Source organism: Paramormyrops kingsleyae, chromosome 5, assembly GCF_048594095.1.
Source record: "Paramormyrops kingsleyae isolate MSU_618 chromosome 5, PKINGS_0.4, whole genome shotgun sequence".
NCBI lineage: Eukaryota > Metazoa > Chordata > Actinopteri > Osteoglossiformes > Mormyridae > Paramormyrops > Paramormyrops kingsleyae.
In genome coordinates, this window is record NC_132801.1 from 23,207,141 (window position 1) to 23,351,319 (window position 144,179).

Consider the following 144,179-nt stretch of genomic DNA (forward strand, 5'->3'; position numbering starts at 1 on the left):
TTTATGTAGGTCCACAAGAAATCTGCAGCTGCTGGCTGAGGTTCTCATGAATATTTATCTCATCTTGTTTCATTGCCTTTAACACAATCCAGTGTATGTTAGCCTATGGAAGGTACTGGTTTTTACCTTAAAATGAAGAGACTGGCTTGTACATTTCAGTCTTTAGAGAGTCAACAGTAGCAGGCCCCAGCCTCCCCCCCCCTACCCCCACTCCACCACCCGCCACCCTGTTTGTTTGAAGATTCTGAAAGGATCACACTAGAACATCAAACAGATGAAACATACAAAGGATACTGTATTTGGAAGATCAGATTCTATAACTGCTATACAGTGGCTGATAAAATAAACTAGAAGTAACAATAAAAAGCAGTCATAAAAATATAATTTGCGGATCAAACACAAAATGGTGCGACGAGAAGCTGTTGTTATTAGCTGTCAGACCTGCAGACCGACACATGCAGAACATACAAGTACATTGGAGTCTGTTTACAAGGAATCTAACAAAATCATTGGATCATGACTCCAATAAATTTACCAATCAGCTGTTTAACGATTCCAAGTCAGACTTTACAGTGTAGTAACATGGAAATTAACTACAGGGGCTGATTTACTACAGGTTCTATGTGAATATATGAAAAACTGGAACCACAAGCAATTTTATTTACTTACAATGAGACTTCCAGCTATAACTGTGATAGGTACCCAAATATTTGGGTTTTGCAGCTTTTAATTCATGAGTTCTTAAATCAAACCATTTCAAAGAGAACTTTCTGGAAGGAGAGTATGACAAACATAGCACAACAATTTATCCATTTAAAATGCATGGGATATTAAACATGTTAAATATAATTCAGACATATGTAATACTTGCTGTAATTATCAGGGCAATGCAAACAAAAAATTAGTGCAAATGAGGTACAAATGTGTTGCCTGTAATCCTTAAAATAAAAAATCCTACATAGACAAGTCGCAAAGGGAATGAGCATCTATTTCATTACATAAAGGATTCATGAATGCCTGTATAGACAAATCTACACATAAAGAAAAAATCAGGTAACAAAACTATAGGACACTGTATAAAATGACTACATTCTACAAGTGTCTAAAAATGTTAACAAAATCATATATCATAAGACATTCTATTAAGTATTACAGGGCACAAACAAAATCAACTTTTATTAAAAGTCATAAACTATGTCATCAGCATTTGCATTAACCATCTATAGTAATAAGTGTTCCAGCTATATGAAATCACACCACTGAAGCATTAGAGACAAAGCATTTAAATTTAATTTGGACTAACATAGGCTACTCTCCTGACGTTAGCATTCCTAAATCTCATATACCACACTGGTCCAAGTTGTACCTTTTTCAGATTCGTTAACTCTTAGAGTGAAGCCAACACCCTACTAAATGATGCCCACAGAGAAATGTTCCACACATAATGGCAAGCGAGAGAGATTTGTAAAAGGAAGAAGAGGTAGAGTTCGCAGATGAAGGAAACGACAATCCTTTTACGGCTGGTATAACTACCACCATGGCCTGCTCTCCTCAAACCTGCAGTGCAGCTCATGTCCTCGCTGACTCCATCTTAGAAAATCAGCCCCAACGCAGTGAACCACAACATTACTTTGGACCATCCAGTCCTGACCGTCTCTTGAAGGTTGATGCAACTTGTCCAGATGAGGAAAGCAGTCCTTTTGGCACATTTACGAGCATGTGAGGTCATGCGAGAGCATGACTGCGTCTCTGACCACATGCAGACAGGTGTCGATGACAGCACAGGGAATGAGGTTGCATATTTACAATTAAATATATTGATATATTATCAAAATTCCTAATATACAGTTTATTTCACAGAGATGGTTCATGTTTAAGCTACGCTTCAAAAGTATATACCAATTTAACTGAAGTCATAACATAAAAGCTGAGAAAAATGGGAATTTCAAGGTGACAACCAGCTATTTTGGACATGCAGGGATGTAAAAGCAACTACTACTCCTCTTAGTTACACTTAGGGTTAGGTTTTAATTACATGTTTGACCTTTCTACAATCTCAGCTAAAACCTCACAGTTGAATGAAACTGTTTATAAGTATGTAATTAATAAGTGTATTTTGCCACAAATATACATAACAGAATTTCTGAGTAACAAAACCACTTTACAAACTTTACACTGCCCCAAATGTCTGCCAGAGCTAACGTTACTATGGTTACCTGAAGGAAACTGGATCCTCCACAAAATGTTCTGTAGTTACACATTATGTACATAGCAAATGATAACTGATAAGATGAAGACGCGTATACCAAGTAACATTTAGCTGCATGAATATAATATATCCGTCGAAATATTAGTGTAATGTTGACATTCCATACACCAATTTAACTATTTTCAATAACTCCATTGTGCATTTTTGCACAAAAGGCACTGATGCATGCTGGGAATATTCGTTTATTACGATTTCACCCTTAATTCACAGAGGATGGCCTTTAAAAATATATGTTTTAGTCTTCTCATGAAATACTGGTAGTGACTAAAGGTTTTGCTACAACCAGGATTAATTTGGTCCGTGTTTTGAGATTTCTATCATGCTTTTGTTCAATGCAAACTGAATTGGTGATGGATGTGTATTTACCACACAACATTATAAAAACAACACATATGACTCCTTGATTGATGCACATAATTATCACAAGTCTTAAAGAAACGCAAGCTAAAAATGACATTGTTGGTTCAACTCAAGAAAATATCCAGAAGAACAAATCAACGTTTAAATAAATAAAGATAATTCAGAAACACAGACACACACTCACTCATCTAATCGTCCTACGTCTTTCACAAATCAAGAACAAGAAATGATTATAATAAAATAAATACAACTAAAAGGTTTGAAAAAGGGAATTTTTAAAGTAATTTTTGGGGGTAGCCAAGAAGAGAGATGGATGGACAAATTTGACATCCACCCTGTAGAGTTGTGCATCCCCTGGGTCGCTTGGCACTGGTAAAGTAGTTCGCTTCGATTGACAAAGTCGGTCCCCTTGCAAATTGTCCAACTTACCTCACTGACTCGCCTGGCCTAAAAGACCCAGCTGACAGGAACCCACTGCTGTTCAACCCCCAGCTTCTCTAGTGCCCCCCGCAGCCTGCGGAAAGCACTCTCCAAATTGTCGTTGATGATAGTAAGGTCAAAATAGTGCCCGTAGGCTCGCTGGATCCTACCGCTCTCCTCCACTGTCCTCTTCAGCTCTGAATCCTGCAGGAAGAAACACATCTGAGCCAGAATACTAATCACTGCAACTATGCTAACCTGTCAAATACGCAGGAACACAATACACAGCAAACACAGTATTCATCATTTACTACCCAAGCTCCTTACAGCTGATAACAACAAAGGTTTTGGAAAGTGTCTTAAAATTTTTGAAGCTAACCCTTTGAAAAATGGGAAAAACATAAAGTGCTCACAAAAAGTCTTGGGATGCTTGTTTAATTCTGTAACAGCATTGCAGATATACCAGTTTCATAAGAAAAGTTAATTGACAAGCAATATTTAACATATCTGCACATATCTTTCCCATGGACATTTTCTTTCTGTTTCTTTTTGTTTCAATTGCTATTATTGACTGACTCATTCAGTTCTGTTTTTGCCATTTTGCTATTCACTGCAATTGTAGACTTTGGCTCTCAAAGGGATACTAAACACAAATGTTTGGTGTTTAATGTTATTGCAAAGGTGTTACTAATTAAAAAGCACCTAATGAGACTGCTTGCCAATGAACTTTTAAACTCAGAACAGTAATTTTACAACAACAATTTGGGTTTAAATTTATTAAACCCAAGGACTTGAAATTAATGTTTTACTTTAAACTACTGAATATTTCTAATGTGATTTTTATTAAAGCATTAGTAACTTGGCTATAAATATTTGTAAAAAGGCATAACACATTATGGCCATATGCATTATGCATTATAGGTACCTTTATAATGCAGAACAAAGCATCCTTGCATGCTTGTACTGACCATTATAATGCATTATAAAAGTATGTAAAGTGCATTATGGATGAGAGCTTTCATAATGCATAACACACATGGCTATAATGTGTCATGCCTTTTTATAAATAGTCATAGCTGTATGTATAATACTTTATGAATGTACTATTATTTGTTATGAATGTGTTTATAAATTACTAAAGTAAAGTATTACCAAAAAACAAGTGAGGAAAAATGTTCTCAACAACTGCTACCGGGAGATAATACAAATATAAATCAACACTTTAGGGTTCACTGTCATCACATTAACCACACTGTGCTAGCAGAACTCAATTAAAACTCAAGGAGAAGCAATCATTTGACTCAATGAATTCGATATCATTTTAGCAGCTGAACCTACCGTCAGTTGCTTGGTGACAACTCCAGCCTCAATGGCTGATCGGTTCATAGCCTTCAGGACCTCAAAATCTGGGGCTTCAATGAACACCACATAGGGCAAGAACTCTGATGTCCGGAGAATTTTGAGAGCCTGCAGGATGGAAAACCAAAGATAATACTCAACATTACATTTGTAGGGAGACTTGACATGAAGATCTATGTATAGCTGAGGGGAAACAGCCTTTGTTTGGAATGGACAATGGAATTCAGCACAATATCAAAGAAATGGATAAACTGAACAAGATCAGAGAAATACCAATATGTCTGTTCTCAAAGTGTCTTACGTCCCAAAGTCATTGAGGGCACCCTGACTGTGCTGAACACAGACAAGTCACGCTGACTGTGCTGAACACAGACACAGCATACTGATTATAGTGAACACAGACACGACACACTGACTGCAGTGAACACAGACATGTCACACTGACTGCAGTGAACACAGGTATGGCACACTGACTGCAGTGAACACAGGTATGGCACACTGACTGCAGTGAACACAAGAATGACACACTGATTGCAGTGAACATAGGCACGGCACACTGACTGCAATGAACACAGACACAGCACACTGACTGCAGTGAACACAAGCATGGCACACTGACTGCAGTGAACACAAGTATGGCACACTGACTGCAGTGAATACAAGCACGGCACACTGATTGTAGTGAACACAAGCATGGCACACTGATTGCAGTGATCACAAGTATGGCACACTGATTGCAGTGAACACAGACATGTCACATTGACAGCAGTAAATACAAGCACGACACATTGACTGCAGTGAACATGACCACGGCACACTGACTGCAGTGAACACAGGTACAGCACACACCTGCGGGTTGACGTCCAGGATGCATATCTTGCCAGACTCCACCACTTCATGTATGGAGCTTATCTTTGTGCCATAGAGGTTGCTGTCATACTCGCCGTGCTCCAGAAAGCGGCCATTCTTGATGTCTGACTCCATCTCGCTGCGGGACATGAAGCAGTACATCTGCCCATCCCTCTCATTTGCTTTGGGCTTCCTGGAGGTGTCTGTGCCACAGCAGATAGGACGAGGTCACAAAAGTGCAGTAATCATTGTTCTAAGATTGTGGGGCTTTAAGCAGATGTGTGCGGGCGTGGTCTTAGATAACTGGCGACTATAAAAATATCACATATAAGCTGATAGTAGGTTATGGGTCCACTGATGTGTAACTAGGACACAAAAACACAAGTACGGGATGGGAGTGCGGCTCAGTAGGGGGCGCTGTTGTCACACACCTTTTAGGTTGGGACTTTGAACCCCACTGTGTTTTTAGAGTCCGTGCTTTCTATGCTGCACTGGTTTCCTTCTACGCTCTATAGACATTCAGTCAGGCTAACTGGAATCCCTAAATTGCCCATAGTGAGTGTGTCTATGTGCCCTGGGGAGGACTGGCACCCTGTCCAGGGTGCCCCCCAGCCTTGTGTCCTAAACTGCCTTGGATTGGCTCTGGTTCCTTCACCACAACACACAGAAAGTAGTCGTAAAATGGATGGAAGAGACAAGTATACAAAAGCCTGTTTAGTGACACACCTCCACTTTAGATCCTACATCTACATTATGGTAAAGATTAAAAACATAAAATCAATTATACCATTTCAGACTTTTCAAATACCAATCAATCTCTTACAAAACTATAGGTGCTGTATTAAATAATAATTGGTAATTCATTATTTTTAAACTACTTCATAAATTTTAATTGATTATCGCTATTGCTTTACGTAAACAGATTTTATCACATTTTCCATTATATGCCAAGGATTCTTTTACATTTGGCTGAGAAATCCACCCTCCCCAACCCCAAGTCCTAAACCAGTGTTTCCCAATCTGGTCCTTGGAGCTCCACAAACAGTCCACATCTACTGGGAGCTCAGAGGGAGCAAAAACATGGACCGGCTGTGGGTCACCGAGGACCGGATTGGGAAACAGCTCCTACACAGTTCTTGCAAAACTGAAACTAAACCTGAAATACAACTCACAAGATCATTTTTTTAGCCTGTATCTGACCTGATTGGGGAAATTAATTAAATTAATTAATAGGTTTCATGGCTCATTCAGCACAGGGGTGTCCCCTGCCTCATGTCCTCTGCATCCTGGGACAGGCCCCAAGCTCACCATTACTCTGTATTGCAGAAGCCTTACAAAAGCAGCTCTAGGTGCGAAATAGCAGTGATGGACAAAATGATGCATTACAAACCATTTGCTGAGCGCCATCTAGTGGGGTCAAAAAATACAGCAAATGGTTCATGCGGCATCATTTTTATCCATCACTAAGAAACAGCTTTTGGTGCGGGAAGCATAACGGAGACGCGTCAGGCTGCACTCACACGGCATGGTGGTACCATACCGCTGCGGATCTGACACCAGCAGCTTGTTCTTGAGGCTGCGCCGGCCCACCCCTTGTGCCCCGATCAGAACCAGGCTCTTCCGGCGGAAGGGGGGCATCTTGGCAACTTCCTCGTAGATAAGCAGCTCGTGCCGGTCAAACTCTGAAAGACAGAGCAGTCACTTCTGATTACCAAGCCTTACCATCCTTATATATATTTGTCATCTGGAAAGTCGGTTATGCTTGAATACATATTTATTTGCACAGAAGATTATAAGCTCGAACCAGCATTCTTCGTCGTCAGGTACATCATCTTCTTTTTCTTCTTCCCGCCGATGCCCGTACAGAGTGGACCTGGCAGAGGGAATTGAGATTTGTAAGAGCAAAGACACATACTACAATGCAGGAATGAAAGTCCGGCTCCGTCCGACTCTGGTTCATCACACCCGTCACTCGGCTCCAAGAAGCAAAGGCGCTTCGGTGGCACATCTACATCGCATCAGTGACCTGACTTCTCCACTAGGTGACAGTGTCACACAAGTCCAGCACCTCCACACTTGAGGTTAAAGAGTTCAGTCAAACCCGTCAATCAAAATGTGGCAACAGCTGGGCTTTGTTGGATGGTTTTAATACAGACCAGTGGGGCTGAACCAGAAAACAGTGAAGACACATGGCGAAACATTACCGTTATCGCAATAAAACACCAGGGCAATTCATAATGAAGAGTTTCTCATTTACAAAAGAATCAAAAAAGTGGAAACAGTGAATAGATGGGTAATAAAATCTGTGCTGTGGAAAGGAGCCGTCACTGTTTCATGCCTTGTTACTCTGGGATTCAGAGTAATCAGTAACCCCTCCTTAGGGCAGGAACACTCAGCCAGCTCATTACCAATTCCAAATTCCTGACTGTTACAGCTGAATGTTAGAAGACATCAATTATAACAAAAAACAGTAGTTATGAATAATCAGCAGGTTTAAGTAGGTCAGCCAAGCCGATTTTAAGAGGCCCGCTGATGGCCGTTGCTACTCTGACTTGCTGTTCAGAGGCTCTGGTCGAGCAGAGGGCAGCGGGGAGGAAACTCAGAAGCTCTGGGCTTTGCAGAGGAGGGGAGGTGGCAGGTCTGCAGTACACCTGCACCTACCATGTCCTTCTCACAGGTTCCCTGTGACTTCACAATCAGAGCTGCCCGTGCGCCCAGAATGTACAGGACAGAGCTCAATATAAGCAGGTCTGCGGACGACACCAGCGGCCAGCCACAGAGCTGAGCGGCAAGGCGCCAAATGTGCCCGCTATGATGGCAAGTCCACACGTGAGGTAATGGCACCAAATACTTCTGTAAAAAAAAAATCTGGAGATAGAAGCAGTAATCTATAACGTAAGATTGTTAAATAAAGTAAAGTCATCCATCAACATGTTCGATAGAGTAATGTCCAGTCGTTAAGAGGCTTAATAATATTTATCGAGAGACGTCTGAAGCAGATATAGTGCACGTTAGTGGATGTATTTTACCACGTGTCCGGCATGCGGCAAGAACAAAAACAAACTGATCGTGCAACATAACCCATTCGTAAGTTGATGGATTCCTGTATAGTTATTTTGAAGACAAAAAATAATCGATGATGTCATCACTGAGTCATCTTAGCAATAGTGACTCCATATTACAGCTGTGATGTGGAGCCAGCGGCTGTACCTCCACCTGCAAACTCCAGGTCCCTCTTCACAAAGGCCTTCCGCTTCTCCTCCAGGAGCTGGCTGGGGATGAGGCCTGCGCTGCCCCCCTCCACATGGCACGCCTGCAAGGAGCAGCATTCACCCGTCACCTCCCACCCAGCCACCCAGCTAATGCGTGTGGCCGCGTACTTAGCCACCCAGACCGTGATTTATAACACAGTGTGTCAGTTGGTACTGTATAGTTAGCATTGCGAGTTGTACATTTAAGTGTGATTTGCAGGCTTCGGCTTACAAGGAGAATGCACACTGAAAACTGAGGACTGAATTCAGCATGTTTTAGAGATTCTGCAGTTCTGAAGGTGTTGATTTTTCCATCAGAACTTCTAAAAATTAAGGCGCTCCAGATGAACAACTACAGACAGAACGAAGTACTGTGTTCTGCCCATCTGCTGAGTGGAAATGTCTGGATGTGTTCACTTCAACAGCTCTTTCTCTCTTCTGGGGATTTGATTACTCAACAAGGATCACTCCAGCAAGACCACTCCAGGAGGATCAGTCCGACAGCGCCACTCAAATGGGACCGATTCAACCGGACCACTCCAACAAAAGTGCATCAACACTCCATGGACACTTAATCTGTGTTTTCAAAAGTAATATCACGCCTGACAGTAAATGTATGCCTATCTTAGACGACTATCATTTTCTCTTAAACCGGCTGTGGTATAATGGTCCGAAATTGAGCACCATTAATAATCAAAGTTCACCTTGCAGCACTAGTTCACTTTGTAGATTTTGCATAATAGGCTGGTCGCGGTGCGGAAGGCAGCCTCGTCCTTGGCTTTTGATCATCTCGGATACACTGCGATCAGCTCCCCTGCCCTGCCCACCTCTCCCAGCATAGGGATACCTTCAAGTTCAAAATCTTCCTTCCAAATGAGCAACATTTACCCATCGCTACCATCAGAATGGTGGCCTTGTTAAGCCAAATGGCTGTGAATGTGCAGTGTTTGACTAGAATGACATTAATCTTCTTGCAATGCATTACCAAAACATGCATAAACTGCCAGGGAGCTAAAAGGCTTAAACAGCTGTTTTGTATCATTCATTTCAGCAATGAAGTACATTAGGTTTCATACCCGTCTATATAATACATTTACCCAAACAAGAACTATAATGTGCGGTAACAGAAAAAACACTTTGCCACTTTCATACTGTTTGCCACAACTGGAAATAACTAGCTGCAATCTGATTACTACAGTTTATATATAGATGCTTGTTCTCATGCACATTGTTAAAAATTAGCAAGCTTATTCATTTTTTAATATTCTAGTTTCTATGCCTCCAGCATGAAAATTGCAGTGATCATGTTGCACAGAGCACCCAAAACAAGAAAAAGGTAAATGAATCAGAACAATTTTTTTGTCTTTTGTTAATTCTTTTCCTGAAATTACATTCTCAATAAGCTATCTATTAAATACTCACTACATTTATATGTATACTAAGAAAATCAAATTATCGTGTTAGTCTGACTAAAACCGGACTTTTAACATGTAAACGTATTAGTCCGACTGAAATCGTACTAAATCAAATTTCTCTTAACCGATTGACACCCAGATAATGCGACTGGGGGATGATTTACTCCTGCATTATGCATTCAGACCGGCAACCCTACACGGGATGCCGGTCCGTCACGGGGCGCAGCTGGGGTACATCCTACACGGGATGCCGGTCCATCACGGGGCGCGCGGCTGGGGTACACCCTACACGGGATGCCGGTCCGTCACGGGGCGCAGCTGGGGTACACCCTACACGGGATGCCGGTCCGTCACGGGGCGCAGCTGGGGTACACCCTACACGGGATGCCGGTCCGTCACGGGGCGCAGCTGGGGTACACCCTACACGGGATGCCGGTCCGTCACGGGGCGCAGCTGGGGTACACCCTACACGGGATGCCGGTCCGTCACGGGGCGCGGCTGGGGTACATCCTACACGGGATGCCGGTCCGTCACGGGGCGCAGCTGGGGTACACCCTACACGGGATGCCGGTCCGTCACGGGGCGCAGCTGGGGTACACCCTACACGGGATGCCGGTCCGTCACGGGGCGCGGCTGGGGTACATCCTACACGGGATGCCGGTCCGTCACGGGGTGCGGCTGGGGTACATCCTACACGGGATGCCGGTCCATCATGGGGCGCGGCTGGGGTACATCCTACACGGGATGCCGGTCCATCATGGGGCGCGCGGCTGGGGTACACCCTACACGGGATGCCGGTCCGTCACGGGGCGCGGCTGGGGTACACCCTACATGGGATGCCGGTCCGTCACGGGGCGCGGCTGGGGTACATCCTACACGGGATGCCGGGCCATCATGGGGCGCGCGGCTGGGGTACACCCTACACGGGATGCCGGTCCGTCACGGGGCGCGGCTGGGGTACACCCTACACGGGATGCCGGTCCGTCACGGGGCGCGCGGCTGGGGTACACCCTACACGGGATGCCGGTCCGTCACGGGGCGCAGCTGAGGTACACCCTACACGGGATGCCGGTCCGTCACGGGGCGCGCGGCTGGGGTACACCCTACACGGGATGCCGGTCCGTCACGGGGCGCGCGGCTGGGGTACACCCTACACGGGATGCCGGTCCGTCACGGGGCGCGGCTGGGGTACACCCTACACGGGATGCCGGTCCGTCACGGGGCGCGGCTGGGGTACATCCTACACGGGATGCCGGTCCATCATGGGGCGCGCGGCTGGGGTACACCCTACACGGGATGCCGGTCCGTCACGGGGCGCAGCTGGGGTACACCCTACATGGGATGCCGGTCCGTCACGGGGCGCAGCTGGGGTACACCCTACATGGGATGCCGGTCCGTCACGGGGCGCAGCTGGGGTACACCCTACATGGGATGCCGGTCCGTCACGGGGCACAGCTGGGGTACACCCTACATGGGATGCCGGTCCGTCACGGGGCGCAGCTGGGGTACACCCTACATGGGATGCCGGTCCGTCACGGGGCGCAGCTGGGGTACACCCTACACGGGATGCCGGTCCGTCACGGGGCGCGCGGCTGGGGTACACCCTACACGGGATGCCGGTCCGTCACGGGGCGCGGCTGGGGTACACCCTACACGGGATGCCGGTCCGTCACGGGGCACGCGGCTGGGGTACACCCTACACGGGATGGCGATCCGTCACGGGGCGCGTGGCTGGGGTACACCCTACACGGGATGCCGGTCCGTCACGGGGCGCGGCTGAGGTACACCCTACACGGGATGGCGATCCGTCACGGGGCACGTGGCTGGGGTACACCCTACACGGGATGCCAGTTACCCAGGGCTGCATTAAAACATACACTCTGGGCAGTAGGAGGACACACATACGACACAGTCACATGTACAAACACGCAAACACACACACACACAGAAGAATCGGGATTCCAACTCCCAACCAGAGAGATATGAGGCAATAGCACTGCCTGCTGAGCCACTGTGCTTCATTTTGATATACCATTAATTACAGAGAGCAAGACAGGACATCCTAAACTATGACAGTTAGGGCCACAGGCCTGTGACCTCAGGTTTGCTGAATCAAGTCCCTGAAGAGTCCTGCTGTCGTTTCCTTGAACAGTGCACACACCCTGAATGCTGCAGGAAAATACCACACTCTACAACAGCTAAAACTGAGCCACCTTAAACACGTGTGTGTGTGTGTGTGTGTGTGTGTGTGTGTGTGTGTGTGTGTGGTCCAGGTACATTATAATAATTGTGGGGACTATTTTTCAGCCCCCAAACGAGGAATTTTAGAAAAAGATTAGGATTAGGATTAGGGTTTTGCCTATAGAAATGAATGGATGGTTCCCATAAAGATATGAGTACAGGCCTGTGTGTGTGTTTGTGTGTGGGGTGGGGGGGGGGGGGGGGCGGGGGGTGGTGGAATAAAGAAACACTTTTCAGTTCCTGCCTTTTGTGAAGGAGGTGGCCAAAGTCTGCCACTTCATTTTCTTTAAAGGTTGCCGCAGGATTCTGTGGGTTTAGCTCCGATAACCATCGTGACATCGACTAAGGTCAAAGCTGATGCTGGGGAGGAACAGAGATCATGATGCTGGGTCTCTGGGCACTTTACCTGCCACCAGTTGAGGTCCTCCTGGTTGAATATCTGGAGGATGTCGCCACTGCTGAACTTGAGTCCGGCCTCCTTGCAGGGGATGAGGTTGTCGTGGGCAGGGTCGTAGTCAAAGTGACACTTCACAAACGCCTGCGCACAGGAACACAGATCACACTTCAATGTCTGGCCTTACATTATATTTACCGTTACAAGTATTCACAGCGTGTCATTCACTTTAACATTAAACTTGCACCTGGTTTGCCCACAGAAAGGCATCTTCAGGAAATGCTATAATACCACAGTACAATGCTGTCTCTTCTAAAGACACTTGTGTGATGAACGGACATTGAATGTATATATATATGTCTTTTGACCAACTGTCCTTATTTATTTCTTTTTAAAAGTTGATTTAACTTTATTAGTTTTTTCTTACATTTTTATTGTCTACTTACACATTATCCTTTGCTGTATTTACCCGTTTCAGCGAAACTAGACAAAGAACTTTCCACATAGAAGAATCAATAAAGTTCTATCTTATCCTGTCTTATCTACAAGAACACAGCTAAAGCATCGGTACTTTTAGCTCGTCTGATTTAATCGTTACTCATAACACAGTGATTAGATAAAACAGTGATCAGATTGCAGCTCCAGCTGGACTGCATCACCTACAGCAGTGCTGTTCCTAGTTGACATGGCACCCTAAGCGAGCATCACTCACCCCCCCCCCCCCCACCCATCCCAGCGATAGTAAGATTGGCTGGCAAGTCGGCCCCCCTTCAGAAATTGGCAAGCACCTACGTCGCCTGTAAGATTAACTAGCTGTGACATACAGGCAGCTTGGCATCTTCCACACCAGTGTGAGGGTCCTACACAAAAGTCCTTGCAAGAACCATTCACAAGAAACAGCAGCTGAAGAAGGCAAGTAACTAAAGACAGACAATGCAACACTCCCAGGGACAGTATCCATGACGACCAGAGCTTCTCTCAAGTGGACGCAGTAAGGAGTACAAGGGGTCGCCAGTCCCTGAGTCGCCCCACCCCCCCGGCCAGGAGACAGTCCCCCTGGACATCACAGCGCCGGCATGGAGCACTGAAGAGCTCCTGTTCAGCGGCCACTGGCCATGGGGGGGGGCGTTGGCTCGGCTTGCCATCAGTCAGCGGCCCGAAATAAAGAGTGGAGCAGATGGCTGCTCCAACCCATATGCCGCAGGCTGCAGAGAAAGGAGGATCTTTCGGGGCGTTCAGTCAGGCACCTCGCTCCGCTGGGAATCCAGGTTGGCGAGGCACCCGTGTGAAAGGAATGTATAAATCAAAAGGGCTTCGCGAAAAAACCCACCCAGCTTTATAGCTACATTCATTTACTATTATTTTTGATCTAAACTGACTTACAGCTTACAACTCATCCATATAAAGGAGGTAGATTTTTTTTTTTGGCTGCAGCAAATCATTATAGGCCCAGCGAGCAGGAAATGAGAAGCAGTGACCTTTCTCGAACATTCCACCGGCAGTCAACCCACTGGCCTTCATAAAAAATGGTCAGTTCATAAGCTGCATGTTAACATAGCATGAAGGCATCTGGTTAATTATGATTCCATAAAGTAAGACATTTAAAAAGAACAATGAGGTTAGGAGCAAACAGCATAGCTGACTGATAGCCAGCACCTTTGGTGAGGGGGCAGGTATCCAGTCTCGGCCCCTGCCGCACCATCCCCTTCAATCACACCGTTTCCACACCTTTAGAGCAGCCCCACCCTCACTGAGACTGCCAGCACCTCTCCTACTAGAGCCCATTATGGGTGACAATGACAGATCTCTCAGACACTCCGGCTCCATTACCCCGAACGCTAGTGTGGCGGACGCAGAGCCAGGGATGATATTATCCCAGCGGCTTCACTCCCGAAAAGCTGCCAGGGTACAAACGTGGGGGCCCCAGCTGCCACGCCCCGCGGCTCTACGTTAAAGGCAGAGGCGTGGAAAACCCCAGGCGGCCAGGCAGAGAGCAGCTCTACTCCCACTAAAGTTTTCATGAGTTTTCATGAGCTCCAGAGAAAGATATGCGAAAAAAGAAAAAATCTATTTCTATGACTAAACCTATGAAATAACAACAGTCTGTAATGTCCCCCTAGCAATCAGAACTTGAAGTACCTCAGAGAGCTATACAAGTCAGCAAAAAATATGAGTCACTGTTAAATGACTGTATTTGACTATTTTTATCAATACTGAACTCCACTAATACATTTAGGACTCTACTGTTTGAATTAAAGGCATAAATCGCCAGTAATGTGCAGACACCATGCAGAACTACAGCCAACAGCACGCTCACCGGAGTTACTTACACAAAAATGTTCTGAGAGCTGAAAGAAAAATGATTGGTTCAGATAGATAACCAATCAGACTGCAGAGGTGATGGGTCCAAGCAATGTGCTGTCTGCTGGGAATAAAGGGTGTTTTCCGGCATCTTGTTTTAACTAAGCAGGGGGAAACGAGCACGAGGCAGGGGGTGAGGGGGGAGGGGCAGGCTCACCTGGCGCGGGGTGTGTGGCTCCTGGTAGCTGGGCAGGATCTTCAGCACTACGCTGCCGCTGGCCTCCTTCAGCATCTCCTGCAGCACTTTGGGGTCATTGCCCACTTCCTTGGCGTTCACCTCCTTGATGATGTCGCCCACATGCAGCAGGCCTTGCTGGTCAATCATGCCCCCATGGAGGATCCTGGCGATGACCAGCTCGCCGCTCTCCACCCGGAAGGTCACGCCCTGCGGCAGAGGAGGCCCGCCTGGTCAGGCCTGGCACCAAACAGGTCACACGGCACCAGCTGGCCACGTCGCAGGCCGCTGACCCCCCATATCCATTCATTACAGGGGGGCAGAATAGAAGTACTGCTGACACATGGACACATATACAGCTGAGTTCGGCCTTGGGGGAGGGGTCACAGTGCAGGGTCACCAAGCATCCAGAGCCCCTGGAGCGACGGAGGGTCAAGGACTTTGCTCAAAAGGCCGACAGTGACATCACCCTGCCAGCCAAGGGATTTGAATCGGTGACCTTCTGATTACGCAACCCGCTAAGCAACACACACCACCCTGATAAGAAAAACTTTCAGATATTACTTGGCAAGGTACACGCCTAATTACACTAATATCCACTCTGTAATTATGATGATTCATCTCTTTATAATTTACATGAGAATATTTCAGCTCTTTTTGTCCTGTATAAATTTTTTTGGACAAGGGTAAATAGGTATAAATAGAACAGGTAATACTAAGGTAACTGGGCCAGTAGAATAGACTGGGATGAAAACACACATACACACACACACCCCTACTGTGCCCATTCATTTCTATGGGCAAAACTCTAATCCCGACAATGACAACCGTAACCACTACCCAGGCCTAACCTTAACCATAAGTAACCAAACACAATACAAAAGAGTTTTGGCACTTTTAGTTTTTTGATTGCAGTCACAGATTTTTATAAAATTGAAATTCCCCTTGCGGGAACTGAAACAAATGGTCCCCACAACATCAAAATAACAGCTTATCACACTGTGGGGACATTTGGACCCCACACACACACACACACACACACACAAACACGTCATTCCTCCTGAAAAGCTCAGAAATTAAAGCTCTAAAATAACTAAATCCTTAAGTCAGAAACAGACAAGCCACACAAGCAGTTATACACAAATCCTGTTGCAGACTGGTCTGAGTGGGAAGTACAATCTGGCTAAATGAAGATAGAGGAAATCCACGGATGACGCAGAAAATGACCTATGTGGACATTTCCCTTGAGGGCAGTTCGCTGGCTGTGCCGCTGACTTCCCCGCGTACTGCAGACACGGTGATCGGCTGTGACTGTGCTGGACCCATCTACCTGCCGAGCTTCTGCTCTGCATCCGACTTCGGTGAGGAGCTAAACTCTACGATGTCTGTCCGTATCACGTCTACCCTCAAATTCAGGCCCCTACACGTTCCCTGACACCAGCATTTTGTCATCTCCATCGGTGCCTGGAAACATCTCCGCGTCCTGCTCCCCGTGGGGCTAGAGTAACAACAGCAATAATCAATCGCAAAACCAAAATAACCTGACGTAAATAGTGACAAAACACGCATGCAGGACTTTTGCTGTTTAAGGCTACAAACAGGGGGCCCCGCAGGTAACGCTGCAGTCTCACATCTCCCGCATCATGCCGCTGGATCTGTTCAGTGCGGAGCTTGGATGTTCTCCCGGCGTTGCGTGGGTTTACTCTGGAGACTCTGGTTTGCGGTTAGACTCTACAGTTACCCACAGTGTGGCTGTTTATGTGTGTGTGGGCCTTGTGCTGAACAGGCATCCCATCCAGGGTTCTCCCCTGCTGTGTGCCCTCAGCTGCCAGGCAGAGACCACAGGATAGGAGGTAATGCTGCACAACCGAACACACAAAGGAGGTATTTATACGGTGCGAGCTCTGGGTCGTCTGTCGAGCTCACGGCTATCGCCACCGTCCTCCTCTTTTTACCCAATGAGCATAAACACAGCTGGGCAAATGGCTGGGATGGCACATAAATAGTGACACGATAATAAATATGAGGCCTCACTGGTAAAAGACTAGCAGCCTTTCCCATCGCCAATATGTCACGACGAGAGCATATGGCACTCACCAGGTGTTCCCCAGCCACTTTGCGGATGCCCACCATCCTGACGGCGTCGGGGGGGACGGGCTGATTGTTCAGGGCGGCATCCATGAAGGCGCAGGGGCTGGGGGGCGGGGTGTCGTAGCTTTTGGAGGCCACAGAGTCGTGCGTCTCCAGGAGGGACTGGGGGAGAAGCAGCAAGCTGAGCCACATGTTCCAGGGCCCATGACGCGACATGTGCGCCGTGCTCTCAGCTAGCACTGTGGCAGTTAGCAAGCTGCGTCCGATGGTCAAAGGGGAGCGGATCTCGCATGCAGTTTCATGCAAGCTACCCAAAGTAACACAGCAGAAGAATGATTTACTCTGTTATTGTGCTTCAGCAGTCTTTGGACCGTATTCCCCCTAAAGGCCTGTTAAGGAGAAGTAACAAATGAAGACCTGTCGTAATATGCTAACCGTTTTAAGCAATGCAGAGAAGAAAGGAAAGGAGAGGAAAATTAGACAAAACTGCTAAATCTGAAGAAAACAGCCAAAAATGTAGCATGTATATCATGTATATCTGTAGCACATCCATATGTTAGGACAGCCAGGGTAGTCGGAGGGACATTGACACCCTGGCAGATTCGGGGGCGCAGCACTTGACACGGGCAGTAATACGTAACGTGACGTTTTGTCAGGGGCCCCAGAATTTCTAGGAATGCCCCGGAGTATAACTTTAATATAACTTTTTAAAAACCCAAAGCAAATCACCAGTTATACTTAACAGAGACCAGAAATCATGCAGAAATAAGCAAAACCATTTGTTGCTGCAAAGGGGCTGAGAAGCAGGCAGCGTGATGTTGGGGAGACAGGCCCCCTTCCGGTGGAAGGACCAGCAGGCGCCCCACGGCTGTGCCCGTCAGCAAGGTAACACACCTTTGACTGAGGCTTTCCGGCATCACATCCAGCAGCACAAGCTAATAAAAAGAGCTGCTTCGGCCAAAAAGCATCATCAGAGCAGCAGGAAAGGTAAGCGGCCGAGCCAGAGGATGGACGAGAGCGCGTTAGCGTTAGCGCGCGCGTGTCGACGCGGCAGAGCGCGTCCGCCGCTGTCGGGGGAGCCGCGGGACCCGCCGGGCCTTACCTGGAAGTGGGGCTCCTTCAGGATGCGGGCCAGCTCGTCGGCGGCCTTGCTGCGGTGAGTCAGAGGGGTCAGATCCCTCAAGATCTCCTGCACCAGCTCCACATTGTTGTCTCTCACCGCTTCCAACTTGGTCTCCTCCATTTTCTCATGGGCCTATCAGGATCGTGGCGGGAGAAAATGTCTCATCCATGTAAAACACCCCCCCTCCCCCAAACACACACACAAACGCATACACAGAAGAGTGAGAAAAGCAGGATCTGCCTGATAGGTGTTTCTCCTAGTAGAGTGAGGTGAAATGGAACCTGAAGCCCATGAAATGTTCAGCGTGAATGTTGCACTGCTGCAGCACCACTAACCCCTCATACCACAGGCCCAACTGCCCTTTGTCCCCATGTCACACATTAAAATGCAGCTTTCCTCACAATGAAACCGCAGTCAGAACAGCAAATCAGTCCAGTTCTGCTTTTACAGAGAGAAAGAGGAGCAGTTCCAAAATATTACAAAGTATGCCGTTGCTGTTTAACTATTGATTTTCCTTTGTCTTCCTCTTAGGTGCCTTTTTTGCTGCTCATTCCCACAGCTGCCTTTTCATTTCTGGTTCTTCGACAACTGGATCGATTTTCCCCTTTCAGACCAACGCTCATACTTGGATGGACGTTGATTTGCCAAACTGTTCATAATGTCACAGCTCAGCCTTCAGAAAGTAGCTGCGTCAGAACAACATGCATTAATTCCCCTTCAGAGCTATTTTTGGTCTCACTGACTCAATTTTTTTCCCCTAACAAACACCAGGCGCCTTCCACGCAAAGAGCAGAAAGATACAGGACAGACACCATCGCAGAGACGTGTATAATTAGTCTGCTCCATCCTGGCTAAGACATATATTTCCATCTGACAACTCAGGCACCATCCAGGGCAGAAGTTTAACATCTAAGGAAAGCCAATCACCTGGGTGGGAATGACACACAGCCAATCGTATTCGGAAACACCAATCAATCACAAACCAATCGTGTTTTAGATGTTGCAACATTGCCAAAATAGTAACCTCAGTAAGATTAGTAACAGCAACACCTTCAGTAACACCTGCAGAGAGTATCCATGCTGCATCTAAGACACATGAAGGCATCTGGGGAACATTGTATTTGGAGGCAAAACTATTCCAGAACATCAGAGGTCTAAACACATTTTGATATATAAAAAAACATACAGCAACACTTTACTTAAAGAACTCATGTAGGGATACCTTCATAATGCATTTTAAAGCATTCATAAGGCATATGAACATGGCTATAACTAGTAATGAAAAGGCATAAGACATTATAGCCATGTTTATTATGCATTATGATTGCGCTATGAAGCTCTCATCTATAATGCACTATAGATACCTTCATAAACGCATTGTAATGGCTTATACTGACTATTACATATTGCGTAATACACATGGCTATAATGCATGCCTTTTTATAAATAGTTATAGCTGTAATACTTTATGACTGCATTACCATGCATTATGAAGGTATCTACAGTATAATGCATTATGATGACTGCTTTACGTAAAGTGTTCCCAAAGATACATATTGAGCCACACGTCCTTCCAACATTGATGTAGCTTAAAAGGAGCTCAAAAGACTAGATTGTGGAGGCAGATGGAGAAGCAAGAGATGATGGGTGAGAAGCCAGGAGGCAGCAGAGACCAGAGCAGGCACAGTTTCCAGACAGCATCCCACTGGCTAACTAAAGTGCGATAAAGACCATCGATCACCACCACTGATTTCAGACCCAAGGTGCCGCAGGAGAAGAAAAATGATAGCCTGGTCTGGAGCAGCCTCTTGACAGGTCGTGTTGCTATTCCCCACAACATGATTGGTGCCACATAGCCACCTTATTTGCTCAAGCTGCCAAACTGAAGATGTGCTCCCAGAAAGTCCAGACACTGACACTGCACTGCTCAGCATTTGCCATTAGAGCAGTTTATACAGGCTGATAATTGGGGATCAGTACTCAGGGGATTAACGGTCATAAAAGGTGATTCAGTACAGCAGCTGGAAAGAAAATAAGTGAATGGTACAGACCTGATAGCACCCTGCTCATCGCAACTGCTGCTCTCATCAGCCAGAGGGTTACCAGTGTCACATCAGACAAACAAGCCTTTAGCTACCGACTTCACATTAAAAATGACCTCTTTCACATTAAAAACTACCTCTTTAAAGCTCAAATCCGTTGGTGAGATAATGAAGTGCATTAACCAGTGACTCTCAAACCAGACATTGGGGACCATTGTAAGCTGATAATAGTCCCAATAAAGCCCTTAATTACTGAGAAGTGATTAAGCTTGTGAACTTATGGACTTATACCAGGACTCTTCAAATCTGGCCCTCCTTTCCAAATCCAGGCCGGGCTCACAGTTCTCCCAGGTAGTTAGTTTAATACTTACTGATTCTAATTGACCAGAGGTTTCACATCGGGCTCATGGGGAAAGAAAAGCTGGAAAACCAGCAGAGCTCGGCCCTTGAGTCAGAAGTAACAGTCACAGGCAGGAGACTGTGTCAGAACTGAGTTTTCAAATAATTGTGCAACTAAAATAAAATATATTCCTTTAACCTCATTTTATTTCATTTTTTGTATAACTCAAATAATAGCAACAATTTAGATAAAAATTGTTTGGAGAAACTGCATTATTAAAGATTCTATATAATAAAGTTATTAAGTACTACTGTATTATTATACAAAGGGATGACAAATTAAAATACATTTTTCTTTATTAATATCAAGTCAAATTATGAAAATAATTACATAAAACGCAATTTAGCTTAACAGCACAAAAACCAATTTATATAATGGCTTCCAAGAAAATGGAGTCACCAGTGTGTTTTGTTATAATTTTAATCTAGGTATTTCCTACCATTTTAATTTTCAGCTTGAAATGTGACAAGGTCAGAATAACAATAATGTGGTCAATAAAAATAAGGGGATATGAAGCCAGTCACTACAGTAACACAGCCAATTATACAGCAGTACAGGCCTGTGCCGCAGTAATAACATACTGAGGGGAAAGGATCAGACAATTCTAACGACAAAGACCAAGATTCCAAAACCTTCACATAACACAGAAGTGTTTCATAACACTTCAACACTGGCCTTTCAACACTGACAAGTCTCTACTTCATTTTCTCAAAATTCAGCAAATTATCTCCAGTACAACATCTATAGGTTGGGTGGATGAGGGTTTTTACAAGAGCTAATAAATAACTGAAAACCCTGACTTGATGCAACATTTTAACAATATCAATGCCATAATATGTGATAGATGAAGATTGTTGCAGTACATGTGACAATGTTTAGCTCGTACAGGTGAATAGAATTCACATTCCGGTATTATTTTATTGGCTCATTCACATTCTGATAATATTCTATTGGCTCATTCACATTCCAATATTATTCTATTGGCTCATTCACATTCTAATATTAGCCCCATGACTGGAACAGTCAGATCATATTAGATGTTATGAGGTAGAAGGCTTATCAAGAACACTGTTGTTTTGTGCTGCTGAACAATGTATGGTTTCCAAAAAAGCCATTAATGTCATTTTACAGAAAGGGGCAAATTTTTATTTATATAAAAGTACTAGACCTTTTAAAAAAATTCTGAAGCCTAGGACAATTTAAATTGCTAGGTCTGGTTGCCAAAGTTTAAAACCCATTAATAAAAACTGTCTGATGAATTGTCCTGCTCTATTACACTGAATACAAACTTTCATTTCACAGGCTGAACACACACTAACTGTAACTCCTCACGCTGCATTAATATTAACAGAAAGTCCAGGAGAGTCATGCCTCTAAAGCCCTTGGCGCAGTAACAGCTGAGTGGCTTCATCTCTAAACTTCTCTTCGCCCATCTTATCACGACTCAGAAGACACGCGCCAGTCAGTCTGCCTCAGAAAGACACAGATAATAGATGCCCTTCCTTCACAAGTGTTACTGGCCGTTCAGAAGCAGGGGGACCACATAGATATAGGGTAAAGAGCTCCACCGATGCAGTCCCAAGGGTTTTGAATCACGACATTCATCAGAAACTAAAGAAGATCCACTGAACCGTGACTCGGAAAATAAACAGTGTCTTGCCCAAGCTTTTTCTCATCCAGCCTTTTCTTAAAATACACAGGATCTCTAACTTTACAAAATTCATTATCCGACATTTTCACTACAAGGGAATATTAATCAATTATGCTTTGCCACAGGAAATGCAGTTAGTGTTTCCATCTCCTGCCAATAATGGCCACTTGATCTAGCCCCAGTTAAGCCCAGTTCCACTCACATTACGCAATGTTGCAGACAGGAACACTCTGTACACTGCCACACATGAAAAACAAACTATTCCCATAATAAGGTGAATTGTAATTTAAACTTTGGTTTGTGTTTCGCACTAATCTGCCTTTCAGCACAACTGCGATATTGTGCAGCATTTACGTCTGAATATGCATAAAGATACTGCACTGTAATCAACAAATAAGTCAACAGCACTATTAAGGAAGTGAAAAAGTGATTTAGGCAGTGGGGCATCCAAGACTATGCATTAATTATATTTATGTTACAACCTGAAGTTGTCTTACTTCTGTGTAATATATTGCTGAGAGACTTTTTTATTCTCGTCAATCACATTTCATTGCAATGTTGACCCTGTGCTAACTTGCATATGACGAATAAACAAAACTGAACTGAACTGGTGCTGGGCCATTTTTTTGTATGAACAAATTCTGTTTCTCTTAGAGAATAATCAATGAATTGGTTTATACACATAAATCACTAATACTAGGTTTTTCTTTTTTTGATTGATTATGCATTTGTTTCAGTACAATTTTTTCAGTTCAATCCTTATTGCTTCAAACCTCTTGAACTTAGCAATGAAAGTTCAAGTAATGATGCTTATGGTGTTAAAAGTGCCTTCCATCTTTTAAATAATTTTGATTAATATCCTAAAATGCACACCAAAGATTAGGAAACATGCTTTGTAATGAAATAGGTCCTGTATTTCAGATCTATACATCATGGAGACAGGGCATTTCACATTCAGCAGAACATCGTTTCTTCAAATTCTTCAAAGCTTCATTTTACTGTTCTGTAAAGGTGCACTGTCAAAGTCCAAAGATGGCCTTTATGCTTGTCTACCTTCAAGGGTATCACTTTCATATAGTATACTGGTGTTCCTGGCCACATTACAACGTACTGATCGCTGTAACCTGTGTCCAGTGAGTCAGCCATGACAGTACTTAGGGTCAATTGATTCAGCAACCAAAAGCATATTGACTTTGGAAATATGCCTGGATCTGTGATTTCTGGGGCTTGTCTCCTACCTCCAGTCAACTGTAGCACTACTGATAAAACAAGGTATTGAATACTAAATGGGTACCAAGCTAAACAATGTCAATAATTTCAGTTCGGGCCAGTTATGAAAGCATGATGATGTTTTATGGACGATAACATCCATCCATCCATCCATCCATTTACTGAAACTGCTTAATCCCAACTGGGGTCGCGGGGGGGACCAGATCCTATCCTGGGAACAATGGGCGCAGGCAGGAACCAACGCTGGGCAGGCGCCAACACACCACAGGGTGGACGATAACATATTCAGTGAAATGAAGTTAATTGCTCCATTCAGCTTCAGAGCCTACACCTCCATGCAATGGTATGGTTGGACAGGTAGTAAACTCACCACTGGGCTCTCCATGATGCCTTTGAGAAAGATGAGGTCCAGGTCATTGGCAGTAGTGGAGCTGGTACTGTCACTCAGGGTGTCCAGGACCTGATGCATAGCTACAAAGACAAACACCGATTATTACTGCGGCATATAAACATAATTCTAAAACCTTCATTTTCCTCAGAGCCTCACTGATAAGCATCTGCCTCATGCCTGAAGACCAAGTGATTGACAAAGATAAAACCAGGGCTGTCTTGTCTGTCTCCGTTTAGCCAGCTGTGAAACCACAGTGGACACATATTCATTATTGTGACTGTTAACTCAGATCTGCAGAGAATATAGGGAGTTTAAGGAGTGAAGCTCACCAAGCTCCACCAGGCTCAGCAGGTGTTTCTCGATCCCAAGAACACAAAGATCGTACTTGTGGTCTTGGCAAGACCAGTCCTGCTAACTTGCCTCCCAAGAACGAACTTGGGGTGCAATGAATCATGGGACTGGTCTCATTTGGCGAGAATGCAACCGATGTATTCTTGATATTTGGGCCGGGGCAAGAGCGACATTCAGGGATTTTTATCATCCTATGTACTTCTGTTCCAGAGTATTGGAACTGGTCTTTGGCAATGGAGTATCTAATGTCAAACAGGTACGCGGGAACTCAAACACGGTCAAGTATGCATATTGTGATTCAGCCAGAATCTTCACTAAAAATGAGCATGGCATCATTAGCATTAGCTTACAGGTTATCAACTCAACATCTCCAATCCATGTGCTGATATGACAAATGCAACTTTCTTCAAACAAAGGCACATTAATCCACCTACATAGTCAGGCTATATGAATAACAATGAAGCATCACCATGTACTCGCAGACAGGCAAATATGCAACCACAAATGTGCTACAGAATACACAGGCCTTCAAAAATAGCTAAATAAGTTTAGTTGCATTGGGAAGTGAGGGGTTTCACTAATTTAATAGTTTTAATGAGTTTATCTTTATGCAGCCCCATCTCCAATGTGATTTCTCCACAGAAACCCAATATTCAGAACCGGGCTCCAACAAACATTTCCAATCAGTTTTGATACTGATCCTCAGCTGAAGAAGTAAAAAAGCTATTTATACATGAAGGCAAATGCTGCGTTGTTAGCACTGCATATGAAATAACGCTCTGGAGGCCTGTGGAAACAGGGCGTCTTAAAGGAAGCCCCTGTCAGTTTCGCTGGGATTTCTCTGACACGTTACTGGAAGAGTTAAGGTTCAGGGAGAAGCAGGAAGTAAGTGCTGAACACCAACTCCATGACTCCAGTGGCCTGTAATACGAAGCGGGGTTACTGGCTTATTGGGGTAACTTGTCGGATTTAAGGTACCACAGTTTAAATGGACTTCATATTCGTTCACTTACATTTTGCCCAGACTACCTTAAATCCGACAAGTTACCCTGATAAGCCAGTAACCCCGCTTCGTAGTACAGGCCACTGGTCAGCCAAAGCAAGTTATTCATGGTTGGAACTTTCTAATATCAAACCCGTGATACTTTATTTGAGGGGGCACAAATAACTTAGTTACTCATTTCCTGCTCAAAAACAAATCATGAACTAATATAGTTACTGCATGAAATATATGAATCATCATGACTGATCCCTGATGAACGAACATGGGATCAGTAAACAACTAGTTACTGGTTTATTAACGCATTAAGTAATCATGTGCTACAACATTATGCCCCAAGTAAAATGTTACCAACAAACCTATTTATGACACCATGAGCCCCCACCACCTGAGGCTGGACTGAGCATCACCGGAATGGGATTTTGGAGCTATTTATTACTGCTATCACTCCAACAGCAATCATTCATATAGATAAGCTAATCTGTGCTGCCTGGAATAACTAAATCGCTGCTTGCTTTCAGGACTAACGTAGACTTCAAGTGATTAGTTTGTCCAGTAGTAGGCTTTCTTTTTTCGATTTACTGAATAATGCAACAACAGGCACAATTAGACTGAAACCTGTAGCCTACAGCTTGCCTAAAGGTTCATTTTCAAGAGACTGGGAGGAAGGAATGAAGAGTATGCGAGGAGACAACTTCTCCAAATTGCTGAAGGATACATCTGTCAGATGCAGCTGCTTTAGAACGTTTCGGTCTAAGAGCATTCCTCGTGATCAGGATTATAGCCGGGCTATGACGGAACGCTTCAGGCAGAAGAAATGCCCTGGGCAGAAACGGTGCTACCTAATGCACATTTAATAGATGAAACATCAGCAATGTCCTTTGCAATGAACAAATAAACCTTTTAGTATCCTGCAAGCTGAGTAGTGTTCTAAACATAGGCATCTTTAACAATATAGCGAAAGTAATGAAGAGCTGACCTTACCATTGCAACATGCTTAAATGGTTGCTATTTACTTAAATTATCAATTCCATTTGGCCTCCATTGGGTTATTGTTAGAAGGGCTTAATTGAAACTACATATTTCATATCAAGATGAGAAATTCATGTATTGAATGAGGAATTCAAGGATTCTAACCTGGTATGCACTGTGCTAGTAATTTCCTCCATATAATTATAAGAGATTCATTGCTCTCATCATGACCTGAAGCAGCTTTTGTGATAGACAGTTAATTGACTTGAAGAACATCTTGTATCAAAAGCATCAAATTAATAATCACAGGGGATTGGAGGCCCTATTCAGGGGGCTTCAGACACCCTGTTTCTCCCCTAGACCCCCTGAAAAGTTATTTTTCTGAGTTCGAATTAAATCCGAAATAAATAGCGAATCGTCCCGTATTTTCGTACACATTTCGTACCCCCCCTCCCCCCCCGCCATCCCCGCATCCCATTTTTCTTTTGATTGAAAGTGGTTAGCCTACTGGGCGCTGAGCCCCCCTAAGGGTCAAATCCTGAAATCGCCCCAGATATATTATTTTATATCGGCTCGGTTCGTGAGCTGCAGTTGATTGTGGTTGTTTGCAAGATGCTCTGCAATTTTTTATCATCCTGTTCTATTCAGATTTTAGAAGAGAGACAGAGTTGGATGGAACATGACGTATAATCATAACGAAGTAAATAAACTGGAAAGGAATCTGGTCACACCGTAATGTCGTAAATGTATACAGTACCACCCTATAAAGAATATAAAAACACATGAAATAGGGTCTGAATGTGCTAAAATTAATGTACTTGTCTAGTATAACCATGCGAGTAGCATCAGAGGTGCTTGTCAAAGAATATTGCAGTGTGTGGAAATGGAAAAAGACAAGCCAGAACAGCAGTACATTGAGGCATGTCTCACTTTCTCAACAGCAGGGACAGAGCTGCGCGTCGCAGGCTCCCAGTTGAGAGTGTTTTTCTTTGAAGAAAGGGGAAACAGCAAAAAACAATCATGGGAGTCTGTTTGTATCTAGCTTGTCTGGTAACACTGGGTAAAGGTTCTCAGGCTGCCTTAATACAGCAGGCTGGTCTCATCAACGTTAATTTCTACCTCACAATGATAACATTATCTTATATAAAACTATACACACACATGGACACACGGGCACACGGACGCACACACACACAGAAACGCAGACACTCACAAGAACACACACACAAACATGCACACAACATATAATAGTGTCCCAGCTCCTAAAGGAATCAGTTCTGCCCTGAAATAAAGGGAACATCATCCGCACATAGGAAGAATATAAGGTTTGGTTTTTATCGCCACTCCTGTTCTCACTGTAGCAGCTGTTACTGTTATGTATGCATTAATTTATTTAGTAAATGTTTTTGCCCAAAGAGACACTGAAGTGAGGATCAGAGAACAGGGCCAGCCATTACTCTGCTTGTTGTGGGATCTGAACCCATGACCATCCCGACATAGATCTCTACGCTGCTTTGCTACACGATGCATTATTGTGTTACAGTATAGTTGCTCTTGTTAAATATAGTGCCAGTGGGAACATGGACAGTTATGGTAATTACAACAATGGGATCCAGCAGTAGCGGAACGTCATCATGCTACCAGGCAGCATCTGAGGTCCATGCTGTGGAGGTTCTCTCCTCTTTCTCGCATCGGACCGGTGCTGTTAGCATTCTCACTGTTAGCATTCTAGCAAGTACGTGCATAGCAGGTTAAAACCCACAGCTGAATGGGAAATTTAATTTCCTTTAATGAGATTTACTGAGACAAATTATTCCAGCCTTTGTTAGTTATTGCTGTTCACTGAAATGTTCCAGCAAAAACACCGGCAAATGGCATGTTCTGCACAACCTTCATGCAGGCACCTCCCCTAGATTGAAGAAACAGCTACTGCCTGTTAACCATCCATCCATTTCCTGTAACTGCATGTCCTATTCAGGGTTGTGGAGGGTCTGGAACCAAACCCAGAGGCTATGGGTGCAAGGCTGGAAAGAACCCAGGATGGGGCACCAACCCAACACAGGGCACACTCTCATGCACACATGCCGCTATGGGCAATCTGATAACTCCAATTAACCTCTGCATGTGTTTGGACTATGGGGCGGGGGGGGACTGAAGTACCTGGAGGAAACCCCATAATGACATGGGGAGAACATGTGAATTCCACACACAAGGAGCTAAGGAAGAGGCTTGAGCGCTGGTCCCAGAGGTGCAAGACAACAGCACTAACCACTGCGCCAACATGCCGCCCCCTCTGCTCAGCATGTCATTTTATAAGAATCAATTTTTCAGAAATCTATTTTCTCTTAAGCACCCCTTGTTAGACATCATGAGAGACTCCAGCAGAAGCAAATGGCCAAGCATTCACTAGCCCCACTAGCTGGATTCACTAGCCACATTAGCTGGATTCACTAGCCCCGCTAGCTGGATTCACTAGCCCCACTAGCTGGATTCGCTAGCCCCACTAGCTGGATTCACTAGCCCCGCTAGCTGGATTTACTAGCCCCATTAGCTGGATTCACCAGCCCCGCTAGCTGGATTCACCAGCCCCACTAGCTGGATTCACTAGCCCCGCTAGCTGGATTCACTAGCCCCATTAGCTGGATTCACTAGCCTCGCTAGCTGGATTCACTAGCCCCAGATTGCTTGCTTTGCTTAGCCCATGGACTGAGGCCTCTTTCTCTGCTTAGGCGGTGGTGAAACTGTGAGAGAAACACCCTCATCATCATGCATGTAGACACAGAGCTGCAGAGAAGGGAGATGGGAAGAGGAGCGAAGCTCACCAGGCAACACCAGTGACGAGCTTAGCATCATTAGCATTAGCTTACAGGTCATCAACTCACAGCAGGCTGCGGAAGTGTCTCCAGTCACTGTGCTAATACAACAAATGTGACTTTCCTCAAGCAAAGGCACTTTAATACAGAGTCATGGTATATCACTAACAACATCCAGCTTATTGTAAGACAACGATCAAGCAAATATATATCCTTGGCCTTCAACATTAGCTATTAAGCTTAGCCACATTGCTAAAAGCTGACTGTCCAAAAGATAAACCTTTCTGGCCATAAATGTGCATAAGGAACTGTAGTGCATTAAACAAGGAGGGGGAAATAATAATAGAACCATTGCTTAGTGTCAGTTATGAATGGTCCATGTGATTTTCTAGCCAGCTGCATCACTGAGCCACTTTTGTGGCTGCATATACATACACGATCAACCTGGTCTCCCCAACAGTCCAATAGGAAGGCCCCATTCACTGAGCGTTAGCGTAAAAGACAAATCACATGCCCTGTTAGTAATCAGCAGCAGTAATGTTTCCTTATCTTTTCTGGGTCATATTTGAGCCTCAGTGGGCCGCCTTGAACTCCTAGAAGAACAGAATGCACAATCCCAGACGCTACTCTTATGACAGTGGTTTGTTTTTGACTCCCACAAGGCGCTCATTAATGATAATTACTGGTGCACAGCTAGTAATCCATTACCGTCATGATACAGCAGGTCCACACCTGCACCCTTCCTGATGATTGTGTGAGTGCTCCATTAAGAAACTCCACATTTGCTACATATTAATTGGTCAAACTCTTCTCTGAACAAGTAATCTATCAACCGACCGCCCATCCCAGCCGCCATCATTGCCATGCATCTTCTGGTCCAGCAAGGGGACTGCATTGTACTCATCACCCTGATATAAACAGTAGCATTTCCCCAAAGGGAGCTACTCATTACAAACAGGGACACATGGGGGTGGGGGGGTTCACTTTGTTTTTCTTTCCTCTGCCAGCCCTGCCGTAAGGCCAGAGATGAAGATAAAAATGATAAATCTTTTGTTTGCCCTGAGCACAGGTACACTGGAATGCTTTTCCCTTTGCCGACCCCATCTTGCACTCTCTAGCCTGGGGGGGGGGGGGGGTTGCTGAGGGTTAAGGACCTTACTCAAGGGCTCACAGACATGTGACTGTTCTGCTGAGGCCAGGGCTCAAACCGGCGACCTTCTGATTGCAGACACAGAGACGTAGCCCACGTGGTCGCTCACGACCTCCGCTGCTGCCTGGGCACGTCGCATCAGCTGCCCAGTGCAGCCCTACCCTCATTTCGTGTTGCCTGCCGCCTCGGCTTGCCCTGCATCGCTGCAGATGCCACTCCTCTCCCAGCATGCCTCGTCGCGTTTGCCCGCATGCTGCAATCCCCCCTACACCAGCATCGGGGTAGTGCAGACGTGAGCAGCCTTGAGGACTGGTACCCCTAGTAAATTAGATTCAGACGGGTGCATTCCACTAACGACGTATCCATCAAGTGGGATTTCCAAACCTATTTGGGCCAAACAAGGTTAAAAACCATCTAGCTAAACTGATCCTGCAGATAAACACTTTTTGTTTCTGGAACATGTATGAGACTTCTGAAAGTGTTGCTTCCACACAATCAATATAACAAGTGACAAGTCTCACTGCAGCCTAAAGCGACAGTGTATAATTAGAGAGAATGGGTCAGCCCCCCACGTCTCTCTCTCCAGCATGTCTCTGCGATTATATTTTGCGGGCTGACAACCCACCCCGCACACACACACACACACACACACACACACACGCACACACACACACACAAACATACACACACACACACACATCTTTCCCTCCCCAGCCGACAGATCGTAATAGAGATGGAGAAGGAGCCTGCTGACAGCATCAGACTACAGCTGGCATCTTGTATGGCCCGTGGAGAGACATTAGCCCCAGTCCCCCCACCCTCCCCACGATGGTGGCCCTCCACCCACACACCGTTGCCTGGCTTTTTGCACCCGCGGAGTCCCCATACTAGAATACCAATCCATTATATACTCTGCCCTGGGACTGGAAGTAAGGAGCAAAAAAAAACAGCGTGGAAGTGGGAGACGACGGAGAAGCGCACAATGCACACATTCCGGAATGCAAAGAACTCGATTTCTATATCAGGTAAGTCCAGCTTCTTTGAGGAGATGTTTACGAAACAAGTTTTATGAAAAAGGAAACTCAAGGACCAGCTGGCGACTGTATTTATTTTGCAATACTTATATTGCAAAACAGACGACATTTAATGAGTATGCCTTAAAAAGTTAAAAAGGCTTCATAAATTCCCCCTGATCGTAAATCCCCGTATGAAGAGGTATGGCGCTGTAGACAGTGTGGACTATCATATTCCAAGTGTTTAATTTAATGCTGTCATGTGGCAATAAAGTTAGCTGCAGTGCAGTAAGGATCTGCAAAAGTATGAACCACAGGAAATGAAGTAAATACTCAAAGAGGGCAATCAGCAACCACCAATCAAAAACCTGGGGTGAACCACACTGGGAAACGGGGGGCGGTTTCCATAGTTACACAGAATCACCACAGAAAATCAGTTTGATTTTGACCAATTTTCCCACTCATACTTGTGACCAGCACAAACACGCCCCCCCCCCCAGCACCTCAGCCGCCTCCATATCAGCTTTAGCTGTCAGGGACCCTTCTCTTCGAATGCGAGTTCTGCTGCAGCTTCGGTTCTCCCATCAGCTCAGCTGCACTGCGATGCGATTTACGAATGCAACATCAAAATCGCAATGCAACTGGGACAGCAAGCGGCAGACGACATAGCAAAACAGCTCGATGATTATGGAGAATTATGAAAATTATTGTGTGTCACCTCACGTTTCCAGAGCTGGGGGTCCAAATTCCCCCCTGCTCTGTGTGTGGAGTCTCTATGTTTTTCCCGTGTCGTGCAGAATTCTCCTGAAGGCCAAAAGCATTCAGTCAGATGAGATGTGCCATGTTGAATGGGCTCCAGCCTCACTGTCACCCTCTACTGGATAATCGGTTATGGGAGATGGAGGGATGGATGGATGGAATATGGGGCACGTTTACTGTCATATCACTGCCTCACAGTCACTGGAAAAACTGTCATGCATCATTGGCTTTTAGATCATGACATTTTCACATTCGCAAATATCTGGGAGCAGAGTGTCGCCCCAGCTGTGCATCAGTCCCACCATCGGAGCAGACGCCTGCTGGAGGAGCAGCACAGCTGCACATCCGTCTGCATCTACCGGCTCTCACAGCTGCCTTATTTCGGGCCTGTTATGTAAAGACCCAGCGCCCTGGAAAAGACCATAATATTCAGAATGGCTGAAGGTAAAAGAGAAGGACGAACATCAACACAATGATAAACCTCCCTTTGGGAAGCCTGAGGACCCAGACAGGACGTTCTTGAGAAATGTCGTCTATATGGTCTCCGGGAACCAACACCTAATAACGACCCGCTCGCTCATTTTCAGTCTCCCTGGCGCGGCACAGTGGGTCAGTGTTTAGCAACGTTGCCAGACACCTCCGGGACTGAGGGGCTGGGATGCTGCCTTCAGCTCTGTGTGTGGGGGCTTCATACGTTCCCCACGCACCGTGTGGGTTTCCTCCAGATATCCAGGCTTCCTCCAAACACAGGTGGTTTGGTGAATCGGAGTATCTAAATTGTAAGTGCGTGCATGCGTGTGCCCTGTGATGAACTAGCATCCCTGTCCTGTGCAGTGCTATTATAGCATATTTAAGGAAATGCAGAGCTAGATAAATTACTGTTATTTGGAGCAATTAACAAGGATGGAAAGAGAGTATCACAGACAACCAATAGATGTTCCATCTTTACTTATTTTGTGAGTACTGAACCCTTTTCTTCATCTCTATAGATATTCACACAGAATGGAATTTACAGTTGAATGCCAGTGAGCATCTGCTATTGTCCACCACTCTGTACATGCAGACAATAGGAGAGCAGAGCCTTTCATCACTCAGAGAAGCAGAGGCACGGCTACAGCGACCACCTCCTGTTGCTAAGGGTCTGGGTAGGAGGATAGCGGGGGGTGGGAGCGTCAAGCTCTGCCCTGCTGTCACTGGGTCATAAGAGGCCCTATGTCTTCCTGAGAAGTGTCCCTTTGTGTCACCCCCTCAAGGAAAAGCTTAGACTAATGATCTTGTTTAGCAAGCAACAGCCAGTTTGAAAAGAACGCAGGGACATATGGACGCAATGCCCACAGGGAATAGCCTCATACCTCTTGCGAGGTCACGTTTCGGGTTTGGATACTGAATGATGTGGTGATACTGAAGCCGAATGCCAACCAAGATCTTTGGTTCAAGACTCTCCTGTCTGCCAAACTTCAATTATATTAGGTAGTTTTACTGTAATATTCCTTAGTCAGTCTCCAGCTCACACCTACAAGCACTGTCAGCACTTGGCTTGGTGCGACGTCAATGTGGTCATTTTTTTAAATCAAATGACTGCCGAGTTTTTATATAGTCAGACCCATTAATTAGTCAATCCAACCATAAAACGATGAGATCAGTCAACATGAGAGGAACAAATAACGGTAAAGGATGCGGTTGAAAAAATATACATTTTTAGGTGTGACGGAGTTATTATGTCTGCAGATGAATCATAAAAGCACAATATAAATCACATAAACAGTTAAGTTAAAAAATACCAGCATCCATGAATAAGATATCCAAGTTTCCTGAAAGGAAAATCAAAAGTATGTATATTTTTGGTGCAAGCTAACAAGAACACCTGCGCTTTGCAGCATGGATCCATCTACCACAGCTCCAAGGACAGGAAAAAGTGAGCAGAAGTGGGTGGACATTAGCTTGCATGCTTTCTCCTTGTTGTCGTCCATTCAGGTAGATTCTTAAAGGGGTATGTGTGGGTCCTCCAGCACCAGGAAACACATTCTTGACCCAGTCCACTAAAAGCTCTGAAGAACATCATGATGCATGTTGTACTATGTGAGTATGGTGCATGGAGATCTGTAAGGGCGATTATTTTGTCAGCATGGTGAAAACAGTGCGACCAGGCTGATATTCTGTTCAGTATAGTGAGCAGATGAGCAATTTTCTGTCATAACATATGTATAAATATTAAACGATACGTATTTATTTAACAGCATGTAGCAAATGTTGCTATATATACTAATATCCAGGCACAAAATGTATATTCGGTAACACTGTACTTAAGGCTATGCTTTTAGTAATTTATAAACACATTCATAATGAATTATAGTGCATTCATAAAGCATTATAAACATGGCTATAAATATTAATCAGAAAGCATAACACATTATAGCCATGTTTATTATGCATTATATCTGCCCTGTGAAGCTCTCATTTATAAAGCACTATAAATGCACTACAAATCATCCTTAATGCTTGTATACTGACCATTATAATGCAATATAATGGTATCTATAGTGTGTTTTAGATGAGAGCTTCATATAGCATTCATAATGCGTAATAATAGCCATGTTTATAATGCTTTATGAATGCATTATTATTTGTTATGAATGTGTTTATAAATTACTAAAAACATGGCCTTAATTAAAGTGTTACTGTATATTCTAGGATATAAGTGGTATTGTTGCTGTTTTTAGTCTCATAAGTATACAGCATATTGAGCAGCAGGCTATGTGATTTTCCCCTCACTTTGGGGCATTATTACAGGACAGCAGGCTGATCCGCTGGCTAACTAATGTGACAGCGTGTAATCAGTGTTATTCAGCTTTGCTTTTCTCAGAGCAGATAGAGTTTTGCCTTTTTCTGCTTTTTTATTATATTCTATATTTTAAATTATCTGGCACCTTCAAAACATTCACAGGCAGAAGTTTTTTTTAAACTTTATGTTGTATATTTAATAACATATTCTAGCACATCTTACTATTAGAAATCGGATTTCAACTCAAAATCCCGTCCCTTCCCCTTTCTACAGCAAACCACTTCTTAAACATCAGCTGATTACCAAAATAAAGCAGGGAAAAGCAAAGTAAAAACTGCCCCCAGCCTGCCTGTTTCCCCACTGCCTTCCGTTCCTGACCAATAAGGGTGCTTCACTGTGTCAGTAATCATAAAGACAGTCAGGAACTGCAGGACTGTGTTGGATTCTTAGTTTTTCAACTATTTTCAATAACATTATCAGTGTTAATGCTGACAAAGTACGGATCACCCACACTGACATTTCCATTCTGTTGCAGGACTCTGTCGATTTCTTGTAGCGACGACCTATGTCATTGCTTTGGTCGTGCAATTGGAAGTATGCTGCTTCACGATGAAGGAAGTCGGGCAAAGAGTCACGGTGAGTCTCAGCTAAACAGTAATGTTGACATCCACAGCAGAGCGGGACGGGAGTGGCTGTCCCCTCGGGGGCGTCCCACAACGTGAGTCCCAGGCAACACGGCAGCGCCAGGCAAATTTCAGAATAGCAACTGTAATATTAATGATTGGCTTCTACACTGCAGCAAGCAGCTTGGAAAGGTAATAAGCTTGAAATAAGAGAGCTGTGGATTAAGACAGCGAAAGGCAGGGGTTTAATTACAGTTTGGTTACACAGACAACACCCCCCCAGAAAAAAACTGCCACAATAGATTATTATGGGTAACAACATTCTGTGGGTGCTGTTCACAAGCACAGAGCATTTCCACGAGGCTGTCAAAACAGGGCCTTCAGCAGTTTGGACACAGCAACAGTGAAATCTAAAGGTGAAATACATACAGTACAGCAGGAGAACAAAGAACTGGACATGGACCTTGAGATCCTTGACATGGTAACGCCTCAGCTGACACCTCGCTTCAGCTGTCTGTTAAAGCCGTTTCGGTTTAATTGCCACCGGCGAAGAAACCCAACCGTTCTGTCAGTATCAATCTTGGCATTTGGCAGAGTCCACCGTCCCGTCACTCAGAATCCCACGAAAACCAACACCGTTAAGGGCAACATCCCCGAGAAACAAAACACAGCCGACCCAACAAGAAAACAGAGGAAAACACAGCCATCTGACTCAGGGAACAAGCTGTTCTCCGTCTCCCTGGACAATCGCTCAGGTTCCACGTTGAATAAACAAGGTGAACATTCCCAGCAATGAATCTGTTGAAGGTGTTGCTGTCAATCACTTCAAAAGGTACCCAGAGAGCCCATGAGCGATGTCGCCAGGCCATTTCTTACAGAAAGTGCCTTTTGCGTTTCATTAAGTGTCTGTGTTCTAAGTATAACTTCATAAATGAATGTTTTGCCGGTAGTCCCAATGAGGCGGCACAGCAGCTGAGTTCCTCTCCGTTCGCATTAAACTTAATTCCCTGGCACTTCCAGCAGCACAGCAGCTGACTGCAGACTGTCGCCACACTCTAAGTTCCCACCCCTCTCAGACACCTGCAGTATTCATTTTCCAACCCCAGAAACACTGTCAAAAAGAGTAATAGTGCATTACATCTCCAAACACAGGCAGCTTTGACATGTTTCACTTAGTAGTAAAAATGGAATATTAATGAAGATAATTTAACACAGCTGGGGGTGACTGGATCATAAAAAGACATATTTTTAACAGCGCGATACAAGCATCTGTAACGTTCTTAATTATAGCGACCCCAATGATGCTGAGCCTTACTTAAATGAGCAACAGCGTGTGTGAATTTAGGCGGCGCCAGACAGCATGTAACGAGGTCGTCTCCGTTACCATCGCGTAATTAGTGTAAACGCAGCGGAGACCCGTTCATTCGTTAGCTACATCATTGATCAGCAGCAACACCTTCTCGGCCTTCAGTTGGAGAGCAGGATGAGAATGCTAACACAAAGCTTTATCGACAACAGCAAGCACACAAACAGAGCACGGACGACGCAAGGGCTGCCTGGCAACAGCATCGCTCTCACAGACCCGCCCACATGCTGGCGTTTCTTACCGGGACACACTGACAATTAAGGAATGAATTAACCACTAACCAGCTCTGGAAATAAGGCAAAGGGGGAATCAAATGGTGAAATGATCTGGGTGTCCTTTTAGTGTCCCGTCAAGAAACAATAAAGAGAGAAATAATTTATGTATGTTGTCATTGATTACTATTGTTTTTTTTCTGATGGGAAAATATTCTTCATAAAAAACCCTCCAAGGTTGGTGCTCTGGATGCTGCCCCCAACGCTGTGTGTTGAGTTTGCATCTTCGTGCTGATATCCCAGTAAGCGTCTCAGGCAGCAGAAGAGAAGCTTTTCTGTTTGTTTTATGAAGACCTAAAGATCTTCTGGAACTAACACCAGAAAAAAAAGATATCACTTTGATCATAGGTGATCGGAATGCTAAATCAGGAAATCAAAAGGTAAAAAAAAGAGAGATAAGCCTACTTTAGCGTTTTTCACCTGCATTTGATCCTTTGATTGGGCCATTCAAGCCCCGTTGAGTACAGTGGAGCTGAGTTGCCCCGTGCTGTTCGACAGCATGGACAACGCTGTCTGCTGCTGATTCTTTTAGTCAATTAAATTAATCTCAGTGGGAATCTGTTACAACCTACGTCACGATGATAATAAGAATGACAGCAGTTTGCTGTCTATTACTTGTGCGTTATGCATGTGCTGAGCCAGATGGCCTTTAAAGTCAGTGGAAATCCTGTGAGTTATTACAGAAGTTCATCCACATGATGAGCACGGTAAGCAGTAAAATGCTTCCCGAAATTCAGAGGAACACTCCACTAAAAACGCTCCTGAGAAAATGCACCCTCAGACCCCCATACATAATGCATATGTGCTGGCTTTTGCCGGAACAATCGTGACAATACTCGATGGCCTTCTGTGTTTTCACTATCACTATGGCGATGCCGGTTTTCCAGCAGCACACCCAGCCCCTGGATACAGTGGCAGTGATGCTGAGGCGATGTCTGCAGAAAGTGTGAAGGCCACCATCCTCATCTATTGTGACCTTTTCACTGATTTGCCCACCATTCCCACATCATTCATTCCATCAATGACAGATACACGGACTATTAAGGCTCCAATAACCAATACAAATGTCTGAATATCACACACACCAGAAATATGTCATTTGTAATGGGCAAGAGATGGCAAACTGAAATGAGCTCTGGGAAGTTCACAGAACATCATGCTGTACATCCTCACACTTGCATTTGCAATTTGTGAGAATATATCTGTGACTGCAATCAACCTTCCTTATGGTTAAGGTTAGGGATGGGTAGGGGTTAAGGATGTCATTGTTGGGGTTAGGGTTTTGCCTACAGAAATGAATGGACCCACAAAGATATAGGTACATAATCTGTGTATGTGTGTATGGATTAGGTTTATATTATATTATGGGGACCAAATTTCCCCCATAATGTAATAAAAACCTATTATTTTGACATTGTGGGGACCATTTTTCAGGTCCCCACAAAGATCTGTGACTGCAATCAAAAAAGCAAAAATACCAAAAGTATTTTGTTCGGTTACTCATGGTTAAGCTTAGGGCTGGGTAGGGGTTATGATTGTCATGTTAGGATTATAGTTTTCCCCACAGAAATGAATGGAGAAATGAATGCAGCAGTCCTCACAAAGAAATAATTACACACCTGTGTGTCCGTGCATGTGTGTGTGTGTGTGTGTGTGTGTGTGTGTGTGTGTGTGTGTGTGTGTGCATGCATGTGTTCCCATTCTCCTGGGGGAATTTATCTTGTTGAGACAATCTACATTGCATTCACATATTAAGCACTTAAAAGGTGAATATTTACCTCAGTAATTTATAACACATTTCATAGATCCAGTGAGATTGCTTGTGAAAGCGCTGCCGTGTGCACAGGGCTTGGCACTGCCACAGACTCTCGTTTTGCAGGCTACTTTACACCTCAGGTCCAGCTTCACAGGGTGACCACATCCCTCACTGCCCCAGCCAGGCTTCCGCGGAGCCGCATTCTCAGTTTCCCCGTACAGAAAGAATGCTGCAAACCACACATAATGACGCTGACATCCACAAACCGCCCACAAAGCTGACCAGCAGTGATTAAACAGATGGCAGCATCGAAGCAGCCCACCCTGCCTGTGCGATCGGACCTACGTACAGTACATTCCCCTACCTGTGTCATCTCTCACGCACTAAGCACAACCCTTAATTTTATTCCTGGTACCTATGAGGCACTTCTGTCTTACCTTCCTCTGCCTCTATAGAGTAAACAAGTAAGTCCTCCTTTGTCATTTGGCTAAAGTTTAGCTGGGACAGATGGACAACTCTCAAGCACCTGCAGTCCCCTCTTCCCCCACTTTTTGCTAACCCCTTGCCCACCTGCTTTCAGCTCCAGGCTTTCCGAGGAGTTCTGGGACTCCGCCTCTTCCAGCGAGAGCCGCCTGGGAGGGCTACTGGCCATGTCACGGCCAGATGTCAGCGAGCGAGCGAGGCAGCGCAGCGGTGCAGCTCCTCACGCTGCCTTTGTGTCTCCCTCTCCGCCTCTCACTTCTGTGCGGTTTGACTGAGCCTCTCTGCCCGTCTCTGACAGACGGAAAAATGGGGGGCGGAGTATGATGGGGCTGGTGGGCGGGGCATTCTGGAGGAGCCAACCAATCACGCGCCCATCATTATTATGCTGGGCACAGCCTTGCAAGCAGGTGTCATAAACAAACAGACAGAAGGATGCAGAAGCCATGGTGTTATCTCCCCATTTGCTTTAGATTAAATCCGTTCTAAACTTGGACGTCACGTTAAAGATAAAGCTGAAGTAAATTGGTTATATTTTCAGGGTTCTAACAATCAATCTGATATAATACCGTGCAATTAATTTCAGTTCTACATCCAAAAGCACTGACTATGAATTACTTTAAGTTTTTTCTGTACACTATTCAGATGATTCTGTCCAGTTTGATGCAAGGTCTTCACTGCCTCTACCAGAAAGCTCTATAATTCTGTAAAGGGCCAAACCCAGAGGTGGTGAGGTCTCTCTGGGAGATCAAACTTAAGAAGAGTCTCTCTGGCTGGGCATCAATAACTAAGAAACTTTCATTGCTCCAAAACACCCAAACATTGAATTCAATCAACATCATTTCACCTTCGATCAATTTAAATGGACTGCAGCTCACAGTTTCATCCAACATCCTGTAAACAGTCTTTCAATGGGAACAACGAACCTAATTGTTTTCAAAACTGCATCTGTCTGGTTACAGAGAGGTTCCATGGAGTGTATTGTGACCCTGATGACAGCATATACCATTTGAACTTACTGAGACCCACCTTTTGCTAAAATGACATTTAAAAAGCCTTTACTGGAAGTAGATGGCTACGAAAGCAGCTCATACAGTATCTTGGGGGTAATGACATTGTTTTTAATCAAAAACAGCTTCCAATAAGTCTCCAGCAGCTTCCCAATAGTAAACATTGATTCAGATTTCAATGACAAAATGAAGTTTCATTGATAGTCTTGAAACTATGCACCACTGGCATTGCACTAAGAACTGTCATTATCAACAAAATGTCTTCCTTAGATCAACTGAGATTCTCCTTTTAAACACACTATGTACTGGCATGTTTGCCTATGCCCAAAATTATGGCTATATATCAGTACTACTCATCGCTTATTGTCAGGGGAGCTGGAGTCCATCCCAGGCACAAGGATGAACAGGAGGTTGTGGCCCGTGACAAGGCACATATATCGACACACTGTGGGCAATTCAGAGACACCAATCAGCTTAAGCAGATTTCCCTGGACTGCATGCGGACACCAGAGAACCTGGATGAAACCCAGGCAAACTCCGCACACGAAGCGCAGAGGCCAAGTCCAAGCCTTAGAGTCGAGAGGTGTGGGGCAGAAGTGCCACACACTGAGCCATAATGCTGAGGTCCCGTCTTCGGTAAAACGGTTAATATCACTGTAATAATGCAAACAGAAGAACAGCCGCACTCGTCTTTGGCATCAAAGACATTATGTCTCTTTGACAACTTTGGGGAAGATTGTCAGTCTTTATCCACTAAAGACACTACCTAGGGCTGTCTAGGCCTTCATCCAGGGATACTTGTTCCTATGCATATTTTTAAGGTTTTTTTTATACCTAGGAATACAGCAGGGATGAGGGAGACTACTCTGCTGCTGTCGGACTCATTTTTAAAAACATGGTTACTCATTTTCCTCTTCAATATGGCAGTGCTGAGCAGTGACATGCCCATAATATTAACAATAAATAGAAGCAATCATTGGCAAAAAATATTCCAATGCTTTACAAGGACTGACATTTACAGATATCTTTGGCACCTGGCAAAAAATTCGCTACACTAAATAGTCTCTTTAAACAACATATGAAATATATGCACTGAGTGCTTTTCCGTTTCCCCGCAGTTCCCTGATTTCAAATCATGTGCATCTTAAAGAGATCGTGCCATTACAAGAATTAATTTAAAGAATATTTATCTGTGACTGTGCTCTGCTGGACAAACATAAGCACTTTGATATTCATTAATATAGAAATGGTCGCTGATGTGTCTTAATATTCTTCATTGCAGCCTACACCCATGCTGGGGCTGCAGGTAAAGAGACTTGCAGAGTTGAACTGAACTGCAATTATTTATAAAAATATATATATATATATATGGCTGGCCGCAGACTTGCATTTTAATTAGATTGCACCAGTCTCCAAAAGCCATAAACGTTATCATCTGTGCGGCTGACATCAATCAGACAAAACAGACTGGCACCTTAAAATTAAAATTAAAAATTCAAATGGAAAAAAAAATAATAAAAATGACTCAAAGGACTGATGAGCTTTATTGGGGCACTCTTTTCAGTAGGATGTTATCTACTCAGCCTAATCTACATTAATTTGCATGATGGTTGCGTGGTGATTTGGGAGTGGTGCTTAAACTCTGTTCTCTGCAGCAGTCCGGATTCCGTTTTTTGTCTCCATACTGTAACTAGCTGGTTCCACCAGCAATAAGTGTCGTGCCTACTGCAGTTATTGAGGAATGCTATCAACACGACGCCTATCTACAAATCAGCCTCAGTTCTTGATCGTGAATTACATGGTGAGTTATTATTAAGAAATCCTTATGCACACTGCAGGTCGGCATAGACTTTACTCTGAAAAGATGGTAGTTTCTGCAATTATACTGTTAAACCAAACGCCAGATTCTGATTCTGATACTGATTCAGATTGATTGATTCTGATTCTGAATTTAACATAAATTGAACATTAATTGAAGAGTGCTTGTCAGTGAGCACAGCAGAGTTGTCCATGGAATAAGATGATGCAGATTATGCTTGAAGAAGATTGCAAAGAAACTATGTACAAGGCACCTCAAGCCCATTCACCCTTTGAAGAACATACATCATAAATGTTTATGTAGGGCAAGAAAGGGTAATGGGCAGGAGACTGCAGAAATCAACCAATGAGTGTCTAAAATAATTGAGGTGGAAACGCTGGCCATTTATACCAGTAATGGCAGAGGCTTCTGTGAACTTGAAGCAGTTCACTGCTTGGTAGCAGGAAGAGCAGTCACCTTGGAATGAGAATCACTGAAGCGGGGCACCCCTCGAGCGGAAGGAAAGGTGATCTACTCTGCGAAAAGCTTCTCCTCCTGCAGACTTTTCGGGCCGCTCTCAGCGCAGGGAGCTACATCAGAATAACACACCGATGTCGGCAGACAATGACACATCAAATCGACGTTGCTGCTCACGTAGTGGGAAAAACCCCAGAAGAAACGTGACCGACCTGGCTGGCTCACAGGCCGTACGGCAGCATATGTTTGTGACGCGCGGAATGCTAACTCCGCCGAGTATGTCTCATGGGGACCTGCTATGTGGACACTCTGCCTGACATGAAAGACCCCCGGATGCGGGCAGACTAGTTAAACAGCCCCCACCCCCCACGCTCCTGTTACTGCAGGTGCAGAGACACAGGAATGGATCAGAAACAGGCTAATGCTTCAGTGTGGGTTGACAGCCTGTCGGCCTTACAAATCCCAGATTGCCTGAAGTTCAGCATAAATATTACCCAGAATCTTACCGTGGAAGAAAATGGCGCTGGTTCTGTTAACAATGAAATGTGCTCAAAGCATCGCATTTCTGAAGAAGGTATCGATGTGAAACACATTTTTGGTACCTGTATCCGGCCTTCGACCGAAACCTCTCATGCAGAAAGAGCCTGAAAGCATGGGCTGTGTACTGTATGTGTTAGCGGTTTGAGGGGAGCGACTCTATGAGAGGAATGTGAAGCTGCTTCCAGCCGCACAGAAAGAAGCACCCTACGAGCACTAGGAGATGAACACAACGTGCAAAAATGGAACTGAAACAAGAAGATCCTGCTGCTCATGAAAAGTTTCCCCAAATCCTCACATGTGGATGATGGACTGGTGGAACATCAGTGATTTCTCACTCCACGGACATGAGCTGCTGGAGAAGATAGATCCGTGTCTGCCTGTGATATTGGTGCCCTCAAAGCTAGTGCTCTCAGTGACAGCCTGTCTTCCTATTCAAAATATGCATGCTACCTAACAAGCTACCTGTAGCCTAGAATAAATAAGGTCACTAAAAAGGGACACCTATGGGTAGACAAGTCAATTGACTGGCATGATAAATTGCCTCTGTATGGACTAACTATTGCACTGTGAAAAATTACTGCACCATAGCAGCATCCAGTAGCCACTATAAGCCATTCAGCTGGACATAATCACACTATAAATTGTTCTGTCCCAGCTATGGCCTGCCAGTCGGATAATATCAGCTACATTATCTGCAAACAGACTTTGCTGCTGCTGCCCTGTAAACAGTGTGTGTATCTTACAATGAGGTCAGCTATTCTGTCACCTGGACATAAAGGCTGTATGACTTCTTCTATTTATTATCCTGACGTGTCCCTGGTAACAAACGTTTTTCATGCATCTTATAGCACTACAGAAGTTATACCATTATACCATGAAGCTACCCCATTAAGCTTTAAGGTTACATTTGAAACTGATACATGCCTTTTGATAAATTCTGACTACATTGTGGATGAACATTTTGCCATGGTCAACTAATCTGAAACCAGCTGGTGATGAGAACTAGCTAGTTATACCAAATAAAGATATCCCTCCCGTTGTGATGTGGAATGTCTAGCCAGTGTGTAGCCTTTGGCCGTTACTAACTCCGTGCTCGCTGTGTACCTCAGTGCCCTCTGGCTGTCACACACTGAACAATCCATTACTCAAAGCTGCTGATTTCACACTGAAAGGAAACACTCAAAGTCTTTTTCTCAGTTGCTCAGTCTTTCTAATGAATGAATTAAGAATGCAGAGACTTTGTCAAAATTGTGAATTTGGCAAACAGTGAGATAGAGTGACGGGTTATATTCTGACTGATTTCACATTTGGAATTTCCCCTGTGTTGGGGGTCTAACCATTTCATGTTCTTTTTCTAGCTCAATGAATTTCCCAGCACTCTATGAAAACACTATAACCTTAATGAAAGACTGGAGAATTTCCCCCCCACCACAAGACACAGGTTGGCAAAATGGATCATAATTCAGATTCTTCGGAAGCAACTACTAGTAAAACGTAATAATAATCCAGTTTTTCTTAATAACGTAATAACATTATGTAGGTGTCTATAATGTTTTATATATGAGGGTTTCATAGAGCATTCATAATGCATTATACACGGCTATAATGTGTTATGCCTTTTTATAAATGGTTATAACCATGTTTCTAATACTTTATGAATGCATTATAATGCATTATGAGGGCATGTGTGATGCATTATAAAAGGGGACTTCATAGAAAGTGTTACCGTATACCTTAACATAACATAGCAAACATTATACGATAATACAATTATAAATGTTTATTATCATAAAATGTTTGTTGTTAATGTATATTAAAGCTGGGGATGTATGTTTGGATGTTAAAGGGATGAAAAAAATATGTGTTTTAGTGAGGCTTTAGTGCACAATGTGCATATCACCAAGCAGAAGATACAAGCATGAGCAGCCCCGTAATTTCATCTGTGCAGTGATATGATCGGGGGGTGGAATCCAGTAGTAGTTGCTCACTACAAAGTCTGTGATTTATCTTGAGTAACCAGATCATTATTTCTGGTAAGAGACATTGCTGCTGGACATTTTTCAAATGTATTTTTTGGCACTTCAAACGCTACAGAAGGAACGTCATTCACTCCCATTATATTTGAGAGAAGCCTGAATTTCTACGGCTGATATCTCCAAAAACTAGGCAACTCCCAGCATAACAATCTAGATGGATAGACAGCACTAAAGCCCCCGTAAACCAAGGATCACCAACATGGTGCCCATAGGCACCAGGATGCCCCCAAGGACCACATGAGTCGCCCGCAGACCTGTTCTAAAAATAGCACAACTCACGAGTGAGCAGAGTCTAAAATAGTTGCTAATAAAATCGTAAACGTGATCAGTGTCTTCACATAGATGAGTATCAATCATTAATAATAATATATAACTAAAGGTAAACTGAGCAGATTTGCTATTTAAGAAGAGTGTATCAAACTGGTAGCCCTTCGTATGGCTCAGTACCTGTGAAGTAGCTCTCAGTTTCAAAAAGGTTGGTGACCCCTGCCGTAAAACGTAACCTTTTCAGCTTTGGGGTGAACTGGCCCTTTAAGCTATACTTACAGTACATGCTGTCTATGAATGTTCTCTGAATGCATGATGAATGCATTATACAGTTAATGTAAAGCGTTACCAAATAAAGTATATTTTCAACAATTACCAACAACCGTTCCTCCTGTGTTTTCTAACATAATATGCTACCATTACAATGAAACGCATGGTAAGACCTTTGACGTTTGGATAAAGGGGAATTGGTGTATTAAAATCAGTGGATGCTGAAAGCCATTAACTAACAGAAAATATCAAAATGAAACAGCTCACAAAAATAAATAAATCTTATTACTAGTATGTCAGCCTTTAAACAGAGGTCTGGGGAAACTATGGGGGTGAATGGGAGGGGGGGGGGGGGTAAGCAGGATCTCATCTAGGGTACCAGAACAGCCAGGACCAGTCAGTTACGGGTGAATCTGGAGCTGGACTAGGCCTCTCTATATGTTCTGTGCGTTCAGATGCCAGTCCACGACCTAAATGAGGGACCTCTGCAGGGGATACAGCAGGTGAAGTTTCAGAGAATCTATGAGAAATTACTCAGCTTGGCATCACCCGCTTCAGAATCCGCACAAACGTTATTCCAATCTGCACTTTCCGTCGGCGAATTCCCCAATAAGCCTCACGTAAACTTTGCGCAGGGTAGCGAAACCCTGGACCTGGTTTTCCCAGGCAAAATAGAAAAAGACCACGATGAAAGAGTCCCTTTAAATAATACTGCATGAAACATGACACCGACAAAATGTGGAAATTGATTTATTGAATAACAATTCTTCTCTAAAAATGGAGGAGATGCATCATGTCCGTTTGCTATGGACGTACGTCTGCACTCTCATGGGTTGCCTTTTCCTCATGCTTCCTGATAGTTCAGCTCCAGCCCCCAGCTCCCCAGCCCCATCAACAGCATGTCCGCTTCACATCACCGTGTTCACATCACCGTATTCACATCGCTCTGTTCACATATACCAGAAAGCCCAGAGGAAGGCCACCCCACTGCTCCTCATTTTCACTCACATAACGCTTCCATGCTTCTCCGTACCTTTGCAGTTGGCCTCCCCAGGGAGCTTGTTATGTTTTCCTGTATGACTTTTACCCGCCCCCCCCCCCCCCCCCCCCCCCTAAATTTTGTTCTAGTCTTTTCTACCTACTCCGACTGCCCAAACTGTATTATATTACTCACTGCTATATGTATAGGCTAATGAACTCTGCTTGTCATGTTACTTGATCCTTTGCCAAATACATAGTGGAGACGGCTTTGTTGTATTTCAGGAAAGGTGCAGTATAAAAATAAATTTAATATAATTAAACTGAAGGGCGTTTGGTTTTTTCTTCCCCTGTCAAACTATCTCCTTTATTTTTGTGTTTGTGTCACATCGACCCCATCCTGGTCGAACACTCATCTTCCTAGACTGCAAAATGACACTGCAGCATCCAGTGCACTCCACTTCATGACACTCGATTGGTGCACAGCAATTAGCTACAACAACCGGATACATAAATAGCGGGCTAATTGCTTGATTTATCCATGAGTTACAGCAGTTTGATGTCCTGTTCATGGAGATAATGGTATTATTCAATTAGAATCCTGGGGAAATGCTATTTGCACCTCTTTGACTGTTACCATTTCGCACTGTTCCACAAATACTGTAGGTATATTTCTAGTATTCCTTTGTATATTGTGCATTTCAGCACTTGCCCTTGTGTGTCTCTCTATTTATTGTCCTTTCCTTTGCATATTGTATAGGCTGTACTGCTGGCTAGCTGAAGTGCTGCTGAATGACATTTCATTGCTCTTTGCAGTGACAATAAAGACTCGTGTATTTATATAGCTACCTACAGGCAGTTCCCCGGTTATAAAGAAGATCTGTTCCCTAAGTTTGTCTTTAAGTCGAATCTGTAGGTAATTTGGAAAAATCATAATATAGTACATGGATGGATGGATGGATGGATGGATAATGGAATATAGTACATAATAATAATTATTATAATGCAGTAATAATAAAAGTGACTGCATATGGTACAGTATTGTACCTCGAGCCAATGAACCGCTGAAGCCACTTAAAGTACTATGTGACTATGTCCATTATCACGGGCCACTGAATTTAACTTGAATTTGTTATACAATAGGCTTCATAAGTCAGTTCATAAGTATGAGTCGTCCATTAGTTGGATGTTCTTAACCCATCCATCCATCCATCCATCTTAAAAGTGATGTATAATTAGAAAAAAACTGTACTGTACCCAGACATTGTGGCACAAAGTAAGAACAATATACATGAAATTAGCTTTTTGGAAGAAACAACTGTGAGTGCACTGCAGCTGTTAAGTCAGACACTGTATGTGACACCCTCCATCAGAGACACCACTGCACCATCCTGAGATCCGCACCAGCAGGAACAATGCTGCACCAACATTAACACACAGCCCCTCTATACGTGGCCGTATGGGCACCGGATGCACCAGAATAAGCCGTATGACCCAAATCTGGCTTACCTTCCAGACCGAGTGCCACCCCCACCCCCCCACAGAGCTACAGTGGCAGGTAGCCCATTTAACAGTACTGGGCGGCTCTGCCTCTGCTGGACCGCTGGATTGGGAAAATGAAGGACGGTGCTGACTCACCAGAATCGGAGCTGGCCGACGCCACAGGCATGATACCGTCCTCGTGATCCCAATTTCTGCAGGAAAACTAAACGGCTGTAAGGAAAAAGACACAGATGTTATAATGTTTAGGTGAACTTCTGCTCCAACAGGATAAGCATACATTAATGACAGGTACATTAGTGATGCGCGGGTCGGGTATTTTTCGCTTTTATGAAATTATTTGGCCCGCCCCAGCCCGCCCCGCAAATAAAGTGACAATTTCTTTAGCCGCCCCAACCCGACCCGCGGGCTCCGCGGGTTACGAGACGACCTGCGCATCACTACTGCTTGGCGCTTTCGTGACTTGTCACGTGACGTAACCTTATCAAAGAACTTAATAAAATATGAAAATAGATATTCCCAAATATTTTATATAGGCTATAGGGAATTGCACGCAACATACAGAATTTTTTATTTAATTTTGTTTTTAATGACCCGCCACAACCCGCCCCGCAAATAAAGTGACAATTTATTTACCGGCCCCAACCCGGGGTCTGCGGGTTACGAGACGACCCGCGCATCACTAAGGTACATCACCCATGACTGACAGCTGGGCGTATTTGTTTTAATGTAAATACTGTGTGCGGACAAGTGACTGAATTATTTTTTTTTCACATATCAGGAATGTTGCTTCAAGCTAATAAAACTGGAAAAATTAATTTTAAAAAAACTATATGACAAAATACTGATGAAATTTACTTCACTTTGCTGAACTCAGACAAGAGCACCCCTGAAACATCTTTATAATGATTTATGTAAAATGCTGGTTTTACTGTTGGAAACTGGAAATGTATTGTCTGAATAAATTTCTTTGCTAAAGAATGGATTACCTTAGTGGTTTCTGCCTTGAATATTTGGCTGGATATCTTACTTTTACGGCACCTAATTTTCTTAATGATCTTTAGACAGTCCAGACATTACATGCAACAACAACAACAACAAATTTATTTTTGTATAGCGCATTATCACAACATTACATTGTCCCAAAGCGCTTTACAGCATCCCCACCCAAAGCCCCCAGTGAGTAAGCCATAGGCGACAGTGGCAAGGAAAAACTCCCTAGAAGGAAGAAACCTTGGGAGGGACCAGACTCAAAGGGGGAGCCCATCCTCCAGGGGCCGGCAGGGAGAGTCAAATACAGTGTAGTCTTTGCTGTCTGTTGCTAAGCGCAGACTGTTCAGCCTTTCAACAGCTAAAAATGGTTCTATATAACATTCAGATCCCAGATCTCTCTCTGTATCTTAATTGCCTTATAAATCCTCACTGTTAGGCCAAGTAGCAGAACTCAGAAGGAAGCCAAGGAAACCTGAGACACACTCCTTTGCAAGGCCTGTAGATGTTAGATTAATTATCTGGAAGCTAAGTCACCTCCCTAGCCGACTCCATGGCAAATCCCTGGCAAGAGCTTCTGGTTTCTCTCCAAATGTCCATATGTGTTCTACTTGAGACATTGCGTAACATCCCCGCGTGATGTGCTACCCAATAAAACCTCGTCTTGTTTTCTAAGGTCACACAATTTATCTGTCCTTCAACGAACATCACTGCTTGGGTGATTTGGAATCAGGGCGAACAGAAGAAACCTCTGTTCACCTTTTAACTGCCATTCACAATTCTACAGTCAGCCCTGCATGTGGGAACTGGGATGTGGACCAGCAGATAGCCCCAGGACTTCTCAGATAGTCATGCCAAAGGACTTCTGAATATCAGGGCGCTTCCCTCCAAGACAGATACACCTAGGCTCCCATTACATACTGCATGACCCTTAATAACCATCACCATTAATCTGCTTAATATACTTTTTTATAATGACGTTTACAATCACCCTGTTGGTTCCCTCTTTTGTGTATTTTAGCTTGGGTTATTTGCCGCTTATATGCTATTTCCATATGAATTTAAATTCAAAAAGCAACAGCTATGTACTGCTGGATGTCATCCATGCAGCACTGAACACAGAGAGATTAGTTATCAGCACAAATATAGTTGCTAAACACAACAGAAGTGCGGCCTCAACAATGACCACAAAAGTGAAGCAGCACCTCCGTGAACCAGTCTCAAGAAAAATTGTACATCTTGAGCTTCACAAAGCTGGAAGTTATAGCAGGACTTCAGTTCAGAACTTGTGTCAAAGGCCACTGCAATGGAGACACACAACCCGGTGTAAGGAGCACCATCTAATGGTACCGATAACATCTGATGTTTCCATAATCCAAAATAAAAATTGTTATATACACTCTCTAAACATATACAAGAGAGAATGTGCGCATTATTTTTTCAGGTGTTCCCTAGACACAGGAAAACCGCAGGTCTTCCCAGAATGCCCTGGCAAAGGGCCAACTTCTGCACAATGTCCCCTGCCTACAAATCAAGGGTGACCTTGGACCTAACACCAGCTGTCAGTGTATAATAAAGGATGCAGAAGTTTCTCTTCTGAGACTATCAGCTGCCCGCTGAGCCAAACGTCTCTCAGACACGCACCGTAATTAAACATCGAAGTCCATGTTTCCTGATTCTTGAGCCTGAAAATCCTTACCGTCCAGTTCTCCTAATAACAGCTACAGTGTCATCCTCAGCTTTGGTAGTACTTTGCTGAATATCATTTACATTTTTTAATTGCTTCTTTTTCCTTTGTTTGCTGGTGCTTTATCTAAAGTGGCTTGACCCACTGATACTGGAGGGTGTTTTACCACACTGGGGACCTGTGCATGATTCCCACTGTGCCACATTAGCCACCTGTGGAGAGGTGAGGAGAGAGTAAGCTGGGTCTGCTGTCTAGGCATCTGGGTATCTGGGCTCTGGGTGGAATCAAGCGAATGATGCTCAGCTCTGAGCATGTGACATCACTGGGTGAAGCGTGCAGCATTTAGAAGAGAATGCACACCAAAGGAGGTGTGGCCCGATCTTTAACATGAGTACCGTATGCTACCGTATGATGGGAATAAGGAATTCTGGGGTGAAATAGGGGAAAAGCACTTTGGTGAAGGTTTCTGAAGCAACACCACTGCTGAGATGCTTTGGGTTCCATCCTCCCAACCATCTACCTCCCAACAAGAGTATGACCGCCCTTTGCACTCAACTTGCTCCTCACATGACTGCAGAATGTGTTTTAGATGCAAACAGCAACCAGTTTTAAAGGCATATTCAAAAAAAAAGACAACAAAAGGGACAGTCAGATAATCATCATGATCCTAAAAATGAAGATAAATGCTTTGCAGAGTATCACCCAGGCCCAGTCCCAAAGTAAGGGAGACCTTCAGTCCAGAGTCTCTCCTTCAGAGCTTCAACAAGGAGCCCCGTGACTCTTCACTACCCAGCTGAACCCCAGCCTCTGAATTCCAGTGGTCAACAGCAATGTTTGTTTTGTTGCAAGTACTCACTCTGTTGTCACCCAGCAGCCAACCATAGGTGACCGTGACTCACAGTGCTCGCAACGGGCGCGAATCGGCATCAACACAGAAAGCCGGGAGTAAGACCTGCCAAGCTTCCTGGGGACTGGGACAATCAACGACCACTGCGATTACCTGGATCCCAGCAGATACTCCTTTCACACACAGGGATCCAGAGCTGATGTCATTTCAGCTCAGCGGAACCTGCAATTTGTTACCTCCACATCAGGCCTCTTCCAGAAATCTCTCATTCACACAGAGATGTGAACAGACCACTACAGCGACCTTCCTGTTAGTAGCTGGCGAGCCTGGAAAACTCCAGTGCAGGATTAGGCTCAGTTGTGTTTGTCTCACTGTGATGGCTGGAGTCAGAGTATCTCAGTGCTCAAAGTTAGACATGCTATGAGTGATTCATTCATAGGAGATACGGCGACTGTCTTTCACAGAAAACAAACACCCAGATCAGTAAACTGTAAAGATAAACCCCAACCTCCCTAGAAATCATCCCAAATTCAGGAACATGAGTAACATAACTTGTTCATGTTTACATTGCATTAAGGCATGTCTGCCATATCAAGACATGCACTGGGCCATAAGTGCTGGGTGACTTGTTTGCAGTTACTACACAAAAAAAAAGCTAATTCTCCTGGTCTTCCCACATAGACTGAGCTATCTTCTGGGAGAATCTCAGGCAGCTGAACACAAGAGCAGGATTTTACTGCAAAGTCAAATCTGGAAGTTCACAAGAACCTGTGGCAGACCTGGAAATCAAAGGGATTCAACACACACGTTCAGATAGGTTCACAAAGGCAAGGTGTCCACACCAGAGAAGCCAGGCAGCTAGATCCTTCAGTGACATGTCCATGAAATTTTTTTGTTACTTTCAGAACCTGAGAGAATTAAAGAATATTAAAAGCAAAATTTGCACAGTAAAAACTGAAATTTGTATTTTAACTGAAATTAAACTTCTTCCTCAATTTTTAGCTTAATAATTAATTTTTCCTTTTTCTGCCAGCGATTTCCAACCAAAATGCCAAACTGAAAAAAAAGCCACGAACAAACAAAACAATCAAAACCAACACTGAACATCTGACTAATCCAGAAATTAACGTGAATATTAGAGCAATATGAATGATTAGAACAGTTACGTTTTATTCTTTCCATCCAATTCTTGTGCCGCAATGAGCAGTCACTGCGGCACGTCTGAGGACTTTACATAACAAGCTTATCTTGTTAAAATGAAGCTGCATGGCACTTCCTCAGCTGGGATGTAATCATGGAGATATCAAGCGTGTCGTTACTGTGCTGCACCCCGGCAGACGCACTGGGAGCCGAGACCTCGGCCGGCACACCTGCTGCTCCTCCTGGGGGTCCCTACTGATCACCCCACGGTACTAAAGCCCAGTGGTTTCACACCAGCCATCAGAGCGAGACATTCCCCCGGTGGCTGGCAGACAGACCCGCACCAGAGACACCGCAATCACCAGCTTACCTGACCATAGGTGGTGCTGCAAGCCTATTATCATCCACCTTTGATTCATGACTCCTGGTGACCCAAAGCCACAGGAATCTACCAAAATTTGGCATTTCATTGCATTTGCATTTGGGGTCCAGGAAATTAAACATACTCCTTAAACACATGCTGCTCAACATATGCAGCTGAAAGCTAATTTAAAACACCTATATTTTATTTTTAAGGGCATGTTTGTTTAAATGGTGAGAAAAGCTGGCAGATATTTACGCTATTAACATACACCGATCAGCCATAACAAAACCTCCTGAGTAATACTGTACAGCTCCCCCCTCAAGCTAACAAAACAGCTATGATCCGTCAAGGCATGGACTCCTCTGAAGGTGTCCTGTGGTATCTGGTACCAAGATTTTTCTAAGGTGGGGCCTCCATGGATCGGACATGTTTGTCCAGCACAGATGCTTGATCAGATTGAGATGTGGGGAATCTGGAGACCAAGTCAACACCTTGAACTCTTTTTCATGTCCCTCACACAATTCCTGAACAAGTTTTGGCAGTGTGGCAGGGCGCAGTAACCTGCTGAAAGAGGTCACTGCCAACAGGCAATACTGAGCCATGAAGGGATGTACTTGGTCTGCAACAATGTTTCTGTAGCTGGTACGTGTCAGTAGCATCCAAATGAATGTCAGGTCCCAAAATTCCCCAGCAGAACATTGCCTAGAGAATCACGCTGCATCCACCGGCTTGCCTTCTTCCCACAATGCATCCTGGTGCCATCTCTTCCTCAGGTAAACGACACACACACACCCGGCCTTCCACATGATGTAACAGAAAACGTAACTCGTAAGACCAGGCCACCTTCTTCTGTTTCTGCATGATCCAGTTCTGATTCTCACGTGTCCATTGTTGGCACTTTTGGTGGAGGACAGAGGTCAGCATGGGTCCTCTGACCAGTCTGCAGCTATGCAGCCCCATACACAGCAAGCTGCACTGCGCTGTGTGTTCTGACACCTTCCTCTCACAGCCAGCATTAACTTTTGCAGCAATTCGTGCTACAGTAGCTCTCCTGCGGGATCAGACCAGACGGGGTAGCCTTCACTCCCCGTGCACATCAGTGAGTCTTGGGCGCCCATGACCCTGTCACTGGTTGACCAGTTGGTCTTCCTCTGACCACTTTTGGTAGGTACTGACCACTGCATACTGGGAACACCCAACAAGACCTGCTGTTTTGGAGATGCTCTGACTCAGTCATCTATCCATCACAATGCGGCCCTTGGCAAAGTCACTCAGATCCTTACGCTCGGCCATTTTTCCTGTTCCAACTTCAAGAACTGACTGTTCGCTTCCCCAGTATATAGTGGTACCCTTGACAGGTGCCATTGAAATGAGGTAATCAATGTTATTCACTTCACTTGTCAGTTGTTTTATTGTTATGGCTGATCGGTGTATATAAAAATAGTGTTAATATGTGTAATTCTTAATCTTACAGTACAAATGTCCATCTTCTAAAGCTCTGTTGGCTTCAGTCAAGAGCACATATTTTCTTCTCCAGAACCCTTGGCTGCTGTGACACCATGATGGGCCCCATGTTTCCACGGCAACAAAGGAGCCCACAGGTGTTTGAGGCTTTAAGTGGCTATAGTAACACTGTGGTGTGCAATAAATGAGGAACCGCATTCAAAACTTCAGAACACCTTGATCTTATCTTAGAAAAACTAACATTTTAAAGAGTGAAGACTGATTTATACTTCAGTGTAAAATCTACACATCGGGGGCTACAGTGTAGCGTATCGCATAGGGTATGTGTATGTGGCTACGCTGCTACTAACAACATAGATCAGGGCTATTCAGGTCACGGTCCTCAAGGGCCGAGCACTACTGGTTTTCCAGCCTTCCTTTTCCTTCCTTTACCTGTGAGCCAGGTGTGAAGCCTCTGGCCAATCAGAATCAGTGATTATTAAACTAACTACCTAGAAATCAGCCTTGAGAGAGAGCATGGAAGGGCTGTGCTTGGTTTTCTTAATCCGGCAAACATGGAATTCATTCACTGGACCCCAGCAAATGTTTAACTGCTAGTTTCCAGGTGTGGGACACGGAGGTTAATGCGTGCACTGCGGGTGTGGAGGTCCACGCAGGCCCTCGGAGCCGCCCCCAGCAAGCTGCAAAATCAAACACGCAAGAGCGGGGGGGGGATGCTGGGGAGAGCGCCGCTGAATCTAGACAAAATATCCAGCTTGTTGCTGTAAACACACAGCTGCATCCGTGGGAATATTCACAGCGGTATGGTAGGCATGATCTTCAAATAGCCAGGATGATAAATACAAAACAATCGGCAGCCAGTTACTGAAAGAAGCCGCACTGGAGGCCAGAGACTCCATTTCCCCGCCTGCTGTGCATCCTCATTAATCCAGCTAAGCATCAAATGGCTTCCTTTTAAACCTGATTCTTTTACAAGGACTGATATGACTGCCTACCTGCAAGTCTTTAACGGAAAGACTTAATTAAGCTTTTATTTATTTTATTATTTATTTATTTAGCAGCCACTTTTACCCAAAGCGATGTACGATCGAGAAAACTCCTGGAGTATTTGGGGTCAAAGGAGGCCCAATGGTGACATCACTATGCCTGCCATGGGATTCGAACCCGTGACCTTCTGACCATGAACACAGAGTCTTGACCTGCAAAGTCATTGCCCGCCCTTTCAAAAACATTTAAACAGCTATAAAGAGAGAGCTATAGGAGAACTAAGGGCTTCCTGGCTCCTCAGCCACGAAGATCTTCACCAAGTCCTACAGGTCATAGGTGAAGTCATTACGTCACTGGTAGACCTACGACGGAGCACAGCTGGCAGTCCGCCAGGTGAGTTTAAGCCGGCCAAGGGGTTTCTAATGAAAGCTGGCCAAGGTTTCCCCTGTCCAGGCAATCCCATCAGTCTAGGGGCTTGTCGAGCAAGTGCAGGTCAGCAGCCGTCTGGAGCTGTTCCGGTGGCTGCGATTGACAGTCGTTCTCCCGCGCTGCTTTCTGAGACCCGCGGTGTGCAGAAGAGCCAGATGGCTGGAGGGGCCAGTCAGGAGTGCGAACAACAGCGCCGTTTCCCAGGGAAACAATAGGGGGTGGGGGGATGTCAGGAACAGCTGAGCATAAGACAGAGCCAACAATGACTATGCAGAGGAGCACAATGGAATGACACAAGAGGAGAGATACAGGAGAAGAGTTTCACTCCAACAGAGATTACGGAAGAACATTTCAGGTCCTTCTGCAGTCGTATTTTAGATTTACTATACTGCAGAATAAACGTTTTGTGAACTCCTCTATTTAACTAACATTTATGTTTGTACTAGTTAGCATTCGTATCCATGTGTAGCTAGATAGCTAACATCATTGTTAATCGTGAATACAAAGCAAGATTAGCTTGTAACTTGCTGACAATGACATTTGCCTCACTATCAATACGCCAAGCAAGTCCATTTAAAGCAATAAACCACTGACTGACGATTGTGTAAAAATAGGGTTCTCTGTGTGGTGCTAATGGTGTCTAGGAAATGCTTTGTTTCACTATCCTGAAATATGGATTTTTGGAAAAAAAAGTTTTTCATTGGACAGCAACACCACACACACACAGACACACACACACACACATACATACATACATACCCCAGATGACATGCTTTGTGCGCTGCTGAGTCTGTAAGCACTGCGGGGACCCAGCAGTCCAGACCACTGGTCTTATCCACCACTGGATTAGCATCACTGGACTGCGCCTGCATTTCCATCATGCAGCTACGCCACAGGAACGTGAGCAACAAGCAAACAAGTGCTAATCCACAAGTATCCACTGAGTGACGTCTGCATAGCCTGAAAATCTAAAAATAATCCGCCCCCCTGCCCTCCCCACACACACAGGTTCAGCTCCTCTCATTACTTCACAGGAGGAAGTGATCGTATCCAAGACAACAGCAGGCAGTATTCCGGCTTTTCCCCCCTCCTACTTCACCATGGCAACAAGGCAAAATGTGTAATAATATGGAGTAAACTACAGTCTTACACAACACAGTAGTGTTAAAATGTACTTTCGCAGGTTACCGGCATCTATACGCTTTCATCTGTACTGTATATTTTTGGACAGACGCTGCAATGCAAGAAATGTTGCTCCCTGCTAATCACAGCAAAGTCTGGTCATGTGACACTGGGTGATGCAGGCAAATTTCAGCAGAACTGGCTTAAATGCCAGCTTAACTGTCCAGGTCAGTGGCCCATAAGGAACACTCAGCCTTTTTCTCACAAACAGAAATTACGAGCACGGGTGCACAATTACACAAATCAGATCATCTGTCCCACAATCACTTCGTACGACGGTTTGTCCAATAACCCAGCATTCCCAATCTGCGGAGGCGGGGCTTATTCGTCTGGCGGCAAAACCCTCTGTGCAGCAGATCCCAGAAAGCTGCATTCAACTGAAGGCCATGCAACCTTCCCAGAACTGACCCCTTCACACAACATTACCCATAATCGCTATGGTAAACACTGCACACTGTGCACCACCAGTACACTGCAAGGCTGCACACTGTGCACCACCAGTACACTGCAAGTATGCACACTGTTTAAATCACACAAATAAAAGGGAGACGAATTAATAATCCGATTTTTGCCCCAGTCAGCCCTGCTTCTCTGCCTTGTTAGCATGCACTGACTTAAAGATACTGCTGCATTTACCATAAAGATGAGAGAAGCTTGAGCCACTGGGCTCACTACCTCAAAGAACAAAGTCACAAACCACGTACCGCAGCACTCAGTTTACAGGTTACCTAGTTACTCGCAGGTGTGTGATGTGCATTAACAGCTCAGCAGTGACGTATAACTTTCCATAAGAAGTACAGGGCATAAGGAAAGGTACGACACACCCTGGATGGGAGGCCAGTCTGTCACAAGGCGTGCACACACACTCACGCGTACTGTTCACTACAGGAGAGGGAGAAAAACAGGAGCAGGAGCTGGAGGAGCCCACACACACGATCAGACAAACCACTCACAGAAACAACTGGAGATGTTAGGTGCCAGTGTGTTACTAACACTGAGCCACTGTGACACTGAACGTGCATAAATCACATGCAAGTATTCTAATCTGGGAAAATCAACTAATTTAAATGAGCCAGATCAGACAGGAGGGACAGTCTTTCTGATCTAATGACACACCCCCACTAGGCAACCAGGAGCAGTATGATTTTCATTTTATACTGGTTTCCACACCAAAAAGCAAATCTTCCCAGTTACCAAGACTGCTTTTAGTGTAGCAACAAAAGTACTCTGTGAACGGCAACTGTGCATCCAAAAAATAACTGTGATAGATTCTAGCATCCTTCCACACTCCTACAACTGCAATAAGGCCATCGTTTCTGCACAGAAAGTGTTAACAGCCAAAACTAACACATGTAAAATACGGAGCGCTCAGCACAGTGCTAGAGAGTGATTCCAGCATGCCTTAAACTCACTATACAGCTTTGATAGTCTATGCTCATGAATATTAATACACCAAAGGCTTTATAAAATGTGATTTAGTGGCTCCAAGCTCCTTTCATTTCAGAATATTATGTGTTATTCTGGCTTATTGCAGGACTAATGAGCTCTAACTGAAAATGGCATCTCCCCAGGGCTTTCTGTCCCCTAGTGAGGCCATCGTAGGAAAAGCAAAACAACACAGACCAGCTCCTGCAGGTTTTGCCAAAGGCCCAACTGCATTCACACATCGAGCCCCTATTCCCGCGACGGTAACTGCTACACAAAATTATGAATGCCGCTCCTCGTATCTGCTGTGGGACTGTACACCAAATGCTGGCGGCCACATTTCTGAAGCTTCTGCTACCAAGGAATCAAGCCTTTCTCACTCAGCATTCTGCCTCTGGACTCATGGGAAAAGAGAACCTCATGGCGTAAAAATTATGTACGTGTCAATATTACTACTAAATTCCCATATAAGCAAGAGGTTATAGACCGTATGATAAAACACATTTTATTACTCTTGAAAGCTCCAATAAGAACACATGATGTCATCCAACGGTGTAAAAAATAAATATAATTTGAGTGAATTTAATACCATGACACACATGTTCTTATGTTCAAACAAAAACATAAAAGTTAAATGTAGCGAATAGAAATAGTTTGCTCTGCCTGAAAATCACACACACAATTTCGTTACCAAGAGAGTGGCCATCTTCATACATAAGGATGGGGGAGGGTGAAATGCAGTTCTTAGCTCAGTAGCAGTAGCCTTAATGATCACTACGGCAACACGGCACAAGCAGCAACAGAGTCCCTGTCTACCCAGAACTGCGCCGCCACACGCAGCTCCAGCAATGCAAAATTATTACTCCAGTAAGGAAAAATCAAAGCCGGGGCCAGCAGAGACGGGAGAGGGGGGTCCTGCGCTCAAAGTCGGGCTCCGTGCTCTCTGTCCCCATACAGCATAGGCCACGGCTCGGCGTACTGTCGCAAGTGGAAAGCAACCAGATAAACCCCGATAAGACAGATACGGCACCTGCAGGACAAGCTGCAAAACAGGCACCATCACGCAGCCGTGCAAATGTGCCAGTGGGTGACCGTAATTAGGAACTTCGGTCAGCTCACCGGCCCAATGATTACAGCCAGTTACTGCGATGTTACAGTGTAACGCGTAGGTGGTACAGCGAGAAAAGGCCCTAAGCGGGCCGGAGCGCTGCCACTATCACCTGGGACCTTAAAGTGATACTAACAGATAAGTTCAAAACAGAGAAAGCAGACAGGCGAAGTCTCCGGTGTTACCGGACAAGCACAGCACCAAGAGTTTCAAAATTGTTTCAGCACATTGTGACTTCGGTAAATGTTTAACAAGATTTAAAACAAGATTCTTAAATCATTTACTACAATTACATGACAGTTCCTACACATTTGCAAATACTACGCAGTATAATATAATATAAAGACAAAACGCACGGTGTAAACTGAGACGCCCATAGAATAAAACAGCTATCTCTATTAAACATCTAACGTTCTGGTCATTATCCATATGAGAGATCCTGCTAAAATGCAGTGTACATACGTATATGTGCCTGCTGTATAGGTACACGTTTGCTGCAGGTGTGGGGTGAGGATTTTTTTCCCTAATAAAGGCATGTGTGAGTGATCAGCCTCGCACATCACCTGACGCGAGTACGTGCCTGGAGCTGGAGGAGAGCCCAGGAGAGCAGGCGAGGATGGAAAGCTGTGTATGATAGCGCCTTTAACTGCTTAACCTACTCTAAGATCTTAGGCATCGCTTTGGATGGCTATCCGTCTTATTACGGCCATGCAGAGAAGTTCAATCCTCAGAGGTCAACAGTGATCACATCTCCCTTATTTGAAACCGAGGTCGGTGCGCACGGCAATTCTTTCCAAAGTCCTCCATATCATTTACGTCTTGGGCTCATCCCACCGAGAAAAACTACGGGATGCCGAATTTAACATAAGAGAGTTCACATAATAGTCCATCTTCGAGTAACAGCCAACTATACAATGGACACAGTCCTGATATGCATTCAATGACAAATTTCTTGACATACTAAGTCTTCAACAAAACACATTCCCACGTCCATACCCTTTGTGCAAAACGATATACACAATAGCATTGTCTAATGGCATCGGTGTGTGAATACGAAGCGATGTAAGAGGCGATTAATTTAAAGAGCCATTCCGTATTGTTCACGTACTGAAACCGACGCGGTTAATATCCATTACCCGTAAAAGGGTTGAATTGCGGGGAATCTTGTTCCAGTCCAGCTTGTTAATCAGCCATTGTCCTTACGCGAACTCGAAACACTGAAAAGCACATTCAGGCGCTCAATAATCCTCCGTTGACGGGATAAGGAGACCGATCGTAATCATATGCACACATTATTACAAGGAGAATAAGGGGATACTATCCGATAACACACTACTCCAAATAAAGCGTCGCAGCACCTCCTGAGCAAAATGAGCATTTAAGACGGCGCTCGGTCACAGTCCGCGTACAAGAAAACACCCAAACCGCGCGATCATATTAATACAATTATTTAATAGTAGCCTATGGCTTAACGTACGGCACACCTATTCACAGCCGCTCACCTGTTCTGTCCAGCGGTCCCGTCGCTGTCTGAATCTTATTCTGGGTTTATAATGCTACTGAAATGTCAAACCGCGCTTTAGTCGCGGCTCTGACATTAAAGGGGCAACTGCATCCCTGGTGCCGTGCGGACCCCACCAAGCATATTGCGCCTTATCACATAGAAAACACACTGTCTGGTATTTTACCTAAAATATAAAATGTGTCTTTTTCATTTCAGCAGCAGACGTATAGTGTAAATATTACCAAATTGCAGTTTTGACGTTACTAATCTTATATATCTAGCTATCTTCGAAGTGCATAGTCGAGGTGAAATATTATACCAATTCATCCATCTTTCACCCGCTTATACTGATGTGGGTCGCGAGGGTGGGGGGGTGGGGGTGCTGGATCCTATCCCAGACAGCATAAGGCACAAGGCTGGATAGGACACACAACACAGAGTGCAGTCCATCGCAGAGCACATGTGTAGTCGCACATTACATGCGATTTTAAAAGACCAGTGCGCCTCACTGCATGTCTCCGGACAGTGATTGGGAAGCCATGGTACTCATACACAAATCCCGCAGAATATGAGCACTCCACACACCCTGGAGGTGTGAAACAAGAGCACTACCCACTCTGCTACCCCACTAAACACTTAGGTGCATTAAAATCCCTAATTGTATTTTCCCTGTAAAACTGGATTGCTCTACATTAAACACATTTCACATCCAGTCGTCTTCCAACATTCTTGTCCCACAAAGAACACGGATGATCCAGGGAGCAGTACTATCTACTAAGCCACTGTGCCACCCTAAATCCAGACATATGTATGTGCATATTACCATGGGTCCCGTAAAGGGGGGTGAAAGGGCCTATGAGCGACAGGGTCTCTAAAAAATCTGGCAGATATATAATTGGATTGGTCTGGGTTGGGGACTCAATATATATTTTCGTGGGGCCCAAAATCTGTAGCGGTGCCCATCTATATAGCGTGGATCCTGGGCAGGATGCCAATTCATTGAAATTCACCAATATTTTTAGATATGAGGGAGACCATGTGATTATTCGGGATCATTTAGATTTTCTGCTATGATCTCTGATCGTGAAAAAACAAAGCTTATAAAAATATCATAGTTCTTACCTATGGATGTATTTACAGTAAAGCAATATTTAACTGAGCGTTGTTTAAGGTCTATTAAAGCCCTTCAAGCAATTCTGCAAATCCACCTTAAAACCGGACAGTCTAATTTAAACCAGGATGGCCAAGGGAATAACGTTACCACAGGTTTGTACCACCTACGCCTGCGCTACAACCTCGCTATTGCACAATATTATACAAACAGCACTTGTGCAAATGAATTAATTATAAGGGTATTTCAAACGCCATGTTGTTTTTCCTCGCTTTTAAGCGCGTTGACGTCAGTAGTTGCAGCTGATGTGAGCCGAGTGAAGCTTTGCTTTTCTCTTTAAATGTAGTAAGCCTATGTTTTTAATAATTTCATAAAACGTAAGCTTATGAATCGATGATTGATTTCCTTTCGGGGTACCTTTAGCACTTCACTAGGTACATTACCACGTAGTTGTACTTTATACGGATAGTTTATATCTGGGCTTGGAGAGTAGGCTAGTATGTGTTGCTCTCCATAAGAACATCTACGCCGTACATAACACCCTAAAAGTTAGGCCGCTATTATTCTAGAGGGCACAACCTAAAATATTACTCTAATGCACAAACACTCAAAGTTTAAGTGTTTTCTTAATATTAAAATATCATCAACATTATACTGATATAAATTTCACCCCTCTGGAGTCAGCTCCTAGCCAATAAATCTGTCTTTATAAAAGTTGTTTATAAATACGCATTAATTGAAACGGTGTTCACGGGAAAACGCTAATTTCCTTCTAAATGAACCAGGCTATGTGTTGATATCTATCCATCCATACATCTTCTGCACCCGTTTGTCCGAGTCCGGAACCTCTCCCCATAGCTAGGGGCACAAGGCTCAGCGCAAATGTGGATATAAGTTTCTAATTTGTACAAAAGTAATTTAAAATGGTAGGTATTACAGGAAACCTAACCAGGTGTTCCATATAGATAGCCAGTGCCTTAATCCTTTTAATCTTTTAAATTAAACTTTAATTAAAATTTAATGTAATTAGAATTAAAATCGACTGAAAGTAATTACACTTCCCCGTGTATTTTAAATTGTAGGCTACTACTGGCCGACAAATATTATCCGACCTCTAATATAATCTAATAACATTAGTCAACTTCAGATTCTTCGCATGGGGTAATGAGGAGTCTAAGAGTACTTTTCCCATTGATGATATTGCTCGAACTGTACTGAGAATCTTCCCAATATGAAGGAGGCTCAGCAGACGCAGAAATGCATAAGGGCCAGAGGGGCAAAGAGGGCTATCGAGGGGCAAAGAGGTCTATAGAGGGGCAAGGAGGTCTATAGAGGGGCAAAGAGGTCTATAGAGGGGCAAGGAGGTCTATAGAGGGGCAAAGAGGTCTATAGAGGGGCAAGGAGGTCTATAGAGGGGCAAGGAGGTCAAGATTAAGAAACTCATTGCAGTCCTCGATTTTCCACCAGCAGAGGGCGCATATCTTGTGCAAAATGAAGGGATCCAATTACGTTTTTCCCTTAAAAACACATTATAAAATTATAACACACATAAGCTGTTCAGACTGGAAGTGTTTTTTAAATGACCACAGTCCGGTTTATAGTTGTTCTATTAGAGCCCAGGCATACACACAATAGCTCCATAACGTTCTTGTAGTACATCTAGCATTGAATGAAAGAGCCAGAAATGTTCTGTCCCTAAACCAGGGCCCCGTCAATCATATAGGCGACACTGGCGGCTGCTTAGGGCACCAACTTCTGAGGAAGCATCGCCTTGCCAGCCAATTTCACTTTACCTCGGACAGGGGGAGCTGTTAGCGATGCTCTCCTAGGGCGTAACATTGGCTAGGACTAGTACTGCCCTCACCACTATTGTTAACAAATTCACTCTTTATTGGTTTCTGATGAAGTCAAATGGGTTTTATTGTCATACCATCCATACATCCATGAGGTAAAGTTCCCGCATTTGGGAGCTATAGGACCACAGTGCATCATACACATGAAAGGGGTTTACATGCAGTGTTGGGTATTTCAGGTCTAGAAGCTACAAATCTGGACCAATATTTAGTTTCTACCAACCACTTGAGTTCCCTGTGACCGTAACTCTTTATGCTCAACTAGTTGGTAGAAACAAAATCTTGGTCTGGATTTATAGTTTCTGGCCCTGAAATGCCCAATGCTGGTTGTACAGTATTGTGCAAAAGTCTTAGGCAGGCAAAGAAAATGATGTTTAGATTATCCTCATGTTGGTGTAAAACTATGATATTATGCCTGTCAAAGTGTGTCAGCTTAGCCATTTCAGAGCCTCTGCATGGACAGTGCAGCCATGTATTTCTTGACTTGGCCACTAGCACCTCATACAGCTAGTCAATCTGTCACTGACTTTTTAAACTATTTATTTAATTGAGCTGTTGGTGAAATTTAACACAATCATGGAACGGCTGAGGTGCCCCTGAGGAGAAGTTTGGGAACTGAAGCGCTGTTCATCTAGCCATCCAACTAGATATCAGTAACTTTTTAGAAAACAGAAGAAATGATTACTAGTTTTTATTGTGTTACTCTTAATTTGCACATGTTCTAATGTTAAATTGTGTTTTTTGTTCTAAGCCAAAGCACACTTGCTACCAAGATAAACAGCTTTAAACATTTCTTTGGACTGCCTAAGACTTTTGCACAGTACTGTATGTACATGGAATTATGTACCAAACAAAAAAGCACAAGCGGTTGAACATTAGGCTACAAAAGACTACATGTATCGCAAGTAAGGACAGGTTAAGTGTAACCACACATGATACATACACAGGGTGGCGTTTAAGTACAGAAAGCAACCCAAGGAAATACATACAGTTTAAAAAGTGTATATAACCCAGAGGAAACTGCTCTACAATACTTTTTATGCTGCAAATTTAAGTATATCAAAAACTTTCATGATTAATTATAATTATAATTAAAGGTTTAGTATACTAATCATATATTTTATATTTTAGTACCCTGATTATGCAAACACAGGGAGTGCTTCACTTATCTTGAGACTATTATCGCCTTGTAATGACAGCTCTCCAAGCCAAAACAAATGAGCACAAACCTCTTTACACACTTAGTAATAAACTATCATTTAAAAAACAAAAAAAAAAAACTGGTCATCTGACCCTTTTACACACTCAATACAATAGTCATCATTCTTCTAATGGAGTCTATCCCAGGCAGCAGAGGGCGCTGGGTCGGATGACAGTCCATCACAGGACACGTATGACCTTATACACACACACTCACACACATATATAATATAGTCTGGAGGTGCAACAGAATTTTGCCGTCATGGTCAAAGGGGTTCTGATTGAAGGAAATCACTGATATAGAAAACTGACTTCAAAGAATATGAAATATGAAAAAAGACCAAATTCCTTTCAGATTGAAAAGCTTTTATTTATGGATGGATGGATTGATTGACAGGTGGATAGATGAATGGTACAACAACCCAATAATTTAATTTGTAACATTACTTATTTATATTTGAAATCCAAATTGCAAATCCAGTATACAAGAGTATATTTTTTCTGTGTAGAAAATTAATTCCAGTCCAGCTGTGTGCTGTTCATGTTTCTCTTCCACCATCAGTGATTTCTTGAGACTCCTGCATCAGGAGATGTGAAAGCTTGTGCTGGAGCTTCTGCTCACACACTTTATGTGTGCTGCTACACTCATTTTATGTGTGCTGTTACTCTCACTTTATGTATGCAGCTACACTCATTTTATGTGTGCTGTTACTCTCACTTCATGTGTGCAGCTACATTGCCTTTATGTGTGCTGATACTCTCACTATTTTTGTGTGCTGTTACTGTCACTTTTTTTGGAGGCCAAACATTTAATTGCCTGTTGTTTGGAAGCTTCCTCTTCAGCATGACTGTGCAGGTTCTGGGTACCATCAGTGAACCCAGATGCTTTGTGGGACGTATCAGATCACATGCAGTTACTCAGCAAGGCGGGAGAAGACCAACAGGATGCCAACAGCGAAGAAAAAGCAAAGGAAAGTTGTTTTCTCCTTGGACCCGGCGATAAAGCAACTGGCATAACTGTGACAGGGTCCGTCGGCATGTGTATGAAGCTTCGACCTTGAAGCCGTACAGCCACCACTGTCCAATCACAAAAGCCGCTTCAATTATGATCCGGAAGACCACGCTGATGATGTAAATCCAGCGCAGGCGGCGGTTCTCCGCTTAGTCCTGCATACCAGCCCCCATCTTTTTGTAGTGTGTTGTCTAGATGAAAAACAGTAGCTATGATGTAGAAAACCCATAAGCGGTATGGGGTAGAATCTGGCTGCCTTGCATCACAGGTAGACTCTAGTTCTTTTTAAAATGTCTGCACAGAAGCAGCTCAGGAGACACTGGGACCCTGAAACAGTCAAAGAGCATCCTCGATTCCAGCATGGCGTGCAGCTTCTCCAGAAGACGTTAGATTTGCGTTGGGATAGTCAAAGTCAACTTTATTGTCATGCATGTGCACAACAAAATGAGGCAGTGGGCTCTCGTCATGCAAGGATCACACGCAATAATAATAATAATAATAATTGCACAAAAGTTGCACATTCTTTGCAAACAGTAAACAATAATTTAAAAAATGGGCATTGGTTCCATATGAAACTTATTAATGTTACAAAGTAATATATGACTGAGCGCAATTTTTTTTTTTAAAGCATAAAGGTGTAGATAAAACCAAACAGACCAACATGCCATCTGTGTGCAGTTCCCTAGCCTCTCTTACTGTGTTAAATTACTGAATAAACAGACAGAAATTGATTTTGTGATTTACCAGGGTTTCTAAGTTCCATGACAGTTTTTTTTTTCCTTATTTTGTGTCTTTTCTCCACGAGAAACTTAATTGCACTTCATTTCAACAATTTACAGCAGCACTAATGTCTCTGCATTTTCTTCTACAAAAAGGCATTACCATTTAGCTGTTTATATGAAATGCCTTACATTTTTACAGTAGTCCCAGTATGTTATATACAATGCCTTTGAAACAGGTTTTGGCTGAAATAGGTTTTTGGATTCCATTATAGCCTTTTCCTGTGTAATCAAACACGTGAATTAAAATTTTAAAGTCAACACAGGCACCCAACTAATCACAATAGTAAATAATAATAAATATAAGCAAAACAATGACTTAAGCGTTGATATTAAACCAAGTCTATCAATACATGACTGCTGTCAAGCAGACCAACAGGTCCATGTGCTACAGAGGTGGGAAGGTGAATTTGAAATTTATTCTCTTCCTGGAGAACAATGGGGGGGGGGGGGGCTGTGGTTGGGGAACTTTGAAGGCACGGCTCTGGCCAGACAGCAGTAGCTTGGTGGCATCCTGCTTTGAGAGGGGACAGAGATTAGGGATGGACCTTGGGGCCTCATCACCTGGCATTACCCCACCCTAGTAGTTTGTGCCCCCCAGACACACATACACACGCACTGCAAAGCATCAGATGCAGTGACGTAAAACGTGTTGTGATGGACGAGTCTGGGTTTGGTGAATGTCTGGAGAACATTACCTGTCTGACTGCATTGTGCCAACTGTAAAGTTTGATGGAGGAGGTATAATGGTATGGGATTATTTTGCAGGGGTTGGGCTAGGCCTCTTAGTTCCAGTGAAGGGAACTTTTAATGCTTCAGCATACCAAGATTGGTATGGAAAAATCTCTGCTTCCAACATTGTGGGAACAATTTAGAGAAGGCCATTTCTGTTCCAGCATGACTGTGCCCGAAGCAAGGTCCATAAAGACATGGCTGGGTGAGTTTTTGGTGTGGAAGAACTTGACTGGACCTCAACCCCATCAAACACCTTTGGGATGAACTACAACGGAGATTGCGAGCCAGACCTTCATGTCCAACATCAGTGTCTGACCTCACAAGTGCTCTTCTGGATGAGTGGGCAAAAATTCCCACAGACACACTCCAAAACCTTGTGGACAGCCTTCCCAGAAGAGAGGCAGCTGTTACAGCCACAAAGGGGGGACCAACTCCATACTGATGCGTATGGATTTAGAATGGGATGTCATAAAATTTCCTGCAGGTGTGACAGCCTAGTGTCCCAATACTTTTGTCCATATAGTGTATAGTGTATGTGCACAAATCAGGACTAACAACATGCAATGTTGTTTTTCATATAGAAGACTGTGCAATGTTCCATTATTGCTGTGTCTGCTGCTTCCAAACATTCAGTTCTTGCTGCTATTTATTTTCAATCATACAATTTCTGCTGCTTCAAGGCATCTGTAGTAGATGTCAATTTTTGTATATGTACAATATTTGTATAGCACATGTTTATTTTTATATTATGTTTATTTTTATATTTCTTTATTGTATAGCTTTTTATTGTAAGATTGTATAGTTCTACTGCATTTGCTCCTCCTGTACTGTCCTTTTGGCTGCTGTGTAAAAAAAGACAATGCAAATTTCCTAATTGTGGGATTAATAAAGGTCTATCATCTCATCTTATCTTATTTATCTTTTGCTGATGAAACCACTTATTATTATTACTGTGATGTTAGTACATGACTTATACTACTCCTGGGGGGTATTTCACGAAGCAGGTTTTGCAAACTCTGGGTTTAAACTTGAACTCTGAGTTGATTAACTCTGAGATGTCAACCTCTGAGTTTTTGGTTTCAGAACAGGTGATAACGATTAGTTTACAAAACTCTGAGTTCAATTAACCCTGATTGTCACGCGTGCACGAGCACATAAAAAGGCTCTATCAATGGCATCCAGAGAAAATGATTCACCATGACAACACAAGGAAACAAATCTCGCGCTTCCAATTTCACCCCAGTGGAGCTTGAATTATTAATGATGGCGTATGCTGAATATGAGCATGCCATATCAAAAAAAGGAAACACGATTGCTGCTGCGAAAGAACGGGAACAAGCGTGGCAGAAAATAGCTGACCGAGTGAATGCGTAAGTATTGATAAGAACGATGTTGATTGATGTATATTTAAGAAATAATACTAGTTTTTCTATATTCTCTCTAATTTAATTTCGTTGTTACAGTTGTAACCCAGCAGGCATAAAGCGCACTTGGCAGCAAATAAAGATGAAGTATAAAAATATAGTACAAACAGGTAGGCACTGGACGATTGGGAGGTTTTGCTTGTCTATAAGACACAAAAGCTACAGTTTCATCTTAAATCTGGCAGCATGTAATATTGTTTAAATCTTTTTACAAGGTTCTAAATGTGGGCTTGGGTGCATATGTTCACATTTTACCTACATATTAGCCAATAGGAAAAAGGCAGAGGCCCGAAAAACTGGTGGGGGTCCACCACCAACACCTCTCACAGAGGCTGAAGAGATGGCTCTCAGCCAAAACACTGGCCGGCCCATGGCTGATGGCATCCTAGGAGGAAGCTCCTCCGATACAGCCATGCCCCAGGACAGAAGTTCTTACATAAGAAGTAAGTAATTCATATGAATGATGTATGTGCATTTGTCCAGTGTTGGCTCAGTGATGGCTATCCATTAAACTCATCATCAAACCCATCATAATCGAACCGATTGTAATTTATTTAAAAGTTATAGATGAGTATAATTTGATAGATGTCATTACTTCATGTACATACTGTTGAAAGACTGTGATATTTGAAAGACTGCCCACTGTTGTAAAAGTTATATTGAAAATGTGCAGGTCTCTGTTGATGAATTGCCTGTAATCCACATTGTCTTGCAGTTACTGATGGAGTAATCTCTGTTGTGGAACCGCCAGACACCCATGAAATGGTACATACTCTTCTCGAGATTTTTCATACTATGTCTTTCATTATTGGTGTATGCAAGTAAGAGAGTCTTCACTACAGGATGAAGACACCTTGTCAGCTGTCACAGGGAGGGAAGATGTAGAGCAGCCTATGGTATGCACTTTCTAACAAATACGTCATGTAAGTGATGCACCATTTTAAAACATTTATCCTTTCTTCACAGAGCAATGCAGAGAATCTCCAGGGTGAACCGACTGCATCCACAGCCACAGCGCAGCTTACCTCTGTAAGATGCTTCAGTATTTGCCTGCCAGTTATTGAAAAATTGGATTAAGAATCATTCTTCTCATTAAATGAAAATGTTGTTAGCTACAAGTGTCTGTTTTCTAAGTTATATTCATAGTGGTACAATTTTCACAGTGCAATACTGCCAAGATGTAACATTTTTGTGTATTCTAATAGCTCCCTGTAAAGCAGTTGTACAAAATATACCTTGAGAAACAAATTGAAAAATCGGATCTGGAAATGGAACACATTAAACAAAAAATGCAGAAAACCCTAATAGAAATACAAATATTGGAACATCAGTTAAAGGTGGGTAGTGGCACAAGTTGATGGATCGTTAACTGTCTTTCAAAACAAAATATTAAAATACTGTTTTGCATATTCAATTACAGGAAATAAAGAAGAGTTCATAAAATGATTGTCATTTGTTTTTATTTGCAACTTATTTACTGGAAATGATTAGAACATATTGCGTTTCGAACAGCTTGTCCATCTGTTGCATCAACAGGAATGTCAGGGTTGTTATCAGGGTCAACCTCTGGGGCAGCAACCCAGGTTTCTCTTCTCATCATTGCAATATTGTGCAGGACTACGCATGCAACAATGATATCACAGGCCCTTTCTGGGGTGGCACGGAGGCCACGAAGGCACTGGAAACGGGCCTTCAGTATGCCCAGGGTCATCTCTATTCTGGCCCGGGTCCTGCTGTGAGCCAAGTTATATCTTTGCTGTGGGCCAGGCTCAGGATCAGGGTATGGGGTCAGCAGATAGGGCTGGCATGGGTACCCCCTGTCACCGAGTAGGTAACCACTGAACTCCCCTACAATAATGAGTAGACAGTTTACATGTTAAGGTGCAATATGAGGGAACAAGATATTGCTTAAAGATTATAATATACTGTAGCTACATTATATACTCACCACGAGCAAGTCTAGCACTCAGTGTGCATTCACGGAACATTCTGGCATCATGCACAGACCCAGGCCACTTTGCCTCCACGTTGCTGATGACATAGGCTGCATCACATATAATCTTCACAATGCAGAACAGTGATTAGTTACTGTAGATGTACTGTAAAGTAGGCCAATAATTCAATGCAGTAAACTACTAAAAGCTAGAAACACCTACCTGCACATTAATACTGTGGAATGACTTTCTGTTCACATAGTCTCCTTCATTTACTGAAGGAGCCTTAATGGGAATATGTGTGCCATCTATGCAGCCAATCACACCTGGAAATCCTAACAAAGAGGGCATAAGTCTACTTAATTTTAACAGGTACTGCAGTCAGTTTCTAGTTTTGTATGGTGTTACAATGCAAAAAGTGTAACTGTATTTTATCTAGTCTTAACCTACAATTGTTTATTGCTTCAAATCTTAAAGCATATTACTAAATATATGAGGCTATTACTTCATACCTGCAATTCTGTGGAATTCTTCCTTGATTATTCTACTACATCTGTGACCAGGAAATGCCACAAACGTGTAGAGAAAATGTTTAAGCGCAAGAGTAACCTGTCTGATACACCGGCAGACGGTTGCCTTAGAAACATGTTGAGCGTCACCAATATTATACAGAAAGCTGCCATTAGCAAAAAAGCGAAGTGCTGTACAAAGAATTTGCTCGGAACTGAGAGGATGTCCACGGTGTGTTTGACGAGCAAAATGAGGGCTAAGAATATTGTTGAGATAAATGATTGTCTGTGATGAAAAACGGTAACGCTCTAACAGAAAATCATTTGTAAACGATAAAATATCTAAACGGGGTCTGATCACCCTCTCCTGACGTAGATTCCTGCGGATAATTTGTGCTTCGATGTCGACCGGTCTTTCGAGAAAAGGACACGCCATGTCTGAGAAAGTACTTGCTTCAATCTGACTGTTCATTTAAAGAGGAGGAACTCAGAGTTACAGGGATTAAACCTGCTAGCGAGCAGGTTAGCTTCACGGGGTATGTTACCGCGGTAAATGACTCAGAGTTGGGCTCAACTGGCTTTTTGAAACCGAAAACTTTGAATTTCCCTTAACTCACACACAACTAACTCCGAGTTTTCACTAAACCCGCTTCGTGAAACGGCCCCCTGGTTATAGAGGCCTAGCTGGAAAATCCTTTCTTGTATTGTGAGCCAATGACCTTTGACGATACCCCGATTTATCCAATTGAAGGAAATCCCTCCTCCCTTGAGAAAGGGATTGGCTAACTCTCCATATAAAAGGATGTCTGGAAGATGGAAAAAAAGAAGATGGTTGTAGTGATGGAATGCTTGAAACTGATGTATTGAAGCTGATTCATGTTTGCAAAGCATGTAAGAATAGAAACAATGTTCCAAGTCATGCTACGTTCAGTATTGTCACAGGAACATAGTATACAAAACTTTAGTGTCACACAAACAGGTCAAAGCTTCGCTCCATGGCACTATTCTGAGGTGTTTTCAAACAATTATTGATTTTGCATCAATTTCTTGTAACCATGCGCTAATTTGCCGGCAGTGTGTGTCCAATCCCAGAACTGTCCCTGCGAACTTACGGTCCAGATCCAATTTCTCAAACGCTTAAAAAGTCAACCTGAAACATCTTAAAATTTGATTTGAGAGCTTGTTCATTAAATAAGGAAACGTCGATTGAAAGAAAAGAGACAAGCGTAATATGGAGGTTCCCAATTAACATGCATTTCTTATTTCTAGATCTTATTTAGGAGCTTTGACAAAAGCATTGGGTGCGTTACTTCATTTTGGCCAGAAGATGTCAGTGTAACATCAGTCTTCAAAAGCTTTGAACCTTTTTCCAAATAGATGTACATGAAGGAGAGGGATGGTGCAGGCGTGGCTGTATGTGTGGGGGTCCAGAGGCACCTCTGGGGTGTTTCTCAACGTGTGTACTTCACCTTGCTTGTGTTCTCGCGTATCTGTTTTACGTCATCTTCCACTGTCGAAGACCATTTCCGATACTCAAGAACAGAAGTACACACGGACGGTAGAAATCCCCGGATTTCATTCTTGCCCTGCCCCCAAATATCAAGGATGCATTGGTTGCCAAACAAGACCATTCCCAAGATTCATTGCGTCCAAGTTTGCTCTTGGGAGGCGAGTTGGCACGGGCGCTCCTGCCAAGACCACAAGTACAGTCTTTGCATTCTCGTTATTGAGAAACGCCCCTGCTCTCTCTGGGCTTTAAGCTGTGCTGGGAACAATCCCACTCCCTGGTTGGGGCAATTAGTGGCCACCAGCAGTGTCCTGTTAGCAATCCGCATGTGCAGTTTCCAGGCTGACTGTGAGGAACCTGCTGTTGCTGACTGAGGACTGTTGATGCATAGCAGATCCCCCGGGGATCATCTCTCTCTCTCTCTCTCTCTCTCTCACACACACACACAGTTGAGCCTAGTTCCTCGTTCATGATGTGAACCAAGGTCGTTTCTCAGCATACTTTGCATCTGCAATCATCCTCAGCACAAACTCAAACTGCTCATTTTGAAATGGAAATAGCACTTCACAAGGGTATATCTTTGTTTTGTTAAAATGGTGCTGTTTTGTCACAAACTCCAAACGGTGTATCACAATTTCGGCAGAAGTATATGGAGGCAGCATGAGGCTAGCAGCTGTGTCAGATGCTTTAGTGATACTTCTGCACCCATCGTATCATGATCACAGATGATATGAACATACTGGATGCCATTGTTAACTGGTCTGGTAATAAATACCAAACTGGGAACTGAATACCAGGAATGATGAAAGCACTCCAATGGATATGGGTCATCATGGATCAACACGCCTCCTTCACATCCAGCTATCTCCTTCACATCTAGCTATCCCCTTCACATCCAGCTATCTCCTTCACATCTAGCTATCCCCTTCACATCCAGCTATCCCCTTCACATCTAGCTATCCCCTTCACATCTAGCTATCCCCTTCACATCTAGCTATCTCCTTCACATCTAGCTATCCCCTTCACATCTAGCTATCCCCTTCACATCTAGCTATCTCCTTCACATCTAGCTATCCCCTTCACATCTAGCTATCCCCTTCACATCTAGCTATCCCCTTCACATCTAGCTATCCCCTTCACATCTAGCTATCTCCTTCACGTCTAGCTATCTCCTTCACGTCTAGCTATCCCCTTCACGTCTAGCTATCTCCTTCACGTCTAGCTATCCCCTTCACATCTAGCTATCTCCTTTTTGTCTCATGGCTGAGAGTGCTCACCCTCCCACTTTAATCTTTCCATCTACTCTCATCTTTGTCTCTTAGCTTAAAAATACCACTGAATTATAAACAAAAGCAAAATGTCACCTTCATATGGTCTCTCTATATGTTTCCACTCATGAAACATTAATTAATTTGAGTCTATCTGTAGGAGATATAGTGAGCTTCAGCCTTATCGGATTGGTAATCAGGTTCACACAGATCACACAATAACATGGCAGAGGAGCACCATACATTATCGCATTGCAGAAATTTCTAGATGGTTCCAGAAGGATATTATATCATCTCTAGCTTCTCTGTTTCCCATTCATACTGTTGTCAGTTCCTGTGGTGGAACATTACTGACATCCCTTAGAGAGAGGTTGGGGTGTAGCCAAGTGACGTCACGACTAGTGACATTGTTAATAATTTCCATATGTTGCGGGATGGGTTTTTAAAATTATTTATTATTATTATTATTAATAAAAGGACTGATACGGACCCCCTTCCGAAAGCCTGCCAAATGGATGGCCAGCCATTGGGCCAGAAGTCGAATTCCTGGTCATCCCTATTCATGAACTTTAGACTATAAAAATCTGGCACCTCAGAACAAAGGGTTGCGGAAAGACCATCAGCCGGGGCAGAAAGACCATCAGGGAGCAGAAAGACCATCAGCCGGGTCAGAAAGACCATCAGGGAGCAGAAAGACCATCAGCCCAAGAGCAAAGAAAAGCTGATCAGCCCGAAGAGAGGCAGAGAACATCAGCCCAGGAGAAGAGAAGCCCACAAGAAGCCCTCTGGTGAAGGCCCAGCTGAACAGCAACCAAGACAAAGCTTCACCAGGAGAGAGAATCCAAGGGGCTCCACTCCACTGCTCCAAACGCCGCGCCTTCCTGAGTGCCATCATCCAATCAGCTCATCAGCTCTGCAACCAACTGCCAAGACCCCCCTTTTCCCCTGCTCTGCAACCAAGTAAACCAACTTCCTCTTATTCTAACAACCTAAGCTGTTCTGTTAACTTGCTATAAGACTTTAGGGTCGTGTTTCCACAAACTTTGCTTGACTAAAGACTGTTTGGCTAATACGACATGGTGAACAAGTCCTGTGGTTAAAGAATGCTTGCTGCTTAAAACATTGTGTTGTATGCTGAATGTTTCTTGCCCATAGAGAACATGTTGCTATACTGTTCCTTTATTATATTCAAGTATTATTTTTAAAATCATTTAATGAAATAGGTAAATATCTCATCATTGATGACTGTGGTCCACCTGAGTGACATGAGATAGTTAAATGATATGTGGCAGAAGAAAGCACCAATATGAAGTGCAGCAGTGGGTAGAATATAGAGAATGCAGCAGCAGTATCACAAAATTAGCAATTCACTGTGGAGGCAGCGATGTTGAATGTTTAATGTTATACTATATGTTGCTGTATATCTCAAATCTCAAAACCCTACGACAACCTTAATCATAGCCCTAAGTCTATGACCACCATAGCAGTAACCCTAGCCCTTATTCTATCTCTAACACAAGCTATAACTCTAATCCTAAACACACCCTCAGTGCTTATGTAAACACACTAAGCCTAAGTCTAATGGTAACTCTAATCCAACTGTAACCCTACTGAGTATGCCCTTATCGAGTGCAAACAACAAACTGTACATTACGTACTGCACACTACGTAGTGTACACTATGTAGTGCGCACTTCGCTGCGGGTGGCGAGTTGTGTTGAGCGAGGTGGTTTTGATAGACCGCGTTGTTGATGTTGTCGATTTCATCTAATAAGGCTTCGGGTATAGGAGGGGGTATAGGAGGGGGTGTTGCTCCGTCCATACCTGCTGATTCAGGTCTTTCGTAGATTTTCTCTTGACCGATCCGCGCCGTCTCTCGTAGATAGAACACAGAATAGGCCTACTTATTATTGGAATAAGTTATTTTAATGTATAGCATTTATCATAAAACATGTATAAAAGAAATAATATACTCACTCTATGGAGTTTTCTATCTGCACCGTCTCTCGTAGAAAAAAAAACAGAGAATACCTATTATTAGAATAAGTTATTTTAATGTATAGCATTTATCATAACACGTATAAAAGAAATAATATACTCACTCTATGGAAGTCCCGTGTAGTTTTCTTTTCTTTTTTTCTTTTTCCAGTGGGGTACTTGTGTTTCTTTACCAAAGGAGGAAAACCGGTACAGTGACCGCTCACCGCAATAAAAATATCTGCGGCTGGTTGTGTGCCTTTTAGGAACTTTTTTTTACTTTTCTTTAATGAGAAATATACAGCCTGTCAAGTTTTAGGATACCGAGGATTATCTTATTTTCTTAATTATGTCAATTTTATGTACGTTGCAGTGTTTTTCTTTTAACTCATATTTGTACTTATGCGCAGACAATACGCTTGACCTGGGATGACCTACTGGGGTGTAAATAACGGCTGTATCAGAAAAAAACAAAACTTCAAACAAAAAAAAACATGTTATATACTGTAAGACAAAATGTCCAATTTGATGTGTGGCCCAATTACAGTTGACTGGGATGACCTACGGGGATGTAAATAACAGGTGCATGAGAAAAACCCAAACTTCGAACAAGAAAAAAAAGGGGGGACACCCTCACTCCCTACCACTGTCACACGCACACACGGCCAAACTGCTGCGGGGGGGGGGGGGGTCAGCTTTCACAGACACACGGCCAGACTGCTGCTCCTAAGCGTTTATTGGAGGATAGCGTCAGACCCTCCTCCTCCTCTCATTCTTAGCTCCAACTTTCTCATTTTCACACAGTTTCTTTCAGACTCACGCAACACAGGGATAAGCTCCAACATCGCTCTCACAATCTCCGAGTCCTTTGTACAATGTCCAAAGTCCTTATCCAAAACCTTTACACGCTCCGGACCGACGTGGACCTTCCCACAGTACTGCACCACAGGCAGCCCCAGCGTACGCTCACACTCCATCAGGTAACCAACCCGCACAGCTCCGTGCTCGGCACCGTCAGCCATCACCCTCATAGCACGGGGCTATTCCGACAAATCACACTCATAAGCACACAATTCACTGAAACTTCATTTCACTCCCCGCAATAGTGAAAATAAAATGAATTATTTTTTTTTAATTATTATTAAAATTAATAAATATATATATATTTTTTAAAATAATAATAATAATTATTATTATTAATTAATTTAAAAACCCACCCCGCAACATATGGAAATTATTAATAACGTCACTAGTTGTGACGTCACCTGGCTACACCCCAACCCCGCCTCACCAGTGAACTTTTGACCCGTAACCTTTTGACCTTTAGGTCATAAATCTTTTTGAAAGAAGCGGTATTCTATCTCTCTTCCCTTTATTGTGCCCAGGCAGGTAGAAGATGTAAAATCTCTGATCATAAATGAATAATATGATTGGTACCCTGTTCACTCAATGTCATTTGAAAGAGTTTTTATTTTGATGTGCTCAGGTATGCGAATCACATCCTGAGGCATGATTTTGAGTCAAATATTACAGCAAAAGTCACTTGGTGAAGATCAGGGGATGTGAGTGAGCTGGATGGATGTGAGTGGTATAACTTAAAGGGATGTGAGTGAGCTGGATGGATGTGAGTGGTATAACTTAAAGGGATGTGAGTGAGCTGGATGGATGTGAGTGGTATAACTTAAAGGGATGTGAGTGAGCTGGATGGATGTGAGTGGTATAACTTAAAGGGATGTTTTCTAGCTCAAAGATTATGTGGGAAGCACCAAAGATGCACACGTTCCCATGTCTTAAACTGTTCAGGGTCACAGTTGCCTAAGGAGTTTGAGTGTAGAGCAGTGTTTCCGGCCCTCTCTGCCCCTTCCCACCTCCTCCAGGGCCGACCCCCCCTTTATTAAATGCCTGCCCTTTCTCCTCAGCTACACCCACATTTCATTAAGAAATGGGAAGCTCTTTTTAAAAGGACTTGCCAGTTTCGGGTGGGTGGCGCGATACTGCTGCTCAGCATATGATTAGCCCCACCATACATATACACACCAGTAGACAATCACCTCTTTTACTCTTGCACCACTATCTGCAACAAAGGTTACAGCCCCCGTCACAAAAACTCAGAACTTTTCAGACTGACAGCAGTCTGTTAGCCGTGCGTACCCTTGTGCCGCTTTTCCTTCATTTAGGTGCTCAATGAATCTCCATTCAGTAGGACAAAGAAGTTTTGGGGACAACTGACTGGTACATTAAATTCCATAACAAATATCACATTGCTCAACCACCTGGACAATAGGTATGAATATACAAACAATGAGTCATACAAGGCCGCTGTAGTTCATTACGACCTACGCCCGTGGGGCTCTCCGCCTTCCTATGAATATTCAAGGAAGATCACTCAATTTCAGAACTTTCTTAAGTACATTAGTACTCTGAAAGTTTGAAGTAGCCCTTCACCAAAACTTAAGTATCATATCTGGGATATTTAGTGATATGGCGACACCTTGTGGTAGAATGATGTGAAGATGCGTCAGAAATCATCCGTGTGATTTGAATACGGAGCCATGACCACATACAAGAACATTTATTTAAAAATTCGATAAAAAAAAATTTGATTTAAAATTGTACACAGTCTTTTGTCATAAAAACTTCAATCAAGGTCTTCTATGTTTGACCTTTAAACTTTTTGCACTTCTGTATCAGAGATTTCGCCGGTCATCCTCACCTATTTACTGAACTGTAATCAATGAAATACTCCTTATCTTCGACAGCTCACTGTGGCGTTGTTTCTCTTCATTGACAGAGGAGAATAATTTAAACAATAACATAACGGAGGGTGTCTGGCAAAGGGGTTACCTTACTGCCCTGTTTCTCTGTTTGACTCTCACCGCCTCCCTCATGTCTCACATGTTCATGTTCATGTTCACATGATTGCATCATATAATTTATTGCAGATTCATCGGCTAGAAGTAGGCATTACGAGATGAGTAAATTGTGGTTATAAAGGGATGCACATGGTCAGCAACAATACTCCGATAGTAGTGATGCAAGCTAGAAAAAGTGTTTTGAAACATTTTAGAACCTTTGCGATACTTGTGTCAGAACATGGCCCTGAAGTCTGTATTAAAATGACGAAGTCACTTGACCACGCTGAACAGGTCTTTATACCAACATACTGTCTCAAAACATTTCAGGTTTTTTTTTTTGCTTCACTCGGTCTCAGTCCAAGCACAGTTGTAAAAATGTCTTTGTTATTAAAACATTATAGAAGCTCAGTGCTGAAGTATTCTACCTACATTCTCCTGTTCTGGGGCTCTGGGGGTCAGGAGACTATGGGCACAAAGCTGGAAGCAACCCAGGATGGGGCACCAAACCATTGCATGGCACAGTCACACGGGAAATTAAGTAAGTCTAATTCACCTCAGCATGTTTTTAGATTGGTGGTGGGGGGGTTGTAAACCAGAGCACCCAGAGGAAACCCCATGAAGACAAGGGGAGAACATACACACTCCACACACATGGAGCCAAGGCAGGGACTTGAAACCTTGTCCCAGAGCTGTAGAGCAACAGCACTAACCACTGCACCACCATGCCACCCCCTATATATAGATACATTTTTATATAATTATTTTAAAATAAATATAAAAATGATAACAACAATAAAATTGTACAAAATCTTAAATGTAGCTCAAATGTGATGCCAGTGTTTGTTGAATATGTCTTTCCTAATACCACATACATAGTTTTTGTGCACTTCTCTAAGACAGTGTCCAGGGAGTAATTTTTGGCCACTAGATATGTTACTGTAGGGCCGTGGTTCCCAAACTGGGGGGCGCAGAGGTATTGCGGAGGGGCGCACCAATGGGATAGCCTCAGGAGCAAAATAATCTCTTCACAGACTGGACGATTAAACAAATAAAGCAGCGCAACATTACAGTAACTAACAATAAATAAACCACTAACTTACGTGTACTATTAGAGCATTTATGTCATTTATTTAAACTTTATTTTACCAGGTAAATTAACTGAAAACCAGTTGTCACCGCTTTACGTGATATTCGGGAGAAATAGCAGATAACGCATCGGAACTTCCTGGGATACAAACGTCATACAAACGCCACGTTCTTCAGCCAATAAGGGCAAAGTTGTGTCGTCACGGAGGCTGTTCCAGTTTGTTCAGCCGGCTGAGAGGTGCTGTACGATCTGTTTTAAGTCGTCTTGCTCTTGCAAGGTTTTTCTACCATGTGACATGGTGACGCGTGACGACGTTTTGCAGCGTCTGACAAAAAAATCTAACCATATCATGAAAAACGAGGTTTAAAATTTTCTACATGAAGTGCAGGGAGACTATCAATTAATGGGTATGATTGAGTGTTGTTTTGTGCCATGGTATGGGCTGAAACCTGCGGTTATCATTAAAAACAAAATGCGGTAATTGTAAGACAATTAACTTCAATTTGTGTACGACAATGAATATTAACAGGAATGTTAAATATGCATTAGCATAATTTCAAAATTATGCTGGATTTTTATTTTTAATTGGTTGCTCTTTTTTCTCCCACAGTGGTGAAATTGCACAATTTGTATTTTGTAATTGCATTTGTTTCGCTCAGTTAGAAAAGGGAGTTGTATTTCAAATAAAGTTTATTGAATCTGAACCTGTTTAGTTTGAACGGGGGGGCTCAATAATGTTCCTATCTAGAGAAGGGGGGCCCTGCAGAGAAAGTTTGGGAAGCACTGCTGTAGGGCAATATTTTTCACTCATTTCATATTTTTCAGTCGTTTCAGTCCATCTCTCAGAAACTGCATGTACGCCCTCGTTACCAAATAGGCTGTGGCTTTTAAATGATCCTCGATTAGTACGAGGGGACACAATGTGTGTCAATATGAAAACCTCCCCCACCTCATTACCCCAGTACCACCAGCCTGAACCATTTACAAACAGCAACATTGGATCCATGGATTCATGCTGCTTACACCATACTCTGACCCTACCATCTGCATGTGGTCTTCTGCTGTTATAGCCCATCCACCTCAGGAGATGTTTTTTATTATTTAATGAATGTGATTGGCCGATTAGATATTTTCACGAGCAAGGAGGTGTATGGGTGTTCCTGAAAAAGTGCTGTGAGTCTATATTCTCTCTGTGCTTGAACAGGTTTTCTCCCACAGTCTAAGATTACGCAATTAAACAATATAATGTGTATGTGCCCTGCAATGAATTACCATTGTATCCAACATGTTCTCTGATATATGCCATGTGCTCTCTCTGGATGGATGGATGGATGGATGGATGGAATAACACCTTTACGGGAGCTGAGGCTACCTTCACGACTGAGTTTACCTGTGTATAAAGCGTTTGATCATATCTGCAATATGCGTCAATCAATTTTGCTCATTCATTTTATTAAAAGTCTAATTTAAAATGCCCAACTTATAATAAGAGGAAAGTGAGAGGCCTTTAAGTAAACATTATCTATGACCATTACAAATAGATTAAGTAAATAATTGTCTTTAATTTAGTCCACTAGAGGGCAGACCAAGGAAAGAAAACAATAATCTTTGTTCTTGGTTTTATACTGGAAAAAAGATCATGATAATTATTTTTCTGTTTCAATTAATATTACGTGTTATAAACTTTGGAAAATTCCATATTCTTCGTATGTGCGCACTTGAGAAATCTGACCTGAATGATTAAGAATAACTAACATACAGGTACTGCTGTCAAATGAATCATCCATTAAACTTTAATTGCACATAAGCATTTGTCCAATACAAACAAAAAGAAAATTCTCTGTAAGATATAGCATTTATGACAAGATTTACTTCTTTTTAATTTATTCTATTATGTTAATAATAAATTATGTACAATTGTCTTGATATGACAAGAAGCAGGATGGAACGAGAGAAGAGGAGCGAGGACAGAGACAAATTGCATGCTTTGAGTGACAGGCCACAGTCCGGTGACGGTCAGGGGTCGTCGGGGAGCTGCTGCTTGATCTACCAGATGGCTTCCCTCAAGCAGAGCGGACACAATGAGTGGGACGCCGGAGACGGAGGGGACCAGACCGGGAATCACCACATGTATGAGTCGTCGGATCTGGGTGGAAACAGACAGAATCTGATCAGAGGAGGATTGCGTCATGGACAGAGCAACCAACCCGCTCACTGGCGAAGTGGAGAGATACGAAACAGAGCTCCTGAACGTAGCGTGCAGGATTGTGGAGAATGAAAATAGTTTGAGTAGAAACTTCTATCTCTGAATTAGAATTCACAGAAAGCTGCAACAAATGATACGATACGAAATGAAATAATTACGTCAGAGTTAAAAGTCAACACTTCCACATTGCAAAATTCATTCTATCTGACAGTGAAGAAGCAGGTTGGTGCTGTGTAGGTGTTCCTAATAGGGGGCTGTGAGTCACTAATTCATTGCAGACGTTCCAAGGGCTCAGTAAGATGCTTCTGCCTCTCTGTCGAGGTCTCCTTCACGAGCTCTGACTTACATCAGACTAATGAGCGTCCAGCGTGAAATACACCTTTGTGAAAATGAGTCATCTTCAAAAAAATTACCGTATGCCTCACTCGCGGAAATATGTCTTGGGTTTACAGCCAGGCAGCTCAGAGAGACGTTACAAGCTGCAAGCCTGTCTAATTACTGAGTGATGGCTTGCTTCTCTACTGTGCCTCCTAAGGAATCTCATATCAACTGCCTCCTCCCAAAGGTGGCATATTCCTGGAAGTATTGTTATTCCTGGATAGTATTTAATGGGAATTTTATGGCACAAATCTGACAGAAAATGTTCCAAATAAACTAAGAAGGAAGCAAATGCATCATGAAATCATGCTATAGGAGGATGGGCAGGCAGTGACTCAGTGGGCGGCTCTGTTGCTTCACACCTCCAGGATGGTGAGTTCCGTGTTTGTTTGTGCAGTATGCATATGTTCTCCTTGTGTTTGTGCTCCAGTTTCCTCCCATGATCTGAAAACATCAAGCTATGCAAACTGGAATGTCTAATATGGAGAGGGAAAAATGTGTGTGTGTGTGTGTGTGTGGTCCAGGTATACCTTACCTTGTGGGGACCAAATGTCCCCACAACGTGATGGATACCTGATTTTTTTACCTTATGGGGACAAGTTTTTAGTTTCCTGGTCCCCGTATGGGAAAACTCAATTTTATAAAAATCTGTGGCTGCAATGAAAAAACTAAAAATGCAAAAACTCTTGTTTGGTTACTTAAGGTTATGGTTAGGGCTGGGTGGGGGTTATGGTTGTCATAGTTAGCATTAGCATTTTTCCCATAGAAATTAATGAGCAGTCCCGAAAAAGATATGATTACACAACTGTGTGTGTGTGTGTGTATGGTTTTTCCCTTCCCAGGTCCTTTGGGCTGCTGTATACATGGTGTAATCCAGCACTGATGTGTGTAATTATGTTTCCCTCTGTGAATGTATAACTGAAGTGTCAGCTGGAGGGTGAAAATCCTTATTCTTCTGGTCGCTCACCGATAAAACGCCTGAAGCCAACCATAGGCACGACGGACACAGCTTACCGTGATCGCTGGCTGTGCTCTGACTCGTCTCCGAACAGCAGCTCCGCCATCACGCCCTCAGGGGTGGACCTCTTGCCATATCTAATGAGCGAAAACAAGGCCAGCCAAACTCAGGTCACTAACAGAGGCACTGGAGACAGGGTGTCGCTCCATTGGATGTTGTGACTGTAGCTGTGATGCTTAATGGCTTAATAAGGACACACTTGAAAGGCTCTTTTTCATGCTTTCACACACGTCAGAAATATATTAGATTCTGTAGAACCTAGACCCTAATACTATGAAGTTCTTCGGTGAGAAGACACACTGTACCACATGGTTCGTTCTCAAACACACTGCTCCACAGTATAGTCAAACTACTCTGTGCACCGAAGAACAGATGAGGAAACGCAGACATCCATTACACTAAAATCTCAACCCATCACCCTCCCCTAATCGGCAACTGTTTATATGCGTTGTCATCAATGAACATCTCCTACATGAACAGAAACCCCGTCGTAGACGGATATCACTGCAGCTTTTTTTTTTCGTACTCACTTTCGTTCAGTCGCAGTCAACAGCCCATTTATTCAGCGTAATAATGCTTTTATCGTTCTGCTTTATTCATTATGAAAATGTCATTTTGCTTTAATTTGGCTCTTAACCTCTCTAAATGCTTCAGAGAGCCAAAGTCCAAGGAGCAGAAATGTCCTCTCCTGCGAATATCGATTCCGCAATTTTTAAATGTTCTGCAAAATCATACTGGGTATTTACCCCCAGCCCACGAAGTTAACCTGGCATTTTGCCGCCTATATGACGGATTGTCCTTTTGTGTGAAAATACCAGGGTACGAGTCTCCTCTCCTCACCAGCCCAGCAGCACAGTGACAGGTACAGCCCCCTTAATGATGGAGCCCACTGTCTGTGAGTCTAATAGGGCTGCATGCCATGTGTTCAAGGGGAAATCTGTCAGATTATACACACACACACAGGTTTGTAATTATATCTTTGTGGGGACTCTCCATTCATTCCAATGTCTCCTCAAGTTAAAAAGTAACAGGTTTTACCATACAAACACACATACATTTACTCAGCTAGACACATACACACAAATTCAGACTTAGTTACATTTACGTACTCTGCTCAAACTTAACACGACAACAACTACAGAGATACACATATATAGATGTGTAAGGTTAAACTTAAATATATACAAAGAGATACATAATTACAGATACGTGCACAGACACAGACACCCTCAGCTTGTGGACACAAAACCACAGTGGAACAATGGCCACAACAGCAGGATATAATGTCACTAAATGCCTTTGATTCACTCTTCCCCTCGAGGTGCGAGCCTCCTAAGGTTTCATCTTCCTCCCTGTGACAACCAGGAGGATTCGCTTCCAGAACTTTCCATCAAGATGCTGGTTAATGGAAGGTAATGTTGTTTACGGATCTCCAGCTGACATCCTGATAGTAGCCGGGGTAAAGGGACGTACAGAGAGCCAGCAGTAATGGGATGCTTTACATGTCACGAGGAGCTGAGTGTGGCAGTGAGGGTACGTCACACAAAGGTCACATGGCAATTTGAAAAAAAAAAGAGTCATATCCATAAGGAGAAAATAAACCCTGATTTGTGTTTTCTGGTGAATTACCAATGGAAATTACCTGTGGAAAACTCTTCTATATGGGTCATTTGAACTATTGACCACATGCACCACATCTAAACATCTAGGCAGCGTTGTGTCAAACGTGTCCTGCTACTAGGGTTCAATAGTCATTATTAACTTCAACAACAGTGTTACTGTTATTTATTTTAAAAAGTAAGCAAGTATTAACTAACTAATGCTGGATATACATGTAGCAAACTGATTTTAGTATTGATATCCTTTCTTTGTCAGGCAATCAAAGCTTTCCCAGCCGTGTGTCCCATGCTACCAGGGACAGGTTGCACCCCCGCCCCCCCACCACCACAATTAGTGCTTAGAAGATGGATGATCTCAAGATACGGTGCGAGGAAATATCTAGCAAGCTACAGAATCAATGGGCAGCAAGCGCTTGATTTTCTTACTTCTCCAAATGTACTGATGCACAAAGGACACAAACTGTGTCAGATGTTGCGTATTTGTTATATCAAAAAATATTGTTTTGAATTCAAGTTTCAGATGTATTTGCTGTTTTTTCTCACTTCTGAAAGAAAATTCTACAGTCATTTTCTATACCTCTGTGAAAAATCTATTTTATGTTGTTCTAAATACAATGATTTATATTCGAAGCAGATATGTAGGCTACTTGGCAGCAAAGCGAAAATGTATCTTACATATTTGCCTGATCAAGGTTAGGTTATACTCTTCATAGCAACAGGCAGCCTCGTAGCTCAGATATAAATAAAAAAATACATGTATGTTTTTACGACCGGACGTATTTTTACCCTTAAAAATTGCTTAACTGTATAATATTAATGACAGCACTAATAGTAACCCGATACTTGCATGATATTCCCTCAGAGTATGACATGACATCTTGAGATGTTGTTTAAATGTAACTCTTTCCATATTCTTTGGCCAGCTAATTATATGGCCTATAATAGAAAGGATGATTACTACGGTGATTATTTCACGGCTGCACCTCCCATCGAGCATACCGGGTATTTCCGTGATGGGGATTCGGGACGGCAAAAACTTAACGTGGCCAACCCCAAAGTCCAGGGCCGATTTTTAATCCCACTCCAGTCCTGAGAGTGACCACTGCCACGTGCCATTTGTAAGTTCAAGGAGATGTTTCTGCTGCCGGCCTACCTTCCAGTAAGTTGTTTTAAATAACGATAATGGTCAACCGAATAAAACTAATGAGGTCCTGAACAAGCACCGACCCCCGCTGTCAAACTCATTACAGTCCAATTATGAAAGGAAATGGTTACTTTTTTTCCATAAGTGGTTAAGGTGTCTGTTTAATGGGAGGGGCTCTCACCTCTGTCTCGTAATGAGGTTGATGTAATGTCTGAGAGCAGAGTAGTATTTGGCCATTTCCTCAGGCGCCGCGTCCTCCCCGGGGTTCTCCGGTTTGGGTGGGTAGGCTTCCACGAAGGTGCCGAGACACACCAGCACGCAGAAGACGAGTGCCACGAGGACGCTCCAGGGTTTCAGAACAACAGCCATCTGCAAGGACAGCAAGGCACTGTAAGGGGCCCATCGTGCGTATACTGTACCTATACCGCTTTTTGTTGTCCCGTGTTTTTCACATCCTCCAGTCTTTCCGTGATGGTCTTGCGATGCTGACTTGAGGAAGTATTTCGAAAAAGTCGCACGCCGTTCTTCATTTGCACGCATACGACATTATACTCATTTAAACACGTGGAAGCTATTGGAAGACATAAGCGCGCAAATATTTATTTGTTTACGCGATCGCTCCTTAACAGGATTCGTAGATTTCACAGATGGTGTTTCTACGTGGTTAAAAGGAATTTCCTTCATTGAATTAAGCTATAAGGCGTCCAGTGACAACATAATGTCGGTGTAATGCGCTTTATTGATCTTTTACACCTCATATTATCATGGCAATGCCTTTACTAAGTATTTTGTATTAATTATATGAACGTTAAAAGGTTTCAATTTAATAACAAGCACGACAAAACGTAAGACCAATTTTCATTTTTCATTCCATTAACATTTCACCTGGGAAATATCGGCATAAACTTACCAAATATATCTTGGTAAGTATATATCTTTGTCTAAGACAGATTATATATTCATATTGAGTTACGAGTTATGAAATTAATTATATTCTGCAATAAATGTCGCGGTGCAGAGCTGTCCATGGTTCTGACTGTCCTTGTGCGTGCCCTCTGCTTTGAAATAAAGTGAATGAAAACGAAAAATCGGTGATTATGAGATATCTAGTAAAACACGGTAGTCTGAATGAACTAATGAGTCTGCTAATGCTGGTTTTTCATATTCCATGTGCTGATCTTTTAAATAAATAAATGTCGTCATACTGCCAGTATTGTCACTGGTTTGATATGATTCCCGAATTCAAATGAAACGGCAGAAACAAAGCGCGATGTACTTACTTTTGGAAGGGTTGGAGTTACAGGTGGTCGGTAAAAGAGCCGGTGTTTTCTGCTGCCCCGGGATCTATTGCTTCCAAGAGGTTTGGTTTCTCAGTTGGCGAAGTCTTGGTTGTCTTTTGCTTTTGTTTTATTTACGCCTAGCATTCAAACTGCAGCCTGTGTTTCTTCTACTCAGCCCTGGAGGGCTTTTATACCTGCTGCTATCTCGAGGACACAAAAAGGAGGGGGTGGCCGGGATAAAGTAGAAGTGGGCGGAATCAGCTGATGATTAATATCTTAGTAATGCTATCTTACGCTTCCATAGCACAAAACAAAAAAGCTTTTCGAACAGCAACAGTGTAAGAACCTCAAAAGAACAGCCTGTGAAATGATTAAACACGAAATGGCTAATTTCATATTTGAAGAGTTTTTATTGTTCGGTTTATTATCCACCAGAATAAGGGAATTTGTGGAATTTACCTTTGCATGCGTTTCGTGAGCTGTCGGTATTAGTTTAGTTTTAATACGTTAGTCGGGGACATCGATTTATTCATCTTAGCGTGCAGGGGGCCCCTATGAGCAAATGGATTCTTAATTTTAAAGGGCGAAAGTATGCTGTCTTTTCAAGAAATGCTGTCTTTTCAAGGATGGATGGGAGTTCTTTTCAAGTTAATCGCACATAGACTTATTTTAGTATTCAATACTGAAAATATTGTATCCTTCAGATTAAGATGTTCCGAAATGATCCCTTTTAAAAACCTGAGGAGCCTTGCAGTCTGATGATGATGATGATGATGAATGTTGGGCTATTCCGTTCCATGTCATCGCACTAAGTAACGCGAAATGATATCCTGCGTTTCAGCACTACATCAAAGTGTAATTATTATCACCCGTTTGACCAAATGAAATAATCTGAAATATTGTTTAAAGATTGCATGTACGAAATACCGACTATATTTCAGTGTGGTTGAACCTTGTGTTAGCTAATCGTTCAGCATTCGTTTTATCGGCAGCTGACTGGAAATAACCGTACACAGAAAGATAAACCTAAATACAAGTGAGCCAGAATTCGACTTTTGAGTTTGAGGTGGCTAAAATACTTTGAAAATTCACTGCATTTCAGTAAATTGTTTACTTTTTAATCCAGTCTAGTTTGAAGGGAGTACCTGTTCAGCGTGGCATAATTAGGCTGCACGTGTCAGAACCGAAATACTGAGTTGGTTCGTACAGCTGACACGCCCACAACAGATGCTCTCCTGGTTTAATCAAATCAAAACAGTTAAAACAGAAAAATGGCAAGAAAAAAAAACTAATTTTCGATATTTTACATGTGTTAAAACTTACAATCTTTTATGGGGATCATCTAAGACTGTATTCAAACACAAATATTCCAGTGTTCAATTCCAGGTAGGGACGGTAATAAGCTGTTGATATTTGCTATACTATCAGAAATAAAATCCTTTGCCCTAGACGGTATCCTTTCCCAACGCTCAATAATAACCAGTTAAAAAATCTTCATTACACTGAATCTTATTGGGAAGAAACAGTTTGCGGTTAACACATAGCATTAACTAAGCCGCAATAACAACCTAGAGAAATCTTAAATAAAACCCAGTCCTTCGCAATGAGAAGATGCGGACACATCACTTGCTAGTTATTTTGCTTCACGTAATGTAAGTGGTAAGATACTTGTGCTGCTTTGTGGTGTGTTAGTGTTACGTTAGCACTTGGTTACCATTTTTCTCAGCTGCTCTCAAAATATCTTGATTTACATGTTTTATCGAGAGAAAACAATTGTATTAAAATGACACGTTATTTTGAAAAAGTAGTACAAGGGAAGACACCTGCACTCAGCTCCCACCACAGAACTTCGAAAATAAGTTTCCCTATTGATTGGCCTCCTCGGTGACACTTAACAGGTCCCCGAAGTTCAGCTGCCCTTGAGCCATATGGTGGAGGTTGGCGAACTATTCCTGTAGAATATCCAGATCATTTAAGAACAAATAAATGTGTTTCGTGACTTTCAACTGGACTAAAAAATCTATATGCTTATCGACTTAGCAGACTAATTTAAGACAAATGCAAATGCAGGTCCTCTTTATCACTTCGCATTGTTTTGCACGTATAGTCTGCAGTCGCAAAAAGAATCTACTAGAGGGCGCCAGTAATGTATTTTCTAAAGTCACTCCCATGTCCCGAAAAATCTCAGAACCGTAAAAAGGACAGCAGCCAAAAGGTTCGTTCCACTCGAGGAAAACCTGGCACATTTAAGTAAAATGTGTATTTGGAACTACTAAGTAAAGCCATTTTTGTGCTATATATATATACACACGCTACGCTTAAGATTCCAAACATCTGAAATGTGCATTTCTTTTAAAACACAATCTCTACTGAAATTCATTATTGGAAATTACGCCAAGACCCTTAAACATGAATTAAGGTTACATTATATATAAGTAAGTCTGTTATCTCGATCTTCGAGGGAAGCATTTATTGAATGTGATTCGTGATGAATGTGGCTTTGGACAAGTGCACCTGCTAAATATTAAGTAAATGGTAGCGGCTTGCACAGACTGTTGGCCTCAAATTGGCCTCAAAATGTCAGTTGTGAATGCCTTCTTTTCTTATCATTGATGCAAATTAGATTAATATGGCCGACAACAATGTATTTAATGGTGACAGTGTTTGAGTACATTCCTATGCAAATTGCATAATCTCATGTGCTTTTCCTTATGCAGTTCCATCTGTATATTTATATTTTATTAAACAAGACTGTTTATGTAAGACATTAAACAAAAGCCGACAAAGACGCGTTAACGCGTTATTCTATCTATCGTGTTGAAACGTGTGGTTTGTATGTCTTTCAGATCAGGGAAAAGGTGTAATTGCCAATTTAATACGTTTCATATAATTGCTGTTTGTAACAGAGTAAGCAATGATATCAAACATAATAGGCACGATATTTTAATCGGTTTATACTTGAGATTCTCAAGCAATTTTTATGATTCATATTTCTTAAACCGGCAGAAATTAATCTTGTGAATCAGGAAGAGTCATTGGATATGCTACTGCGGATGGTTTCATTAAGTCGGTTTGTATTAATTTCCCATTTGAGGGTGTTAAATGGAGTTAATGATACGCACATTGCGTAATTCGAACCGCGTGCAACGTCCTTGGGGGCAAATTAAGATTAGAATTAAAATCAATATCGGTTCATTTTAACACTACCTACCACCCACTGCTGGATCAAAAAAAACAGGTCAAGAAAATAAAAAAAATCTGCCCTTTCCTTCATTCTTTATGTGGATTGTGCCCATCTCCATTGGACGGTGAGTAAATAAGGAAGGAGGAGATGGGGTGATTTCGCGGCTTTTTTATTATAGACGCTTCACTGAATAGAAGCTGACGTCACTTTCAAACGCTGACAGTTAATCAAGGGTTTTTTTGGTCGTTAACGACTGTCTCGATACTTCGGGTGACTTTTTCCTTGACACCGTTATAGCATTTTCATTTCCTTCCAATGCTGTAGGTTCCTCCCATGTGTAGCGCAAAGCCTGCAACAATTTTAGCTAATACTATCAGTGCTCTATGTACAATAACCGCGTAACCTGCAGTTTCTGAAAAGGAAATTAAAATAACAATACATATCCTCCAAAATTTCACGGTATTCAAATTAATAAAGTTCCCGTGGCAGGTGGATGTGTTCATAAGTGCTAGACATTGACATTATTATAATTTATTTTACGAAAGGTCGTCCAGTTATGGAGTATCCGATCACGTCAATCATGTTTTATTACTTTGTTTAGGAGTGCCTGCCGCCCACATAACCATTTCACGTTGGATGGGGAGAGAAGAGTGTCCGCTCACCCATGTCACGAAAAATGAGGGAGGAGGCGCGAAGAAAATGAAAATACATAGAACATGAGGGAGGAGGTGCGAAGCTATCGTAGATTAAGGTATTAAAACAGTCTGTTTTTATAAATAAGGAAATAATAGTGAGAGGATTCAGTGATCATGTGGGTGTCTGTATTGCCAAGAATACAACTGATTTCCGATGCCTGTTATAATGAGAATCTACCTAAAACATGTAATCGGCGTAATCGAATTGAAAGTATTGACTTTAGTCTGCAGAGGGGTAGTTATTGAAAGAGTTTGATCAATAACGCAGGATACGACGGAAGGAAGTGAATGGTTTGTTTCGTATATTTAAAATTTCCCCGTAATCTTGATTTGGTCATAGCTGAGATATGGTGCGCTGGGCATCTCCTAAATAAAGGTTCTAGCGAATCAGATAAAGCTAATTTCAGTTGATTGTAAACATCTCCTTAAAACTGAAAGGTTGTGTCTATTAAAGAAGACTCAAAGAACCAGCGAGCACTGAGAATGAAAAGGCCTCACAAACAACCTGAAAACCACTACATTCATGTGTAATTTATGCCTGCCTCATTTGTTTGAGTTTTAACTCTGGGCATCACATTAAGCAATCTGTACAAAGTTTAGACTTTCATAATGTCATACACTATAAACTAGAATCAAATGGTACGCATGGTGCATATGACCAGCCTTGAGGAGACTTTGGAAAAGGCGAAGTGATTTATTTCTTTGGCCTGATCATCCATTGTCACTAGCAACGTTCAGTCGTAATGTGTAACAGCCTATGGCTCATGGGAGGTAAATATCAGTTTAAAAAATACATTTATGGCATCTTCTATCGGGTGGGCATTAGATGGTTTCACTATAATCCATTTGCCCCAACAGCCCCCACCTCCCTAACCTACCTCACCTCCCACTCTATGATGCATTTTAGATTAGTCAGGTGAACCTGAATCCTGCACACCCTTAGAAAATGTGTCAGCCTCTCTTTATGTCCTCTCTCCATTGACCCACAGTCTCAGGATTCTTTTACTCAATAACCCCACCCCACCCCCCTCCATCCCCATCCATTCTGCTGGTAATAAGTATTACTCACCCCTTGGCGAGTCTCAGCCATCGGACACTAATTGCTGTTTTGTGGACAGTTTGACTGCTGGCCTTGTGCATTTGTGTCAGGGAGTTTTTTTTTTAATTTGGCTATTGTCCTTTTCGAAAATTGCTTGACACGTTTTCTCACCGGAACCTGAGTTGAAATGTCGAATCCCATACCGAAGCGTTCTTGTTCACAGGGGGCAAGGCTCTCATTTTCTTGTCGATAAAACTGCCCAATATGGTAACTGCGATGTCGATAGATAGTTCATCCACTCTGATCTTACTGCTGGTTGCTTTTCCCCACACACATCCATCACCAATGGCCAGTGCACCACTGAATGCTGGGAAAAGCCCCAGGGCTGATTCATAAAGACTTATTATACTTTATTTTACAACACTGAACAGAACAAACACACAAAGGGAAAGCAGCAGTACATTAACATTAAAATTAACGTTACTGACGCTTCCATTTGCAAATTTAGTCTTAAGTAAATATTCAACCACATTTTATTACAGAATCCTGCACTGTACTACTCTTTATAGCTTCCTTTGAATATTTTAGCAAATTTGCCTGTAAATTTGTGCAGTGGTGGTTTATTGGTTAGGGAAGCGCACTTCTAATTGAAAGATTACAGGTTTGAATCCACAACCAGCAAAGCACCACTGAGGTACCCTGAGCAAGGTACCGTCCCCAAGCACTGCTCCCCGGGTGCTGAATTAGCTGCCCCCTGCTATGTCACGATGTCACATATGGGTCAAATGCAGAGGACACATTTCGTTGTTGTGTGTCAACACTGATCACTAAACTCAAAAATTCACCGTCAGATGTTACTGCTCAGTGATTCTGAAGTTTTAGTGTCTTGAATCCAATAATATACCTCCCAGATTGCACAGTTACACAGAAAAGTGTCATTTGGTATTAGATATAATTTTTAGCAACAATATCCTCTGTTTATAACTGCTTATCCAGTCCAGAGCTGTGGTGAGTCTGAAATCTATCTATGGAACATGACACAAGGTAGTGTACACCCTGCCAGGGAAGCCAGTCCACTACAGTAATTGTCCTATAGCAATAAAAAATAAATAAACAAGCTACTTAGAATGTAAGTGATGTGTGACCTTGTCAGATTAAGGATTTGTATGTATTACAGTTTTTTTGCAAGATCCATTTTGAGCAATATGGTCGATTGCAAATGGCACAGAAGAAATGGAAAAAATATATTTAGGTAAGCATACGACAGTGCAAACAAAGTGAAACATCTCTGAAAGCTAAAACCTGGGTTAAGCGTTCTTTTGGCATTGAGGCATGGAGTTCCTGGTCGGTGTAGGCCGACACAAAACAACCCGAAAGGCAAGCAGCCGCCTCAATGAGCATGCAAAGTTCAGAAAACCAAATTCAATTCATGCCGTCACCCTGTCATTCAGAAAAAGCAGATCGTAATTCTAGTGAAATGTTATGGCTAAAGTGGAATGAAAAGTTCAGAAAGCAAAGCCGAAAATGATCTGTGTTGTTTTTCTTCTGTGACATAAAAATGCCCTGTAAATTCCACGTTATCTCACACCAATCTCTTTCACAGGGCAGATTATAAAATGGTCAACATAGACCTTGTCATTTTAAGGAATAGAAATTAATAAAAAAAAAAGGACAATTCATGGGAATGGAAAAGGCAAAAAAATAAAGGAGAACAGTTTAGATTTGATGTCCAAATTTAGACAAGTCAACAGCAGTCCAGCAGAGAGGGATTGTGTCTTCAAACATGCACTTCTGACAGTAATAAAAACAATCTCAACAAAAGTGACATCAGAATATATTATTTTATTGCATAGAAAGTGACATTGTAATATATTTCAGGTAATATTAGGACCCTCCCTGTGTTCACATGCATTCTGAATGCCACAATGGGCAGAATTTTTAAAATGAACATTGCATGTTGGTCCCAGCACTCTGAGTCTGATCTCTGCACATGAAGGGCCCTTCCCTCGGGATTAATTGAACTAGAGGTGACCAATCTTTTTGAGAGCATCCATTAGTAGATAAAAAAAATGTAACTGTTCAATTTGTGTTAAATTGAAAAGAGCCATTTGCTAAACCGTCTCAAGGTTCTCTTCGGCTTCCTGTGAAAACTCCAGCTGGACAAATTATATCTCATGATACAGTTGAGGAATCCTCACATCCTACTGTGAAGGAATGGATCTGGTCATTTTCACCTGCTCTGTCTCCTGCCTAGAGCCTAATGCATTGAAGCCTATTGGTCATTTGCCAGTATGGTGGTTATTGACACATATGTGAATGGGAATGGTACATGGAAATAATGGGTATATCTACTTGATCTTTGCCCGACCTGCTGTGTTAAACATGGGTAAAATCCCCCACATACAATAACCCACAGCTGAGTTCAGGAAGCCTGCCAGCTTAGTGTTGTTGCTTATTTCTGATAAATTTATTACACGGCACCCAGCTGGTCCTGGCTGCCAGTGCAGATTGAAAGGCTCGTTAAATGGTGGCAAAGAAATCTGTTATAAAGCGAAACAGGAGGAAAGTCATCCATGTAGAATTTGCGCAAATGCCCTGGCACTGGGACTGGATGGCATGCTTCAAACCACACCTCAAGGACACCAAATGCCAATGAATCCATTAAAGATTTATTCACCAACGTGCTTAGTGTCCCCCCCCCCCACCACCTCTCCTTCTGTTCGCCCCGCCTCCCTTTCTCCCAACGCCAGGCTGCGGTTGGGTCGAGGACGCAGCCGTGCGTCACTGGGCTTTCTACGCAGACGTGTGCTGCCAGTCATGCAGCTACTGCCAGCAGCTACAACATCTGGGCTGTCTGGAAACACTCGTCTTGGCCAGGGAGGGGGCACAGCTGACCCCAGCCTTGCCTGCAGCCATAGGTTCCGCTGCTTCCCCCATGAAAACGCACTCCCACCGCGCTCAAGGACACACGGGTTTGTCGGTCAGCCATTCAGACTGTCTCCGGCAGCCCTTCAGGATGGGGGCTGCCTATGGGACGTTGTGACCCCCCCTCGGTTCCTACACCCTGCTGGACCAGCGGCCAGGAACAGGGCCCCCACGCTTTCTCCAGCCCCCACCGTTCTCCCTGTGCTCACACACTCACACCAGCACACGCACACACGTGCACACCCCCTCCCTGCCTCCAGTATCGGGAGCTGCCGCCCGGTATGGGACGAGGGAGGGGGACGGGGTGACGCCACTCTGACGTCCATCCTGCCGTCAGACTGACTAACCTGCCCCCCGTTCGAACACCCCCACCAAGACGAGCATCACTGCAGCTCTGAATCTCGTCATCCTTCGAAGAAAGACATCCCCCCCCGACCCTCCCCCCTCGCTCCCTCAGCCTCAATAAAATATAAAAAACCAATAAGGGGAAACAACAACACACAGAAGGTTAACCCAGCCTATATGTATGAGTAAATAAGAGCACGGCAATAATCCACAGACAGGGGTAACTGTTTGGCCAAGGCTCTGCGGCACAATCCCTCCTCAAACAAGCTGCAGCACTAATGCATTTCTGAAAGGGAATTATGGCTCAGTGCAGTGGCTCCGGCGTTAGCAGACGTGTGTAAAAGCCTCTTCGTTAAGTAAATATTATGGGACGCCAACAGGAAAAAAAAAAATATGAAATCGGGCTGGATGAGATTCTGCTGAAACTTCCGACTCACTCCCTTTGAAATCACCCCTCCCCCCCCCCGCTTAGAAAACTTCCCCGTGCAGCACGAAACAGACACCGCTCCCACAGAGTCAAATTCTCACAATGTCACGCTTTACTCTGTACGACTCCGCCGCGAACACGCGTTCACGTCGACGGATTAACATTCCTCCAGTGCGCCCGTACGGCCACCCGACAGATTTATTTGTTTTCAGTTACTGCAGGACTTGGACCTCAGCCCAGAAGGAATTTGTGGAGAAGGTGTCAGATAAATACATCGCATTTCCGTGACAGGAATGCGGGGTCGCTACCCCATCCGAGGTCATGCATGCGCAGGGGTTACGGATTCCCAGCTGCGAGGGGTGTGGCTTCCCCAGCCAGCCGGCTCTCACACAGGGCTGCTGATGCAAGCCGACAGCCTGTCACCCCCCCTCCCCTCCGGCTATGGGCTGCGTCGGCACCTGCGGGACTGACAGGCGTCGCACCCACAGGAGCGCAGTGATGCCTCGTGCAGCCGCTGGGCCGGCAGCATCCTGTCTGCATGCACCAGGTGCCCATCGCCATGGAAACCTGCATTTGGAGCCTCACATACATCTCTGGGCTCGCATCCCTTAAAATGGCTTCCAGATTACGGGGCAAATGGCAGAAGCACTGCCTTAGAAGTCTCAGGATTTTCCCCATAACATCGCCCAACTGAGAATAAACCACAGAAACAATCCCGGCGATTTATTCACTGTAACTTAAAAGTGTTTCTCACAAAGGGCTTTTCATAAAGTTTTCATAAAGTACAAACCACATCTTTGACCACATCTCTGCTTCACGGCTTCTTGAAAACCATACAAACTGGCAGCATGCAGCTTTTACGGGCTGTACTGAGACCTGTCCGAATGAACGTTGGCCTGTTAGCTGGCACATCCGGCCCCAAGGAGCGACCGTGTCAATGGCGCTGACGCTGACAGGGAGGTAAACACCCTGCATGGTTAAGCAGGGGCCGTCTAACCGAGGCTGTAATGTTAAGGGCCCGGTTGAAAGGTTAGGACGACACCGGCAGCGGGCATGAGTGCGTTCAAAGTAAACCTAGACAGCAAGGAGCCGCAGCCATCAGGGGAGAAAAACAGAGAATCGCCATCGCACTAATGTTAAAGGAGCTGTGGCGGAAGCTGACCGCCAGCCCCAACGCCGCGCAGCATTTACCGGCCGCTCCCGGTAGTCTGACCGCCAGCCCCAACGCCGCGCAGCATTTACCGGCCGCTCCCGGTAGTCTGACCGCCAGCCCCAACGCCGCGCAGCATTTACCGGCCGCTCCCGGTAGTCTGACCGCCAGCCCCAACGCCGCGCAGCATTTACCGGCCACTCCCGGTAGTCTGAAAGCCAATCATTGTTATTTAAAACATTTTTTGGAAAAGGTTGCGGCGTACACATGTGCTTTGCCAACGGATGCTGCAGTGATTTAATTACCCCCCCCCCCCCAGCCCGACACTTACAAAATCATCAACTCATTTCACTATTTTGGAGTTGGTCCATCCATCTTCTATATTCACTTGAGTGATGTGATGCAGTGGGGGTCCAGATTTTATTCTGGAAGCTACAGACACAACCCAGGATGGGGCACCAATCCATCGCAGGGCACACTCACCATTCAATGACACACGCACACCTACAGGCAATTTGGTAACTCGAATAAGCCTCGACATGTTTTCGGACTGTGGGGGAGAACCTGGAGGAAACCCCACGAAGACACGGGGAGAACACGCAAACTCCACACATGGAGCCAAGGCGGAGACTCAGTCGCCGGTCCCAGAGGTGTGAGGTGACAGTGCTGACCACTTCATCACCGCGTATTCAGGAGTTACTTTCCATAAAATGTTTCTTTGATCTGTGGGGCACATTTTGATGGAAAACTGGTGAATGTTTTGAGGTTTTCTGCAGTCAGTGGCTCGCACGGAAACGCAGACTCGCATTGTTCCCCTGAGTAATTACAGGTAGACTGGCCGGCCCCCCTTTCTCACCCTGGGACGGCTCTGCGATGCCTGTCAGCAGCTTAATGACAGGCCCCCTTTGTGAGGATCTCTGCCCGGGGTCGCCGGTGCGCTCTGCCAAAGCCGGCCATTCAGCGGCAGCGGGCAGCTTTTGTTCCTTCACAAGAGCGTCATCATCAGATGCATCACGACGGCTTTCTGTCCTCCCCCGCCTTGGCCTTTACGGGGCCGCTAGCCACTCGCTCCCGGGGGGACTCGTGTGTCAGCGCCGTCTTTTCCATAAGAAAGAGGCGCCTCCGTCCCCTTAAGCTCACCTGCCTCACATCACAATACCGAGCACTTAATGAGGCTCAGTCAGGAAGCAGGCAGTGTGCTGGCTGGACTCCTGGAGTTCAGCGGGTCGTCTTCCGCATCGCACATTTAGTCTGCACATTGTGTCTCAGTATCGCGTAAATAACTTGTCTTGCTCTTGATCCTAAATACCTTAAAAAAAAACTTGGTTATGATTTCCGATGTATCTCTAGTCTGACTTTGAGTGTGCAAATGCACCATAACTGCTGATTCCCACTTGGCCTTAGAGTACCTAGCCTTTCTCAGTCACATGACTGATGTCTCATTGCAGGGAATTGACTACCCGTTTTTCCCCCATGGATTATGGGATATCTTCCAGTTTACCGTGCTGCTGATTGGATGAGTGGTATCAGGAAATAGATGGGTGATACAATTATTGGGGCATCCTTTATAGAAGGGTGATTTAATCAGGAGGACACCACTTTGTTTAATTATATGAGATGAATTTGGTTGGAATTACGAGTTTAAATAGATTAATTACTTTTGAAATCAGCAGTCATATGGAATTCAGGGGTCTCCACTGAAAAATTGCTTTGAAACCCTGAGTTTATTCACCATTTGTCAGTCAATAAGAACGAGCGGGTCTGTGCAATAGGGAACATGCCGGTTATCGGCTGTTTACATCCTCATTTTCTTGTGAATTAATTTCACACAGCTGGAAAATGAAGGTCCACAGGACTATTTGTCATGGTGGATGGGAACCACAGAACAGGCAGACACACACCCTGCAGGTAAGTTGGTGGCCCTTGTGACAAGCTCGGGTTGTGGTTGTTGGGTGAATCCCCTTACTGACAGGACAATGCCTGTTGCAGAAGCCTAGCTTGTGATTAGCTGACACTTCAGTTCTGACTCATTCCAGTACTTTCAGTTGGTTGTGGTACAAGCCAAACCATCCTTCCATTTTCTATAATCGCTTCTCCTGTTCAAGGGGATCTGGAGCCTATCCCAGAGGCTACAGGTGCAAGGCAGGGAACAACCAAGGATGGGGTGCCAACCCATCACAGGGCACACTCACACACTATTCACTCACACCTATAGGCACAAGGCAGGGAACAACCAAGGATGGGGCTCCAACCCATCACAGGGCACACTCACACACTATTCACTCACACCTATGGGCACAAGGCAGGGAACAACCAAGGATGGGGCACCAACCCATCACAGGGCACCAACCCATCACAGGGCACAAGACAGGGAACAACCAAGGATGGGGCACCAACCCATCACAGGGCACAAGACAGGGAACAACCCAGGATGGGGCACCAACCCATCACAGGGCACAAGGCAGGGAACAACCAAGGATGGGGTGCCAACCCATCACAGGGCTCACTCACATGCACCGATGGGCAATTTGGTAACTCCCACTAGCCTCAGCATGTTTTTAGTCTGTGGGGGGGAAACCAGAGTACCTGGAGGAAACCCCATGATGGCAGAGGGTGAACATGCAAACTCCACACCCATGGAGCCATGGCGGAGATTCATACCCTGGTGCCAGAGGTGTGAGGTAACAGCACTAAGCACTGCACCACTACGCTGCCCCACATGCCGCTCAAGCTAGTAGTTAAGGTTGGAGGAACCGCAGAGGATGGGGGGGGGGGGGGAACGGGACACATACACCCAATATTTCACATCATTCATCCCCCAATAAATAGACCTTTGAATTCAAATTATTAAATTGTGTCCCTTCCCTAATTTAAACGTCTTTCCTTCACTGTTGACCACAGGTATAGTGGTATGCACATTTTTAATAATTTAACCCAGTAGGGCACTAATTCAGGTCCCAGGAAGGGCTTTGCTATTGTACCTTTCAGCAAAAGTTACTAAACAGCTTTTTTTTCAATTCTGATTGGTCAGTTTGGTCAGGTAACATTCTACACTAAAAAACGTAATACTACAACAAAGCTGTCTCATGTATAAGAAAGAAAGAAAGAAAGAAAAAAAAACTGTTGCTAGCCCTCCAAAATGTTTTTTTGACATAGATATCCAAATAGCCACGGGCATCAATGGAAAAGCTGTTCTTCTATCCCAGTGCTTAAAGATTTAACGTGAACAGCGCTCAGGGGGGAGATCTACAGCAGGCTAACCTTTGACGCCTGACCCAACTAAGAGAGCATTTTCTTGTGTGCCGTCCCACAATAAAAGATGTCGTGGTCTGTTTAACTGGTGGAAATAAGATCCGGGCGGGGGGGGGGGCTTTCAGGTGACTCCTGCTAGACGGTGTGTCGTGGTCGGATGGGTCTATTTTGAGATGTCGCCACCCGCTGCCGCTTTCAGTGAGCGTGAGTCGTCGGTACACACTTTAACATTTTTACAGCACCTGACTCCTTCCCCTGAAGACAGGCGATTTCTTCTGATGAGGGGCAATACTGGGCCCTTTCGGGGGGAAGCTAATCCGCCGTCAGCCTTATCTTCCGGGGCCGAGGTGCCCTAATGCGCGCAGAGTGCTTTCCGGCAGCCCAGCCTGTTTGTACTGCCTCTGCCTTCTTAACCAGGCCCTGATAAGGGGGACCAGTGATACCTGCGACCAGCTGGCAAGCCGCTCCTGGTCTGTCACTCAAAACACGCAGCTAATATGACTGCCTATTTTTACTGCTCCTCCAGCGGTGCGTAAACGTCTTGTTAGCGCAGACCTATTACAGTCAAACCTATTTTCAGACATTAATTTCTGAACAGACTGATATTAATAATCCACGATGGTCTGCGTGATTTTGGTGTAGCTTTCTGGCATGATGGGTAATTCACATTTTAAAAAGCTGCATTCACTCAACTACTACTTTGTTTATTAAAATTATAATCACTCTAGATTACTGAAAGCCAAAGTTAATATAATCTTATAATTTCAACAAGTCAACTGTAGGGGAACCGGTGTCCATGTTAATCACACTTCCTGTGTATGAGGCCATGAGGAAGTAACATGTTACTCTGCTAACAAAATCCTACATACTATGAGGTAAACAAACCCCAGTGATACAAAGAAGGGTTTAACACAGAAATCACATTTAATTTATATTAGTTGTACTCAGGTAAAAATGGCGACATTACAAGGATCAAAGAAGGTATCCACTCAAAAATATTTTTATGCAAATGATTTTAACACTGAAGACATCGGTCATTGTGCACAAAATTGCATAGATTTCTGAGGTGGCTGGTTTATAAACAGCTTCCTGCGAGGGTGTATCTGAGACCCACTGTTTACAGTCATGTGTGTCCTTACATCCTGAAAATTGGAGCTGAAGTAAATGATGTAACTTTCAAGAGTTTCAGCAGTGCAACTTTGCATTTCATATTTTCCTTTATCGCTCTCGTGCTGCAGCATGAGGAATTTCCATAGCTCCACGCGGCTGACAATGCTATCGCTCCATCATGCAGGGTAAGGGGTTTGGCTCAGCCCACCCTCCGTATTTCAACACAACACTCCCACAAGTGAATTTCCACACCATCCTCCATTCCAGTGTCTCCTCCATGCTGACCTGGCATATGAATGACGTCATGTGATCTAGTTATTCGCCTTGACTCACAGTGCGGTTGCTTATCTCTGTGGTGCCACAGCCTGTGCAGGTTTTCTCTGTAACTCGCTAGTAGCTGCAAAAATGAGAGAAGGCCAAATGGATTCAATTTGTGCCGCAAAACGTCCAGTAAACTCTGAAGTGTTTTGGTTGACTGTGAAGCTGTTTGGCAGTCGGCCTGGTTGATCCAACTTTGGCATACACTCATTATTAGCCTTTTAAGGACCATATAAGTCTGATTGAGGTAGGGTTGGAATGAAAACAATCCTCCAGGAATATGACTGAGAACCACTGATGTAAAAACACAGGCAGTACATAGCTGTAGATCTCCATTACAGCAATTATGCACATGCACTTACATATTGTGACCTCAAATTGAGTATCCTTGACCTCCTCTAAGGCTTGTAGTTCGATTGTGGTCAGTGACTGGCTTCAACTTCCAACACGGTGAAACTGACTGATGCTGCATCCATAACTAAAAATAAATAAAATACTGCTGATTTTATTCAGTCAATGGAGTGATGCATTCATGAACTTTGGCTTAGACATTACATTCATAAGTTGAATTTATAATTAACACTAATGACAGTTAAAAATAAACTCTCTGGGAATAGATACTAAATCTTTAGTTACTACTTAAAAACCAGTGAAATCAGTTTAAAAAAAATTATGGAACAATTTTGAACTTCTCAAATTAAAGTAGGGCTGCACAATATCACAACGTGATATTATCGCGATTATATGGCGCATGTACAATAATCACCAGGGCCTTAGATGATGGGCGTAAACATTTGTCCAGACGCTGGCTTTTTGATGCTGTAAGGATGTTTACTTACGCCCACCATTTGGTAAGCAGATTAGTAGTGCATCTAAAATATTAATGAGGCATATTGTGACATATGGAAACCCCGCCCAAAAGTTGATAATCTGTATAAATGTAGTGAATCTTTAACCCATAAATCCATAAACAAGGTAAAATGACATCAGTAGTGTGGCGGCACTTTTTCACCTGTCATCTAAAATCCTGCGGATGATTGCATGTGCCATATGATCGCAATCTGATATTGTGCAGTACTAATTTAAATTTCCCATTTGATTTTTATAAATAAATTTCGGTGTCTCCTGCAATAAGTAAGACACAGATGCACATACAGAAATGAAACCACAGTTCAACAGTTAGCAAGACCGCGGTTTCATTGAGTTTTTCTCACTAAAATGATTACTGCAAAAAGCACGGAACAGACAGTAAGAAGGCAGAAAAGCAGTAAGCTGCGCTGAGAAGTATTAAGGCGTTTTCTGCTGCGTGGAAAATGTGCTTGAACAACTTTGTTTGCGTGGTTCCTTAGATTTCAGAGGCTAAGCACTTAGCCTTTCTGGGCCTGGAGCAGGCAATGCAGACCCATGCCAGGACCGCGATGGGGGCAGCCAGCACGCAGGAGAGCCATTTAAGCAGTCCAGACACTTCAGAGGCTCCCTGAGCACCTTCTCTGCTGCATATCAAGCATTAACACTGTCTGCTGCTACCTCACAGCATGGGCCCTTCGCACAATACAACCTAAAAGAAGATGCTGGTTTGGGAGCAGCAAGACTAAGCTCAGACTTTTAGATAAATGCATAACTGGGTAGTCCCATGTAGCTATTCTGCCTGCCTTAATATTGGTTTTTGTATCATTGTTCCAGCCGGGGAATAATCCAAACTTGCATCCGTCCAGTTTTCACATGCTAATGGCATCTACACCTCCATGAGACCACCTGCTCCCTAAGGGTCAAGCAGGAGAGTTTTGTGTGCTTTAATGTCCAAAAAGGGAAAAAAATCCATTTGCACCTTGTCGATTCTCTGAACCGCTACCCGTGTGATGTGCACTCAGTCTTCAGAGTCACTGCTTGCTGACCGAGAGGATGGTTGCACCTTCCTGTTTTAGCAGTTCTGCCTTCAGACCTCACTGTTTGGAATGATACTTCTAAGACAAAGGTCTTGGGGTCCCACAATCACTCTGCCCCATCTAGGCACCAACCGTGCGAATGTGCCGTCAAAATCAGGGCAGTAACTTTAGCTCTGCCTGCCTGCAGGCTATATGAATTTGAGTGACCCTCGGGCTGCGAGACCATGACAGATACCTGCAACACCAGCTATGTATTTTGCCAGTAGACTCTCAATTGTCCTCAACTGCTGCAGAAGTAGAGTTTAGCATTGAGGCAGAGACGGATCTGAGAGACTGATTTATTTCTTGTTAATATGGTGTGTCTTTGCCCTGAAGAGTTTTTTTGTGTTATACCAAATCAGACAAATGATTTTAATCTCTGAGTAAGAGGCTTATAGAACAAGCAGCCTGCAGCATCCCTCTGTATAACAGAGCTGCATGTCTTCCTTGGTAATTGTACTCATCTATCTAGGGCCTGAGAGGGGGGGCTTGTATTGGAGTATCGGACTGACTCGTGACTACACCAGTGGCACCAGACAATCCGTCGAGCATACAAAATACTTCCCAGCCTAGTGTGTGTTGTCTGTGTTGGTTCCACAGTGGTCCAGCCAAAAGTGACAAAGGCCCACTTGAAATTTAGGTCATTTCTTCATTATATCCCTGAACAGACTTCCTCGATATATTAGTGTGTCAGATATCTCCTGTGTCATCCACTTCAGCCACTAACCAACACCTCCTACCAGTTGGAAGATTGATGGATGGATACCGCCTGCACGGATATTAAAAGAAGCCTGAAGAAATTATCTTACAAATAATTTAAGCAAAACTGGAAATTCGCAGAACATGGGTATGCCTTTACGTGAAGCAGGGAGGAAGGTCTCTGTGCCAAAAGTGCAGAGTAACCCAGTATGTCCATGATCGTGTAGTCAAGGGCTGACAGGTGACAGGCATGACCTGGCTCAAAGCTCTCCTGCATGCAATCTAATCAACTCCCTACACCGCTGACCAGGCAGTTTCAACGCGACGGGGCTGCTCCTAATCACTGGCTCCTCTATTCTAGTGTAGAAATTGAGTTTACCTCCAGCTGTTTGCAATTTGTTCTGCACTGCTACTGGCACTCATCTTGCTGGTTTGGCGACACAGCCTTGGTAAAGGGTGGAACGGAGATGAAATATGTCCGCAGCAGCAAAACCATTCCATTCAGTTGTTGAAGTTTTAGCACCTTGCTCCTTCTGTGTTTTCCAAAGGCAGAAGTGACATACCATTTGTAGTACAGACACCAGGCTTTTGCCGGCTATGGAGGACGTACCATGTGCATACTTATCTCCAGCTAGGAGTCTGCAGGAGGGATCATCAGCCTGGTTAGCTTTTAATTTCCCTCACAAATATTTGTTTTTAGTTCAAATTAATGTAAAATTGACAGAACAGATGTGCTGAGGGCATATATTAGTTTGCATTATTCCTCTTCCCCAGGAAAAGCTGGTTTTGTTTAGTATAAGTAGTAAAACTGGAAATTACTATTGTTGGCATCTCCTGTCTTTAAAATATATTTCTGTATCTGGAAACGTGAGGTGAAGCCCGAGAAAGCCGACCGTGGCCAAAACGACGCTGTCACACAGCTCCAAAATAATCTCCCATCAAAAACCCGCTCACCCAATGGATAACGTTATTCGTATAGAAAATTCATTCCTAGGCTTTGGGCAACAGCGGACTAAACAGCCTGGACTGGGGCACATAAATCTCTTTTATCTTCAGCAACTGAGTGATCTGCAGTGAACGTTTCACACCTATGCTGTATCATACTCAGCGACTGGTCATCGCAGAAGTTGACGGTACATTTTAATGCCAGAGACCTACGACGGAGTCACCAGAACTCAACTGGATCACGATGAAAAGTTTCCACATCTGCATCCCATTGAAACGTCAGCAGCACCCTGAATCCCTTCAGCGCGGGGAAACAGATGTAGCATAACCTAGTTACCGAAACGCTGGAAGCTGGAGGCAGGCGGGCGAGCCAGCGAGCGAGCGAGCGAGCAGCCACCCTCAACCTCCCACACACAACCAAGATGTCTCACCAGTGCCGAGCTATTCACCCCCTCTCAGGCAGGGTGGTGGCGTGGAGCAATTTGGCGCTGACAGAGCGCATAATTCAAGGGGGATTAGACGGATGAGAGACACGGTGTGCGCAAACACGCCGGCAAGCCCCTTAGCAATCCTGGAGCGCCGGTCAGAGACGATACATTCATCACTCTCCTCTTGGCTCCTGTCACCTACAGTGATTCCAGCCAATTATGAATTGTCAGAGTCCCATATTCATCTTATGGGTGACAGTCCCCAGGATCCAGCCAGATAGTGGCCTAAGCCACCCGTTTCTTACCAATTTTCTTCCATCTCCTTCATCTATTTCTACCACCACAGTTATTGAGAAAAATGGGGACAAGCAGAATGTATGGAATACATCTGTAACAAATTTTAGCTGTTTTTCCAAGTAATCTATCTAAACAAGTGCTTTCTGGACCATCATTACCACGTTACTTATCTTGTGGTCTCACAGCCTCCAGTCCTGTTTTTGGCTCTGTGTCACAGGAAGGAGCCGCTGATGTGCGTTTTCGAAGTGTCACAGCCGCACAGGCTCTCCAGTAGCCGGATGAGTGAGACAGGAAGGTCTATTTTTACATTTACGTACCACAACATCCCAGTGGTGCCACACTTCGTACTGTGTACTGATTTTGTGTCACTTAGCCTTTGGTCAGCGCATTTGTCTGATCGTTAGCTGAAATTTTTCAGAGACATTAAGGCATTTTTTTTCTCATTGGGCCACTAAAAAATACGTAAATAACTCCAGATATAATCTTAATCTCCTTATAGTACAGGGCCGCCTTAGGCCATGGAGGATTGTGAGCATCAGGGAAGCTAAGGGCTATATTCCGTGGAGTTTTCAACTTCTGTCAGAGGTACCCATGGCAAATAAGCATCAGCCGAGGTACCAGGCAAAATTTGCCACATAAAACGAGCAACATAAGATTGTCTCTGGTGGATTACCATAGTGGTGACAATTGGCATGACACTATTTCAAACTGTGTGGAATAAGGCAAAAAGTGCATCTGTACCTTATCAAGAGTTTATGGACAAATGTATCAAAGTGAATAAAAATATAGTGCTGGAGTCTCCCCTGAGGCAGGGAGACACTCAGTGTTACTATGAAACACCTAAGGAGTCTTTGGTTGGTGTTTATGACTAGGTAATCCACCTGAAGCTAAGCAGGTTTGGGCCTGGCCAGAACTTGGATGGGAGACCAACCAGGACAGCTGGGTTGCTTCTGTAAAATGCTGTGGGTATTATGAAAGGAGTTATATAAATGTAACTATCATTCATTCATGACACGTTAGATAAAAGCCTTCTGGACATCCAAATGCCGGAAAAGAAAAATCACAAAAAAACAATTACTACTCAAACACGGAATGCATGAAGTATGAACCGAATTATGCCAGCAGATCTGGAAAACAACTCAATGAATTGTAAGAAATAAGTTTAGGTTCCATATCTGAAAAAAGGAGATCTGACATACTGTGTAAATCACACAATTTCCCTCACATCACATGCCGGGACAATTATGCTAAAGATCATGCAGTGCAACTTAGACACCTACACAGAATGAGAGTTACTCCATTGGCAAACTGGATTCAGGAAAGACTGAGGAACTAGAGACACGATTGGTAATTAGGATGTGAAGATGGATCGTGATAAATCGATAATTAAGGTGCCGATTCAATTGTATTGATCTGTAACGTCAGAGTCCTTAAAGATGCTCCTACGTTGACATGCTGCAGGTAGACGCAGGAAACAGCAGTGGGAAGGCTAATTCATATTACTAAAGGAATTGCTACTTGATCTTTGCCCTATGACCCCTTTGGGGAAACTCGCCCCTGTTTTGTAGTGCACAGTGCACTCTATATTGGTTAAGATAATCTTTCCCCTAAGATGCTTTTGGGAAATTCCCCTCTTTTGTAGTGCAAAAAAAAAGTCTTTTTTGTTGCTGTGGTCAGGGGATTTCATTGGCTTATTCGCCCCTTATAAGAGGTCTCCAAGCACCACTCCACAGCATGTTTGTAATTCATTATTATATCAGGCCTGCACATCGATCTTTCGTTTTCCACAGGAAAAAAAAACAATCTAACACTATTCTAATTATCTGCACCATCAAACACATTAAATTTCACTGCTAGCAAATTTCCACATTGGTGTAGCACTAGTTAGCCTAGGTTAATGGGCAATACTGTATCACTTCCTTAATATGTTTCTTTTTTTTTTACTTTTGGTTAAAAAGTTGGCTTTTTTTGACACTGGTTTGTTCTCCCCATTAAATAATAATAATGAAAATTAATGTTCTGAAATTCAAATTTCTTTGTATTCCATTAATAGTGTGTACTTAAGTTCCCATGACCATGTTTGTGAAGTTTTTTTTCAATTACGTTAAAAAAGGTTGGTATTTTGGTTATCATAATAATCGGATAATCGATTATCCACATCGAACCATGATAGAAATAGACTGTTTGGGGCCCAAGATTTAAACCCCTACTAGAGATGGGAGCGGACTTCAGGAGAAACTTAGCAACCCTGATCCGACCACTCTGTGTGACTCCCCAGTCAGCTTGGTGGAGCATTTCCACCGCCCGGGCAACACCATCACCAAACATCTTAACTGGGAGCTGAACATTAGTTTCCTCACTAGGGTAGCAGAGAATGTGCTTCCTGTGCCAGCTGCAGAAGTTCAATATGCCACAGACAATGATGGTGCATGTCTACTCTGAGCCCATGCTCACCTCTGCCAAGGACAAACACAGGCTGCAGAGTATCATCCGCAGTTCCAAGGAAGTGATCGGCTGGAGTCTGTCAACACATAAGTACCTGCTTGGGGTTGCACAGACTGGTCAACTTTACTGCTCTGCAATGACACTTTAAGCTTGATGTTGACAAGTCGCTGATCATGTGATTATGACATCAACAACATAGACGCCTCAGAGAATGCCAGTTGTGCAGAAGTGCAGGGAAAAGAAATTAGTAGTGCACTGTAAATGGAACAGATGTGATTATTTTTGTACCTGTTACATTTAATGTATTAATGAATAGCGTCTCCTATTTCCACATCGGAAAATTCAATTGATAACCAATATACTTCTCGCTAATGTCGTCGGTGCCGGCAGTGAAACCTGACAGTGCTTATTAGTGGAACAAAGTTACATCATTTTTTATTCTGTGGAAAACAAAAGATCAGTCTGCCAACCAGATTTAATAATGAATTACAAACATGTCAGCCGCCATATAAATAAAATCTAACTAAAAGTCTGTGTCCCGTTTTAATCAGGATCATTCCCCCAATAACTAATAAATACTTAAAATCGACTTGTTTATCCTCTGTTGTTCTGGGGTGACGGTGCAGTTTCATATAAAATTACATGCCTATTTAGCATAAGTCACAGTTCCTGTTGTGTGATGGGAAAGCGACACCCAAAAGTGGCCAGGAGCTTCAAATTCAAAAGTTCCTGGTTGAGATGGCCAGGAACTTGTAACCAAGAACTTGGTTCCTGAACTTCGCCTTACGACAGTGAGGAACAAGCTTATACAAGTATATATATCGCTGCAGTCGGAGCCGAGTGTTGAGTGGAAGGGGCAGGGTTGAGTAGGGGGTGTTTATGGTTAGAGTTTAGGTGCTAGACAGTTTTAAACCCCTCCCACATTGCCCCTCCCACTCAACATTCAGCTTTGGCTGCAGCGATACGCCTTTCAGCTTATAGGCTGGATCTTGTGAGTTTTATTTTCCTCCCAAAGTGTTTTACTGAGATATCAGTCTATTTTCTTACTTAAATGGAAATTGCAGCATACAAATGTTATTGTTGCAGAAATTGTTGCTGCTGAGGTGTAGCCTGTTGTTTCTCCTCGTTTCTGTTCCAAGTGAAATATATATGCATGAGCTGTTGTCAGTAAATGCATTACGTTTTGCAAATACAGATTGTAGCTTGCCGCAAAGCATTCCATCGTCCAGTACTTTTATTAATCACATCAGCGTTCAGTCGACGTCAATTCAACTTTAATGACATAACTATTGACTACACAAAAAGTCTGAAGTAGTGCAACCTGTAACACCTGCAGACCTCCAGGACCACGGAGCGAGACTGCAGACTGCAGCGGACACCTCCCACTCTGGGCCTGGACTTTTCCCAAACACTCCCTTCCAGCAAGACTTAAACCACATACCTAAAGAACAGCTGTTCCCATCAACAGCAGGCCTCATCAACAACCACCCCATCTAACACTGCTACACTGCACTATACACATTAAATGCACTGATTGACTTGATTGCCCTTGACTGTTTTGCACTGCAAAATACACTGCTTGTATATAGATGTACTAGGCGATAAATAATTTGATTCTGACCCATAATACATAATCAAAAAAAGAAAAACATCAGCCAGATGACGGAATGTGGTATACTGATTACAGCAAAGTCACTCAACCGTGTGCAAACTGCGGAATATTCTCAGGAAAACTGAGAACTTAAATATCTGATTGAGAACTTCTGATCACAGACAGAGAGGCTTAGTCCACTGAACCACATATTGCCCCATGGACAAGCTGGATTCAGGAACGATTGGTGATTACGGGTGTAAAGATGCATTAATGGATTGTGATGAATCGATAATTAAAGTTGCGATTCAATTGCATTGATCTGTAAGGTCAGAGTCCTTAAAGATTTCTCCTGCGTTAACATGCTGCAGGTAAATGCACAAAGATCATTATTACTGAAGTTGAAGAACATAGTGAAAGGATGAGTCTGCAGCTGAACGTTAAGGGTTGATGGTGAAGATGTAACAGAGCATTTTTCCCTCCTTGGAACAATCATCAAAGGATCCAACAAGATATGCCCCAGATTGACTTTGTACAGAGCTGCCATGAAGAACTAAGAAAAAATCTTTTTAAATTACTGATATATCTCTAAAAACAAAGATCACATTTGTTGAGAGTATAATGTTTTCTGTGTGAGCCCTGCGGTGTGTTGACAACTGCCCAGGGTTGGTTCCTGCCTGCGCCCATTGTTCCTGGGATAGGCTCCGGTCCCCCCTACGACCCCAGTTGGGATTAAGCGGTTTCAGATAATGGATGGATAACGTTTTCTGTGACTCGTGAATGTGAAAGACAGAGAACGAAGAGGCAGGACAGGAAGGGTGCTTTTCCACCGCAACAGGTACCGTACTTTCGGTACTTACATAAACAGGTACTGGTGGCAAATGACATCATCAGTGATCGCCCCTGACTGACATAATTTTTTTTGCTGAATTCAAACATGTTATTATGATCCTTCACGTTCCTGTAGTCCTACTTATGTTTTTTTGATTTTCAAGCGCCATTGTTTGGTGTTTTGCATGTGCCCCATTTCTTCCATTACGGCAAATGCTTTTTAAATTTTTATTTTATTTTTGTTTCTACTGCTTTTTATTTTCCTTTCTTGCTGTACAATGTGCGTTTCAAAATATGGCGGTTGTTTTTTGTATTTCAGCGGCAGGCTATTTGCATAACCAATTGACAGCAAATACGTTTGTAAGTCCCACAAGTTCTCTCTGGTTTGGCACTTTCGGTACTGGAACTTTCGGTACTGGTACTCGACCGAATGTCAATGGAAAAGCGAAAGTACCAGAAGTAGCGTACCGAAAGCACCGTACTTTGTGCGGTGGAAAAGCGCCCGAAGAGTATTCATGCCTTTTAATTTTGATGGTAGTAAAGACCTAAGAAAACCAGGGACCTCAAAGAAAACAGACTAGTGGTGTCTTGATAAAAATCAAGCTTGAAAATTCACTTGAAGTTCAAAAGACCTGACTGAAGCAGTTTAATTTTGGGCATATTATGTGAAAACTGTATTGGAAAAGGCCACAATGCTTTTAGAAGTCAAAAGTAAAAGAAGGTTAAAAACAAAGATGACCTGGATCAAGGAAGATGGACTGAAACATCACAATAATGACTGCTGTTGGGAAACCCGTAGACCCAGCCAGAAGACTGAACATTCTGGAGAAAAGCCATCTATACCGTCACAAGGATTCACCATCAACTTGATGGCACCTAAAAATAAATTGCAATCACATTAAAGTATCCTGTAAGTGCACAGGTCAAGACTGCTGGGATTTTTCAGCTACCCTTCACACACAACTACGTCACTACAAAGAACCACAGCAACAAACCAAGTACAAAGAACCACAGCAAAGCCATGCTGACTGAGACTTCTGAGGTCCTGCCCACTGCAGGTTTGAATGGGCTCATAGGACCACTTCACAGATTTAACCGCGTGACACCATGAGTGTGGGGAATCGATTTCTCCAAAGTCCACGTTCAGGCTTCCCAGTGGATCGATACTTTCTGCAGCTTCCCCTCTTGCAAGTAATTTCCCCTCTTTGACTGGCGGCAAATCTATATTCTCGTGCAGGTTCTGGCCGGTATGAAGAGATGTTTTAAACAAGAAACCAGCACATTTCAGTCAGTTCAAACAAAGCCAATCTATAAAATCTATCATTTATGTAATAGAGCTGAGCAGAGTTGAGTCAACCACAAAGAAGATGCACACGATTAAGCTAAGGTACAAATAAAATACAGAAGTGATATTTAAGCACAGATTCTGGAAGTGAAATCAAAAAGAGCCATTTTATTCATTACACCAGTGTCTACTGTATAAGTGTTTTACATTTCTTTTGGGGTATTTATCAACTTGGGGTAACATTACCCTCTGGCTCTGAAAACACACAAAATCATAAAAATCTTTAAAGGCTGCCTGTGAGTGTACTATACTTTCAATAATACTGTAATTATCCTCCATTTCATTTCAATGTTTCCAGAATCTTCTCTGTCATCCTCGGTAGAAAGGACTCCAAAAAATGGAAGAAGTCCTGAAAAAGGCTGGCGTGCGCATCGGTGGGGCTGAACCGTAACTGCGCCCGGGTGCTCTCTGTGCCTCCCAGCACCTTGGCTTCCACACCAAACTCCAGCAGCTCACTCGATTCTGCCTGCTCCCGCACAATTTGCTCTGTCACTCTGGTCTCCAGCTCCACGCTGCCACCCTCTGGTTTGGAGGTCTCCGGTATGCCCTTCAGCAGGTCCCTCCTCACCTTCCGGCGTCCTGCCCACACCTTGTGCTGAGCCTGGCAGTACCAACGGACTGCTCCCAACTTCTCTGGGCTGCCCAGCTTCAGCTTTTTGTCAGAATGAGAAGACGATGCACCGTCGGCTTCTGTCGATGTCCTCTTCATGCCCCTCTGAACCTGTCCCACAGCACCAGAATCTACACTTGTGGAAGGACCACAAGTGCCATCATTGCTGCCGGCTTCCTGTCCTCCATTTCTGTCTGCAGCAGCAGTGTCAGTTTCACTGGCTGCAGGGGTATCATGCTGTACATCTTCAACAGCAGTGCTCTGACCTCCGACAGGACCGTCCACCGGATCCCCCCGACTCGCCCATTCCTGCTCCACCCACGGCTCTTCCAAACCTTTTATGTGGGTCATGCTGCATTTCAGCACGTCCTGAAACACAGACAGAACGGCACGGCACACCTTCCTGAACCAGAACATCCGGAAGCGGTCCCCGGCCAGGTGGAGCTCGCTCCGGACTGCTTCAGGAAGCGCGCCAGCCTTGAAAGGAACGCTGATGACCAGCTCTCTCTCAGGTTCTCCAGCCGATCCTGGGGAGGCGCCACCGTGGGGAAGGAACAGGCGAACCAGCCCCCATGCCTTCCCCTTAGCCGACTTGCGCTGGTACTGTAGGCTGCGGCAGTACTTGGCTGCTTCTTCACACTCTTGCTGAAAAATCTTCTGCGTCCGCTCATTCACGTTGCCCGCCACATTGTGGGACAACTCAAAGGGGTCCAAAACATTGAGGGGGCCGAGCTTGGGCGCGCTGGCCTTGGCTGCAGCACCCCCCACCACCTCCTGCTGCCCGGCCGCCAGCTTCCCCCACCCCCTCTCCTTGGTGAGGAAGTCCGAGATGGGAAACGTTTGACCCTCCCGAAGAGAGACAACCGATCCCGCAAAATCAAACTGCCCGTAGAATGCGAAGAACCCAGCCAGGAGGACACCTGAGGGGAAGAGGAGGAAGGGGGGAGGGGGAAAGATTGGCTAGAGCTGAACAACTATATACTTCAGTCCATTAAATCCAGAAAATGATGGAAGAGGCAAAGTGCGTGCCAGGAAAGAGCCACAGGGATGCCGCAGGGCCCAGGACCAAGACAACAGCAATGGTATGTGTTCATAGTTACACTCACACCCAAAACAAAACCGTACACTGACACCGAAATGCCAGCACTGCGTCCTTCATCATATTCAGCGATAATTATGACAGTGCTGATGTAATCTCTTTCAGCTGGATAGGGTTGCATAAGATTGTATAGCAAAACGGGAAAACCGTCAGCATCAGTGAGTCTAAGAACATTTGGAGGAAAAATGTCACGGTTCAGTCCTAAAACTGAACTTCTTGTAGTATGTTATTGAGATTAGAAATGGTAAACAAAATATCTGAATAATACTGTTATTGTTTTGCACTATCATCAGTCAAAGTAATATTCCCGTCTCCCTTGTGAAAGCATTCCTACACTATAGATTTTCCAATGGGTGTCACGACTCACAGGCAACAGCTATAGATGAGCTACGGTTTGTTTTTCCTGAGAAAATCCAGCAGGCATATAATTCAGTCACTCAAAAGTGAGCCGAGTGCTGGGTACTCATTACAGGTAATATAATATACAACACTGGTCAGTACGTGTTCATGGGTGTGAGTGTTTTCCCTGTGACAATGAGGGACTCATCCAAGACTCCTGGTAGGTAGATGGACAGACAGATGGACCAATTACTGAGTGTCAATAAGAAGTTGTTAAAAACCTGAAACCGGTGGAATTTAACAATGTGACTAATAACCAAATGTGTATTTTCTATGAGTCTGTTCTGTTACATTAAAATGAATGTCCTGAATAACATTTGTTAGCATTAGTTTTTCATTTCACGGTAGAATACCACATTCAAAATGCCTCACTAAAATTAGCATTAAACAGCATTCTTAACGAAACTCATTTAAATTCATCCAAGCCTTTACCTGTACTGACCTTGTCAGCACCTTTTAAACCCATTTATGTAAATCCATTAAAACAAGTCTCTATCTGAACTGGTAAATAGAGAAGGTGGGCTGTTAAATATTGATCTGTCAGTGAACATACTTTTTTCCATTCTAATATTTGTAAATCCGTGTTAATCCTAAAGTATCACTGCAGGAAATTGTAACATTAAAGCTTCTATTACTAAAAACACAACTGCAGTTCACCTTAGCATTCTGCCCATAAATGGCTTCTCTGCCTAAATGTGAAACAGGGGTAACGAGAGGTCCGATTCTGGTCCGAAATGTGACACAGACATAATAAGGTCCAATTCTGGTCCTAAATGCATTTGGGTCATAACATGTTACCTGACTTCAGATCTGCTGACAATTAAACCTACTGACAGAACAGCATCAGAGGGAAATGATGTTTTTACCATTTCTACAGCAGCTGTTATAAAAATATATCATCAGGCTTTAACGGTGAACCTTGGGAACACAAACTGTCATACAAAATTAGATACATTAACACATTCCCTCCTCATGCCATTATCCTTCATCGCACCAAAGAGCACAAGCATTACGAGTATTACTTTTACTAAAATGTTCATAAATTCATACTAAGCGAAGACCAACTGCTTTCATAATTGGAATGATTCCATAACCCATTACACTTGTACCAATCAGGGTAAACAGACAAATAAATCTCTGGAAAAAAAATGTGTGCAGGACTCTAAGCAGGACTACACAGCAGGCTTAAATAATTGAAATACACAGCAGATTTCCTCTGTTAACCTGGGGCTGAGGCCAATGTGAAATAACAGCACCCTTCACATCCCCCCCCCGGACGCGAAAGGCCAGCCTGACACTTACAAAGATCCTCTGTGTTTTTGCTGGGGGGCACAGCGATGGGCTGGCTGGGGAATGTACAGTCCCAGCCCTCGATCACACACTCCTCCTCTTCACCTAGCAGGACACAGAGTCAGAATCCAGTGGTATATCAGTAAGTCACTAATGTGCGTGTGCGGTTTCGGGTGCTGGTGCAAGACTGGCTGAACCTACAAGCCAACTCTCTGAGCCGCTTCAGAGGAAGGAGAACGAGGGGATCCCGATTCTGCAGGAAGAAGATGACCAGCAGACTCAAGGCGTAGTTATTCAGCAGTGGCCCCCCTCCGAAGGGGTTGCCTGCAAGAAAGACAGACAGCATTACACCCGATACAAATAAGCAGCCAAAGCTTATGAACCCAACAGAAGTTCAGGTGCTGTAAGGTAAACCATGATTTAAGCTTTTACAAACTCCTTTCCCAGCCAACACAATAAATTATGAGTGGTTTTGATTAAAGTTCCCAGTCTGTGGTGAATTTGGTACTGAATTCCGCCTAACTTTTCCAGCTACCGCACAGGCAATATTTACTTAGAATCTACAAATAAGGCTTATAGTGATTCTAGTGGTCCTTGGCCAAAGATGCCACACAGAGCAGGAAATGGTCATAGAAACTGTTGGTGTCTGGTGCCACCTTGAGCATGCCATGGAGAACTGCAACTGTGAGTAGCTAGGTTTCAGTCATTCACTTAACTCATTAAGCACAGCTGCACACCTTTTAACTGCTGGGGCTGGAAAAAAAAATCAATCACTGGGAATTATTAATTATCTGGCTCTAACAAGCAAAACGTGACAGCTAATTAAAAATGTTGTGAAAATCTGAACTGTGCATAATGGATGATGTACACACCCCCCCACCTCAGGAGACCTAGACCTGACCAACACTGACATTCTGTTTATTGACAAAAAAAAAAAAAACTTATTAGCATCATATTTAAAATGATTTACCAAAAAAGCCACCAATGCTAATTGATTTAACTGATTAACAAGTATTATACCTTTTATTTTCTATGTTCCTTCTCTTACTGCTGGATTTGTCTAAATATTATTGTATAAATAATTTTGTCTTACTACCAGGTAACTGCCCCAAAATGATATTTAACTAATTTTTTTTTGCAAGACCAAACGGCATGCAAATTCAAAGACACTTTTACCTCATTTACAAAAAGATCTGATTTTGGTCCCAATTTACATTTGGATTCTAGGAAGACTAAAATATATGCAGTCATGGGTCTTTCTGCACGACAAGGGTCCCTACTCTCAACCGAGTCATTAAAATACCCCTTGCTGGGTGCAGTTCCCAAGGGTCCCCCTATAAAACAGCATACAGTCATCGAGATCGTGCCCAAACTCTCCTCGGGCAGCTTGTGAAACCGAGAAGCACCTTATGTAACCCTTAAACAAAAAAAAAAAAAACAACATACAACAGCACTTTGTTACATACAGAAATAGACGTATTTAATAGGTCACTAATGTAAGCCAGCAAAACGTCAGGAAAATTTCAATTAAATGTCATTTTGGAGCATCGCTGGGGCGTTTGAGTATCCTGGATGGGGTCTTTGGGAAGAGCCAGCATTGTTAATGGACTGACAGGTTTTAGGGAACAGGCCTCACCTGCTAGCTGCTTCTGCTTGGCCCAGTACCGGATGGTGTACACCAGGGGACGGAGCCTGTCGTCCAAGCCTGAGGACAGCTGGAGGAAGCGAGTGTTCCTCACCGCCAGCCTAAGGGAGGGAGCGAGAGGACAGAGAAGGGGGACGCCTCACACACGGCTCTCTCCTCATGACCTAACCGCCTCCTCCGCTGCTCTGCTCTGTCACATGACATGTTATTCCTCTGCAACCCTGGACTTTCAGCTCAAAAGCAGGAAGGCAGAATCGGCCGTCGAAATATGGGATTAGCAGAGTAAGAACCTGGCTTCTCGCCGGTCCAATCACCACTGACGCTCCACTAAGTTCTGCCAGGATTTCTGAGGTAAAACTCTTAAGGTGTCACACATCCTAACTGGGTGAGCTGGGCCCATATTAGATAATTGATAAAATGAGGCAGTAGAACACAGAAGCTACATCTTTTCAGACACTTTAAACAGTTTGGCTGAATTGTGGCTCAGAAAGAGCTCGGATCTCAATATTATATATATACAATGACATTTCTAGATTTTTAATCCAGTGATTTGTGAATTAAAAAAGGCATTGGGTTCCTTGTCTGTGGAAGTTCATGAGGAAAATATGTAGTTACCACTAAACGTTTATGGTAAAGAGCCACCAAAGGAAGCTTTTGCCAATACTGCAACGGTGCTAAAGTGACAGTTACAGTCCTCAGAGTTCATGATATCTTAAGCAAGGGCACTTAGCAGAAGTTGGAACTTTTTCATTATTATTTGATTAACAAGGGAGCTCCAGTCCAAATGGATGCATGTACACCCAGTGGTATGCTGCAAGGCATTGTGGGTGCTGACCTGTTGTTGATGGTGATGTCACCCTGCATGCCCAGCTCCCGGTGGCTGAATTTAACCACAGGGAGCCTGGCGCTGCTCAAGACCTGGACCTTGTGCACCCCCGGCACACACTTCCGGAGTACCGTGGCCACCAGGTCCAACACCTCGGCGGGGGAGGCCGTGGACAGGTCTATGTCCGAGAGGATGGAGTCCTCGGAGCGGCTGTCCTCTAACGGGCATTCCGCGGTCTGCCCCGGAGAAGACAGCAACAACATGGAGACGTAAAGTGAATGAGTGAATCCAGCACTGTTTGGGGTCCGGGCTGTCAATTACGAAAGTCAGTCTGCCAACTAACAAGCGAGATCAGCTTCCCATAAAATCTCTATCAGACAGACACCTTCCGGTGTGATTCAACCAAAAGTGCTCAAACACATGCAGAACAGAAAGGCATTAGAACATGGATGGTCGATTTCCCATTGATATGCGTTTTCTGGAGAACAATGGCTGAGTGAGAAACATCTGGCAGTGACTCACAAATCTAGCATTCTTAAACCAACAACTGGAACGTTAGGAGAACTGTGAGAAGGCGAAGCTGTCCGCATACCTGCTCCGAGGAGCTCTTAGCCTTTGCCTGGAATATCTTTGTGTTTTCCAAATCCAGGAAAAGGTCCAAGTCACATGAGTGGATGTCGAAGGTGTTGACAGAGGAGCCAAAAGGCAGGATCTGACACTCTGCAGGGTTAACACCCCCCCCCCCCCCCGAAACAAATCATATTAAAAAGGAATCACTCATATGTCGATACAGTGCTGCTTTGCAATTCCCAGCTGTTCTTGTGGTAAATGACAGTGATATATTTAATAAATGAAAACTGGATGTTTCTTTTGTAAAAGAGAAGGAATAGCTCCACAAAGTATCTCTGAAAAATATTTTGGTATTTACCAGCGGACAGAGAGAATTGAAGACCGTGGGGATACTTGATGTGCTTTGACGTGCATGTTCTTATAAGCTATCCTACCTAGAGAAACAAGGTGTGTAACAGAAGCCTTGGACCAAATCAGAAAAAGCTGTGGAGATGATCATCATTCTCAACAACAAGCTAAGAGAGAAAACCTTTGCTCTCAAAACAAATCACTGCTCTTCCCATGTTTGCAACAGACTGACCGGGTGATCTGGTAGATTTTTAGATGAATGTTTTCCAGACAGATGGGGCTAAAACCTGGTGTCTCCAACAGAAATAACCTTGTCCCAGCTGTCAGGCATGGTGGTGGGACTGTCATGGTTTGGGGCTTCGTTTCTGCCTAAGGATTAAATTTGGAGCAATCCCAAAATATTCTAGAGAACGTCAGACTGATCTGCAGTGAAATGAAGCTGTGTTAAAAATGGGTACTGCAATACAGCAATGATGATCAATATTCCAGCAGATCCTCAAAAAAGGGAAAAGAAACTGTGCTTTGGAACGACAAAATATTTGTAACTCCAGGTTGCAGTCATGGATGCCAAAGGCTCAGCGAGATGAAAGGTTCATGTATTTCAGCACACAGTCAGTTTTTGGGTTTGTTATATAAACATGTTTTAAGGTTTAATATGTAACCATCTTGGTCAGATAAAGATTTTGTGACATTATTTCTATCCTAAACATCAGAAACGTCCTAACTTGTACACAATACCCTTTTGACGAGACCAGTATGGAGTATGGTGGGCGATATGGGTACCAACCCGGGAAGAACTCAGAGAAGACTTCCTGTAACAGCTGCAGAAACAGCTCGCGGACCTTCTTCTCATTCTCGGACAGCTGGAACCTCTCTACCAGCAACTGCATCTGTTCATTCACCTGGTGGCGACAGAAAGCCTTACAAGCAGGGGTTCACATCAACCACATGGTCGCTCTCTGAAGACATCCCCAAGAGGAAGACTCCAGACACCTAGAGAACTGCAGGCGGCCTAAATTCTGAGCCAGAAGACTCATATGAAGTTATAATGCAATTAACAACACTTACTCACCCAACCCACTCTCTGTTTACAGACGTTCATCTGTGACGTAAAGGATCTGCTCTGCCTTTTCAAAAAAATCTCTGTTTCTTAAGTAAGTAGGCTCTGTTTGCTCATTCGTTTCAGCACCTGCTACGTTTGATGACTGGAAAAAACTTGAATCCCTTAATAACAGTTGTCCCAAAAGCTCAAAGCTCGTCAGCAGATCTTGAATATTCATGCCATGTTGTTATTCATTTTGTCCCTGAAATTTAGGTCATCTCTCCCAGAAACAGTGTCAGTGCTCAATACCAGCAGAACACTGCAGCAGCTGTACTTGCTCACAGCCACACTAAAAGTGCGGATTACTAATCCTCCCCCAAACTTCATTTCACATCCTCACAGTACTGTCATGCTGGGGGCAGAAATCCTTGTGGATTAAATTTCCAATTTGAATCCTCTTTCCCGTGGCCCAGCATGGCACTGCACCCCAAAGCAGGCAACCAGACTACCCTCAGAAACCACCCGTTAAGTAGCAGATCCATTCTAACTTCCACTCGTAGAATGATTATGTGTTGAATGGTTTGCAAATCCACACCTAGCACTTTACCCATCTTCCACCTGGTACTCAAACACTACCCAACTGGACACACTCAGAATCCCAAGTAACTCCCTACAGTTACTAGCAGAAATGTACTGACCATGTGCACTTTCAAGTTCGCATTTATTCATTGACTTGCACCTCGTACATTAATGTCATTGTTTGTAGTGAATGACACTGTGATTCCACATACGTTAAGTCACACACATACAGTTTCACTTTTGACACATACAAATAAAAATATATGTAATCCATCTTTTTTATCATTTCATTTTTTTGTACTAATAAAAAAAATAAGAATATAAATGAAAAAGATTTTTAAACGTGACCATTCATATGATATGCCACTTAAGATTTTGGAGGCTCCAAGCCTTAAGAAGAAGAAGAAAAACATGACCTGAGCGGTCTGGATATAGGGGTGGTCTTGGGGAAAGACAGACAGAATAAGGATCTGTGACTGATTCAGGCTGTCTTAAGTGAGGCCTGGCTTACATCATTAGTAACATATGATCAAGAGTCTCATAAATGGCATTACTCTGAATGATAAGAGGGGCTTAAGATAGGAGCCCAGCAGTGAAAATTCCAATCAAAGCCTGCTCTACATACATTTTTTTCAATTATTTTTAGATATATCTATTATAATATGTTATCCATCCATCCATCCGCCACTTATCTAGGGTTGGGTCACGGGGGCAGCAGTCGAAGCAAGGATGCCCAGACCTCCCTCTCCCCAGCCAGCTCCACTGGGGGAATACCCGGGCGTTCCTAGGTCAGCCAAGAGGCAGTAATCTCTCCAAAGCGTCCTGGACCTGCCCGGGGGCCTCCTCCCATTTGGACATGCCTGAAGCACCTCCCCAGGGTGGCATCCAGGAGGCATCCTACATAGACGACCAAACCGCCTCAACCGGCTCCTTTCCATGTGGAGGACCAGCAGCTCTACTTTGAGCCCCTACCAAACGTCCAAGCTCCTCACCCGACGGCTGAACCTAGAAACTCATTTCTGCCGCCTGTATCCACAATCTCATTCTTTTGGTTACTAACCAAAGCTTGTGAGCATAGGTGAGGGTAGAAACGTATATCAACTGGAAAATTGATAAGCTTTGCCTTCCAGCTCAGGTCTCTCTTTACCACGTCAGAATAGCACAGCGTCTGCATTACTGCCAACACTGCACCGATCAGCCTGTCATTCTCTTGCTCCCTTCTACCACTCATGAACAAGACCCCCAGAAACTTAAATTACCTGGATGGGCAATCCACCCTTTTCCGAGAAACATGGCCTCAGCCTGGGAGGTACTGATCCTTATCCTGGCCACCTCACACTCAGTTACAAGCCACCCCAGTGCATATTCCTGGTCACAGCCCAATGAAACCAAAAGGACCACATTAATCTGGAGAAAGCGAAGATGCAATCTTCTGACCCTGAACCTGACCCCTTCCACCCTTTGGTTATGCCTAAAAATTCTGTCCATAAATGTTTTGAACAGAATCAGACACTGACTGTCTCCAATATCCATGCAATATTGAAGAGGCGTGTCAGCCCAACATCATAAAGAGCATTCAAGCAATCTCATCCATCCCCGGAAGCCCCATCACCAAAGAGTTTTTTGACTACTTGAGTGACCTTAGACCTTCTGATGGGTAAGTCGTCCAATGAGACTTATAGTTCTATTTCCTCTATCGAAGGTGTATCAGTGTGATTCATGAGGTCCTCGAAATACTCCTTCCACCGCCAAGCTACATCCCAATTTGAAGTCAACACTTCTCCATCCATGATGTAAGCAGCATGGGTAAAGCAGTGCCCCCCCTCCTGAGTCACCTGACAGTTTGCTAGAACCTTTGAGGCCAACTGAAAATCTTTCTCCATTTCCTCACCGAACTCCTCCCACACCTGAGTTCTTGCCTTGCCTGCCAGTACCCATCACCTGGGTACAGTCGAAGTCGAAGGAAGGTGACTATCTTGCTCACCAGGGTAAATTCCAACATACTGGCACCGAACTTGGGGGCTATAAATAGACCCAGACCCACACCGGCCCGGCACCTCTCACCATGGACAACTCCTGAGTAAAACAGTGTCCAACCTCTCTCCAGGAGTTTGGTTCCAGAGCCCTAGTCATAGTTGAGCTCAACTTAACGCACACCTATTAAAACATAAGAAATTTACAGATGAGAGGAGGCCATTCAGCCCATCAAGCTCGTTTGGGGAGAACTTAAATAATGGCTCAGAGTTGTTAAAATCTTATCTAGCGCCGATTTAAAGGAACCCAGGGTTTTAGCTTGCGCTACACTAACAGGAAGACTATTCCATACTCAAACTACTGGCTGTATAAAGCAGTGCTTCCTCAAATCCAGTTTAAAATATTCTCCCGCTATTCAGTATCTCTCTACCTCCTGGCACCAGCTCAGGCTTCCCACCAGAGAAGTTACATTCCACGTGCTTAAAGCCAACATCTCCCTGTATGGTAATCATGGGGGTCTATGTGAATATATAGCTGTGGAAAAAAAAATTAAGTGACCACAGCACAATATTTTGGTTCACTCATTTCTTCTTTATTTTAATTTATTTATTTATTTATTTTGCAAACTGCAACCTGTTCTTCCCTGTTCCTCACTGATGAAGGGCTTCTTCCTTGCTTTATGGGTCTTCAGTCCTGGTTCTAAGAGCCTGATACACACTGTCCTAGCAGTGCACCTCTCACCTGCACTTAATGTTCCCCATTCTTTTTGAAGGTCACTTGATGTTATTCTTTGTTATCCAGAGCACAAGAGAAATGTAATTTTGTATTTTTTTCTGATCCCACTGATTTGGAGTGATATACATATGGTTGAAACAAACAAAAAATAGGGCAAATATATTTCAGTTTAGAGTGAACCAAAGCTATATGTATAGCAAAATACCATGTCGCTGGACAGCAGCAATTTCAACTGATGGAAATATTAAGTAACATTTCAGATACAGGATATTTAGGTAATAGTGTTGATCCAAAAACTGGAAATAGACAACTGGAGTGAACACTTAAAATGTCAAGTGAAGAAAAAGGATTATTTTTTTTAAAGAAACGGAATTAACAATACCAAGGGTCTCTATCATGTTTCACAAAGCTCAGATTTCTTGCTTAGCTAGACAAATTCTCAGATTTAAGGTGCCCCAGTTTAAATAGATTTTATCTTCGTTCACTTATATTTTCCCCAGAATACCTTAATTAAGGTAAGTTATCCAGCTGAGTTTGCTGTTAACATAAACAATATGGTTTGCCATAAAATGGCAGGATGAATGGATGAAGCAGTGCTGACGTGCGAGTTAAAATCGGGTATGTGGGTCGGATTGGGTAGTGACAGCACTAACTGTTTGTCTCGAGGTCTTTTGAAAAGGCATTTATGTCATCTGCCCTGTACAATTTTTGTTTACAAAGCTTAAAAGGCAAATTAGATTTTTTGTTATATGTTCCAATATTCAATATTCAGTTCTTCATAAGGTACATATGTAGTATTAAATTAATTAGGGCAACTCCAGGCTGATAGTGTTAAAAATGAACAGAAAAAGACAATTAAACCGTTAATCGCAATTATATGTATGACAATTAATCATCAAGTTTAACTTCATGATAGTGACAGCCCTATATTCATGTACAACTGCTATTGCTAATGAGTACTCAGGTGTATTTTGGTAGGGGGTTAGAAGGGGTTTCTTCATATTCTGACTACACAGTTAACTGATGACAGAAGAAGCTGGATGATATGGGGGGTGAGCATGGGACAGCCTGCATGGAAGAGAAGGGGACACTCACTGATGCTGCCTGACAGAGGTCCTGCGAAAGCTGCTCTAGGCTCAGCCGGGGATTCTTCCCGTCCTGCTTCTTTTTCGGTATGTACTTGAACTCCTTCTTCTCCCTGGGCTTCACACGCAGCTTCTGGCTGCCCAGGGTGTGCTGCGTGTGAGACAGCACTGCTAACAGACTGTCCACCTCAACGAACTCCAGGATGGCATACACTCCCTGTGAAAAGGGGGAACAAATCACAGCTACTCAGTACACCAGCATGAATAATCCCTGACATTCACCGGCCAGTATAACAATTCAATGAGCTGTAAGGTTATTCAACGAGACTCAGAAGTCTTATCTCATTTCCGGGAATCTGGTACTGATGACACTTGATCTGAATCCAATGAAGAGCCCCGAAGAACAGACCTTGTCCTTGTCCATGATGACCTCCGACACAGGTCCGAACTGCTCAAAGTAATCGGTGATCTGTTGCTGGGACGTGCCACGCCGGAAGCCGCTGACGAAGATGCTGCTGGACTCCTGCCTCTGCCGGGTGTCCCGCACGCTGCGCAGCTTCCCATGTTTTCGCCCCTTCAGGTGGTCCTCCAAGCTGGCTTCTAGCCACACATCGGAGACACGCGCATCACACCAGTGCTAGTCATCCACACACAAACAGTCAAAGCTTTAAAAATACAGGTTCTTGTTTTATCCACCTTATCAAACGCGAGCCAGCGCGAATGCGTAACTTTAATTCACAGATTGAGAAAACCGTTAGGCTGGACATTCGACTAGTTAAATCTGATAAATAAATAGAAAAGCAACATCAATGTTGAAAAATACCCAAAGTGACATTTATAAAAATGCTTCTTATTCTATACCTAACAAATACATAATGTTATTACAACTGTGATCTGCGACACGTGTTATTAGTTGTTATAAATAACAAAACTTACTATTTGGTACGTTGATATCACACAATTTGCAGTGGAACCCTCCTTTCGGGGTCGGCAGGACATCGGTATCGAGCTCCATAGCTATGTTAGATGATGGAAAGGCTGCACATGTATTAGTTAAAACAAATGTGCTGGCACTCGGTTTAAACGAGCCCGGAATTCCCTCCGTTCCAAGCGCACATTGTAGCTCCACGTTTGTCGATCGTTGCTAGCGGTAGTAACAATCCTTTCCGGTTTTCCCCCGGCTTTCAAAATAAAAGACGTTAAATACGGCTTCGCATTGTATGCTTCACTGTAGAAGCTACTTTTTCTTTTTGGTGTGTTAATATGATGTGATAGACATAGATTTGCATTTGCCTTTGATATGCTGGAGACACTACAAGTCTGACTTCCATATAAAAATATAAGTACCGTAAAACTCTAGCGATGTAGTTGTTGGTAACCCACTATAAATGTGTTACTTTTTTTTGTGTAAATCGTCACATTTATTAATAACGTATTAATTTAATTATACATTATAAAACATTTCAATAAGGTATATTATGAATTGTCGTAATATATAAACTGACAAGAACGGTTGTCCTGACAGATAACTAACATTTAAAAAAGGATTACTAAACTTCTCATATTTATTTTAGCACAGTTGATTAAGCTGCTTGATATTGTACATGAACCTTTGTAAAGTGTTCCTTTATTTTCTTCTGAAAACATCTTATGGTTTCGCTAAGGCTCGTCCTTACTCTTATTTTGGTGAAATTCCATTATTATTGTGAGTTAGCTGAGACCGGAAACATGCACCGGAAGTAATGTTCCTTTTTATGCGCAAGACATAGTGCTAAGTCCTTAGATTGCCGACAGGAAACACTAACCTAAAAAAATAACCTCCCATACGATGACACAGTTTGTGAATTGTCATTGAACTATCATTCTTCTTGCTGGAAAAACAAAAAAACATCCTTGTACTTTAATGTATGTTTTGATTGAATTTATTTGGAGTACTATACATATTATGTATACGTAGAAAACACTTCTCTACACAGAGAGTAGTTAGAGTATGGAATAGTCTTCCTGTTAGTACAGTGCAAGCTAAACCCTGGGTTTTTTTAAACCAGAGCTAGATAAGATTTTAACAACTCTGAGCAATTAGTTGAGTTCTTGTCTACACACCGACCCTCTGCAGATAAGATTGGCCACCCCTGTTCTAGGTAATAGAGTGATTCAGGTCATATGCAATGCTAGTCAAAATTTGATTAGGCCTACTTGAAATCATGTTTCAATTATCTATTCTATAATTATAATTATAACATATAATTATGTTTATATATATACATATATATAATAAAAGTATAATATATATCTGTGTTCTTAAAAAAGAAGGCAGTCATAAGTGAATTGTATTCACAATAAAAAAGGAAACCCTGCAAATGTCAGTGAAATAGCACCCAAAGTAGGATATCAGCCCAAGCATTTCCTATGTGTCCATCTTAGATATTCTCAGAATCAAAAATATTTTTACAGTAACTTTATTATTTTTGGAAATGATTATTGTTAACATTTAATGGCTGGTGTATTGGTACCATAGTTTTCAGAAAGCAGTGCTGCCAACTCTCATGGATCTGGCGTGACGCTCACGCTTTCAGACTCATGTTCACGCAAGAAATCTTACAGCACATCTATTTTATTCCATTATAAACCTAAAACTAGCTAAAGCAAAAGCGTTGGGGTAGTTTGCAAACCCTGAAGACAAGGTGCACGTGTATGCAGACTTCTTTTGAATTGAAAATTTGCTCGTTAGCTGACCAAAGTTGGCAACCCTGCAGATTGTCTATGGTTCCTGAATGTGTGGGCAGCAAATAAAAATATGTCCCGTTCAGCAAAGAAAAAAAAAACACAGATGGTCTAATTATAGAAATACAGCTCCATCTTCAAGAGGAACCACAAGTACTTTGCAAGTGTCTGTAGCTGATGCCGCTAAGACTGTTATCATCTGAAGAAACTCTCACTCATGAGGAATGAACAAGGTCAGGCAGATCAAAGAAGAAACAGTCTGGGAAACTGGTGATTAACTGCATCTGACAATCAAGTTCAGCTAAATGCTACTAGAAGTACAGATTTAGCATCAATTGTTGACAGGAGGTATGAAGCAGGTATAACTGGAAGAATTGGTACAAAGAGTACAGAGGAGGGAGTGACTCACTTGGGTTGAAAAGCAAAGAAATTGGATGCCTGAGGAATGGAGACTTGTCTTATGGGTAAGCAAACCAAATTATTAAATATTTCAGCCCAACAGCTATATATTTGTGAGACGCAGAAAGAGTGTGAGATCCATCTGTGTGGTTCTAACCATAAAGCATGGAGGAGACCGTGTCCTTGGCTGTAGTCACTTTGCTGGTGACAGAGCTGGTTGTCTAAATCAAAACCAATATTTTTTTCAGTTTTGAGTATTTACTGAAAATACACTATATGAACAAAAGTATTGGGACACACCTCTTAATCAGTGAATTCAGGTGTTTCGTTTCATTCAGACCCATTGCCACAGGTGAAAATCAAGCACCTAGCCATGCAGTCAGGGTTACAAATATTTGCGAAAGAATGGGTCATTCTGAAGAGTTCAGTGAATTCAAGCGTGATACTGTCATAGGATGTCACCTTTGCAATAAGTCAATTCGTGAAACTTCTTCCCAGCTAGATATTCCACGGTCAGCTGTAAGTGGTATTATTGCAAAGTGGAAACATTTAGGAACAACAGAAACTCAGCCACAGAGTGTCAGACCACGTAATGTAAGAGAGCGGGGTTGTCAAGTGCTGAGGCGCTAGGTGCATATAAGTCACCAGCACTTTGACGACTTAACTGAAGAGTTCCAAACTTCCTCTTAACCCCAACACAAAAACTGTGTGCTTCATGGAATGGGCTTCCATGGCCGGAAACATGTTCTGTGGAGTGACAAGTCACACTTTACATTCTGGCAGGAGGAGTCTGAGTTTGGCAGATGCCAGGAGAAGGTTACCTACCTGACTGCATTGTGCCAACTGTAAAGTTTGGTGAAGGAGGGATAATGGTATGGGGCTGTTTTTCAGGAGTTGGGCTTGACTCCTTAGTTCCTGTGAAGGGAACTCTTAATGCTTGAGGAAACCAATACATTTTGCACAATTCTGCTTCCAATTTAGTAGGAACAGTTTGAGGAAGGCCCTATTCTGTCCCAGCATGACTGTGTTCCAGTGCACAAAGCAAGGTCCATAAAGACATGGTTGGAGTTTTTGGTGTGGAAAAACTTGACTGGCCCACAAAGCCCTGACCTCAACCCCATCGAACACCTTTGGGATGAACTAGAATGGAGATTGCGAACCAGGCCTTCATGTCCAACATCAATGCCTGATCTCACAATCTCATTAGGATGAATAGGCAAAATTCCTACAGACATACTCAAATCTTGTGGACAGCCTTTCCAGAAAAGTGGCAGCTGCTATAACTGCAAATGGGGGACCAACTCCACATTGAGGTCTATGGATTTCGAATGGGATGTCAGATGTTCCTGTACGTATAATGGCCAGCTGTCCCAATACTTCTGTTTATATAGTGTATGATGTAAACATAACTCAGTAATGAAAAGAATCTGCTTCTCGGAATGCATTTTAATGTGGATGAATTAATATACATTCATCCACTTTCTCTTGCCTTTTATTCAGGTAGATTTATAGGGATTCAAGGCTTATACTGAACTATTTAAGGAAAGCACAAAGGAACATAGAAATAATAAACCATTTTGCATAAAAAGGCAGCAGAATTTCTATAAATACTTAACTCATTTAGACAATGGTATGGTTATGTCAGTGTTACCCAATTCATACAACCATTTTCCATTTCCCAACAGATATGTCCCAGGGAACAAATGCAACAGAAGGTCCTCACCCCCCACACCCCCAATGCCAAATATGATCAGGGACATCTACATAGTCTCATTGGAGAGGAAATTTACATTTGTTATTTTCCCCCGTTAGTGTATTTATTTACATTTTATATATTCTACCATATGTGGATTGTATATTTATCTACCACTGAAAAAGCAATGGATGTTTGCGTTTTATTCTTAACCTTGACTTGAGGTACGATGACTACAATGCTAAAACATGACAGCACAGTGTATAAAATATTTTACACATCCTCTCTATTGTGGATTGACAGGCAGTCAGAAGCATCAGCTCTATCAGTACATAAGACAGTTATGGATAAAGATCTCTCAGCAATCATAAGAGTAGCACATGTACAGCAAAGTGCCTTAAGGACACCGTTGGGGTTCTCTGTACCTACGTCAAATATAGATACACAATTGTAGCACATTTTATTTTACCGAACAGCAAAATTTTGGGAGAAAAAAAATGGTAGAAAAAGATAACCCACTAGTAAACTACCACCCATCCTCACCCACAAATGGTTAAAGGAATGACATCACAAATCCTCGGCCTTGGCGATATAGCTCTCCACCATGTCTCTCAGCTCTTTGAGCTCCGCCTCCTCCTCCTGAAGGCTCTTCTTATATACTCTGTCCATCCTTTTATTCTGGTCATCCAAGAATTTCTGAAAGGAGAGAAAAGCATGCGAGTACAACAACAGGTTTAGCGTGCATCTCAGAATAAACACTCATGAAGAAACGTTCACAATGGAATCGTACAGGAACCCAATAGATCCATGCGGTTTCAGCACAACGCTGAATTTAGTGACTCACCTCCACACGTGACAGGTGGTCTGTGGCCGTGGTGAACACGCTGTAGAGATTGTTCACCACAGTACGGCGCTGCTCATTGGTTTCTTGCACCACCAGGTGATACCTGGGAAGAGGAGGGAGCACGAATCACAAATAACGAGCTTAAACCCATATGGCATCACCACTCATTCACAAGCAATCACTTAAAGGCCAGCTGCCTGACATCTCTGATGTGCTATGATTATGTGCACCACTGGGGAATGGGTTAGACTCACTGTTGCTGGGCTGCTTTAAGCTGCTCCAGAGCCTGGTCATAGCCATCGTTCAGCTTTCTCTCCAGCACCTTCTTGTGGTTGTCCATTGATTCCACCTCCGAGGCCCATTTCTCCTCCTCACGGGCCGTTTCCTATAAAGGATAAAAGGAGGAGCTCGAAATAGACTTTCTACACACTTTAAAATTCCTTACTTTTCCAGACCATATGGGGTCGGTACTAGCAGTTTGACAAGTCAGTGCCCTCCCACAGGATGCTGCCCTGGGCAATTGCCCACCTTGCCCTTGCCAGGATCTGCCCCTGGCTGCAACTAGATGGCACTGTACTGTAGCACTCTTAACCAAGCAGGTGAAAAACTTGCATTTCCACATTGTGAGCATTGTAAATCGCAAGGTAGCCTATGTCAGTATTTCTTACTGGCCCACAGACACACCCCCACTGTGTCATTTGGGATGCTGCTCTTCAATGTACGATTTATGCACATTCTGGCGTTGACAATTAGCACACATGGCCAATTTCATCAGAAAAAGCAATAAGAACATCCAGACAGTTTTAGTAGAAAACATACTGCAAATTGATCCAGTGGTCTGGAAAAACCACCATCTCCATACTCTTCCATACTTATCCTGACTTGAGTAATACCAACATGAAATTCCATACTTTTCCAAAACTTTCCATACTGTGTAGGACCCCTGAGCACAAACACACCTCCAGGCAGAGGTGACCTGCGAGAGTCTGAAGTCTTGCACTACAAGACAGACTGGGGACTTGCCTGCATTTCCATTTCGAGCTGCTCATCCAGTTTGCGAATTTGTTCCTTCAGGTCTTTAATTTCATTGGTTTTGTCTTCCACATTGGACCTAATCTTCAAGAAAAAGAGGATGAACTTTTATTTAAGATCTGCTTTAACGTCCAACTGTAATGAAACACAAATATCTTCATACCTGTTCCACTGCTTCCTGGAGGCTTAATTTTTTATTTTTGAGCAATCCAGTCTCCTCCTCAACCTCAGAAATCATTTTCTTAAGAGGATTCTGCATAAGTGGGAGGGAAAAAAAACCATTAAAACAATGTCTAGTAGATCTCAATATTGATTTAATATCCACACAAAAAGGCAATGTTACAGTTTGCTGCCGTACTTGAATTTGCACTTTGTATTGGGCCACAGCTGAAAGGCCGCAGTCAGCTGCAGTGACTTTGATCTCAAAATCTCTCCCGCAGGCATTCTCTGCAGATGCAGGAATCAGCTTCAGCTTGCGAGCGAAGCTGTGGTACTCTACCAGTTCAGCTTCAGCCTACAGGAGGGCAAAGAAGAAATAACACACATTTATCCAGTACATGCTCTTCCCAAACAAACCTGGTTGAATACTTGCATAAATTCCATGTGGCAATACATACACAGCCAATTATCATTAAAATTTAGCATTGCCCATGCATCCTCGAATCCTTTTGTTCAGTCAAGGATCACGGGGGGTTGGGGAGGGTCTAGAGCAGGGTTCTTCAAATTTGAACCTCGATTCCAGATCTAGGCCTTGTTTTCATTTCTCCCAGGTAGTTAGTTTAATAATTACTGATTCTGATTGGTCAGAGGCTTCACACCTGGCTCACAGGTAAAGGAAGGCTGGAAAACCAGCAGTGCTCGGACCTTGAGGACGGTGATTTGAATAATAGCGGTCTAGAGTCTATTCCAGACACCATAGAATGCAAGATAGAACACTCTACATGGAATAACAGCCCATTGTGAGGTACATGAAACCAAAACAAGCAAAGGAGACCCACTCAGAACATGCAAACTCCACACAGACATACACAAAAGGGGAGCGATTCAAACTGCCTAAACCTCAAACTAATAAAGCAGAGGGCAGTGTGTGTAAATGGATTAGTCCTGTAATGCCAGTACAATCTAACGCAGAGAGGGATCGTCCAGTTGCAGGCCCTACCTCTTCCTTGACCTTTGCGAAGGCGATCTCCTCATTCCACATGTGCTGCTCAGCCTCCTCCAAGTTTGCGCTCAGGCTGGTAATGGTCTGCTGGAGCTCGTTTCTCTCTCTGTTGATCCTTTCGACGTCAGCCGGGGAAAACTTCTGGTTCACCAATATGTGCTGCAGCCTGGCCTGCTCCTGTTTCAAGCTTTCCACCTGCAGCTCTGGAGAGCGAGAGGTCATCAGCATTCCCAGGATGTCCAAGTGAGGAGCTCAGATGAGAAGGGTAGGACGAGACCCGCTAACCTGTAGCTTCTAGCTCCTCAGATATCCCAGCCGCTTTGTTCCCGAGGGCCACTTTGAAGGACTCCATCTCGCTGTTATAGTTTTGAAGCTTCTGCAGGTCCGTCTGCAGTCTCAGTTTCTCCGTTCGCTTAACCATCAGTCGGTCCTGTTACAGGCGTTTAATGCACATTAGCACCTCACTGATGTCATATGGAATAATGGAGGAGAAAAGGTGTGTCACAGGTCCATGCATGGGGTCGAACCACGATCCACACGTGCAAGCATACGAACCGTCTGACTTTCTTTCTCCAGTCTCTCTACCTCTTCACTAATGATTCTGTACTTTTCAGCCAATGTCTCCAGTTGGGCCTCGTCAACTTTGTAAAGTTTCTCTTAAAAAATAAAACCAGTGAATTGAAATCGTAATACCATGATGCATATTCTGCTTGAAAACATTCATCAGGTTCAGCTGTACCATTAAGCTAAGGCCATATAAATCAGCATACAAGACAGGCAGCCCAGGTTAGAATTAATTTGTTCAATGCTTATCCTTGCTGCACACATTTCAAGTAATAGATGAGACAATTAGCTCACATAAAAAAAAATGCTACCATTCACTAGCGTCATGCAGAGTCACTCACTCAGCTTGGCGATGTATGCCTGGTCGGCTTCCTCAAATGTGTCTGCTCCATGCATGAAATAGTGGTAGGTCTCTGCTGAGTACTCGAGAAACAGCTGGAGGAAAAAGTACAGCTGTGTCAGAGGGTGACTTGAGACCAGGGATGGCAAACGCAAATACCTCATGGAGTCTCAGTACCTTATTAAACTCAGCTCCATTCTCTATATCTGAGCAGTCCTCTGAGAAATTAGAGAAAAGAAGGTCTTGTTCCCGCATACGGAAGTACATCTGCAAATAAAGGACTCCGGATGAGGGCAGTGATCGGATATAGAATGCTTTGACTTGGTTTTGACAATGGTCATGCTTTTAGGAAGCACTTGCCCAGCTGCTCCTCACCTTTACCATATCGATGAGCCAGACTAATGCCCCAAGGAACTGTGGCCACGTGTGAGGAGCCCCGACAGAGTACATGGAGCTCTTAGACAGGGGAAAAGGATACCTGTGGCAAGACAACCAGACAGGTAAGCACAACCTAGGAGATACAGTGAGCTCAATCCAACAAGCATGCAATTGTAATGTACACCCATGTGAACTATTTTACCCCCAATCTCTGAAAATTCTAGGAACCTCCTCCTCGATTTTGGACGTTGGCATCTGAAAAGTGGGATCAATTAGGCTACAGATGAACTCAAAGATCTTCAAGAACTCTTTGGTGGAGGGGGACTGGAGGGACTTGACTGTTATTGTTCCGGGGAATCCCCTCTCGGACAGGAACTTAGGAAGAGAAAAACAGAGGGGATAGGAAGAGTCCTGTGAGTAGATTGCAAAGTTATTTCCGTTAGTTCTGTTAATTCTTTAGACTGCAGTGAAGCCTTTACCTCACAGAGATCTTTGATACACTGCTGGATGAAAGACTTGTCATGGAGAGGTCGAGGATCCTTCATCTTTTCCACACCCCCAAAAGCTCCAAAAGTGCTGTTACGGGACATGCCTGCCCCACTAGCTCTAAAAAGCAGAGGGCTCACAATGAAGTACCAAGGCTCAGACTGCGAGATCCACATATGGAATCACATGCAAAGCAACCTGAAATGAGGTTTTGCGTACCAAGTCTTCAAAAAGCAGGTTCCTCTATGGACACCAAATGGAATGTTCTAAAAACTACCAGGCTTAGCTTTTTGATGCAATGTTGCACCCAATTAAGTTACATCTCCAGTCAGTGCATCTAAATATGTTGGGATTATAGAGTAACACCAGGACACCAGCACCTTGAATCAGAAAAACTTCTCTTAGAAATTTGTCAAGTCTTACCTTTTCCCGAAAAAACTGGTTCTCCTGTCAGACGTCCCAGACTGTGGTTTCGGGATGTTCAGCTTTCCGAAAGCAGAGTCTTTGCTGCGTCAAAAACATCAGCGGGCTCAAGACCCGAACACACACACACACAAGTTGGTCTTCCTATCTAAATGGGGTCCGTCCATTCATTTCTATGGGAAAAACCCTAACCAATCACAACACCATTAACCTCTACCTAGCCCTAACCTTAACCATAAGTAACCAGGCAAAATACAAGACTTTTGGCACTTTCACTTTTGTGAATCCATTCAAAGATTTTCGTAAAAATTAGATTATCCAAATGGGGACCTGAAGAAGTGTCCCCAAAAGTAAGGAAGTTTCAGGTTTTACAGCACTTTGGGGACATTTTGGTCCCCAAATGTGGTCTATGCAAACCCACACAGAAACATACAGACAGACAGACACACGGCAAATGGGATATGGGCAGGCGCCAGTAGTTACCTTTGCGGCGTGGCGTTGATCATGCTCATCCTGCCGTCAGCCACCCTGAGAGGCAACCCCGACTGCCGGCTACTGGATGCCCGATTCATCTTTCGTCCTGCTAATGAAAGAAGGGCTCAAGGAACACCAGCAGCATTTCATCTATACTATTTTTAATTTCAGAGGCGCTTAAGCTGCCCTACAGTTGACTCAGATAAGGTAAATCTTTAATCAAGCAATTAGTTATAAAGTATGGTACAGACAAAGAACCGAACGGCAGCGCAGAATAACAACACAATACCGGAGTTAGATTAAATAATACAAACTGAGCAAAACACAAACACACATATACCCGCAATAACAGACTACTTGGGAAATGAATAATGAAAAAGAGAAAAAACAAAGCGAAGATATTAGTACGCGGCGCGCGCTAAGAAGCATCTATTTATTATTCATTAACACCTACACAAGCGAACTGAGTGTTCTCTATATGCTACAAACTTTATTAAATTAATATATAAAACAGAAAGAACAAAATTTGTCGTTACATTACCGCTTACAATAACTCGGCAACTTTATCCTATTTCTCAATTTAAATATTCCGCCAACCAGTGAGCAACGGATAGTACGTTGGTGACGTTACCAAAGCTTCTACTTCGGTTGTTTGTACGGGCTGTCATTATCGGCGCGGTGGTGCGATAAATCCACTGTAGCGCCACCTACAGGAACGGAGTACTAATAGGCTTTAGCTTCGTCATCGTCGACATCGTTTTCTTCGAAGTTGGTAGGAAACTTTATGTAACTTGATGTTTATTGTGCGCAGTCAATCATATACATCATACATACTGTATATGATATAGCAGATTACAGTGCAGAATATCCAGTGCTTGATGTGGGCCTGTACTCTGCAGTACGTACTACCAGCACCTCTTATTATCTGCCAGAACTGAATAAGAAGGGAAATACCAGAACCTATTTTTCCCCACTCTTCAAACACTTTGATAGGGTGACCAAATAATCAATGTCAGAGAGGACACTTTGAGCTACTTCAGGTTTTACAAACTATTGTAACCCTCCTCCACCAAATTTTACAGTTGGAACAATGCAGTGGGGCCTGGCAACCAAAAAAACCCATCTATCAGATTTTTAGATGAGCAGTGAAGTGTGATTTATCACTCCACAGAACATGTTTCCACTGCTCCAGAGTCCAGTGACAGTGTGCTTTACGCCACTCCATCTGATGCTTGGCATTGCGCTGGGTGATGTGAGGCTATTTAGATTATTTAGCCAAGCACAAGAGCCTTTCATTTTTAATGGTATGGGGCTGTTTTTCAGGGGTTGGGCAAGGCCCCTTAGTTCCAGTGAAGGGAACTCTTAATGCAATTCTATTCTTCCAACTTTGTGGAAACAGTTTGAGGAAGGCCCTTTTCTGTTCCAGTATGACTGTATCCCAGTGCACAAAGCAAGGTCCATAAAGACATGGTTGGGTAAGTGTGTGGTGTGGGAGAACTTGACTAGCCCTCACAGAACCCTGACTTCAACCCCATCGAACACCTTTTGGATGAATTAGTACGGAAATTGTGAGCCAGGCCTTCATGTCCAGCATCAGTACCTGATCTACCAAAATTCCTAGAAACAGACTCCAATATCTTGTAGAAAGCTTTCCCAGAAGAGTGGCAGCTGCTATAACTGCAAATGGGGGACCAACTCCACATTAATGCCTATGGATTTTGAATGGGATGTCAAAAGTTCCTGCAGGTGTAATGGCCAGAGGTCCCAACACTTCTGTCCATATAGTGTATGATGTAAACATAATTCCGTAATGAAAAGAATCTGCTTCTCGGAATGCATTTTAAAGTGGATGAATTAATATACATTCATCCACTTTCTTTTGCCTTTTATCCAGGTAGGGTTATAGGGATTCAGGGCTTATACTAAACTATTTAAGGAAAGCACAAAGGAACATAGAAATAATAAACCATTTTGCATAAAAAGGCAGCAGAATTTCTATAAATACTTAACTCATTTAGACAATGGTATGGTTATGTCAGTGTTACCCAATTCATACAACCATTTTCCATTTCCCAACAGATACAGGGAGTACCAGTCTATGGGAACACATGCAACAGAAAGTCCTCACCCCCAACAAAATGCCAAATCATCTACCCCGTCTGTTATTGCACAGGAAATTTACTTTTTTCCATTAATGTACTATGATAATATTTGATATATTTTGCCATATTTGGATTGTACACTGCTCAAAAAGGTGACACATCACACATCATATCTTGATGAACAAAATATTCAAGTTGATAATCATTAGTGATATACATTTTTTCAATTCATTGAGAATAAAATGACATAAAACCGGTCAATGGAAACTAAAATCCTTAACCCACTGACGGCTGCATTCAAAATCACACAGAAAAGTAAAGTAAAAAACTGAAATCACAGACTGATCTAACTGGCGTGAATTTCATCACAACAGCTCATAATGTGGCTCAGTAGTGTGTATCGCCCCCACATGCCTGTATGCATTCTCAGCAACGTTTGGGCATGCTCCTGAGGAGATGGCGGGTGGAATCCTGGGGGATCTCCTTCCAACCCTGGATCAGGGCATCAGTGAGCTCCTGGACAGTATGTGGTGCTACTTGGTGGCATTTGATGCACCAATACATAGGTCCTTGATTGGATTCTGGTTTGGAGAACATGGGGGCCAGTCAACGGTATCGACACCAAGGTATCGGCACTTTCGTTATCCAGGAACCGCTTACACACTCTGGCCACCAGGCAGGACATCATCCTTGACCTGGAGGAATTCAGGGCCCATGACCCCAGCCTAAGGTGCAGCAATGGATCAAGATGTGAGCTGTGAATGGATTCACCACAGTATCTCCAGACACTTTCACATCTGTCACATGTGCTCATTGTGAACCTGGTCTTATCTGTGAAGAGAATGGGGCACCAGTGATAAACCTGCCAATATGGGTGTTCTCTGGCAAATGCCAGTCGAGCTACACTGTACTGGGCTGTGAGCACAGGTGACACTAGAGGGCTTTCAGGCCCTCATGCCACCCTAATAGTCTGTTTCTGACAGTTTGGTCAGAATCATGCACCCAAATGGCCTGCTAGAGATCATTTTGTAGGGCTCTGGCAGTGCTCCTCCTGTTCCTCCTCATGCAAAGCAGAAGATACCAGGCCTGCTGTTTGGTTGTTGCCCCTCTATACCCCTGTCCAGCTCTCCTTGTGTAAAGGCCTGTCTCCTGGTATCTCCTCCACACTCTTGAAACTGTGCCAGAAGACACAGCAAGCCTTCCGACGGCACATATGGATGTCCCATCCCGGAGGATCTGGTCTACCTGTGCAACCTGAATGGGCTGCAGGTACTGCCTCATGCTACCAGTAGTGACAAGGGCACTAGCAAAATGCAAAACTAGAGAAATACCAAAGAGAAATGGTCTATGGCAAAATTACAACGTCGCCGGTGATTGGCTGTTATGCTGGCGTTCAGTAAACCTCTGCTCGATAGGCCATCGAGTTGTCTGTCTCAGCGCATTCTCTAAAACGGAGCAAACTTGGTTGATCGAGTTTTATAGTCTGTGTGTATCATCGTGATCGTCCTCATTTTTTATCGATAAAAAAAATCGAGATTGTTTTATCGCCCAGCACTACCTATAACCATCTATCAATCTCTGACATCGGCTGGCAGAAAGGCTTCCCCACTCTCCAATGCAGAATTCCTTAAGCTGTGTAATGTTTGAAGGGTGTCTTGCATGCACTTCCGCTTCAAATCACCCCACAGCGTCTCAATAGGATTCAGATTCAGGCTTTGACTTGGCCATTCCAGAACTCTCCATTTCTTTCTTGTAAGCCATTCTTTGCTAGAGTTACTAGAATGATTTAGATCAGTAGCCCCCGGGCCGCGGACCGGTACTGGGCCGTGTGTCATGTGGTACCGGTCCGCGGGCTGCACAGAAAAAATTCAAAACTTCGGTCACGTGATAGTTACCGCTAAAAATAGTCCCACAAGCTAGTAAGATGTATAAAAAGCAAATGTCTCTTGATCGTTTCTTTGGAAAGGGGAAAAGACCCAGTGAGGATACAGAAGAGGAGCCTACTACGTCTAAGAGGAAAGCTAATTTTAACAGACAGTACCAGGAGTCCTATTTAAAATTTGGATTTATTGCAACCGGCGATTCCCATGCACCAAGCCCGCTCTGCGTAATATGTGGCAATCGGCTTTCAAATGACGTGTCATTGTCTCCCATCAGCCCTAGATGGCAGAGGCTCGCTGCAGAGAAACAGGCCCAAGGCTCTCACTGATTCAGTCATATTTTTTTATGCACTTTGTATTTGTTTTTGTGGTAAATCTTGAATTATTTTATGAAGATGTTCAAAGTTTACCATGGCGACCAGAGAGCATTAGCGTGCTGAGTGGATGTTACCCGTGTTATATTGTTGGCTCGATGTTATGAGGATGCTGTTAAAGCTGCGAATACACATTGGATTTACGTTTATTATTATATTTTAAAGATACCCCATTATTATATTTTTCAAATATCCCCATTTTTATACGTATCATTTATTCGTAAAAATACGTATATTTATCTGCCACTCCTTAAAGGCCGGGCCGTGAAAATAGTTTCTGATATTAAACCGGTCCGTGACGAAATGAAGGTTGGGGACCACTGATTTAGATCATTTCCATGGTCCACCCCCACTTCAGCTTCAACTTCTGGACAGATGTTTTCGCATTGTCATCAAGCACCCTCTGATTCCTAGAATTCCTAGTGGATTCTGTGATGGTGAGGTGGCTGGGCTCTGCTGCTGCAAAGCAGCCCCAAACCATGACATTTCCACCTCCATGCTTCACAGTTGGTATGAGGTTCTTTTGCTCATAAGCTGTCTTTGGTTTACACCAAACTCTCTGTCCTCAGTTACTGCGCCCAAATAATTCATTTTCAGATTCATCTGTCCAAAGCATGTTGTTCCAAAAATCCCAGTCTTTGTCTAGGTGGGTCTCTGGCAAACTTCAGTGTTGCCCAGATGTGTTTTTGACAGCAGGGGTTTCCTCCTTGCACAGCTCCCATGTAAACCAAACTTGTGCTGTCTCTTTCTGATGGTAGATGCATGTACCTTGACATCAACTGTGACAAGTGCTTCCTGTATGACCCGTGATAAGATTTTAGAATTTTTGGAGACTTCTTTCAGCATCTGACGGTCTGCTCTTGGGCTGTACTTGCTAGGACAGCCTGCCCTGGTCATGCTGGCAGTTGTTTTAAAAGTAAATTATTTTCCAGACAGTGGAATGGCTGATTCCAAACTCTCTTGAGATCTTTTAATATCCTTCCCAGACTCATATGCATCTACAAGCTTCTTTCTGAAGGCCTCAGAGAGCTCTTTGAATCTCACCATGGTGATACCACTCACTTCAACAATCAAGAGCAAACCAAACTATATGTCTGCGGGTTAAATTCAACAGGCTCCACCAAAAAGCTCTTTAACGATGTTCTAATCATTTTCCCCTGATGTGATGCCACCTGATTAAAATTCTAGGTATTTTAAATAGTGATGAATGTGAGGGTGTCCTAACTTTTTCCTCAGTGGAAATTAGAATCTTAATTTCTTTTTGTAAATAAGTGAATTTGTTTCTTGTTTTTGCATAGATGATGCAATTACGTCACCTTTACCTACAGATATAATTTGAAAAAGATTTAATACTGATATGTTGATATTTCTTAAAAATTAACTAAATATTTCATGGGGTGTCCTAATTTATTCAGATGACTGTATTGTAGGCATCCTCTATTGTGGCAGTCAGAAGCATCAGCTCTATCAGTACATAAGACAGTTATGGATAAAGATCTCTCAGCAATCATAAGAGTAGCACATGTACAGCAAAGTGCCTTAAGGACACCGTTGGGGTTCTCTTTATCTACGTCAAATATAGATACACAATTGTAGCAAATTATATTTATTGACCTGCAAAATTTTGGGAGAAAAAAAAAGGTAGAAAAAGATAACCCACTAGTAAACTACCACCCATCCTCACCCACAAATGGTTAAAGGAATGACATCACAAATCCTCGGCCTTGGCGATATAGCTCTCCACCATGTCTCTCAGCTCTTTGAGCTCCGCCTCCTCCTCCTGTAGGCTCTTCTTATATACTCTGTCCATCCTTTTATTCTGGTCATCCAAGAATTTCTGAAAGGAGAGAAAAGCATGCGAGTACAACAACAGGTTTAGTGAGCATCCCTGAGTAAACACTCATGAAGAAACGTTCACAATGGAATCGTACAGGAACCCAATAGATCCATGCGGTTTCAGCACAACGCTGAATTTAGTGACTCACCTCCACACGTGACAGGTGGTCTGCGGCCATGGTGAACATGCTGTAGAGATTGTTCACCACAGTACGGCGCTGCTCATTGGTTTCTTGCACCACCAGGTGATACCTGGGAAGAGGAGGGAGCACGAATCACTAATCACAAATAACGAGCTTAAACCCGTATGGCATCACCACTCATTCACAAGCAATCACTTAAAGGCCAGCTGCCTGACATCTCTGATGTGCTATGATTATGTGCACCACTGGGGAATGGGTTAGACTCACTGTTGCTGGGCTGCTTTAAGCTGCTCCAGAGCCTGGTCATAGCCATCGTTCAGCTTTCTCTCCAGCACCTTCTTGTGGTTGTCCATTGATTCCACCTCCGAGGCCCATTTCTCCTCCTCACGGGCCGTTTCCTATAAAGAATAAAAGGAGGAGCTCGAAATAGCAAGGGCAAGGTGGGCAACTTTAAAATTCCTTACTTTTCCAGGCCATATGGGGTCGGTACTAGCAGTTTGACAAGTCAGTGCCCTCCCACAGGATGCTGCCCTGGGCAATTGCCCACCTTGCCCTTGCCAGGATCTGCCCCTGGCTGCAACTAGATGGCACTGTAGCACTCTTAACCAAGCAGGTGAAAAACTCCACATTGGAATGCATTGTAAGGCAAGGTAGCCTATTGTCAGTATTTCTTACTAGCCCACAGACACACCCCCACTGTGTCATTTGGGATGCTGCTCTTCAATGTACGATTTATGCACATTCTGGCGTTGACAATTAGCACACATGGCCAATTTCATCAGAAACAGCAATAAGAACATCCAGACAGTTTTAGTAGAAAACATACTGCAAATTGATCCAGTGGTCTGGAAAAACCACCATCTCCATACTCTTCCATACTTATCCTGACTTGAGTAATACCAACATGAAATTCCATACTTCTCCAAAACTTTCCATACTGTGTAGGACCCCTGAGCACAAACACACCTCCAGGCAGAGGTGACCTGCGAGAGTCTGAAGTCTTGCACTACAGACATACTGGGGACTTGCCTGCATTTCCAGCTCGAGCTGCTCATCCAGTTTGCGAATTTGTTCCTTCAGGTCTTTAATTTCATTGGTTTTGTCTTCCACATTGGACCTAATCTTCAAGAAAAAGAGGATGAACTTTTATTTAAGATCTGCTTTAACGTCCAACTGTAATGAAACACAAATATCTTCATACCTGTTCCACTGCTTCCTGGAGGCTTAATTTTTTATTTTTGAGCAATCCAGTCTCCTCCTCAACCTCAGAAATCATTTTCTTAAGAGGATTCTGCATAAGTGGGAGGGAAAAAAAAACATTAAAACAATGCCTAGTAGGTCTCAATATTGATTTAATATCCACACAAAAAGGCAATGTTACAGTTTGCTGCCGTACTTGAATTTGCACTTTGTATTGGGCCACAGCTGAAAGGCCGCAGTCAGCTGCAGTGACTTTGATCTCAAAATCTCTCCCGCAGGCATTCTCTGCAGATGCAGGAATCAGCTTCAGCTTGCGAGCGAAGCTGTGGTACTCTACCAGTTCAGCTTCAGCCTACAGGAGGGCAAAGAAGAAAGAACACACACATTTATCCAGTACATGCTCTTTCCAAACAAACCTGGTTGAATACTTGCATAAATTCAAATGTGGCAATACATACACAGCCAATTATCATTAAAATTTAGCATTGCCAATCCATCCTCGAATTCTTTTGTTCAGTCAAGGATCACGGGGGGTTGGGGAGGGTCTAGAGTCTATTCCAGACACCATAGAATGCAAGATAGAACACTCTACATGGAATAACAGCCCATTGTGAGGTACATGAAACCAAAACAAGCGGAGGAGACCCACTCAGAACATGCAAACTCCACACAGACATACACAAAAGGGGAGCGATTCAAACTGCCTAAACCTCAA

General features: G+C 43.5%; 6 protein-coding genes and 2 long non-coding RNA genes across 23 annotated transcripts in view; 2 read left to right on the forward strand and 6 right to left on the reverse strand.

Annotated features, from left to right (window-relative positions):
- Positions 1-275: 275 nt before the first annotated feature.
- On the reverse strand, positions 276-61,670 carry mpp2b (MAGUK p55 scaffold protein 2b). Of its 7 annotated transcripts, none has more exons than XM_023820866.2 (13): positions 61,361-61,670; positions 48,374-48,448; positions 24,002-24,102; positions 18,288-18,440; positions 17,192-17,347; positions 15,077-15,304; positions 12,571-12,702; positions 8,468-8,570; positions 7,062-7,130; positions 6,778-6,939; positions 5,258-5,460; positions 4,388-4,516; positions 276-3,253 (listed from the first exon to the last, which is right to left on the reverse strand). In XM_023820866.2, exons 2-13 carry the CDS (start codon positions 48,402-48,404, stop codon positions 3,077-3,079), a joined length of 1,644 nt encoding a protein of 547 aa, XP_023676634.1. In that variant the 5' UTR covers positions 48,405-48,448; positions 61,361-61,670; the 3' UTR covers positions 276-3,076. The 7 variants fall into 7 exon arrangements, with proteins under 7 accessions (XP_023676634.1, XP_023676636.1, XP_023676635.1 ...); XM_023820868.2 differs by having other exon boundaries at positions 61,343-61,367; XM_023820867.2 differs by lacking the exon at positions 61,361-61,670 and adding an exon at positions 60,995-61,262.
- A 7,374-nt stretch (positions 61,671-69,044) lies between these two features.
- On the forward strand, positions 69,045-70,919 carry LOC140590889 (uncharacterized). Of its 2 annotated transcripts, XM_072712437.1 has the most exons (7): positions 69,045-69,422; positions 69,516-69,586; positions 69,743-69,919; positions 70,192-70,241; positions 70,319-70,372; positions 70,443-70,505; positions 70,682-70,919. In XM_072712437.1, exons 1-7 carry the CDS (start codon positions 69,250-69,252, stop codon positions 70,832-70,834), a joined length of 741 nt encoding a protein of 246 aa, XP_072568538.1. In that variant the 5' UTR covers positions 69,045-69,249; the 3' UTR covers positions 70,835-70,919. The 2 variants fall into 2 exon arrangements, 1 of the variants encoding a protein (XP_072568538.1); XR_011991778.1 differs by lacking the exon at positions 70,319-70,372 and having other exon boundaries at positions 70,443-70,919.
- Positions 70,920-72,583, reverse strand: LOC140590890 (uncharacterized). 2 transcript variants are annotated; one of them, XR_011991780.1, is made up of 4 exons: positions 71,923-72,583; positions 71,633-71,745; positions 71,425-71,536; positions 70,920-71,324 (listed from the first exon to the last, which is right to left on the reverse strand). It is a non-coding gene; the product is annotated as an uncharacterized lncRNA (long non-coding RNA). The 2 variants fall into 2 exon arrangements; XR_011991779.1 differs by having other exon boundaries at positions 71,633-72,583.
- Positions 72,584-82,382: 9,799 nt separating this feature from the next.
- On the reverse strand, positions 82,383-89,476 carry LOC111848621 (peptide YY). 2 transcript variants are annotated; one of them, XM_023820784.2, is made up of 5 exons: positions 89,403-89,476; positions 88,258-88,457; positions 87,159-87,346; positions 84,211-84,291; positions 82,383-82,758 (listed from the first exon to the last, which is right to left on the reverse strand). In XM_023820784.2, the coding sequence occupies exons 3-5, from the start codon at positions 87,344-87,346 to the stop codon at positions 82,734-82,736; spliced, it is 294 nt and encodes a 97-aa protein (XP_023676552.1). In that variant the 5' UTR covers positions 88,258-88,457; positions 89,403-89,476; the 3' UTR covers positions 82,383-82,733. The 2 variants fall into 2 exon arrangements, with proteins under 2 accessions (XP_023676552.1, XP_023676553.1); XM_023820785.2 differs by having other exon boundaries at positions 88,258-88,454; positions 89,403-89,432.
- Positions 89,477-91,685: 2,209 nt separating this feature from the next.
- Positions 91,686-92,102, forward strand: LOC140590891 (uncharacterized). Its single transcript, XR_011991781.1, has 2 exons — positions 91,686-91,761; positions 92,043-92,102. It is a non-coding gene; the product is annotated as an uncharacterized lncRNA (long non-coding RNA).
- Positions 92,103-113,296: 21,194 nt separating this feature from the next.
- tut1 (terminal uridylyl transferase 1, U6 snRNA-specific) lies at positions 113,297-127,125 on the reverse strand. Its single transcript, XM_023820830.2, has 10 exons — positions 126,347-127,125; positions 125,820-126,010; positions 125,421-125,627; positions 120,783-120,897; positions 119,670-119,797; positions 119,087-119,313; positions 118,243-118,352; positions 116,808-116,930; positions 116,619-116,711; positions 113,297-114,738 (listed from the first exon to the last, which is right to left on the reverse strand). The coding sequence occupies exons 1-10, from the start codon at positions 126,423-126,425 to the stop codon at positions 113,489-113,491; spliced, it is 2,523 nt and encodes an 840-aa protein (XP_023676598.2). The 5' UTR covers positions 126,426-127,125; the 3' UTR covers positions 113,297-113,488.
- Positions 127,126-130,009: 2,884 nt separating this feature from the next.
- Positions 130,010-136,612, reverse strand: ndc80 (NDC80 kinetochore complex component). 6 transcript variants are annotated; one of them, XM_072712438.1, is made up of 17 exons: positions 136,561-136,612; positions 135,939-136,038; positions 135,456-135,539; positions 135,026-135,152; positions 134,749-134,921; positions 134,544-134,646; positions 134,346-134,435; positions 134,170-134,263; positions 133,820-133,920; positions 133,550-133,694; positions 133,262-133,467; positions 132,461-132,616; positions 132,266-132,355; positions 132,094-132,186; positions 131,325-131,455; positions 131,071-131,173; positions 130,010-130,922 (listed from the first exon to the last, which is right to left on the reverse strand). In XM_072712438.1, exons 1-17 carry the CDS (start codon positions 136,595-136,597, stop codon positions 130,794-130,796), a joined length of 1,962 nt encoding a protein of 653 aa, XP_072568539.1. In that variant the 5' UTR covers positions 136,598-136,612; the 3' UTR covers positions 130,010-130,793. The 6 variants fall into 6 exon arrangements, with proteins under 6 accessions (XP_072568539.1, XP_072568540.1, XP_072568541.1 ...); XM_072712439.1 differs by having other exon boundaries at positions 135,939-136,035; positions 136,471-136,583; XM_072712440.1 differs by having other exon boundaries at positions 136,478-136,572.
- A 5,263-nt stretch (positions 136,613-141,875) lies between these two features.
- The window catches only part of LOC111848669 (NDC80 kinetochore complex component), a 6,943-nt gene continuing 4,639 nt past the window's right edge, over positions 141,876-144,179 (reverse strand). For both annotated transcript variants that reach the window (XM_072712444.1, XM_072712445.1), the window contains exons 12-17: positions 143,661-143,816; positions 143,466-143,555; positions 143,294-143,386; positions 142,532-142,662; positions 142,271-142,373; positions 141,876-142,122 (exon numbers count right to left, since the gene is read on the reverse strand). In XM_072712444.1, the coding sequence (XP_072568545.1) occupies positions 141,994-142,122; positions 142,271-142,373; positions 142,532-142,662; positions 143,294-143,386; positions 143,466-143,555; positions 143,661-143,816 (702 nt within the window). In that variant the 3' untranslated portion in view covers positions 141,876-141,993. The remainder of the gene's footprint in view (positions 142,123-142,270; positions 142,374-142,531; positions 142,663-143,293; positions 143,387-143,465; positions 143,556-143,660; positions 143,817-144,179) is intronic.

Bases quoted from the DNA above. Each gene is read 5' to 3' on its own strand.
- ndc80 (XM_072712438.1), bottom strand. From the start codon at position 136,597: ATGACAGCCCGTACAAACAACCGAAGTAGAAGCTTTG. The intron at 132,617-133,261 runs GTAGGGCCTGCA...GCCCTCCTGTAG, and splicing joins TCGCAAAGGTCAAGGAAGAG to GCTGAAGCTGAACTGGTAGA. The intron at 131,456-132,093 runs GCAAGTCCCCAG...TATCCTTTATAG, and splicing joins AGCTCGAAATGGAAATGCAG to GAAACGGCCCGTGAGGAGGA.
- tut1 (XM_023820830.2), bottom strand. From the start codon at position 126,425: ATGGAGCTCGATACCGATGTCCTGCCGACCCCGAAAGGAGGGTTCCAC. The intron at 116,712-116,807 runs GTAGGTTCAGCC...GTGTCCTGCTAG, and splicing joins GCGGCTCAGAGAGTTGGCTT to GTGAAGAGGAGGAGTGTGTG. The intron at 114,739-116,618 runs GTAAGTGTCAGG...TCTTCCCCTCAG, and splicing joins CAAAAACACAGAGGATCTTT to GTGTCCTCCTGGCTGGGTTC.
- LOC111848621 (XM_023820784.2), bottom strand. From the start codon at position 87,346: ATGGCTGTTGTTCTGAAACCCTGGAGCGTCCTCGTGGCACTCGTCTTC. The intron at 84,292-87,158 runs GTGAGAGCCCCT...TTCGCTCATTAG, and splicing joins AACCTCATTACGAGACAGAG to ATATGGCAAGAGGTCCACCC. The intron at 82,759-84,210 runs GTAAGCTGTGTC...GTTTCCACCCAG, and splicing joins GAGCACAGCCAGCGATCACG to ATCCGACGACTCATACATGT.
- LOC140590889 (XM_072712437.1), top strand. From the start codon at position 69,250: ATGACAACACAAGGAAACAAATCTCGCGCTTCCAATTTCACCCCAGTG. The intron at 69,587-69,742 runs GTAGGCACTGGA...CCTACATATTAG, and splicing joins TAAAAATATAGTACAAACAG to CCAATAGGAAAAAGGCAGAG. The intron at 70,242-70,318 runs GTACATACTCTT...TCTTCACTACAG, and splicing joins CGCCAGACACCCATGAAATG to GATGAAGACACCTTGTCAGC.
- mpp2b (XM_023820864.2), bottom strand. From the start codon at position 39,531: ATGGCCAGTAGCCCTCCCAGGCGGCTCTCGCTGGAAGAGGCGGAGTCC. The intron at 12,703-15,076 runs GTGAGCCTGCCC...TCCTGTGCGCAG, and splicing joins AGCCACACACCCCGCGCCAG to GCGTTTGTGAAGTGTCACTT. The intron at 7,131-8,467 runs GTACAGCCGCTG...TCCCTCTGCCAG, and splicing joins CCTGGAGTTTGCAGGTGGAG to GTCCACTCTGTACGGGCATC.